The 144,179-nt window shown below is 37.4% G+C and overlaps 1 protein-coding gene across 5 annotated transcripts; it reads left to right on the forward strand.

The window, feature by feature from the left end:
* Positions 1-15,041: 15,041 nt before the first annotated feature.
* On the forward strand, positions 15,042-68,463 carry CB3H14orf39 (chromosome B3 C14orf39 homolog). 5 transcript variants are annotated; one of them, XM_086709615.1, is made up of 19 exons: positions 15,042-15,205; positions 15,991-16,052; positions 16,147-16,203; positions 18,868-18,994; positions 24,063-24,152; positions 32,463-32,650; positions 32,736-32,778; positions 34,521-34,641; positions 35,569-35,657; positions 38,105-38,235; positions 38,936-39,012; positions 44,867-44,952; positions 45,260-45,318; positions 51,478-51,539; positions 52,907-53,085; positions 54,762-54,897; positions 60,893-60,950; positions 65,834-65,893; positions 67,350-68,463. In XM_086709615.1, the coding sequence occupies exons 2-19, from the start codon at positions 16,004-16,006 to the stop codon at positions 67,547-67,549; spliced, it is 1,812 nt and encodes a 603-aa protein (XP_086565741.1). In that variant the 5' UTR covers positions 15,042-15,205; positions 15,991-16,003; the 3' UTR covers positions 67,550-68,463. The 5 variants fall into 5 exon arrangements, with proteins under 5 accessions (XP_086565741.1, XP_086565742.1, XP_086565740.1 ...); XM_086709616.1 differs by having other exon boundaries at positions 34,533-34,641; positions 35,566-35,657; XM_086709614.1 differs by having other exon boundaries at positions 15,043-15,205; positions 35,566-35,657.
* The last annotated feature ends 75,716 nt before the right edge of the window (positions 68,464-144,179 follow it).

Genomic DNA, 144,179 nt, shown 5'->3' on the forward strand with positions numbered 1-144,179 from the left:
AAATTTACATCCAAATTAGTTAGCATATAGTGCAACAATGATTTCAGGAGTAGATTCCTTAATGTCCCTTACCCATTTAGCCCATCCCCTTCCCACAACCCCTCCAGTAACCCTCTGTTTATTCTCCATATTTAAGAGTCTCTTATGTTTTGTCCCCCTCTCTGTTTTTATATTATTTTTGCTTCCCTTCCCTTGTGTTCATCTGTTCTGTGTCTTAAAGTCCTCATATGAGTGAAGTCATATGATAGTTGTCTTTCTCTGACTAATTTCGCTTAGCATAATACCTTCTAGTTCTATCCACGTAGTTGCAATAGCATCACTTCTTTTTTTTTTTTACAATGCTTTCCATGTAATTTAACATAACAAATAATCCTGATTAGTCTAATATCTCTTTTTTATAAGGAGAGAGAACACATCTTTTGAGATATTCTAGGGCCCCTTTGCAAAATCCCAAAGTTAGCTCAAGGTCAATAAAACTTTATTTAAAATTTGATTTGGGGGAAGTTTGTCAAACTATGAAAAAGTTTAAAATTCTTTTTCTTTAAGCTTATTTATTTATTTTGAGAGAAACAGAGACAGCACAAGTGGGGGAGGGGCAGAGAGAGAGGGGAAAAAGAGAATCCCCAGCAGGCTCCATACTGCTAGTGCAGAGCCCCATGGGGGCTTGAACTCACAAATCTGTGAGATCATGACCTGAGCCAAAACCAAGAGTCGGACACTCAACCAACTGAGCCACCAGGTGCCCCATCAAAAAGTTAAAAATTCTTGATTAAATAGGATCATAGGTCACTGTGATATAATACTTAGTTATCCATTTAACCAAAGTGACAATTAAAGACTTCAAAGGCAAATACTTAGGAATAAACTTAACCAAGGAGGTGAAAGACCTACACTCTGAAAACTATAGAGAAACAAATAAAAGACAACGCAAACAAATTGAAATTTATTCCATGCTCGTGAATTAGAAGAATTAATATTGGTAAAATTTCCATGCTACCCAAAACAATCTACAGGTACAATACATTCCCTATCAAAATACCAACAGAATTTTTCACAAAACTAGAAAAAATAGTTCTAAAATTTGTATGGAACTACAAAAGACCATAGATAGTCAAAGCAATCTTGAGAAAGAAGAACAAAGCTGGAGGTATCACAACCCCAGATTTCAAGATATACTACAAAGCCATAGTAATCAAAACAGTGTGGTACTGGCACAAAAATAGACACATAGATCAATGGAACAGGATAAAGAAATAATCTGTGACAAAGGAGACAAAAGTATACAATGGATAAAAAGTCTCTTCAATAAATGGTGTTGGGAAAACTGGACAACTACATGCAAAAGAATGGAATTGGGACACTTTCATACACACACACAAAAATAAACTCAAAATGAATTAAAGATGTAAATGCAAGCCATGAAACCATAAAAGTCATAAAAGAAAACATAGGTAGTAATTTCTTTGACATGTCCATGGCACCATTTTTTTCTAGATATGTCTCATCTGGCAAGGGAAGCAAAAGCAAAAATAAACTGTTGGGACTACATAAAAATAAAAAGCTTATGTACAATGAAGGAAGGCATCAACAAAATGAAAAGGCAACCTACTGAATGGGAAAAGATATTTGTAAATGGCATATCTGGTAAGGGGTTATTATCTAAAATGTATGGAGAGCTTATACAACTGAAGATTAAAAAAAGCCCAAAACCCACCTGATTAAAAAATGGGTAGAACAACTGAATAGACATTTTTCTAAAGAAGACATACTGATGGAGGGGGGCACCTGGGTGGCTCAGACAGTTAAGCATCTGACTCTTGATTTTGGCTCAAGTCATGAGATAAAGCCCCACATTGGATTCTCTCTCTCCCTCTCCCTCTCCCTCTGCCCCTCCTCCAATTGCTCATGCTCTTTATCTGTCTCTCTCTCTTAATACATACATACATACATACATACATACATACATACATACAAAAGCCATACAGATGGTCAACAGATGTGAAAGGATGCTCAGCATCCCTAATCACCAGGGAAATGCAAACCAGAACCATAATGAGCTATCACCTTATACCTGTCAGAATGGTTAGTATCAAAAAGACAAAACATAACAAATGTTGGTAAGGATGTGGAGAAAAATGAACCCTTGTGTACTCACTGTTGGTGGGAATGTAAATTGGTGTAACAACTGTGGAAAACAATGTAGAGATACCTCAAAATTAAAAATAGAAATGCCATATGATTCAGTAATTCCACTACTGGGTATTTACCCAAATTAAATGAAAACACTAATTTAAAAGACGCATGCATCCTATTTATAACAGCATTATTTACAATAGCCAAGATATGGAAGAAACTCAAGTGTCCATCAATAGATGAATGGATAAAGAAGATATATATATATATGTTTCTAATGTATGAAAGAAGTGAAGATTGCTTTGTCTCTCTCTCTCTCTCTCTCTCTCTCTCTCTCTCTCTCTCTCTCTCCACACACACACACACACACACACACACACACACATACATACACACACACAATGGAATATTACTCAGCCATAAAAAAGAAGATCTTGCTATTCGTAACAACATGGATAGACCTGTAGGGTGCTTATGTAAGTGTAATAACTCAGGCAAAGAAAGGCAAATATCATATGATTTCATTTACATGTAGAATCTAAAAAAACAAACAAAAGAAGAAACAGACTGATAAATACAGAGAGCAAACTAGTTGCCAGAGGGGAGTAGGGTGGGAGATGGGCAAAATGGGCAAAAGGGAGTGGGAGATACAGGCTTCTAGTTATGGAATGAATAAATCCCAGGGACAGAGCATAGAGAATATCGTGAATGGTATGTTGATAGCATTGTATGATGACAGGTGGTAGAGAGAATAATATATAGACTTAAATCACTGTGTTGTAGAGCTGAAGCTAATATTGTGTGTCAGCTATACTTCAATAAGTAAAAGAGACTTCAATGACAAATGCAGAAAGTTATATAGGTGGAAAAATAACTTAGCTCTTTTATTTTTTTTTTAAATTTTTTAACGTTTATTTATTTTTGAGACAGAGAGAGACAGAGCATGAACGGGGGACGGTCAGAGAGAGAGGGAGACACAGAATCTGAAACAGGCTCCAGGCTCTGAGCGGTCAGCACAGAGCCCGACGCAGGGCTCGAACTCACGGAGTGTGAGATCGTGACCTGAGCCGAAGTCGGCCGATTAACCGACTGAGCCACCCAGGCGCCCCTAACTTAGCTCTTTTAGTAGAGAAGACTAAGTTTTCTTAGGTAATCAAAGACCTAATAAAGACGACATGAAGTATAGGAAATTATTTTGATAAAACACACAATCTTTGTTTTCTAAGCAGATTATTTAAAGGATAAAAACATTTCACAATTCCATCAAGAATAGATCAGGGGCTCCTGGGTGGCGCAGTCGGTTAAGCGTCCGACTTCAGCCAGGTCAAGATCTCGCGGTCCGTGAGTTCGAGCCCCGCGTCGGGCTCTGGGCTGATGGCTCAGAGCCTGGAGCCTGTTTCCGATTCTGTGTCTCCCTCTCTCTCTGCCCCTCCCCCGTTCATGTCTGTCTCTCTCTGTCCCAAAAATAAATAAACGTTGAAAAAAAAAATTAAAAAAAAAAAAAAAGAATAGATCAATAGTTCAAGAAAACATTGTCCTTTCAGCATATGAAAGAAGATTAAGTTTCAGTTTTATGTAAGTACAAAATTAATGTTAAAGCTTATTTTTCTTTAAACCAATTAAATACAGCTCTTTTACAGGTTAATTTTGGCAATACCCTCTGGAGGCAGAAAATCATCACATATACATAACATATATCCACAGACATACATAAACATATAGACAAATTCAAACAGAGACCCTATAGCTTTCATTCCAAAACTTTATCCATGAGTTGGTACAACAATATAAAACTCACTAGTTTATAGAACAGTTGAACCCAAATGTGTCTCTGACTGACAGAGTAAGTTAAGGTTACCCATTCACATGGCTAAAGCTTTTTATTAATATTTGTGGAGAAAGTTTGTATCTGCCCTTTACCAGTAATCTTTTGGTGGACTAGATTCAGGGCAAGGGTGCTTCTACAGCACTCTGTTTTCAAGAACTTCTTTCCCCCCTTTTTCTTCCTCACTCTCAGTCAATTGTGGGCAGCATTTTAGTTATCTGTTGGGCTGTTTATATTTCAAATATGATAAATTTACAATCTCAAGGGACAAAGAAGGAAAGCAAGTTTTCTCCTAGGAGTTTTGGGGCATATTTTTCTATTTTCAAAATTCTAGGGTAATTACTATTAAATTTTTTTATTAGGGGTCAGACAGCATAGGGCGCTCTGTCTGTATCATTGTCAATAACCACAACATCCTCCCCTTTGCTTTCCTCACTTTCCCAGTAATTCTACCTTTTGGCGCCCTAATCAGGCTCTGTCAAGAGCACTTGGATCTTAATCTGTGGCAGTTTGTGCTCTCCTTGCTTTGCAAAATGGCATGCTAAAGTCTCCAATTTATTATCCTGCTCTCCCACCTGGTCCAGCTCCAAAGCTAGCAGAGTAAAGACAACTGCACGTCCTTCTCTAACTTCAGTTTTTCTTCCAACTTTCTAACTTGAGTTTACAGTCTTTCCGTAGGCATCAGTGGCCAGCTGAACTACCCACAACAGAAACCAGTTCACTGTGACAGCTGTTTATTTCCCTTGTTTCCTGCAGTTTGCTGTGCAGAATTTCTCAAATGCATGAAATCAGCTTGTGTTTTTGAGGTGTCTATGTACTTATGTGGGGATCCACAAGCATCTGACATATGGGCCACCCCTCCCCACTTAGAAGTCAATGGCCTACTTGGAATTTCCCCTGCAGATGCCTCTTTCCCAAGGCCCATTTCTTTGGTTTTTTGGCTGGCTCACCAACTGTTAGTTCAAGAGGGCAAGGAGAGACCAAACAAAGAGGCAGACCACTTCAGACTGGTAGGTGGCAGGCTTAATAAACAAGGGAACTTACAAGACTCATCTAGGTGGCACAAGATGAGTAGATCTCTGCACCCACATGTCAAACCTTAAAAGTTTATAGAGGTCTTAACTGGTTTCAGTCAGGTTAAGTCCAGGTTGTCTCAAAAACACCTTACTCTCTCAAGGCTATGTCCTTGAAAATGACTCCCGTTGTGGGAATGGTAGGCATCCCAAGGATAGGGTGGGGCTGAGGAGCCTTTGAGTGCCTGGGTCTAGCTCACAGGTCAACCAATGGTCATGTCCTCTTAATGACCTCCTCCAGCAAATTGCATTATGTAAATAGATTAATTTGGGATAAAGCACATCCTTACGACGTTGAATATTCCCATTCAGGTACATGGAATGGCTGTCATTTTTTTCAAATATTCTTTTATGTCATTCAGTAAGATTTTATAGATTCCTCATATAGGAAAAGCAGATCATGAGAACTGAAAAAGTATCATGGTTTGAGGTTATTATTGCAAAGGTTTTAAGTCCTATACAATCCCATAGGTTTTGAAGGCATCATTGTATTCCAGCACTGTACAATAATTAACATTTACTATTGTTTAAAATGAATGAGGAAGTTTTTCCATTGAGTCTCACTGAGTTGGTAGATATAGATAACTAGAAGGGGGAAGAGGAGCAGAAAATGAGGTTATGGCTTGAAAAATTATCGAGAGCAAGGCCATGGTAATTGACCTGTCCTGTCGCCTCCTACTCCTGTGAATGAACTCAGACCAAAGCCTAAGAAATAGTCTGTAATGAAATTGATTGATTAGCCTGGGAAGGTATAGGTCTCTCAAAGTAGAGTGTTTGTGCTTACTCTGAGCTTAGAAATTATGCTAGTGCATTTGACAATTAGTAAGGAGCCTGAGAGATTTAATGATAAAATGAGGAAGACATATGATGCTTTTCTATATGGGGACAGGGGTATGGAGGTGTGGGGGGAAAGTGCAATTAGAAACTCCAGGGAAAACAAAATATGTATAAGAAATCATCGATCAAATATGAAACAAACTAAAACATGGCGTGATTATAATTAATTGATGGAGACTAAACAAAGAAAATTTGATTAACTTTGATGCTTGGAAATTTGATGCAATCAATTTTCTTTTTTTTTTTTAATTTTTTTTAACGTTTTATTTATTTTTGAGACAGGGAGAGACAGAGCATGAACAAGGGAGGGTCAGAGAGAGGGAGACACAGAATCTGAAACAGGCTCCAGGCTCTGAGCTGTCAGCACAGAGCCCGATGCGGGGCTCAAACCCATGGACCGCGAAATCATGACCGGAGCCAAAGTCAGCCGCTTAACCGACTGAGCCACCCAGGCACCCCAATGCAATCAATTTTCAAATGACATGTTTGGTGACATGAAATTTTATCATCTCCACTTTTCTGCATTTAAAAGAACAAAAAGGGAATCTCTTGACTTATACAACTGAAAGTCCAGAAGTAGTTGACGTCTCTCTATCTTGCTTCTGCTTTTGTCTGTGTTGCCTTCATTATAGGGCAGGTTTTTTCCATATGGTGAGAAAGATGATTATCAGCAGCTCGAGCCTTAGACGATTTTTGGAGTCCATCAGCTTTGACATACATTTTCCTTCAACCAATCTGCATATATTTAAAGAAAGACTGTCCCCAGAGATGGAGTGCTGTGATTGGCCAGGCCATTCTTGGCCTGGTCACATGTCCATCCCTGAGATGACTAGGAGCTAGTAGGAGCTAGATACATAGTGTTATTGGTTTCTTTTTTTTTTTAATTTTTTTTTTCAACGTTTATTTATTTTTGGGACAGAGAGAGACAGAGCATGAACAGGGGAGGGGCAGAGAGAGAGGGAGACACAGAATCGGAAACAGGCTCCAGACTCTGAGCCATCAGCCCAGAGCCTGACGCGGGGCTCGAACTCACGGACGGCGAGATCGTGACCTGGCTGAAGTCGGACGCTTAACCGACTGCGACACCCAGGCGCCCCTGGTTTCTATTAAGAAAGAGGAGCTCTGTTGTCTAAGAAGGACTCCTGAATATCCTAAGACTGTTTCTCTAAAACTGATGTAATCTGTCTTGTGATCTTGTACCCTACTGGAAACCAGAAGCGGGGCGGGGGCGGGGTTGGTATGCAGGGGACAACTTTAAACTTCTAAGAAATATCTTAGTTGTGGCTAGTTTAAAAGTTTCTTTTAGATAACTCAGTCTTTTTCTTTTAAAAATTTTTTTTACTTATTTTTGAGAGAAAGAGCATGCAGGCAAGCAGGGGAGGGGCAAAGAGAGGGAGATGGTGACTTCTGAAACGGGGTCTCTGCTGACAGCAGACAGCATGATGCAGGCTCCAACTCACGAACAGTGAGATGGTGACTTGAGCCAAAGTCAGATGCTTAACTGATTCAGCCACCCAAGTGTCTGATAACTCAGTCTTTTTCAGATAAATACTAAATCTTTTAGATTTCCTCTGTCTCTCTAAAATGGCATTTTTTAATCTGTGGGGGATGGGGCAAATGTGATTTTATGGTGAGATAAATGGGAGCTTTGGGATACATTTGGTATTCTTTGGATCTTTTGTGGTCTTTGCTGTGGATTGGTCCCCTTATAACCTTTTGGAGTGTTGCACAGGCACGTATTGCTGGAATTTAGGCTTCCAGACATCATTTACCTTCAGGACCAGGAATGAAACACCATACACTTTGTCCTCTGCCCATACCTGTATAAGTAGTGTCTTCATTAAAGTCTTATCACTTAAGTCATCTGAGATGATCTTTTAAAGTTTGTTTACTTATTTTGGGGAGGGGAAGAAGGGCAGAGAGAGAGGGTGGGGGAGGAAGGGCAGAGAGAGAGGGAGAGGGAAAATCCCAAGCAAGCTCCACACTGTCAGCACAGAATCTGATGGGGACTTGATCCCATGAACCATGAGATCATGACCTGAACTGAAATCAAGATTCAGACACTTAACTGACTGAGTCATGCAGGCGCCCCAATCTGGGGTTATTTCTTAAATGTTTGTTTGTTTAATAATTTATTTTTGAGAGAGAGAGGGTGAGTGCATGTTTATGCCTGTGTGTGGATGTGTGCCAGTGCCAGGGAGGGACAGAGAAAGAGGAAGAGAGAATCCCAAGCAGGTTCCATCTTGTCAGCACAGAGCCCCATGTGGGGCTCAATCTTATGAACCACGAGATTATGACCTGAGCCAAAATCAAGAGTCGGTCACTGACTGAGCCATCCAGGTGCCCCTGGGGTGATTTTATTTCCTATGGGGATGGTGACTGATATAGAGTTGCTGACTGACTGAACTAAAAGTTACTGAGGTCACTACTTTAACAAAAGTTACTGAGGTCACTGTCATACCAATCACATATGTATATCTCTATTATGGTATTCATAGCCATTAGTATTGGTCTCCACTGTCAGTTGTGAGGCTTTTAAGAGCAATAACTTTTTCAGCTTTATAATCCCAGTATTTAGCATACTGCATAATTAAGTACTACATAAAATGCCATAGACTTTAGAGAAATAGCCATAGACTTCAGAGAAAAGGATATTTATAATAGTCAGGTCAGGCTTTATGAGGAGGTTGGGACCTGAACTCTGAAGAATGGATAGATCTAGATTGAGTCAAGAAGAAGATATTTTCCAGCTGACAGAACAATGAACACAAATCCATGGAGGCTTAAACAATTATAGTATCTTCATGGATCAGTGAGGGAATTGGGCTGCTAAAAATAGAGAGATTTTGTTGGGAAATAAAGTTGAGGTCAAATTATAGACAGTCCTAAAATAGTGCAGACATTCCAATTTAAAGCAGAGTAAAATTTAATCATTAATTTCTTTCAAATTAGGCAGGTACCATAATGACACAGATGTAAGAAAAGTCAGTATTGTTGTAGGATAGAATAGAAAGAATATAGGATAGATCAAAGGAACAGGTTGTCCCCAGTCTGTTACAGTAATCCAGATGTGAAATATTATAACCATTTTTGACCACTTCCCATTCTTTCATTTATTAAGTATCTGTTCAGTGTCTATCTTTTGTCTGGCACTGGCTAGCTATTGGGCATACAATGGTGAGTAAAAAAAGGCATAAAATTAAAGTGTTATGTGACAAACGATAAAATAGGGAAAGTAAATTAAAATTTAAGACCCCACTTAATAGGACTTTAGAAGTAGGTATACTTGAAGGAAACAGGATTGCACCAAAAACAGAATCAAAGATACGTGAACAATAAAACAATGAATGGGTCAAATTAACATTAAATGATGCCTATAAGATCTACAAGAACAAAAAAGGCTATTTGTGTGTTTGTTTGCATTTGCCTAATATGGTTTGCACACACTTAGAAGGAAACCTACTAGCATTAGGATTATTGTCAAGAAAATAGAGCAGAGTTGTCAAATAACTACTCATATTTTTTTGACTTGGTAATTCAAGGAAGTGATGAAAGTACAAATCTAATGTGGCCAGGGGATCAAATGAGGAAACAAAGGAAAGGGGTTTGTTTTAATTGATATTAATATGTAAATTTAATATTAAAATGTAAATTTCATCATGCATATTTGAAAACCATCTTTTAAGCTTGTTGGTTTTTTTCATTAATCTAATTGCCATTCATGTAAATAAATTTGTGTTAGCAGATTCACATTGCTTCACTTCCTCTTCTATGAGTGTTTTCCCTGTAAAGATTGTTCTTAGACTGTGGTGGCATTTATTACTTTATAATTGTGTGTCAATTGAATTGGAATTATTCATTGTGACTGTCAAGGTGTTTGTGTGTGTTGGGGGTTGTGGGGCAGATAAGGTTGGGCCTGTTCTCATGAAGCCTACAGTATAAAGGATGAGATAGATATTTACACAATAATTGCACAAATAATGTAGAATTATAACCATGTTAAAGACTATGAAGGATAAATACATGAACTCTGAGGGTTTATAAGGAACATTATTGAGGCTATGATACTTGAGTTGAGATCTGAAGGATTAAGAGTTTATTAAATGGAGGATAGAGCATTCCAGGCTGAGCAGCCAGCAAGTGCAATGTCTGGAAAGAAACATGTTAAGAACTGAAAGAAGGCCTGTAAGCCTGGTTTGCAGGGAAGAGAATAGGGGTGGTATAATATGAAGCAGAGATAAATAGGGACAAGACCATAAAGGATCTTATAAACCATGATAAAAATTTTGCCCTTAGAACAGTAGGTACTCATTGCCATGGAAGTGTTTTAAGGTGTGTGTGTGTGTGTGTGTGTGTGTGTGTGTGTGTGTGTGTGTGAGAGAGAGAGAGAGAGAGAGAGAGACAGAGAGAGAGAGAGAGAGACAGAGAGAGAGAGACCGACAGACACAGAGAAAGAGAGAGTAATATATTTGCATTTAAGAATCACTCCATCAAAGGATAGATGAAGAATGGGCTAGAGGGCCAGGGTAGATATGCAGCAAAACTAGTCCAGAAGCTATTATAATAATCCAGGTGAGAGATTGATGGTAACCTGGACTAAAATGGTGGCAATTGAGATGGAGAGAAATGTATGGATTCGAAAGATATTTAAGAGGTAAAATTGGTAGGGCTTGTGATAGATTAGATATGGGGGATGATATGAGAGGAAGACTGTCAAGGATTATGCCTAGATTCATGGCATGTACAAATTGATGCTGGTCACATTTATGAAGAGATAATGAAAAAGGCCCAGCATTTGTGGAGGGAAAAACATGAGTTGTTTGGATTTATAAAGTAGGCAGTTAAGATACTTGCATCTGGAACTCAGAGGATAGGTATCACAGAAAGTTTCTGTTTTTTTTTTTTTTTTTGTTTTGTTTTTACTTCCCAGAATTTAAATCCACTTTTGTTTGGTGAATTTTTACCTTCAGTCTGAGGGAAACAAGAGATGGAACATGTGGCCTAGGCTTCTCCAAGTCAAATGTACCCACCCCAAATTTTGAATTGGGAGTTAAGTGACACAAAGAAGTGTGCCCTAGGAAGAATTCCCCCTGGCAGTCGTGGCAGTTGAAATAAGATCAAGTTTGTAGGGTAGTTGTGGTAGTAGAGGTAATAGAAGCATCTTGTGCTGGTGGTAGTGGTGTGAACTGCTGTCCTTAGTGCTTGTTTGTGGTTGTGTTTTCTTTGCCTGCAGTTACATGGGATGGGTTTGGGCATTGATCCTTGCTAGGTTGCCTCTGAGTCTAAATCCCCTATTCTGGGGATTTTGTGATAGGCACTATAATTTGACCAAATTCTGTTTTTACTTAAATCAGCCAGGATCACCTTCAGTTGTTTGCCACTAAGGATGTGGATTGATACTAGAGGTCTGGGCTAGAGATATACATTTGTGATTCATCTCTATAGTGGTTGTGGTGGAAGCTGTGTACAGGGATGAATTACTAAAATATAGAGTACAGAATGAGCAGGACTAGGATTGAACCCAAGGAATTTATTTTATTTATTTATTTATTTATTTTTTTATTTTTTAATATATGAAATTTATTGTCAAATTGGTTTCCATACAACACCCAGTGCTTATCCCAAAAGGTGCCCTCCTCAATACCCATCACCCACCCTTCCCTCCCTCCCACCCCCCATCAACCCTCAGTTTGTTCTCAGTTTTTTTTTTGTTTTTTTTTTAAATTTTTTTTTCAACGTTTTTTATTTATTTTTGGGACAGAGAGAAACAGAGCATGAACGGGGGAGGGGCAGAGAGAGAGGGAGACACAGCATCGGAAACAGGCTCCAGGCTCCGAGCCATCAGCCCAGAGCCTGACGCGGGGCTCGAACTCACGGACCGCGAGATCGTGACCTGGCTGAAGTCGGACGCTTAACCGACTGCGCCACCCAGGCGCCCCTGTTCTCAGTTTTTAACAGTCTCTTATGCTTTGGCTCTCTACCACTCTAACCTCTTTTTTTTTTTTTTTTCCTTCCCCTCCCCCATGGTGAACCCAAGGAATTTATAACATTTAATGATTAAGTAGAAGAGGATGAGTCTGGAAGAAGAGATCAATTATTAGAAATAGTAGAGAAATCAGGTAAATACTATATCTTAGAAGCCAAGGTGTTGGAGTTCTTAAAAAAATAATCTCTACACTCAACATGGGGCTCAAATTTATGACTCCGAGATTAAGAGATGCATGCTGTACTGACTGAGCCAATGATGCACCCCAAGATGTTGAAGTTATTGATTTTCACTCTCCATGTGAGGAAACTAATGTTGGGTTAGAAACCTGCCAGTAGTATGATTGAACCAGAAGTTGAGTCCATATCTGCCTGCCTACAAAAATCATTTATACAGGAGTGCTGATGTGTAGGGGGCACTTGTACCCCAATGTTTATAGCAGCACTTTCAACAATAGCCAAATTATGGAAAGAGCCTAAATGTCCATCAACTGATGAATAAAGAAATTGTGATTTATATACACAATGGAATACTACTTGGCAATGAGAAAGAATGAAATATGGCCATTTGTAGCAATGTGGATGGAACTGGAGAGTGTTATGCTAAGTGAAATAAGTCATACAGAGAAAGACAGATACCATATGTTTTCACTCTTATGTGGATCATGAGAAACTTAACAGAAGACCATGGGGGAGGAGAAGGAAAAAAAAAGTTAGAGAGGGAGAGAGCCAAACCATAAGAGACTCTTAAAAACTGAGAATAAACTGAGGGTTGATGGGGGGTAGGAGGGAAGGGAGGGTGGGTGATGGGCATTGAGGAGGGCACCTGTTGGGATGAGCACTGGGTGTTATATGGAAACCAATTTGACAATAAATTTCATATTAAAAAATCATTTATAGAGTTGATTGGATATATATGAGGGATACATCAAAGACTGTGAATATAAGAGATGAAGGGAGTAATGAGTTGGTATAACATACCAACTTTCCATGTCTTGATTTTGGGGAGACTTACTGTGCTACTGAGACAGGGATATTAGAGGGAAAGGAAGAGATGACTCTGGATTTGGATCAGATTGAACCAAGACTGATGGAAAAGCATGTAAATATAAATATTTATATAACTCTCAGATAATAGGATAGGACTGGAAATATAGGTTTGGGAGTTTTAAGCATAGAAATGATAACTAAAGACATTAGCATGAATGATCCAAAGAAAAGAATATAGAGAAGGGTAGAGTTAAAGAAAAGGAGAGGTAGAGAACTATAAGAGAGTAGTGTCTTGGAATTTGGGGTTGCAGAGAATTTTAATAGGACTAAATATAAAACAGAGTTCAAAAAATAGGTGGAGGGGAAAGACTGAGAAAAGACCATTAGATTTGGAATAAAAACATTTTATTGATTATCTGAGAAGCAGTTAAATGTGATGGGGATATCTGTTGAGTTTAAAAACTCAATAGGGAAAGGAGTGGAAAGCAATAGTAAATAGGAGACATGCTTTCTATTGGATAGATTTAGCAGTAAAAGGAAGGAAAGGAATACAGTACAATTAGAATGGGGACCAAGTTTAAATACAGAATTTCCTCAGATTCTGATTTGCATGTTTGGAGCCAAGGGGAAGACACTAATAATAGGTGGGGAGAGATTTTTACAGGAGTACTTTCCCAGAAAATGATTTGTTAGGATAAATGTTTACCTGAGTCAACTGTCTGTAATTTTTCAAATGGTGTTCAGTATTTCATTGGGGGGATATAGAAGGAAGAATAAAATTTGTTATTTAAAAGTCTCCAGTAACTGGAACTTCTTCATCTTTATTGCTGTCCAGAAGGGATTTTTTGGAATGGGATCTGTGGTAGTGATTTTAGTAGAACTCAGTTGTATTTTCATGAGAGTAATTAGGATATATATAGATGTGAATTTAAATGCAAATAAATTGATTTTCAGGTGTCAGTAAGGTGGTGTTTCTAGGTTTCCACAAATTTTCATAAGAAAATCTACTGTTGGGGCGCCTGGGTGGCGCAGTCGGTTAAGCGTCCGGCTTCAGCCAGGTCACGATCTCGCGGACCGTGAGTTCGAGCCCCGCGTCAGGCTCTGGGCTGATGGCTCAGAGCTTGGAGCCTGTTTCCGATTCTGTGTCTCCCTCTCTCTCTGCCCCTCCCCTGTTCATGCTCTGTCTCTCTCTGTCCCAAAAATAAATAAAAACGTTGGAAAAAAAAATAAAAAAAAAAAAAAAAAAAAAAGAAAATCTACTGTTAAGTTGAATTCAATCAACTTTTCTGACCTATCAAATTTTCTTGACCATCATAGCAAGCAAGAGTAAATAACTGTAGCCTTCCTATTTATGCTCTTATGCCTTCCTAAAAAGGTAGCACATAAATATATCATAAGCAAGTATAAGAATAAAGCTGCTAAATCTCTTACATCATCAGACTTACATTAGTTTTGATGGGTTACTATCATTAATACTAATGAGTAACATTACATCACAGTATAATAAAATCAGTTACGCGCATATAATCTGAGGCACTTAAGCGAAAAAAAGCTCTGAAAATTTCTCTTTCATTTTAATAATCTGTGAATTTAGGCTTTGGTAAATTGAGACAATTATTTAGAACATTGGGTATTAAAAATATCTTTACCAGAAATATACCAATAATTAAAGCAGTTTGGGGGCTTATTCGCTTAAATTAGTTTTACTCCACTCTCTTTTTCACTTTGGATATGCTGACAAAGTCTAAGAGCATAAATTACCTAAACACAGCATTTGGACAAAAAATGTTAATGTTCATTTTATTTGAAACTAAACAAATGAGTCATTCAAAATGTTTGTTGAATGAAAATGCATTCGAACTCTTATACTTGCTTTTAAAGAAGTTTTGAAAACGCTGAATGCAAAAATATATTTTGATGATTGATTCTAGCGGTTTTTACTTTCACGTTACGATAATATCGATGTTCCTGCTGTTCTGCAAAATACTTTTTTAAACTGCTAGGTTACAAGAGGAATGAATAGTCTTCCTGACGTGTTCCCTGTTGTTTCAGGGCTTCTCTTGTAACTCCAGCACCACTCCTGGGGGTTTAGGGTGTTGGGTTCTCTCCTCGCCCCAGGGGAAGGGGTGATGGCCGCAGCACTGGTCTCGCGGGGAGTTTAATCTCGCTCTTCAGCGCGATCTGCGGCTCCCGTTCTCGGCTTCGCGGGGTCTCGCGGGGCTGGGTGGGGCCGAGGCGGGACTGCTGTCGGCTTTTCAGTGTCCGGGTACGCGTCAAGTACCCCGCGCTCCGGACCCAGAATAAAGTGTGGGACCCGGAGAAGGAAGGGCGTGGATGTTCGGGCCCCGGAGGGAAACTTGAGGTGGGCGGGAAAGGGAACTGTCTGTATGTGGCGGTTATTCCCTGGGCGAGCGGCTCTGAGGGATTTGGGGGGCTGGCGGGCCCTGTCCCCAGAGTTCGGCCAGAGGTCGCGTGGGGGTTTGATGGCGCGTGGGTCGGGGGGTTGGGGGTGGCCCCGGGTGAGGGGAGGCTCGATGGCTGTGAGGGTGTTGGTCCCGAGCCAACCTCCCGCTTCAAAACGCGCGGGAAGAGTGGCTCCTTGAATCTGCGAGTTAGGAGTGAAGCGACGCCCCGCCTCAGGCGTATTTTGTAATGCGAATTGGCAGTCCTGTGAAAACCTCCGCTTTTTGGAGTTCTGGTGGTAAATTCCTAAGGGTAAAATTGCACTCTTCCTGGGTTTTACCTTGCTGTTGGTAAAGGACTTTGTTTAGGACTCTTGCTACGCGTAGTAGTACACACGCCAAGAAAGGACATATTCAGATACTAGTTATTTTCAAAGGCGTATCGTTTTGGGAAGTCTTGGTGTCTGTGGACTCCAGAAGATTCAATGACTTATTGCAGTACCACATGTAAACAATTATGAAGGCTCTCTCCGCCCCCCAGGTATTTCAGTCGTGCAGCGACATTCAGCAAGTATTAAGTGCCCAGTACTGGACTGAAGGTGTTCCTCCCCTTCCCAGTGCTTGCCCCCCACCCCATATTTTTCTGTAATAATGTCTGATTAGAAAGTTTGCTACCGAATGAATATAGGCTGTTTTGCATATGACTTCAGAAATTCCTTCTTATAAATATTTTTGTGTTTTTTAGTGTAGCATCCAAGATGAATGACAGCCTATTTGTCAGTTTGGACAGGCTTTTGCTAGAATTTGGTAGGTATAAAATGAAAATAAAGAAATGGGTAACTATTTGTATTATTATTTAACATTTAACAATGAAGTGAAGTCACAAAATTATTTATTTTAGTTTTCCAGTATGAGCAAGATATAAGTACTAAAGAAGATATGATTCAACGGATTAACAGTAAGTCATTTGGCATGATAAAGGTATTTAGTTTTTAAATTTTTTATGGCATATAAGATAATAATGCAGTTGCCAACTTACAGTTGGCATTATAACTTTTGTGCCGGTTCTATCTAGTGACTAATGCTATTTGCCTGAACTACAGATTCTTAATAATAAATTTCTGTATTCAGCATTTAATTATTCTGTGTTGAAGAATTTTGCTTTAAGCAGAAATAACCCCTTTGGCCCAGGTCATGATCTTGCACTTCATGAGTGTGAGCCCTGCTTGGGCCTCTGTGCTGACAGCTCAGAGCCTGGAGAATTCTGTGTCTCCCTCTCTCTCTGTCCCTCCCCCACTCAACACTCTTTCTCTCTCAAAAATAAAAATTAAGAAATAACCCCTTAATTCAGTGCAGTTAAAAATACGTTTTTTTTTCTCAGACAACACCAGTTACTTCAAACATTTTATTGAAAAATTTTTGGATTTATTTTTAAATTTATGTTCTTTTTTGTAGTTTCAAGTTTGTATTTATTTTTAATCTATTTCATTTGAGAGAGAGAGTGTGAGTGCAAGTGGGGGAGAGCAGCAGAGGGAGAGAGAGAATTTTAAGCATGGGGAGCCTGATGCCAGGCTTCCTCCCCACCTTGGGCTCATGAGCTGAGCAGAAGTCCAGAGTTGGACGCATAACCTACTGAGCCACTCAGGTACCCCTCAGGTTTTTATTTAAATTCCAGTTAGTTAACATACAGTGTAGTATTAGTTTTAGGTGTAGGATTTAGTGATTCATCACTTAGATACAACACCCAGTGCTCATCACAAGTGCAGTCCTTAATACCCATCACTCATTTAACCCATCCCCCTGCCTCCTCCCCTCCAGCCACCCTCAGTTTATTCTCTATAGTTAAGAATCCGTGTTACGGTTTTTCCCCCCACTCTATTTTCCCTGTGTTCATTTTGTGTCTTAAATTCCACGTATGAGTGAAATCCCATGGTATTTGTCTTTCTCTGACTCACTTATTTTGTTCAGCATAATACTGTCTAGCTCCATCCATGTCATTGCAAATGGCAAGATTTCATTCTTTTTTGTGGATGAATATTCCGTTATATATATATGCCACATATTCTTTATCCATTCATCAGTTGTTGGACATTTGGGGTCTTTCCAGAATTTGACTATTGTTGATAGTGCTACTATAAACATCGATGTGCATGAGCCCCTTTGAATCAATATTTTTGAATCCTTTGGGTAAATACCTAGTAGTGCAATTGCTGGATTGTAGGGTAGTTCCATTTTTAACTTTTTGAGGAACCTCCATACTGTTTTCCAGAGTGGCTGTACCAGTTTGCATTCCCACTAAGTGCAGGAGGGTTCCCCTTTTTCCACCTCTTTGCCAACATCTGTTGTTTCCTGTGTTGTTAATTTCAGCCATTCTGACAGGTGTGAGGTGATAGCTCATTGTAGTTTTGATTTGTATTTCCCTGATGATGAGTGATGTTGAGCATCTTTTCATGTGTCTATTAGCCATCTGTATGTCTTCTTTGGAAAAATGTCTCTTCATGTCTTCTGTCCATTTTTTAACTGGATTATTTGTTTTTTGGGTATTGAGTGTTCTAAGTTCTTTATATATTTTGGATCCTTTGAGTGAATTTTTTAAAAAAAATTTTTTTTTCAACGTTTATTTATTTTTGGGACAGAGAGAGACAGAGCATGAACGGGGGAGGGGCAGAGAGAGAGGGAGACACAGAATCGGAAACAGGCTCCAGGCTCTGAGCCATCAGCCCAGAGCCCGACGCAGGGCTCGAACTCCTGGACCGCGAGATCGTGACCTAGCTGAGGTTGGACGCTTAACCGACTGCGCCACCCAGGCGCCCCAAGAGTGAATTTTTAAAAATCTTTTTAGACATGACCAGAAGTCAGGGGTCAGGATTGATGTATGCCACATTTTCAGGAATAATTCTGAAAAATGATATTATGAGTGAAATGGCAAAGCAAATTACATACATACAGTATTTTAAGATCCAACATAAAAGCTATTATAAAATAGAACCATTAATTTCTTGATTTCTGAAAAGGTAGAATTTGGTTACCTTTCTGTGACAAAAAAGAATACGGAGTATGAGTGCTAATAATTTATTTTAATGTTTAAGAAATTCTATTTTTATCTTGTATTTTTTCACTAGTAACAAAGAAGTGAGTTGAAGGTGTATTTAATAATTAATTGACACGGAATCAGTGAAGGGAAATTTTACATTTGTCCAAACCGAAACAAGTTAGTATCACATATGACTAAATGTTTACATGAACGCATACAATCATAAGACGCCACTGATTCTAGATATCACTTGATCTAGCCTTCTTATGTTAAAGATGAGGAACAGGGTCATTTTGTTTTAATTTAAAGTTTTAATTTAAATTCCAGTTAGTTAACATACAGTGTCATATTAGTTTCAAGTGTACTTCTCTTCAGTCCAAACACAAATCCTTTGCTTCTGGATCTATGAGCAAGCCTGGTTCTGGTTCTGTGCTTTTTAGTATAGGGCCCTTCCCATCTCAAACCTCTCTTCTCCATTCTCTAACTCCTCTCCTTTTAGCTAAGTTGCCATACCCCTTTTTCCTCTGTGTTTGTTAATTTTGAATTTATGACTTCTACCTTAAGAAAATAAACATTTCTCCTTTTCAGAATGCTTCGAAGATATTAAAGAAAACAAGGCAGCTATTTGTAAGATACATGAAACTATAAATACGACAGATGAGGAAATTGGTCATTACTGTAAACATAGTGAGGAGATCAAAGACAACTGTAGTAAGTGAGTATTTGAAAGAAATGAACTTTGAGTAATTGTCACTGGATTCTTTATTTAAGGTTTCTGTTATTTATAATTTATAGTTTTTATACTTGGAGACACTGTTGCTTTAAAGTAGTATTTTGTATTAGCAAAATAATGAATCAGGTCTTAAATTGCTTTGCTACATGCTTCTGTAAAAAGGGCTCATAGGAGGATCAAAAGAAAAATAGAAGCACTGTAAGATCTAATTCAGATCCAAATAGTTTGCAGAATTTTGAATAATATAGGCTCAGTATATAAAATTCCTATTGGATAAAGTTGAAACAATTTCCGTATTTGAATTTTTAAGATTTATTTTTATGTAGGAGAATCTAGCCTAAAATAAGTTGATTTTCAAAGTGAAAGTACTTACTATGTTAAGAATTCTTTCAACATGGCTTCAGGTTCTGGATCCTAATGGTTAAATTTACTATAAGACATAAACATTTTGAAGCAAAGGCTTACTAATAGAACTTTATTATATATTACAAAAATAAAATGTGTCAGGGTGTCTGGGTGGCTCAATCGGTTAAGCATCCGACTTCAGCTCAAGTTATGATCTCGCAGTTCATGAATTCAGGCCCCATGTTGGGCTCTCTGCTGACGGCTCAGAGCCTGGAGCCTGCTTCAGATTCAGTGTTTCCTCCTCTCTCTGTCCCTCCCATGCTTATGCTGTGTCTCTCTCGGTCTCTCAATAATAAATAAACGTTAAAAAATTTTTTATAAATAAATAAAATGTGTCAATTTTCTGTACTTAATATAGACCATTGTCTTTGTATTAACTACTATACTTCAGAATCCTATTTGTTTAAAAATATAGTTATTGATAAAATTTTTAAATATTTTATTTTATTATTTCTTTTGAGGGCAGGGGAGGGGCAGAGGGAGAAGGACAGAGAGAATTGTAAGCAGGCTCCACACCCAATGCAGAGCCCAATGTGGGGCTTGATTCCATAATCATGAGATCATGACCTGGCTGAAATAAGGAGTCAGGTGCTTAATCAACTGAGCCACCCGTTATTCAGAATTTTAATAAATCTTTTTTATTTTTCCCCTTTATAAAAGTAGCACATACCTAGTATAGAAATTCAAAAAGTATACAGATGTGTGGAATAAAAAGTTACTCTGTCTGCAGTTCCCACCTCAACCCTGTCCTCTTCCTTAAAGGAAATCATTTTTAATCATTCTGAGAATCTTTTCAGGCATTTTTCAATAAAAATTCAATATCATTATTACATAGACATATATATATATATATATGTATGTCTACTTTTTCTTTTTATAATATGGGATCATACTGTACTTATAGTTTTTAAATTTAACAGTATGTTATGTAAATTGTGCTATACATGTAATGATTATGTATAGATTTAATTCTTTAACAGCTCCATAGGATTTTATAGTATTGATGTATCTTATATCATTTAACCATTCCCCTATTAATAGACATTTAGGTTTCCAGTTTTTCCCTAATATGAGCAACATGTACTGGTATCCTTCCATATTAATGGACCTGTTGCTATAGAATGAGCTTCTAGACATGCATGCAGTTGTTAGATCAAAGAGTATGCACATTTAACTGTTTGATAGATAATGCTGAACTGCTCTCCAAAAAGATTATATGAATTCATACTTCCACCAACAGTGTATGAGAGTTCTTGCTTCCTCATACCCTTGCCAACACCGAAATTATGCTTAAATTTTTGTTTAAATTTTTTGGCAATCTGATCAACAACAAAAAACCATATATTATTGAACTTTTTCTTTTATTTTGATTTAAGTTTTATTGTAGGAAGTTTTACCAGTGGTTTCCTTCAACTAGATGCAGTGGGTGCTGGAAAAGTAGTTTCCCGTTAGAATCTGCTGTTCTAAGAACCAGTTGTAGAACCAGTACAAGATGTACTGTACTTCAGACAAGCTTAATCTCTCGCTGGGTTCCGAGGACAGTTAGTAGAGATCTTAATATCATGATATACCTCTAATTCATGATTTCACCATACTGGTTAAGAGATTGAAATGTGGAATATGAATTCTATGAAAGTACTAGAAGAAATGTAAGTGACTGTATAATCTTTGAGAGTAGAAGACCTTTCTAAGTGTGTCACCAAAAGTAGAAACTACAGAGGAGACAATGGATAAATGTGACTACACACAAATTAAAATGAAAAATGCCCCCAAATGGTATAAAAGGCAAAAGAATAAGGTTGGAAAAGTGTCAAGTAATGGTTATTTTTTTTTTTAATTTTTTTTCAATGTTTATTTATTTTTGGGACAGAGAGAGACAGAGCATGAACGGGGGAGGGGCAGAGAGAGAGGGAGACACAGAATCGGAAACAGGCTCCAGGCTCTGAGCCATCCACCCAGAGCCTGACGCGGGGCTCGAACTCACGGACCGCGAGATCGTGACCTGGCTGAAGTCGGACGCTTAACCGACTGCGCCACCCAGGCGCCCCAAGTAATGGTTATTTTTAAAAATGTAAAGTACTTGTGGAAACTAATAAGCAAAAGCCCTGTTAGAAAAATGGGCAAAGAAAATAAATAGGAATAGGTAAATACCAAAATGAAGAAATGTATGTTTAAGAAATATGTGAATAGGGGCGCCTGGGTGGCGCAGTCGGTTAAGCGACCGACTTCAGCCAGGTCACGATCTCGCGGTCCGTGAGTCCGAGCCCCGCATCAGGCTCTGGGCTGATGGCTCAGAGCCTGGAGCCTGTTTCCGATTCTGTGTCTCCCTCTCTCTCTGCTCCTCCCCCGTTCATGCTCTGTCTCTCTCTGTCCCAAAAATAAATAAACGTTGAAAAAAAATTTAAAAAAAAAAAAAAAAAAAAAAAGAAATATGTGAATAAATGCCCAATCTTACTAGTAATCTAAGACATCCAAATTCAAGCAATAATAAAATGCTACTTTTTTGCCTTTAAGTTTTACAGAAATTTAAAGAAAGATAATATCCTGTGTTGGCCAGGGAATAAGAAAATCACTTACCTTGTACACTATAGTAATGTATGCTGGTATAAACCTTTTGGATGATATGTCAGTATTTTTTTAAAAAGCTTTAAAAATAAACATGACTTTTGTTGTACCTGGGTGGCTCAGCGGGTTAAGTGTCCAACTTCGGCTCAGGTCATGTTCTCTTGATTTGTGAGTTTAAGCCCTGCATCAGGCTCTGCATTGACCGTGCAGAGCCTGATTGGGATTCAGTCTCACCCCCTCTGTCTATGTCCCTCCTCAACTCTCTCAAAATAAATAAATAAGCTTAAAAAATTAAAAAATAAATAAACACGACTTTTGATTAAAAGTGTCCATTTCTGAGAATTTTTCGTAAGGAAATAATTAGGCATTCTCTCAAAGATGTAATGTATAACAAGGTGTTTTATTTCAACCTTTTTTAATGATAGGAAAACATTGGAAGCAACTCTAGTGTGCAACATTAGGTGATGGGTTAAATGGATTTTGGTATGTGCATATGAACAGTAGGCAGCCAATAAAATTATGAATGTATATTTATTGACATGGAAAGAGGTTAACTTTCTATTGACACGAAAAGATGTATATTGCAAACTGAATGAAGCAATAAAACAACATTCATAGTATGAACCCAGCTTAGTAATTGTATATATATATATATAATTAGAAATAAACTGGGAATATGTACATCAATATGTACATGCTTACAGAGAATATCTTTTCAGTGAACATGTATTTCTTACAGAATTTTTAAAACACTCAGAATATGTGTATGTATAACCTTTGACCTTATAATTCCATTTTTGGGAATGTTTTCTAAGGAAATTGTTAGAAATTCAGACAAATATTTTTTTTTTTTTAATTTTTTTTTTTCAATGTTTATTTATTTTTGGGACAGAGAGAGACAGAGCATGAATGGGGGAGGGGCAGAGAGAGAGGGAGACACAGAATCGGAAACAGGCTCCAGGCTCTGAGCCATCAGCCCAGAGCCTGACGCGGGGCTCGAACTCACAGACCGCGAGATCGTGACCTGGCTGAAGTCGGACGCTTAACCGACTGCGCCACCCAGGCGCCCCTGAAATTCAGACAAATATTTAAGTAAAAATTCTATTTACAGTGGAAAAACTTAGATTAAGCAAAAATGGCCAACAATATGAGAATGGTTAGATAAAGTTATGGAATATGATGTATTTATTAAAACCTTTACAATGAATTCTAAGTGACAAGGAAAATGTGTATAATTTAAAAGGTGATAAAGGAGGATACCCATATATATGAATATAATCTCAAAGATGTTAAATTATGTACTTACAAAATCTGGAAATAGTTTATTAAAACAGTAGTAGTAGATATTATTCTGTATTTGAGAATATGGATGATAGCTATTTCCTTATATACTTCTCTGTGCTTCCAGTGTGAACTTTTTGACTCTGAAAAAATATTAAAAGATTAGAAAAAAGAGCTGGAGGAAATAGTTGAACAACACTTAGAATGGAAGCTGTCATGGTATATGCAAATTTTAGATTTGTCACATTGATAACATTTTTCAAGTCTTAAAACAAAAAATGTGTAAGATAGCTATTCATTTTATTCTTACTATCTGATTTTATAATTCATTTTGGCGTAGTTTCTTTCTTTCTAGTTCAGGAGCGTATAACAATCTGAGTTTCTAAGTTTCAAGGGAGAAAAAGCCTCTCTTTAGCCCTTATAATTCTTTGAATCCTTATTCCCAAAGAATTTCTTAGCCAAGATATGAGAAATAGAAGGAAAGCCTGATGTTGGAGTGTTGCAGAGTATATTCTAGAAATGCCATAGCAGTACACAGTCCAACCACGTAACATTTGCTTCTACCTTAGTCATGGTTCCACAATGGGTTTTACATAAAAATTGATCAATGTTGATATTTGAATGTATGTATGATTGTCTGAGTGGTGGTAGTGGTGGTGATGAGAGGTGGGAATATTTTCTTGTTATAAACTTGTTTTCTCCAGGAAGATATTCATTATCTTTAAATGGTTAAATTCATTTTTATTATCTCTTACAATTTGTCATTCTGAGATGCTAATTACAATTTTTTTTTCTATAGCTGGAAGCCAACATGTGATGTTTTTCATAAACATGAAGACTATATGCAGGACCAATTTACTGTTTATCAAGAAACTAGTGAAAAAGACAAGTACATATATTAATTTAAGCTTATCAATTCTATAATTTATTAATAGGATATGTGTAGCAAAGACGTTACTTGAAAAATGCAGAAACTTTGTACGTTGAGAGTTTTTTTTTGTTTTTTTTTTAAGTAAATCCAGTGCTTTGTACTCTTTTGGTACCATTGGAGGTCTACCTATTCGTTATAAAGCTCTACTGAATCCTTAGGTAGAAACAATTTGTCAGTAGCAATTGTTATAGCAGAGTGCTTCAATTAATGGTCTTTATAACTGAATTGTTACAGGTAAACATCTGGGGGAATAGTTAGCTATAGAATTAACTTATGAAAATTTTGGAGTATTGACTTTTGAAGGGGATTTTATTTATTTTTATTTTTTAGAAACTGTTTTCCATCAACCTTATTTCCATTTTGTTTGCCTCTGTAAAAGAGCAGCTTAAGACCACTCAGTGGTTGTCCCTATCCATTCAGTGGCCTGAGCAGTGGGAGCTGCAGATTAGTCTTCAGTGGCAGGCTAAGCACTCCAGTCTTCAGTAGGGAACTACTGAATAGGCACAGGGGGCACCTGCATACCTTGAAGGGGATTTGATATGAGACTTCTCTTTTTCAGAAAGCTAATGTAGTGGGGTATTATATTCTGATGGAGAAACCCCAATATTTGTATGGGTTTATTTTATTATGTATAAAATAACCTGGTCTTGAGTACTAAATGTAATTAGTGAATATAATAAAACAAGTTGAAAGACTTTGAATATATTATATAGCATTATAATTTCACTTAATTTTTTTTCAAAGGTCAATTTTTTTTAAATATAATTTTTTGTCAAGTTAGCTAACATACATAATATACAGATTGCTCTTGGCTTTGGGAGTAGATTCCCATGATTCATCATTTATATACAACACCCAGTACTCATCCCAAGTGCCTTCCTCAATGCTGGTCACCTATTTTCCCCTCCCCCCTGCCCTCCATCAATCTAATTCTTCATCAAAGACCAAGTTTAAAATATTCAAATTGATGGAATATTTTGGCCTTCACAATTCCACTTCTTCATGTAACCTTCCTTGATTTTTAATCCAGTGCTAGTTATTTACTTATTTATTTATTTATTTACTTATTTATTTTTATTTTTTAAATATAATTTATTGTCAAATTGGCTAACCTACAGTGTGTCACTTAATTTTTATAAAATGTTTATTTTTGAGACAGAGCATGAGTGGGGGAGGGGCAAAGAGAGGGAACAGAGTATCCAAAGCAGGCTCTGCCCTGACAGCAGTGACCCTGATGCGGGGCTTGAACTCAGGAATCATGAGATCATGACCTAAGCTGAAGTCAGATACTCTGAGCCATCCAGGCACCCTAATTTCACTTAATTAAAAAAATTGAAATATTGTCAGAAATATTTTTTTCATAAATATTGAAATATTTCATAAATATTTTCATCATTTTTTATATTTTATGTCCTCTTTTATACTTTATTTTGTTGTTTTTTTTACTTTTCTTCTGGATTTATTGATATATAATTGACATATAACATTGTTTAAGTTTGAGGTGTACAAACATGATGGCTTGATACATGTATGTATTTTAAAGTGTCTGCCACAGTAAGGCTAGGTAGGTAGCACATCTGTCACCTCATATAACTACTGGGGTTTTTTGTAGTAAGAACATTTAAGATTTACTCTCTTAGCAATTTTTAAGGATATAATACAGTATTGTTATATTTACCATGCTGTGTGTTAAATCCCCAGAACTTATTTACCTTACAACTGGAAGTTTGTATCCTTTGGGCAACATCTCCTAGCCCCTGGCAGCCATCATTCTATTCTGTTTTGATGATCTGGCTTTTTTTAGATTTTTCATATAATTAAGATCATATCATATTTGTTTTTCTCTTAATCACTCGGCATAATACTCTCAAGGTCCTTCCACGGTGTCATAAATGGCAGCAGTTATTTATTATGACTGAATAAAAAATTCCATTGCATATATATACCACATTTAAAAAAATTTTTTAAAGGGTTGGGATTTTTAATTTTTATTTTTAAACTCTCTGCTCAACATGGGGCTCCAGGGCTGAATTTTTTCCATTGAATGTATATATATATATATATATATATATATATATATATATATATATACACACACACACACGTGCGCACACGCACGCGCGCACATACACACACATACATACATACGTATATATTACTTCTTTATCCATTCATCTGTAGATGGACACTTGGGTTGCTTGCATATTTGGTTATTGTAAATAATTCAGCTATAAACATAGGGGTTCATATATAATTTTGAATTAGTATTTTTGTTTTTGGGGGCTAAATACCCAGTAGTGGAATTACTGGATCATATGGTATTTCTGTTTTCTGTTACCAAGTGTGTGGACTGGTATGACTCCCAATAGGTCCCTGGGAGGCCTCCTGGCTAGTCACTGGATAGATCTGTGGGTAGTCATGACTGGCCCTAAACTTTAGTAGCCAGAAGGGACTGGAACTGAGCCTTAGTGAGGTTTCAGTTTCCACAATCAAGATTGAGGTCTGTAGTCCTGGCTATGAAGGGACAGAAGGGCTTGTCTTCCACCAGGTCCCTGGGTGAGCTGGACCACTCCCTGACTGTAGCAGGAGGGGCTGGAGCCAAGTATAGGGCCCTTTTAGAATTTCTAGGGATACATATAGGAGTACCTGTTTGGGGGGCTCCAGGGCTAGCAGGTCTGCTGGTGGCCTTTGGCTGTGAGAGACCTAGAACTAAGTATATGGCTCTTGAGGATCTCCTTGGGTGCAGACAGGAGTGTCTCCCACTGGGAACTAGACCCTTAGTACTGCTGATAAACTGTAGCTGTGAGGGGGTTGGAACCAAGCATAAGGCCCATCAAGTATCAGGATCTTTAGGGGCACAGACAGGAGTGTCTCCTGCTGGATCCCTGTGCCAGCAGGACTCTTTGATGACTGTGGCTGGGATGGGCTTGAGCCCAGTTAATGGGGCCCTTCCAGAATCTATAGTCTGAATGAGTGTGGCAAGCTTGCCTCCAGGGGCTCCCAGACTGCGACTATAGGGACTAGAGCTGGTTCATGGGCCACTGCAGGGTCCACAGCTGGGACCAGGGGATGTATGCTTATTTCCTGACACAGGGCATGACTCCTGAGTCCTTTGGTGTATAGTGCTGGTAACAGACCCAAGGCCAAATGGGCTGTAGCTGAGGTCTCAGGAGTACAGAACTATTTCTGGGTCTGTAGTCAGGACCAGAGTGAGTTAACCACCAGGATGTGAGCCTGCCTTCTCAAAATAGCTCTTCTTAGTCTTGGACTACACCAGGGTTTCACAGTCTCCTACCTGGATCACAAAGCTCTCACAAATGCACTTTTGTCCATGGATATATGGTAATTATTATTTTTGAGGGGGCAATACACATGAGGGATGTTTTATTCTGTCCTCTTGCTGACATCACTCCAATTTTTATATTTTAATTAAAAACATACTAAATATAGAACTGCAATACCCTTTATATTCAAAGATAGGTCTTAAGATAACAACTAAAGTAATAGATTTGGACTTTGTTGGCATTTGAAATCATGGAAATAGGTAAGATTGTCCATGGAAATGAATAGAGCAAAAAGGAAAGAAAGCTAGAGTATACAGTCATCCAAGGAATAGGTAAAGGGTGAAATTAGTGAAAGAGACTGTTACTTTGTCATTTTTAGACCCCGCTTCAATCTAAAAAGGATTTGAGATAATTTGTATAATGCCATAGTGTTAAAAGAAAACTAAACATAAAAATTAAGGCTATAGGAATATAAGGATAATGTAAGAAGATGAAGCATTTGATTAGAATAGAAATTCATATTACATGGCCTTGTACATTTGTTAAATATAGATACAGATTAGGTTCTGGAATTCCTAGTAGTCAGGCATTGTGGAAATGTGATCATTTTGGGATTCAGAGTATTCATTTATTTTTTAAAAAAAATTTTTTTTTCAACGTTTATTTATTTTTGGGACAGAGAGAGACAGAGCATGAACGGGCAAAGGGCAGAGAGAGAGGGAGACACAGAATCGGAAACAGGCTCCAGGCTCTGAGCCATCAGCCCAGAGCCTGACGCGGGGCTCGAACTCACGGACCGTGAGATCGTGACCTGGCTGAAGTCAGACGCTTAACCGACTGCGCCACCCAGGCGCCCCCAGAGTATTCATTTAAAAAACAGTTCAATTGTTAAGGATAAGCAGAAGTTTTTCCTGGTAATGAGTTTTGAGAGAAATTTCTCGCCTGAGTTCTCATTAAAGGATAATTATATAGTGTGGTAGTATCTTCAGTGACCTCCCCAAAATAAACAAAATATATATTACTTCTTAGAACATCTCTCAATGCAAGTCATGGCTATAAAACATTATTTAAAATGCTTCTTTGAGAGGCTAGAACAAAGCAGTTCAAAAGTGTACCTAGCTGATAGTGTTTGTTGTGGATGACTTCTCTTAGGTAGCCAGAGTAGTCACTTTAATAGTGGAAACAAGTATTTCTTTCTTAAACCAACCACACAGGTTGATTGAATTGATGACTCAATACCAGATGCTTATAAAAGGAAATGACTCCATTTGTTGGTATCATGGATGCTGAAGGAAATAGAGGAACCAGCTTCTTGTTTCTCCTAATCTTCCATTCTAGACATTCATTAAGACTAGTATTGTCAGCAGATGAGATAGTCAGGGCTCTTCTTGAATCATGATTTTGCTATGCTGGTCTCTGCTAAAGTCCCTGTATGGAGTATATAAGAACAGTGGGCATGAATATACAACACGAATAGGGTAAATGTGGAATGCTAATTTCATCTGAAACTGGCCACTCCAATTCAGTTTTCTATAGGTATTTCCCTCTTCCCTGGGCCATTTTCCCAAGAAGTGAGGGATTAGGGGTGCCTAGGTGGCTCAGCCTAGGTGACCTTCAGCTCAGGTCATGATCTTGCAGTTTGTGAGTTCGAGCCCCGCATTGGGCTCTGTGCTGACAGCTCAGAGCCTGGAGCCTGCTTCGGATTCTGTGTCTCCTCTCTCTCTGCCCCTCCTCCACTCGCACTCTATCTCTGTCTCAAAAACAAATTTTTTTAAAAAGAAGTGAGGGATTAATTAGTAAATAGGCATTTAGAGGAATAGGAGTTTTGGGGCTCAACTGCTTTATCTTGCTAAAGGGGACAGAGTTTAGTATATGTGTGTATATATATATATTTTTTAATTTAATTTATTTTGATAGAGAACAAGTGGGGGAGGGGTAGAAAGAGAGGGGGACAGAGGATCTGAAGTGGGCTCCGTGCTGACAGCAGAGAGCCTGACATGGTGCTCAAACTCAGAAACTGTGAGATCATGACCTGAGCCAAAGTCAGATGCTTAACCGACTGAGCTACCCAGGTGCCCCCAGAGTTTATTTAGTATATTAAAAAATTAAAACATGAGGAGATTCAGATCTGCTGATCAGTACAATGCTGTTATCCTTACTTTTTTTTCTCAGTATACAAGCATTTACGAATACTGTTCTTTTCTCATCTGTTAAGATGAGATAATCATAATATCTTTAAATAAATTTCCCCTATATAAAATGTTTTGATTTAGAAAATTTACAAAATTTTGAGGAACATAAGGACTATATATTTTTAGAAAATTTTCAATGCATGTTCTTTCTTGAAACTTAAGAATTGGGTAGAAAGAATCTAAAGAATATATTTCCTATGATAAACCTGGATTGAACATTTTCATTGTTGTAGATTAGGATTAGCAAACTTTTTTTTTTAATTTTTTTTTTAAGTTTATTTTTGAGACAGAGAGAGACAGAGCATGAACAGGGAAGGGTCAGAGAGAGAGGGAGACACAGAATCGGAAGCAGGCTCCAGGTTCCGAGCCATCAGCCCAGAGCCCAATGCAGGGCTCGAACTCACGGACCGCGAGATCGTGACCTGAGCTGAAGTCGGACGCTCAACCGACTGAGCCACCCAGGCGCCCCAGCAAACTTTTTTTTTTTATAAAGAGCCAGATAGTAAATATTTTAGGCTTTGTGGGTTATACTAAGTCTCTGTTGATACTCAACCTTACTGTTGTGATGCAAGAACAACTTTAGACAATACAAAATGAACGGCTGTGTTCTAATAAAACGTTATTTATGGACATTACAGCTTGAATTTCATATAATTTTAATGTGTCATGAAATACTATTATTTTGTTTTTCAGTAATTTTAAAATTCAGAAGTTATTCTTAGCTCACAGGCCATACAAAAACAAGTGACAGGTTAGATTTGGCCCATAGGTCATAGTAACTGACCCCTATTGTAGATCAAGCAAAAGTCAAATGAGAAGGAAGAGTTAATATCCTTTTGCAAGAATTAACTGTCCCACTTAAGACTTGTGTCTACATAGATGACCGATCCACCTCTACGTGATTTAGACTGGAGGAGATCCTCCAAACAGTGCTGAAATTTCCTTCATAAAACAGATATGGAGTATATAAGAATGATTGTGAACCTAGAGTTCTAACACATAAAACATGACTTCCTTTATAATGTTAGATTAGAGAGTTGAGGATTTAGAACACATAGTTTTAGAGGTAGATGGACTGGGGACAATAACAACTGAAAACTCAGGGAGGATAGATATCAGGAAGTCATCAGAAGAACCAGGTTCTCATTGTAGTTTTGATTTGCATTTCCCTGATGATGAGTGTTGTTGAGCACTTTTTCCTGTGTCTGTTGGCCATCTGTTTATCTTCTTTGGAAAAATGTTTATTCATGTCTTCTGCCAATTTTTAATTGGATCATTCATTTTGGGGTGTTCAGTTTTATAAGTTCTTTATATATTTTAGATACTAACCCTTTATCAGATATGTCATTTGTAAATATCTTCTGCCATTCTATAAATTGCCTTTTAGTTTTATTGATTGTTTCCTTCACTGAAGAAGGTTTTAATTTTGATGAAGTCTTGGGGCATCTGGGTGACTCAGTCGGTTGGGCGTCCGACTTCGTCTCAGGTCATGATCTCACAGTTCGTGGGTTTGAGCCCCATGTCGGGCTCTGTGCTGACAGCTCAGAGCCTGGAGCCTGTTTCAGATTCTGTGTTTCCCTCTCTCTCTGCCCCTCCCCTGTTCACGCTCTGTCTCTTGTCTCAAGAATAAATAAACATTAAAAAAAAATTTTAACTTTGATGAAGTCTCAAATATCTTTTGATGAAATCCCAAATACCAACAACACAAGAAACAACAGGTATTGGCAAGGATGTGGAGAAAGGGAAACGCTCCTGCACTGGTTGGTGGAAATGCAAACTGGTGCAGCTACTCTGGAAAACGGTATGGAGGTTCCTCATAAAGTTAAAAATAGAACTGTCTTATGAGCCAGCAGTTGTACTACTAGGTATTTACCAAGAAAATACAAAAACACTAATTTGAAGGGATACATGCACCCCAATGTTTATAGCAAACATTACCTACAATAGCCAAATTATGGAAACAGCCCAAGTGTTCACTGACTGATGAATGGATAAAGAAGATGTGGTATACACACACACACACACACACACACACACACACACACACACACACACACACAGTGGAACATTAGGCATAAAAATGAATGAAATCTTGCCATTTGCATTGACATGGATGAAACTAGAGAGTATCATGCTAAGCAAAGTAAGTCAGAGAAAAGCAAATGCCATATGATTTCACCCCTATGTGGAATTTAAGAAACAAAACAAATGACCATAGGGAGAAAAAAGAGGCAAATAAGAAACGGACTCTTAACTGTAGAGAACAAACTAATGTTTACCAGAGGAGAGGTGGGTGGGGGATGGATTAAATAGGTGATGGAGATTAAGGAGTGCACTTGTGATGAGCACCAGGTGTTGTATGTAAGTGTTGAATCACTAAATTGTACACCTGAAACTAATATTAGACTGTATGTTAACTAACTAGAATTTAAATAAAAACTAAAAAAAAAAAAAAAAGGTTCTGCACTGTCTTAGGATGAGAAAAAAAAGAGATCACTGAGTTGGACAGTTAGATCATTGGTGACCTCGTGAAGGGTAGTTTCTTTGGAATGGTGAGAGTAAAAGTTAAATGGAAGAGGATTAAGGAATGAATAACTCAGTGGGAAAGTAAAGACTTGAAAAGTGTGATGGAGTTAAGGAAAGTTTGAAGGGCAGACAGTATTGAGGGAAACGGATAAGTAGGTATTTGACTTGCCATTTATACTTAGTTTAGTAGACTTTAACAAGTGATACTTAGAAAGTTTCTAGATATACTGTTTTTATATTGACATCATTTTTTAAAATTTTAACAGAAAAATGTATCATGATTATGTATGTCAGTATAAAGATGTTTTGAAGCAATATCAACTAAAATACTCAGAAACACCTCTTTCACATGTATATTATGAGAAGAAAAAAGAACATGAAGAAATTCAGAATAGAGTGTTGGCATGTACTGAACAACTAAAAATGAATGAAGCTATCTTTATGGAACTTCTAGGTATTAACATTTTTTATATATTGTTTAATAATTGTATCTTTGTAATGAATAATGAATTAAACTAAAATATGATTTTGTTTTTCAGTACCTGCTCCTTTTCCATCACTTACTAAATGGACATTACATATGTATCCACAAAAGTACTTCTACCTAGAATTTTTGTAGATAAGTGTTTTTTTCTGTGTTTTGTCATTGTGATTCCTTGGTAAGTATCACATGGATTTGGAGTTTTTTGCTTGTTTAATTAAAAAAATAGAGAAGTTACTTTACAGGTCAGCTGGGGTTAGTTTTCATATTTATATACATGTGATCAGAAGCAAGCAGTTTTAATGAGAATAAAGTGATGACTGCTTTAAGTGGTGTATCTTAGCAACCAAACCAATGAAGAAGTCTTCTTGCTCTGTCTTACCAAAGAAAGAATTCCAATTAAATCAATCGGTTATTACTTGTTAGAATGGAAGGTGGTAATCACAATTATTTACTCATCTATAGAAATTCATTGGGGACTACCTTGTGCCAGGCAATCCTCAAGAAGATACAGAGCTTTCTTGCAGGGAGCTCACAGTTTAGTAAGGGAGACAGACATGTAAACAAATAATTCTAATACAGTGGCATTGTATTAGATGATTAAGTAATTCTTAATTGGTCTAAGTCTCATCTGTTTGTCAAGGTGATCTTCCCTGATGATGAACTTAGAACTTTAATCCTCTTCCAACCTCTGCAATCCTTCATATGCTTTCCTATTAGATTATAACTCCACTGTTTGTACTAAGTCTTCTTTATCCCTGCATTCTACCTTGCTTCATTCTGCTTCATCCTAAATCATCTTTTAACTCCTTTGCTGCTTGCTGTCTTCATGTTTAGGTTTTAGCTTATAAACAACTGTAAACAGCATAGTTGTTCATTTGCTGCTTGTGTTGTAACTTCTCAATTGGAAGAGGCAGAGGTTCATTGATGCATGAGGTATAGCGGGGATTAGGGGGTTGGATGTAGGAAGGGATGAGTTACAAGATTATATGAGAAACAAGAACAGGTGATGAAGGTAGGGAGAATTGAAGATTAGGATTTAAATGTCTATATTTAAAATTTAATTGATACTTTTTATAACAATATAGCATAAATAATATTCATGTGAAATTTTATGTTCCAGCATATAAATTATATATTTTAGGGCAGAGTAGGAGATATTCCATCTTAAATAGATTTTCTCTGGAGTTCTTGTTCACTATCACTATTTTATTTTTAAATTCCCCTAAATGGATTATAGAGTAACTTAGGAAGTTGTAGTGATTAATAACTGTGCAGGATGTCTGTTAACAGCTGAGAAATTCTCTACTTGAAATTGGTGTAACTTCAGTTCAAGCAGAAAGTCCAGATGGAAGATCTTGCTGTTTTCTGAGTCCTGCAGGCTGCACTGATGAACCTTACAGAACAAGAAAAGGGAAATTGATTGGGTAGATTTTTAAACATTGATTTTGGAACAAATAAATAATGGAAACACAAGAAGTTAAATTTGGACCTGAATTGATTACATATTTTTAGTTATACCAAATAACTTGATGAACTTAGGTAAAAAAACAAAAGCAAAAAAACCCCATGTGAAATATTTAAGTGAAAAAAAATTCTAACATATTTTAGGTGAAATGTTTTTAAGTTCATTATATAATATAGGTAAGCAACAAGTTATCTTTGTCAGTTTGCCAAATGTTCATGTTAGCATTACCTGTTTTCAGGCACTGTTATTAATATTGCTTACTGCTTATATGGAACATTTTATAAATAATGTGACATAATGTTAACTATTTCTGATATGGTACATATGTTATAAATGTCAATTTTACTTGCATAACATCGTTCCTTAATATAAAAGGGTTAATGTGAGATGTAAAACACAAAATATTCTTAAACATGCCAGAAGTTTTTCCAAAAGTTCATCTGAATTGAAGAAAGAAGTAGATGAAGTGGAAATAGAAATTAATTATTTAAACCAGGTATATATTTTGTAATATATTTCTAATATATTTAAGGTATATGTATAATGGTATATTTAGTCTTAGAAGAGCTATTTCCAAAAAGCCTAAATATGGAGAATGGCTTATGATAATTTATTTGCCTCAGATTATCTTTGGATCCAAAAATATGTTTTAGGTAGTAAGTATATTTAATTTTAAGTTTTAGGGAATGGTTTAATTTTCTTTGGCAGCTGAAAAAAGATGAGTAAAGAGCAAGTGTAGCTTAATAACAGGAATTTAAAGGCACTCACTACAACAGTGTTGTCAGCAAAGAAAACAAGACAATAAATGGTTTTAAGAACTTAATCTTGAAAATTTATGACTATAATCTTTATAGAGCTAGGCTAGAACTAGTTTAGACTTAAAGATTGATGGTGCATAATTTCTTGAATACATTTTTAATGTCATCTATTGAAATGGCTTTCATCGACTGAGAACCCATCAAAGTTACTTCCAGATTCTGAGAAAAAAATAGAATAGCTAATTTTCTGAATTTTTTGAAAATTGTGTTAAAGAAGATACATTTACCATTCATAGGTATTAGGTTCCAAATAACAGTAAAGTCATTTTAGTAGTAAGAACAAAGTAGATGCTACTTCCTTTAAAATGTATGATAACTAGGTCTGTTTACGGGGAATTGATGTCTGCTTTGCTTCTGATCATAGTCCTTAAAAAAGAAGATGGAAGTTCATTGAATCTAGGTTGGCTAATGAAATTGTAAGGAAAAATTAAAGGAGTATGATTTATTGTTAATTTTGACCTGGTTTTAGCAACTTTTACTAAATATAGCTAATACTACAAAAACATAAATCCTGTAATTATATAGAAAAAATCATATTTATTAAGATAAAGCATGTGTTCCTTGGTACTTACTTTGTTCTGCTTTGTCATTTTTCTTTTTAGCAGATTGCAAGACTTCATGAAACTAAGAATCTTGCAGAAACTCTGGAAGAAAAAAATAAAAATAAGGAAAAGAGAAAGGAATTGAAAGAAAGGTATAGGTAATCCTTAAAATGGGATTTTATGTGAATGGTTATTCTGCATCTAAACATTTGATTCCATATTCTATCCCAAGCCACTAATATTCACACAGTATCTATATACATTTTTGTGCAGGCTATTTTCTGCTTATTTGTTATGAAAAATATTAATTTATACCCTTAAATATTGTAGACTAACATTAAAATATGCTTGTTATTTAGTAAGGCCAAGGATAATGTATAGAGAGAAATAAGGTAGCAGCAGCACATTTGCTGTTTTATAAGCTACCTTTCATCCAGTTTTCCATGATGGGTCACCAGTAGGAGTAAAACAAAGGAATAATAGTGGGAGCAGCATTATATTTAACTTTTGAAAAAATGTTTATTTATTTACAGGGAAGCCTGGTGGCTCATTCAGTTAAGCGTCTGACTTTAGCTCAGGTTATGATCTCCCAGTTCGTGTGAGTTCGAGCCCCATGTAGGGCTCTGTGCTGACAACTCAGAGCCTAGAGCCTGCTTTGGATTCTGGGTCTCCCCCTCTCTCTCTGCCTCTCTCTTTTTGTGTGCTCTCTCTCTCTCTCCCTCCCTCTCCCCCCCCCATAACAACCATTTAAAACTTTTTATTTATTAACCATAAAAAATGGTTATTTATTTATTATTCTGAGAGAGAACTGAGCATGCGTGAGCCAGTGGGGGAGGGGCGGCAAGAGGACAGAGAGAATCCTAAGCAGGCTGTGTGTTATCAGTGCAGAGCCCAACATGGGACTCTGTCCCTAGAACCATGAGATCATGACCTGAGCTGAAAACAAGAGCTGGATGCCCAACCAACTGAGCCACCCAGGCACCCCTGTATTTACCTTTTTTTCACTCTGTCACCAGCTTGACCGTTCTTTTGCCACAGAGAGTGAAGATGAATCAAAATGCTACTGAATCTGTGGCATCATATGTTTCCTTGCTTTTCATCCTTATGGTGATAAAGCAGACATCAGTGATGGAGGCATTAAAAAAAAAAGTTAGATTTTACCTGTTACTGTGTGACAGAAAAATAGATGTATTACTGTTGCTGTGTCTGATAAAATTTCTACCTTTTCTCTTTTTGCCCGAATGCTTTTTTATTCTTTTTCAATTCATCTCCTTAGTAGGCTCCATTACTCTTGTCCTGATGTTTCAACACATTTCCTCTCCAAAGTTAATTTCTCTGATCCCACTTCTTTGGATCTATTAATTTTCTTGATTCCCCCCTCCCACTTCTTACAAACATAATAATGTTGTCTTTAATTCTCCAAAGAAATTGAGTAGGAAATAAGTACATGTATAGAATTTCACTTCATGACTTTTTAGTACTGTAAAAATCCTCTATATTGAGAGGAATTTATGTAACTGTTTAGTCATTTTTACTCAATATCTATTTCATAGTTATTATAAATAACATCATTTAAATTATTTAACTAAAACTAATTAAAATTATTTCTTTAGGAAAAATTCAATGAGTAAAAAACTTAAGTAAAATTTTAAGTAAAAAACTAAAAAGACCCATTTATGATTTGTGTTATTGCTTTAGTGGTTTCTGGATTCATGTAGCTGAATTGTTTCTGAATAATTATTTTTAAAGTTTGAAGTACTCTGAAATCTGTAGCATGTTATTTGTGGATAAAGTTTTGTTTAGAAATTTTTTAACATGTTTAGAAATTCTCCTAAAATTATTATATTTTATTTTTTTAATATGAAATTTATTGTCAAATTGGTTTCCATACAACACCCAGTGCTCATCCCAAAAGGTGCCCTCCTCAATACCCATCACCCACTTTCCCCTCCCTCCCACCCCCCATCAACCCTCAGTTTATTCTCAGTTTTTAAGAGTCTCTTATGGTTTGGCTCTCTCCCTATAACTTTTTTTTTTCCTTCTCCTCCCCCATGGTCTTCTGTTAAGTTTCTCATGATCCACATAAGAGTGAAAACATATGGTATCTGTCTTTGTCTGTATGACTTATTTCACTTAGCATCACACTCTCCAGTTCCATCCACGTTGCTACAAAAGGCCATATTTCATTCTTTCTCATTGCCAAGTAGTATTCCATTGTGTATATAAACTACAATTTCTTTATCCATTCATCAGTTGATGGACATTTAGGCTCTTTCCATAATTTGGCTATTGTTGAAAGTGCTGCTATAAACATTGGGGTACAAGTGCCCCTATGCATCAGCACTCCTGTATCCCTTGAGTAAATTGATTATGTTTTAAAATGAGAGTGTGGTATACTGAGAAGAGCACTGGACTTAATCTGGAAAAGTGTGTTTTAGCTGTGACACCAGTAAATAATTTTATTGGGCAGATATTTTAAATGTTCTGAAACTCAGTTTTACTATCTGCAAAATGAATTTATATAGTATATAAGTCTCTTCTAGATTGAAAATATGTTAATTTTTTACTTACTAAATATTTAATGTAATTTACCCTTCAGAATTTTTGAAAAAGATGAACAACATGTACTTATATTGAATAAAGCCCCTCAAAACAGTCGATTATTTCTTCCATATGAATCTGAGAAAGTCAGACCAATGAAAATGCATTCTTCAGAGGCAAGAGTTGTAGGTACAGTATCTGTTAATTATTTAAAAACTTAGTTTTCTTTGTAAACACATAGAAGAAAAGGCAGAAGCAAATTTTGTTATCATTTGGTGTAAGCAAGAACAAACAATACTAGAGACCAATAGACTCAGAAAGTATCACTTTGATTCTTTCTGAGAGTGAACAATATGCCTTCTATCCCTAACTTTTTTCTCTTTGAGAGAGAAATCATCCACATAATATTAAAACAAGTGTTCTGGTTGGGTCACACAGCTGCCAGAGGAGGATGAATAATAATTTTTCATTTGAGGAGTTGTGTTATTAGTGTATGTAATTAAAGTGGGTAGCTGACTTGTATTAATGATATTTGTGACCTAGTCACTGAGATATTTGAATCGTGTTTCATTCAGTGGATCTGCAGATTAGATTAACTACATTGTATTAGATTAACTGCACTAGCTGTTCTTTTTCCCTCAGTCTTATTTGGTTCCTCATTATAAAGATGTAGTTTTGTAAGCTGGTTTTCATTTTACACTCATGCTTGTTATGATAGTTTATATAGTGAGGAATTAAAAGGTTTGCAGGAATTCCACACACTTCTATAATTTAAATTAAATCTTCATGTAACTTGATTTTTTTAATTACAAGTTTATGTTGAATTTTGGGCATAATATTTGATTCTATCTCTGAAATTCATTTGAAGTTGTACAATTTAATAACCTAGATAAAAAAGAAGAAAGTTCTGTGAAACAGTCAAAGCTTGCCAATATTGACTTTAGGCAGAAAGGAAACAACATGCAGGTAGGTATTTCCTTTTTAATAGTATAAATTAAATATTTGCTTGCATTAAATGAGATAATGAATGTATTGCATTTAGAACATTGGTGTGTGTGTGTGTTATAAATATATTAAATCAGCCATTACTACAACCTCAGTGTCTAAAAATCTTAAAAGAATTTCAATATGGCAGCCTGAACATATACTGTAGCCTTCTCACTTACTCTTAAAACATAGAAAAGACATTTAAAAATGCCAAGCCCTGTACCTAGTCAAACCCAGATATTTCTGAAGGAAGAAAACAGGATTAGATTGAAGGGGGAAATTGTGACCCAGGACTTGCATAGAACACTATTATAGAAGGTATAGGTCTGGGGACAATGAATAGAGTAATTGGTTGGGTTACTTCAGTGGGAGTTAATTAGTTAACACCTGTTCAACTCATATCTACTCTGCCTTTGGCTAGGCATCAGCAATGGATCACTGTCTGTAGGTGGAAGCAGTAAGTATAGGAGCTTCAGTTAGAGAGATAGATGGTAACTCTAGGGAGTTCTTTTCTTAAGTTTATTTGTTTATTTTGAGAGAGAGCACATGCAGAGGAGGGGTGGAGAGAGAGAGAGAGGGAGAGAGAGAATTCCAAGCAGGCTCTGCACCATCAACACGGAGCCCAACACAGATTTGAATTCAGAAACCATGAGATCATGACCTGAGACAAAGTCAAGAGTCAGATGCTTAACAAACTTAGTCACCCAGTCGCCCTTCTAGGGGGTTCTTGATGCTTAAGAAAAATAAGGAGCATACCACCCAGAAAGCTAGCTTCTGGTGTGGCACATCTCTGTCTTCCCCCATTCTTCCTGAAAATATTCCAGGGGGGAATTCTCAATGGAAAATATAATTGCCTTTCATTAATTTGTAATTAATACATACAGATAGAGGTGTAGTGGTAACCAAATTAATTAGTGAAACTTATCGTAAATATGTATTAATTACAAAAATGTTTAAATCTGGTACTAAAATTTCAGATGAGATCAATATGGGATGAAGGTAGGAAGATAAATAAGGGAAACAAAAGTTTACCCAAGTTCTTTTCTTGGGGGCGGGGTGGAAGTAGAGAGAAGATACAAATACTGATTCACTTATATATTGTTGGGAAAATGTGAATTTATGCGTGTATGTTAAACATGTAAGAGTAACCAAAATAAGAGAAATGACATGCACTAGTTTTAAAACAGTAGAAGAAAAATGATGGAACAACTTAATCAGTCCAACAAAAGGCAGGGATGGAAGAGTAGATAAAATAACTAGAATACATTATAAATAGAAAATAAGATGCCATAAATAGTTCTGAACAAATCAGTATTCAGAAATGTGACAGAGATGCTTCTATGGGATATATAAACAAAATACAGACATATACTTCTATTTTTTTCCAAGTTTTATTTAAATTCCAGATGGTTAACATACAGTGTAATATTAGTTTCAGGTGTAGGATTTAGTGATTCTTCACTCCCATACAACACCCAGTGCTTATCAGACAAATACACTCCTTAATCCCCATCATCCATCTAGCCCATACACTGCCCACCTCCCTTCCAGCAATCCTCAGTTAGTTCTCTGTAGTTAAGAGTCTGTTTTATGGTTTGTTTGCCTCTCTCCTGCCCCTATGTTCATCTGTTTTCTTAAATTCCACCTAGGAGTGAAATCGTATGGGATTTGTCTTTCTCTGGCTGATTTATTTTGTTTAGAATAATACTCACTAGCTCCATCCACATCATTGCAAATGGCAAGATTTCAATCTTTTTGATGGCTGAGTAATATTCCATTATATATGTGTATATAATACACACACATATATACATATATATATAATACACACACATGTATATAATATACATATACATATATATCACATTTTCTTTATACATTCATCAGTCGATGGACTTTTGGGCTCTTTCCATAATTTGGCTATTGTTGATAATGCTGCTCTAACATCAGGGTGCATGTATCCCTTTGAATTGGTATTTTTATATCCTTTGGGTAAATACCCAGTAGTGCAGTTGTTGGATTGTAGGCTGGTTCTATTTTTAACTTGTTAAGGAAACTCCATACTGTTTTCTAGAGTGGTACAGCCATATACATACTTTTAAAATAGAAGAGCTGAAAAAACTTGACAAATGAAGGGTAAAGGTAGAACAATGGGACAAAAACATTGTTATTACAGTGCCATATAAAATAGGGAAACAAACCACAAAAGACTCTTAATGATAGAAAACAAACTAAAGGTTGATGGAGGGAGGTGGGTGAGGGATGGGCTAGATGGGTGATGGATGTTAAAGAGGGCACTTGTGATGAGCACTGAGTATTGTATGTAAGTGATGAATCACTGAATTCTACTCCTGAAGCCAGTATTGGAGTGTATGTTAACTAAAATTTAAAAATTAAAAAACAGAGTTCAAGACAAAAAGCATTAATAGGGAAAAATATATTTCATGTTTTTAAAAAGAATAACTCACCAAGTCATAAGAACCACGATAAACCAAATTATACATTTTCAAAATAAATAAAATAAAAATTAATGGAATTCCAAGAAAGTATTTAATCCATAATTTTAAAAAGGATAGCTTTCTCAAAAAAAGTAGTATCTTGAGTTTAAGGTTGAGTTTGGTTACACATTTAACAATACAAAACCAATGAAATGAAATAACAGCATCTTAAACAAGATAAACATTTTTCTCTTACCTGCAGTGAAATTCTAAAGTAGGTGACTCAGGTTCAATAATCAGGGATGATAGGACCATTTATACAGTGTCATTTCTCAGGCTCCCTTTATACTTCTTTTTCCTGATATTTGCAGTATTCACCAAAATTAACTGTTTACTAGAACCAAAAGAATACCTCAATCAATTCTAAAAAGTTGTTCTCTTCACTTACCACTACTTATAAAAAATATAAGTTAAACAAAAATATAGCCCTCCTCTCAAGAAAAAAAGTACTTAGAGGGAAAGGAAATTTACACTTTCAAATTATTTGGGGGTTATAGAAGAAATAAAAAGAAAACTTAAAATTATTTAAAAGAATACTATAAACCAAAACCTGTGGAATATAGCCAAATTGCTTCTCAGAGAGAAATTTATATTTGAAAACAAATATAGAAAATAAAGTTTAAAAGTAGCTGAACTTTAAGTAGGAAAAGTTTAATTCCAAGCATGAAAAGTTCAACTCAAAATAGGAAAATAACAATTAATGCAAAGAAAGTAGGAATTAATAAAGAGAAAAAGAGAAATTAATGAAATTAAAAGGTTGGGTTAATCAGTATAGCCAAAAATTAATAACTTTTAAATATCAATAAAATAAATTTTATTATATTTAATAAAATAGAGAGGGAAGAGTACGTATCATTGAATATATGGAAGAAATCTTTTCAAAGTCTTAAGAGAATACTATGTAAGACTTTATATCAGTAAATTTGAAAATGTAGGTGAGGGGGACAATTTTATAGGACAATATAAGTTATTAAATAGCCTGAAAAAGAAAAGCATGAATAGATCAATTAACTAGAAATGGAAATGTAGGTGAAACTGAAATGTAAGCAGTTCTCTGTTTTTTCTTTTCTTCTTTATGTGCCTCCCTTCTCCCTCTGCCACACACACACACACACACACACACACACACACACACACACACACCTTTCAAAACACGTGGGAATGAGTTTTTCAGGTAAATTTTACCAAACCTTTAGGAATAAATTGAGTTTCTAAACCATGACACTATAGACATTTTGGGCCAGATAATTCTTTGTTGTAGGGTCACCTTGTGATCTAGAGGCCAATAGCACCTCATCCCTAAGAAAAGACAGTGAAGAATATCTTCAGAGGCGCCTCCATGGCTTGGTTGGTTAAGCTTCTGACTCTTGATCTCTGCTCAGGTCATGACCTCATGGTTCATGAAATTGAGCCCCACATGGGACTCTGCGTTGATGGTGCAGAGCCTGCTTGGGATTCTCTCTCCCTCTCTCTTTCTGCCCCTCCCCTGCTCTCGCTCTCTCAAAATAAATAAATAAACTTAAAATACCTCCAGACATTGTTAGATATTCCCTGAGAGGCAAAATTGCCAGTTGAGGGCAATCTTTATTTAAGCAATTCCAGAGCATAGAAGTTGGAAGCTATGCAACAAATTATACATAGTTAATTTATTAGGGAGCAAGGACAGAGATAGTGAATGAAAAAAATTTGTACATTAGTCTCAAGAATGAACATACATGTAGAAATCCAAATAAATGATCAGCAAACCTAATTTGGCAGTGTAACATTAAAAGAATAATATATTATGACTAAAACATGGTTTTCCCAAGGAATGCAATAATAGCATTGGAAAAGTCTATCAATATGATTCACTACATTAACATATTAATAAATGAGTTCAAATAAAGATTTAAAATATAAGATCTTTTTAAACAACATAAGGGAGACTCATACTATTAGATGCTTAAAAGTTTATCATAAAATTCACCATTTTAAAGTGCCCATTTTAGTGGTTTTTAGTGTATTCAAAAGGTAGTGTAACTGTCACCACTGTCTTAATTCCAGAACATTTTCATCATCCCAGAACAGTTTTAAATATTATCAAAATGTGGTAATTACAACAGTGTGGTATAAGAAAAACTAGTCAATGGACTACATTAAAATAAAAAACTTAATGTGTGACAAAAGACACCAACAAAGTTGAAGAGAATGACAGAATGGACAGGAGATTGGTATGCATAACATACAAAGAAATACTAATACAAATTAATTTTTTAAATGGGCAAAAGATAAGCAATTTACAGAAAAAGAAAGACGAAGTGTCACTAGACATAATGAGGTGCTTGAGCTCGGGGGCAAAGGGAAAGGAATATTAAACCAATGATATATATGGTTTCACCTATCAGATTTGCGTACACTACAACATTTGATAATATCTACTGAAGTCAATAGTGGAATGTAATTTGGTATAATTACTTCAGAGGACTGGTTCATAGTATTTATTACACATAAAAATGCACATACTCAACAATTTTAATTCTTAGCATCCACTCTAAACAACTACTTAACTTGTATAAATACTTTTACCAAGAGACCAATAGAAACATGTATATTGTTTAAAACATAAAGCAGTAACAACACTTGTTCTTTAAGGGACAAATGCCCTTTAAAGGACAAGGTCTTATCTAAAGCACAGTAAGATGACAGAATTAAGACCAGTGGCTGTTATAACAAAAACAAATGGGATAAACTTTCCTATTAAAGATATTTTTATTTTGGGTCAAATAAAAATCAGAAACTCTTCAGAATGAGTCACTCACAGAGAATGAATGACTTGAAATAGACAATACAAAAATAAATAAAGCAGTGGCTTAGATATTGATACTAAATTTAGTTAAAGTTAAAAATGAAATATTACCTTTTCCACACATATATAAAAAATAAAATTTCAGCCTTTAATCCTTTAATCTGCTGTTTTGCTTTTTTATGTTGAATTTAAGAGGTTACAGAGAATAGACACAGAAATCAGTTGAGAAAATGGTAAGATTGACTTGATTAATCATAAATATGGGATAAAAATTTTAAGTTTACCTTAAATGTCAAAATGCTACCAAGCATAGTTGTTATACTTGTCCAAAATATCAAATTCCTTGAGAGTTTTAACCTTTGTGTCCCAGTATTTGACTTAATATTTTGTATATAGTGGTTTCATTTAATGTTTGTAGTGGTTGTTCATATTGATAATGATGATGAGGAAGAGGATGACAATGTTCTTGGAGAGCCTTCAGTAGCCATGACAAGAAAAAAAATTTTGTTGTTTATGTAGCCAATTCTAATGCTTCATTTCTTTTGTTCAGGTACTTAATGACTCTACTGTGAGTAAACATTCAAAATGCTCAAATGCCGTGGCTATTAAAAATTCACAAAATACGATGCATTTCAGGTAACTTTTAAAAATAGGAAAATGCTGGGCGCCTGGGTGACTCAGTTGGTTAAGCATCTGTCTCTTGATCTTGGCTCAGGTCATTATCCTGGGGTAATGGGATTGAGCCCCGCCGTGGGCTCTGCACTGTCAGTGCAGAGCCTGCTTGGGATTCTCTCTCTTTCTCTCTTTCTGTCCCTTCCTCTCTGTCTCTCAAAATAGATAAACTTTAAAAAACAAAATATTTAAAAATAGGAAAATGTTTTAATTTCTAAAATAATTTATCAACTGAGCAAATAATATCTAAATTTTATTTATTTTATTTTAGATTGTTAGCCCCACAGGAACAATCAAATTGCAATCAATGGTTTGAAAAAGGGAATACAGGTATTTGCTGTTTATATTTTTCCTAAGAAGTGGGAATAACGTTATATCTGGTTTTTATACTATTTAATATTTGGATTGTTTGCATCTCTGGTTAACTGACCATGCATGCCTAGTTTTAAAAACACTTTTTCACTAAATATAAAACATATCATTTCATTGTAAAAGAGTTGGAAAACAGAGAAAAATACAAAAGAAACAAAGATACCATCACCCAGATATAACTGACACCATCCATACTGGTATATATTTCTGTCTTATTTTTTTTCCTATGTATGTGTGTGTCTTTTTCTTTTATTTTTTTTCCCCAAATTTGAAACATGCTTGTGTATGTTTTCTTGTATCCTTTTCTTTCCACTTGATATACTTTTGAGGGTATTTTTTAATGCCATTAAATAGATTTTATTTTTAATGACTGTATCATATACCATTGTAAGGATATGCTATTATTTATTTAGCTTTTCTCTCAAAATATTGAATTATTTTTATATTTAATTATTTTAATTATTTAGCCATTCTCTCTCAAAATATTAAGTATTTTAGGGGGCATTTGGGTGACTCAGACTCAGTTGGTTAAGTGTCCTACTGTTGGTTTCTGCTCAGATCATGATCTCATGGTTGTGAGATTGAGCCATATATCAGGCTTTGTGCTGGACGTGAAGTCTGCTGAAGATTTTCTCTCCTCCTCTCCCTCTGCCCTTCCCTTGTGCGCACTTGTGTGCATGCACTCTCCCTTCTCTCTCTCTCAAAATTTTTTTTTTGTTTCCAGTTTGGGTTTTCTTGCTATTATGAATAATGCTACTATATTCTTTTACATAAATCTTTTACTATCTTGGATTATTTTCTTTAAATAAAATCATAGAAAGGTCACAAGATATATATATATATATATATATATATATATATGCATATATGTGTGTGTGTGTATATAAATATATGTATGTATATGAGTTTATTATCCTAGAATCAACTAGCTGTTGGAAATTTTCAAGGGTATCACATAAATAAATAAATAAATAAATAAATAAATAAATAAATAAAGTATAATATAATGCGTAACATAATTTATCTCATGTGTACATATATACATATTTTGGTAATCCAGTATGGATAACAATTATTCCACTCATTAGGCTGTATGAAAGTTTTCATTTCTTCTTGTCTGTAGCATGTGGGCTACTGACTTTTTTTTTTTTTTTTCAACGTTTATTTATTTTTGGGACAGAGAGAGACAGAGCATGAACGGGGGAGGGGCAGAGAGAGAGGGAGACACAGAATCAGAAACAGGCTCCAGGCTCTGAGCCATCAGCCCAGAGCCTGATGCGAGCCTGACGCGGGGCTCGAACTCAGGGACCGCGAGATCGTGACCTGGCTGAAGTCGGTCGCTTAACCGACTGCGCCACCCAGGCGCCCCTGGGCTACTGACTTTTATTTTGAAGTTTTAAAAATGGCTCATTCTGTTGAATCAGTAAAAAAAAAAAAAAAATCAACGAACTAAAGTATAGGGCCACATGGCTTCACAGGAGAATTTTACCAAACATTTATTTATTTTTAATGTCTATTTATTTTATTTTTGAGAGAGAGAGAGAGAGTGCAAGTGCACACACAAGAGCGGGGGAGGGGTAAGTGGGGGAGAGAGAGAGCGCACACGCGAGCACATCATCAGCATAGAGCCTGACACGGGGCTTGATCCCACTGTGAGATCATGACCTGAGCTGAAATCAAGAGCTGGATGCTTAACTGAGCCACCCAGTTGCCCTGAATTTTACCAAACATTTAAAGAGTTAATACCTATTCTTCTTTTAACTATTCCCAAATATAGAAATGGAAGGAAAACTTTCAAACTCATTTTATGAGGCCAGCATTACCCTGATTCCAAAACCAAAGACTCCACTAAAAAAGAGATCTGCAGGCCAATATCCCTGATGAAATGGATGCAAAAACTCTCAACAAGATACTAGCAAATCGAATCCAACAGTACATTAAAAGAATCATTCACCACGATCAAGTGGGATTTAATCCTGGGATGTAAGGGTGGTTCAATATTTGCAAATCAATCAATGTGATATGCCACTTTAATAAAAAAGGATAAGAATCATATGATTGTTTCAGTAGATGCAGAAAAGCATTTGACAAAGTACATCATCCATTCTTGATTTAAAAACTCTCAACAAAGTAGGTTTAGAGGGAATATACCTCAACATAGTGAAGTCCATATACAAAAAACCCACAGCTATTATTATTCTTAATGGGGGAAAACTAAGAGCTTTTCCTCTATGATCAGGAACAAGACAGGGATGTCCAGTCTCACCACCGTTATTTAGCATATTATTGGAAATCCTAGACACAGCAGTCAGCCAATAAAAAGAAGTAAAAGACATCCAAATCAGCAAGGAAGAAGTCAGTCTCATTATATGCATATGACATGATACTCTATATAGAAAACCCAAAAGACTCCACCAAAAAAAATTCTAGAATTGATACATAAATTCAGTAAAGTTGTAGGATACAAAATCAGTGTGCAGAAATCTGTTGCATGTCTGTACACCAAAAATGAAGCAACAGAAAGAGAAGTCAAGGAATCAGTTCCATTTACAATTGCACCAAAAACCGTAAGATACCTAGGAATAAACCTAACCAAAGAGGTAAAAAGATCTATACTCTGAAAACTATAAAACACTGATGAAATAAAATAAAGGTGACACAATGACACAAAGAAATGGAAAAACATTCTATGCTCATGAATTGAAAGAACAAATATTGTTAAAATGTCTGTATTACCCAAAGCAATCTACACATAAAAGTGCAACCCCCATCAAAATACCACCAGCATTTTTCACAGAGCTAAAACAAACAATCCTAAAATTTGTATGGAACCACAAAAGACCCTGAATAGCCAAAGCAACCTTGAAAAAGAAAAGCAAAGCCAGAGTATCACAATTCCAGATTTTAAGTTATATTACAAAGCTGTAGTGGTCAAGACAGTATGGTATTGGCACAAAAACAGACGCATAGATCAGTGAGACAGAATAGAAAGCCCAGAAATGGACGCACAATTATATGGTCACCTAATCTTTGGCAAAGCTGGAAAGAATATCCAATTTGGAAAAAAGTCTCTTCAACAAATGGTGTCGAGAAAACTGCACACAACATGCAAAAAAATGAAACTAGATCACTTTCTTACACCATACATAAAAGTAAATTCAAAATGGATGAAAGACCTAAATGTGAGACAGGAAGCCATTAAGATCCGAGAGAAGAACACAGACAGTAACCTCTTTGACATTAGTCATAGCAAGTTCTTTCAAGATAATGTCACTTGAGGCAAGGGAGACAAAAGTAAAAATAAACTGTTAAGACTTCATCAAAATAAAATGCTTCTGCACAGTGAAGGAAACAACAAAACTAAAAGGCAACCTATGGAATGGGAGAAGATATTTACAAATGACATATCTGATAAAGTGTTAGTATCTAAAATCTATAAAGAACTAAGAAACTCAACACCCAGAAGGCAAATAATCCATGGGCAGAAGGCATGAATAGACACTTTTCCAAAGAAGACATCCAGATGTCTAACATGAAAAGATACTCAACATCACTCATCATCAGGGAAATACAAATCAAAACTACAATGAGCTATCACCTCACACCTGTCAGAATGGCTGAAATTAACAACACAGGAAACAACAGATGTTGGCAAAGAGGTGGAAAAAGGGGAACCCTCCTGCACTGTTAGTGGGAATGCAAACTGGTGCAGCCACTGGAAAACAGTATGGAATTTCCTCATAAAATTAAAAATAGAACTACCCTACAATCCAGCAATTGCACTACTAGATATTTACCCAAAGAATATAAAAATACTAACTGAAAGGGATACATGCCCTTTAATGTTTGTAGCAACATTAGCAACAATAAGTAAATTATGGAAAGAGCCCAGCCTGTGTCCATCAACTGATGAATGGATAAAGAAGATGTGGTGTATAGATATACTCAGCCATAAAAAGAATGAAGTCTTGCCATTTTCAATAATGTGGATGGAGCTAGAGTGTATCCTACTAAGCAAAATAAGTCAGAGAAAGACAAATACCATATGATTTCACCCCAATATGGAATTTAAGAAACTGACACATGATCATAGAGGGAAAAAGAGGCAAACTGGCAAACTAAGAAACAGACTCTTAACTGTAGAGAACAAACTGATAGTTACCAAAAGAGAGGGGGGTGGAGGGATGGGTTAAATAGGTGGGGATTAAAGAATGCACTTGTGATGAGCACCGGGTGTTGTATGTAAGTGATGAAGCACTAAATACACTTTAAACTAATATTACACTGCATGTTAACTAACTGGAATTCAAATAAAAACTTAAAAATACTGGCTCGTTTTTGCAGTAGAAAAATTCTGTAAATATATGCACATTCACAATGGTATCATAATGTGAATCTGTTTCTCCCACTCTCAAAATAGGGTTCAGCCAACATCATATGCTGATTCCATGCAGATGGATTTTCTTCCTGCTTTCTTCTGGAAGAAAGAATCCTATCTTATCTTCACATATGATTTGTTCCACCTGTTTATAATCCTGTATATATACCAAGCTGACAGAGCATTAGACAGGGAGGAATAGTTGATCTCTAGGAACAATGCACCCCTAATACAGATATGTGGGGAAATGCACATATCTGTCATATTCCTAGCTACCACTGACCGTATATGGTAAGGCTTCATACCCGAAAAGGCACGTAGTTATCTTAGGGGAAAAAAAGATTCTTTTCAGCAGTCTCCCAGCCTGTCTTTTGAGGAAATTAATCTGTGGTGAAAATCATGGTTGTGACTGTTAAATGCAAAAGGCAAAACTATACAGCTTTCAGTTGGTCAAATAGAAAAACATATTAGAGGTAGGAAAGAATTTCTTAAATAATTAAAAAGTCCAATAATAAAACAAAGACTGATAAATTTGGCTATATTAAACTTAAGAGTTTCCATTCATCAAAAGATGTTATAAAAAGAAGACGAGAATATATTTGCAATACATAAAACTGTCAAAGGACTGGTTTCCAAAAATGTGTAAAGAAGTTCTACAAACCAAGAAGAAAAAGACAGACAACCCAATTAGAAATACATGCGAAATACACAAATAGGCACTTCAAATAGAGAAACTTTTGTCTCAAATAAATATATGAAAAGATGCTTAGCAAATTAGGAAACTGAAAAATAAAACCACAGTGAGATACTACACATCTGACAGATTAGCAAATTCAGAAAGTCTGGTAATACTAAGTGTTGATGAGAATATAGGACGATAAGAACTCATAACTATTTGGGAGAAACTCATTTATAAATGAGTATTGAGACCATATCTAAATTATAACTAGAAACTGAATGGGCTCCTAAGGTAACTTGGGATGGCTAGGTGCCACAAAAATATTGATAAATAGTTTGGAAACTAAACTTTGCAAAAATTTAAAATTTGGTAAAATGGAAGATATAAATACCCTATACCTTGTAATTCCACTCCTACATATATACTTAGAGAAATACAAGTACATACATACAAGTATATATATACAAAAGAATGTATGTGTCATCGGTGTTTGTAATAGTCTTGAAGTAGAAACACCCTGAATGCCCATTTGTTAGTAGAATAGGTAGATATATTGTGTTGTGCTTATACAATGAAATCCTTTACATCAATACAAGTAAGCAAGTTATGTCTATAAGAAGCAATACAGATGAATTTCACAAGCATATGCTGGAACAAAAAAAGCAAGACAACACATACATTACCATTTCATCATATAACTTTTTAAAACAGGAAAAATAGACTATATTACTCAGGTGATAAAACTATATAAAACAAATCCAGGAAATAATTATCACACAAGGCAGGAGAATGATTATCTGTGAGGAGGAGGATATGAGGAATATGGGCCTTATGGAGTATGCATGATCTATTTCTTTACCTGGGTGGTGGTGACATGAGTATTCTCTATAATTTTCTCTGTTAAACTGTTCATGTGGGTTTTATTCTCTTATTTCTATGTGTTAGGTAGAACTATATGAAATTGGTATTTTTGTGGGTCAAAAACAGTTAAATTTCTTATTGTTTGTATGTTTTATTTGCAATTGTAAAAAAACCCAGTTTTTTCTCCCATAACAAATAGATGCTGAGTGTGAAGATAAAGGGACGGTAAGACCATTGAGAGAATTAAAATGTACTTCACAAGTAAGTCTAATGTTTGGTTTCTAATTTCTAAGCAAAATATTCCAATTTAAAGTATTGTTTCCACTTTAATTTCTGATTATGTTTAATGAAGATTATTTATGTGAGGTCTAGATGTTATTTGGTTAGTAATTGAGTTGCTGTGGTGTTAAAGCTTCTATCCCTTAGAAGAGCTTTAGAGTAAAAAAATGAAGCCACAAAAAGTTTATATGACATGAAAATATACAAAAAAGAGTTGTCATTAATACATGACTATATATATATATATATATATATATATATATATATATATATATATACTGACACTGCAACTAAATTACAACTGAGGAAGACAATTTTGTTTGGTAGAATTGAATGATTTGCTAATCAAAACCAGTGGTTATCACAAAAATCTCTTCAAAATATATTTTAATAGTGGACAACTTTAATGATAGATGTAGGCAATGTATATTGACTTTACTAAGTACTAAGGGTTAAAACAAGGCAAATGACATAGTAGAGTACTGCTCAAGAAACACAGATAAAGGGGCACCTAGGTGGCGCAGTCGGTTAAGCGTCCGACTTCAGCCAGGTCACGGTCTCGCGGTCCGTGAGTTCGAGCCCCGCGTCAGGCTCTGGGCTGATGGCTCAGAGCCTGGAGCCTGTTTCCGATTCTGTGTCTCCCTCTCTCTCTGCCCCTCCCCTGTTCATGCTCTGTCTCTCTCTGTCCCAAAAAAAATAAATAAACGTTGAAAAAAAAAATTTAAAAATAAAAAAAAAAAGAAAAACAGATAAAAAGCACATTTTAATTTTTTTGGTAGAGGGACCCAAATTGTTTCTGAAATGATATTTGGTATAGCAAACATATTTGAGAAATCATATTCCTACCTTACAAAAGTCAATTTCTGTTGAATTTCTCAACCTTTGCAGAGAAAATAGTATAATGAATTTATAAGGGCAAAAAAGTATAAAGAACATAACTGATGAGAGTAAGATTGCTTAGAATTAAATTACTTTTTCCTTTTAAAGAGCTATCATATACAATTCTTGAGTCAGAGCATGATGTGGAAATTTAAAAAAGTCATTCCTAACCATTTTTCTTCATCAGTTTCAGTATGTTCTGGTTATCTTTTCCTTTTTCAGGTAGAGTTAGGGGAGGTGGATCAGGGAAGAAAAGAAAAATTAGAAAATTAAAAATAGTTATTTTTCCGTATTTTGCAGTTATATTTTGATACCACTTTCATCAATTAATATTTTAGTTCTTTTGTCTATGAAATGATAACATAATAGGTTAATATGGTGTTTTCTACCTCATACACTTTTATATATATGTGAGTTTGTTAATGTAATAGCATTCATTTTTATAGTTTTCTGTTATTTTGAATTTGTAGGTTATATGCGCAGAACGTTTTGGGAAGCCAATAGAAGATAATAGTGATGAAGTAGAAGAAAGGACCGAGAATTTTCCACGAACTCCTGAAATTCCTTTATTTTTAAGAACTCCTGAAGCTGTGAAAACACCTGAACCTTTGGAGAAATCATTGTTTCCTAAAACCCCCTCTTTTGAAATGTAGGATTTTAATCAATAATTATAATTAAAGAATCTATATACTGGGCCAATGTTATGTAAATAATTGATGGAAATAGTAAAATGTCTAGTACCTATAACTTTAAAAAGGTTTTTATATGGAATATTTCAAATACATAAAGGAGAGACTAGCATAACAAACCTCCATGTACCTATTATCCTGTTCAAATAATTATTAGCATTCTGCCATTCTTGTTCCATAGAACCTCTTCCCCATTTTTCCTACAACACTTAGATGAAGATGGCATAGATTCTGAGTACTTACCCAGTGCAATAGTATATAGATTTTAGATTTTTCCAAAGGATAAAAACTGTATGGAAAAATGTTAAATGTCAAACTAAAAAGCAACTGTCACGTATGGTATAGCTTGTGGACATCACTGAATAATGTTCCAGCTGTAATTTTCCTTTATGTTGTCTAAAGCAAGAATTGCCATCTGTCAAGTAACCTAGGTAGGCAGAAATATCTCTAACATGATTATTTAACTTTGGAAACCACAGATTTGTAGCTTGCAGCCAAGAGAATAGTGCTGCATTTAACCTTTTTGTGTAGTTTAATCCCTTTTAAAACTACAAACCTTAAGATTCTTTTTTTTTTTTTATCTTAAGATTTTTTAAAAACATATGTCAAACAAATTTCACTTCAGGAATCTCTCACCCATTTTCTACTTCTGTAGTTTGAATTGTTAATAAACGTTTTATATGTGAAAGTCATGCTGTTGACTCACAGTATGTTCAAACTAGAACTCATCATCAAATCTGAGAACTGTAAAAAGAATGGCAGCCATATACTAAAACCTCTGTTTATGGATGAGAAAACTAATCTGTAAAGTTAAGTGATTCATTGATGGTCATGGAGACAGTTATGGAAGTATCTTCAGATATCTATTATATTTAACAATAGCATTAACTGTGTCTAAACATTTTATAAACTTTATGAGATGTAAATACACTATTATACTTAGAGGAAGAGGAAACAGAATCACAGGTGATACAACTCATTAGTGATAGAGTTGTGATTCAAACCCAGGCATTTCTGCCTCCAGAATTCATGCATTTGACCACTGTGTTGTATACTGTCTTCTCTAATTATTTTTCCCAAATCATTTTCTAGTTTAACTTCCTTATGCAACAGTATGTAATGACTGACTTCTCATTAAGACTAAAATCTTGTAATTGGCTTTCAATGTGTTGGGGACAGTATAGCCTCAAAGTTAAAAGCTTGGACTTTGAATCTGGATTGCTGAATTTAAGTTGGCATTTACATTTCTTGGAGAAAGTCATTTAACCTTTCTATGCTTCAAAATTTTCTTCTGTAAAATGGAGGTGGTAATATCTATTTCATAGAGATACTGTGAGGAATACGTAAGTTAATGCCAATGGAAATACCTAGAATAGACCCTGAACGCAGTTTAGGGTTTATTCTCAGTTGAACTTCATTGTTATCATCATCCCATACTTGATTGTTCTACTTTATTTAACATTTTTCACTTCAAACTATCTTTTTCTCAAGAGGTTTGTCACCTCAATAACTATTCCTTCCCTTTCCCTACTGTGCTAATTCTTACTTCTATGGTATTTCTTATGGTGTTTACCAGTCTGCATACTTAGTAATATATTTTTTAACATTTTTATTATTTCTTATTTCTCTGTAACAGAAATAGAAATATAACGCCTGAAGGTCAAACACAAAAGGAATCCCCTGGATTTTCTTTTCTTATGAATTATACTTCTAGATCTCCTGGATTGAATCTATTTGATTCTACATTTGATTCAGAAATCTCATCAGATCAGGTAATAGGTGGAAGCTAAAGTTTTATTTCTAAAAAATTGCACTGGAGGTGGCTCAGTCGGTTAAGCATCCAACTTTTGCTCAGGTTATGATCTCATGGCTCATCAGTTTAAGCTCTGCATCAGGCTCTGCTGTCAGCACAGATCCCACTTCGGATCCTCTGTCCCCCTCTCTCTCTGCCCTTCCCTGCTTGCACTTTCTCTCATAAAAATAAGTAAAACATTAAAAGATGAAAATAAGAAAAATAAAAAACTGTACACTATAACCTCAAGTAATTTTAATTCTTTACTGTCAAACTGTCTTGGGGCAGAATACGAAGCACAGGCAATTTTTTAGAAGATTCTGAGTATTGATAGAATAGCACAGTTTTCCCATTATGTTTTTGTTTTCAATTTCAGGTACCTTCAGCTGATATCTATTTATAAAAAAAAAAGAATCTCAGTATAGGGTTGATTTACATTGCAGTTAAAGGCACTTTAAAAATAAATTTGGCTTTATAGTTCATGTGTCTACTAACCAAACTTCACATATTCTCAGTGTGAAAAATTCTCCAGGTTATTAGTTGGTATTTTTATCTACATATGTGTACATAGTAACATCATCAGTTAATTTTTTAGAAGACGTAATTTTCTTCTAATAGTGATAGTGATTCTACTATTCAGTGATAGGATAGTAAAGTGCTTATTTCTGTATTTGGCAATTGAAACTGAAAATTAAGATGTACTTTATTTGATCAGTAGAGACAGCACAGTGTAGTGGTTAAGACTACACTCTGATGCGACACTAGTTGACTATTTTCCACTGTGGAAAACTGTATGAAGTTTCCTCAGAAAGTTAAAAGTAGAACTGCCCTGGGGTGCCTGAGTAGTTAAGTCAGTTAAGTGTCTGACTTCGGCTTAGGTCATGATCTCACGGTTCATGAGTTCGAGCCCCGCATCAGGCTCTCTGCTGTCAGCATGGAGCTTGCTTTGGATCCTCTGTCTCCCTCTGTCTTTCCCTCCCCTGCTTGCTCTCTCTTTTTTAAAAAATAGAACTGCCCTACATCCAGGAATTTTCCTATTTTATTTTGGCTCATCTTCTACTGTTTTAATGCTCAGAGAATCCTTCCTCTTGTTAAGATCTAATGAATATTTAAAATTCCATGACTTTTAATTCTGATTTGAAGGGATACATGCACCCTGATGTTATAGCAGCATTATCAACAATAGCCAAATTGGGGTGCCTGGGTGGCTCAGTTGGTTAAGCATCTGACTCTTGATTTCAGCTTAGGTTGTGATCTATTGGTTTGTGGGACAAAGCCCCACAATGGGCTCTGCGTTGGCAGTGTAGAACCTGCTTGGGATTCTTTCTCCCTCTTTCTGTGCACCTCCCTTGCTTGTGTGTGAGTGTGCCCTCTCTCTCTCTCTCTCTCTCTCTCTTAAAATAAATAAACATTTTTTGAAAACTAAAAAAAATAAAACAAAATAGCCAAATTATGGAAGGAACCCCAAATGTCCATCGATTGATGAATGGGTAAAGAGGATGTGGTGTGTGTACACACACACACACACACACACACACACACACACACACACAGGAGTATTACTCAGTCATCAGAAAGAATAAAATCTTGCCATTTGTAATGACTGAATGGAGCTAGAGCATATCATACTAAGTGAAATAAGTCAGTCAGAGAAACACAAATACCATATGATTTCACTCATATGTGGAATTTTAGAAACAAAACAAATGAACAGAGGAGCCTGGGTGGCTTAGTCTGTTGGGTGTCCAACTTCGGTTCAGGTCATGATCTTGCAGTCTGGTCCGTGGGTTCGAGCCCTGCGTCGGGCTCTGTGCTGACAGCTCAGAGCCTGGAGGCTGCTTCGGATTCTGTCTTCCTCTCTCTCTCTCTGGTCCTCCCATGCTCACGCTCTCTCAAAAACGAATAAACGTTAAAAAAAAAAACCACAGATGAACATAGAGGAAAAAAAGAGAGGGAAACCAGAGAGGAAAAAAAGAGAGGGAAACCAGAAAATAGACTCTTTTTTTTTTTAATTTTTTTTTTTAACGTTTATTTATTTTTGAGACAGAGAGAGACAGAGCATGAGCAGGGGAGGGGCAGAGAGAGAGGGAGACACAGAATCTGAAACAGGCTCCAGGCTCTGAGCTGTCAGCACAGAGCCCGATGCGGGGCTTGAACTCACAGACCGCGAGATCATGACCTGAGCCGAAGTCGGACGCTTAACCGACGGAGCCACCCAGGCGCCCCCAAAATAGACTCTTAATTAGAGATAAATGGGTAATGGAAATATACTTTAAATATAAAGATAAAAACTGGTTGAAAGTAAATGAATGGAAAAAGATATATCATAAAAACTAAGTGAGAGAAGGTCACAACGGCTATACTTACATCATTTTAGATAATCTTCAAGACAGAGAATATTGCTAGAGATCATGAAGGGCATTTCTTAAGGACAAAAGGGCCAGTTCTCTAGGAAGATACAACAATGACAAATGTGTATGTGCCTAATGACAACTTCAAAATACAGAAACAAAAGCAGAGCATAAGGAAGTCAATGTTACTGTAATGGCAATGTCATGGGACAGATGATAGCTGTACATGTGATGAACATAGCATAATGTATAAACTTGTCAATTCACTAAGTTGTACACCCAAAACTAATATAACATTGTATATTAACTATAAAAAATATTAAGAAACAAAATTGACTTAATTAAATGGAGAAATAGAAAAAAACACAAACTTAGTTGGCGATTTTTAATAAAAAACCCCCTCTAAGCAATTGATTGAATTAGACAACATAATCAATAAAGATCTATAAAATCTGAACAACACCATCAACCCTCTTGACCTGACATTTATAGAACAACACATCCAGCAACTGCAGCTTATGCAGGCATACCTTGTTTTATTGTACTTTGCAGATACTGCTTTCCTGTAAAGGTTTGTGGTAACCCTGTGTCAGGCAAGTCTGCTAGCATCATTTTTCCAACAGCATTTGCTCACTTTTTTCTCTGTGTCACATTTTGGTAATTCTGACAATATTTCAAACTTTTTCATTACTATTTGTTATGGTGGTCTATGATCAGTAATTACAACTCACTGAAAGCTCAGATGAAGGTTAGCATTTTTTTAGCAATAAAGTATGGTATTTTAAAATTTATGTGCATTTTTTAGACATAATGTTATTGCACACTTACTAGATTACAGTATAGTGTAAACACAACTTTTATATGCATTGGGAAACCAAAAAATTCTTTCGGCTTGCTTTATTGTGATACATTTTTGTGATGGTCTGGAACTAAACTCATATTTCTGAGGTGTGCCTCTATATTCTTTTCAAGTGCTAATGGTACATTCACCAAGACCATGTTCTGAACCATAAAATGAGTCTTAATAATTTAAAAGGATTGAAATCATACAGAGTACATTGTCTGCTCACAATATAATTAAATTAGAAATCAATAATAAGGTAGAAGGAAAAACCTGAATAATTAGGTCGTAGGCCAAAGAAGAAATCATGAAAGAAATTAGAAAAGATTTTGAAATGATTATGAAAAATTCAGTGTATCAAAATTGTAGGATGTTGCCCAAACCAGAACAAAACCATAGCTTTAACTAATTTAGTTTATATTTAAATAATTCAATTAATGGAAAAGAAGAAAGGTCTAAAATCAGTGATGTAAGTTTTCACCTTGAAAATCTAGAAAAGGAAGAACAAAATAAGCCCAAAGTAAATAGAATGGCAAAATAAGGGGGATAAGAGACATTAATGAAATAGAAAACAAGCAATAGAGAAAATTGACAAAGCCAATTGGTTGGTTCCTTGAAAAAAAATTGAGAGTTTATAAAGTCATCATTAGACTGATAAAAAGATAAGACAATTTATACATTTTATGAATGAAATAGTATTATAGATTTACAGACATTAATAATAAGATAATATTGTGGAAAATAAGTCTGGTGAAGGGAAACCTAGAGCAAGCAAAGTGTGGTAATGGTACAAGGATTGATAAATTGATCAGTGGTATGGGCTAAAAGTCTTGGAACTTTAAATATTCATCAGATCTTAAGAAGAGGAAGGATTCTCTGAGCATTAAAACAGTGGAAGATGAGCCAAAAGAAAATAGAAGGGTTTGGTTCCATATAAAATTGTTATATTTTAATTTCTTTTTATTTTTAAGAGAGAGGAAGCATGGGGGAGAGGGATGGAGAGAGAGAGAGAGAGAGAGAGAGAGAAGCTTAAGGAGGCTCCACACTCAGTGCTGAGCCCAATGTGGGGCTTGATCCCCCAATCCTGGGATCATGAGCTGAGTTGAAATCAGGAGTCGGATACTCAACCAACTGAGCCACCCATGTGCCCCTGTTAAAAAAAATTTTTTAAGGCAAAATGATAATGTGATATGCAATATTTGCAGTAATAGTAGAAGAGATTAATATCTTTAATATATGAAGAGCTTATAGAGATTAATAAGATATATACAAGTTCTTTAGGTGAATAAATCATGGAAAAATAATTCAAGTGACTTATAAAATCTCCAGGAAAAACAGTTTTCCTTATTGTCAAAAAATATAAATCTGTGCATAACAGTATTTATTCAAGTGTAATTTGTATTAGAAAAAAAAAAACAGAGGTAACCTAAATGTCTAAATTGAAAGAATGATTGCAAACCAAGAAACAGTCGCTTAACTATAGAGAACAAACTGTTAGTTACCACAGGAGAGATGGATGGGGGGATGAGTCAAATAGGTGATGGGGATTATGCAGGGTGATGAGCACCAGGTGTTGTATGTAAGTGTTGAATCACTAAATTGTACACCTGAAATTTATATTATACTGTATGTTAACTAACTAGAATTTAAGTAAAAACTTAAAAAAAAACTGTATGGTATGTCCATATAGAAGAATATTAAAATGCCATGAAAAGAATCTGGTTTTGGAAGAAGAATGACATGGGAAAATGCTCATAATGCAACATTAAGAGAAAAAAATGGGTCAGAAAACTATGTTGTCATATCTATGTCATGATCCCATTAAAAAAAAAACTTTTACAGAGAAAACAGACTCTTTTGGCAGCAAAACTTGATATTTCCTATTATCCTCATATTTCCTATTTCCTATTTCCTCATATTTCCTGTTACTTTTATAGGCAAGAAAACAATACCAAGAACCTGATTTGTAAAAGGCCTTCAGAGTAAATCAAAAATTAGAATTTTAGGTTATATAAGGGCGCCTGGGTGGCTCAGTTGGTTAAACATCTGACTTCAGCTGAGGTCATGATCTCACAGTTCGTGGGTTTGACCCCCCACATTGGGCTCTGTGCTGACAGCTCAGAGCCTGGAGCCTGCTTCAGATTCTGTGTCTCCCTCTCTCTGTCCCTCCCCCACTCACACTCTGTCTCTCTCTCTCAAAAAATAAAAATAAACATTAAAAAAATTTTAGGTTATATTAATATTCCAAAGTAGGAACTATTTTTAGCACAGTATATACACCTTTTAAGATTTTATCCATTGCCAGAATGAGATCAATAAGCCTTCTTTTAGGCTAAATGATAGGTTTTAAAGATAGATTTCTTTTTTAAAGTACAGTAGTATCGGGGCACCTGGGTGGCTCAGTCGGTTAAGCGTCCGACTTCAGCTCAGGTCATGATCTCGCGGTCCGTGAGTTCGAGCCCCGCGTCGGGCTCTGGGCTGATGGCTCAGAGCCTGGAGCCTGTTTCCGATTCTGTGTCTCCCTCTCTATCTGCCCCTCCCCCGTTCATGCTCTGTCTCTGTCTCAAAAATAAATAAACGTTAAAAAAAATTAAAAAAAAAAACAAAAAAAAAGTACAGTAGTACGCTATATAGAATGTTGCCATTAAAAAAAAAGAATGTTGCCATTTTTGTCTACTCTAATTATGCTTATTAGAAAAATTAGGGTTTATATTCAAATACAAATGTCATATTTGCTGTTCTACTGACTTCATGAGTAATATTGAATGGAAATTATTTTTCAGTTTAATGAACATTATTCTGCGGGAAATTTAAATCCTCTTTCATCACAACAAGAAATTGGTAAGTGATTTGAAGTTTGCTACATATAAAAACATGTTACTTTCTCCACTTTGTATTTAGTTTGTCTCTGATTTTTCTCAGCTTATTCTTTTAAAATTCTATTACTTCTGCATCACTCACTAATCATTTTTTGTAGTAATTTAGCATCTTCTGTCACTACTCTACCAAATTCTCTAATATTACTGGTGAGTTAACAATTATCAAACATTATGGGTATTTTGTATTTATTATCATACTCAGTATCTTTGCAGCATGTGATATAGTTGACTCTTCTCATCCTTCTGAAGTTTTTGGGTTTCATCCTCTCTCTCTGGTGCTTACTTTTTATTGGATCTTCTTTCTTCTTTTATCCTATGATTAATGGATTCATTCAACATATAAATATAAACATATATGTGTATACATATAGTATATTTCATATGCAGTACTGCTTTGGCTCTGATGATAGGATAGTGGACAAGAATGCAAAGTTCTCATAGGGTTTTTGTTCTAGTGGGAGAAACAAAGTAGACAAACGATTATATGTCAGGTAGTGCACTAAACAACAGTAGATATTGGTAGACTCACGTTACAACTTTTAATCTTAGATTTACTTAGCTTTATAGAAAGATACAGGATAGGAAATAACAGCATGTACAGTGTCTTTATCTCATTGAGAGGCCCACCAGCTACCCAAATAATAAGGTTTCATTTGCCACATCACTCACACAAGACATGTAAAGCTACTATGGACAAAAGGCATGGTGCATAACAGAAAATCTGCAACCTCAGTTTCCCACCAGTCTTTTAATATCATTCTAATCATAAGGTCCAAGGACTGCATCCTAACTCACAGCTCACCTAATTCAGGTGCAGTCTCACACTAAACAAGGAAGACACAGCATTTACTTTAATTCCATATTTTTTAAGAAAATAGACCTATGAGAATTCCAACTTCAAGGTCATTCTTCCAGGTGGGCTTGGATCAATGCAGGCTTGATGTTTGCTTTTTACTTACTGTGGATGATCAGCATTATGAAGAAAAGTAAACGGAATAAGGGAAATAGGGAGTATTTGGATTGGGCGGTTGGTTACTCTGTTACAAGGGAGTCAGGGAAGGCATCACTAAAAGGCAGCCATTGAGCAAAAACCTGAAGGAGGTGCCAGGTACAAGCTATGTGGTTAAGTGTTCTAGGCAGAGGGTGCAAAGGTCTTGAGATGAGAGCATACTCAGCATGTGTGTTGAATAGTGGGTAAATTGGTATGATTGGAATCAAATAAGGCGTGAGAAACTGGTAGGAAATTAGAGAGGTTGGAGGGAGAGCAAACCATATGGGGCCCTAAGACAATTAAGGACTTTGGGTTTTTTTCCTAATGAGATGAGCAGTTTATTGGAAAGTTTTGAGCAAAGGACTGAAATGATTTAATAGGTTTTAAGAGCATTATTTGGCTACTGTATGGAGAATGGACTATATGGAAACAAGGGTGAAACCAGGGAGATTTATTAGGAAGTAATTAAAATACTACAGGTGAAAATTAATGGTGGCAAGGATAGTGGTAGTGGAAGTGGTGAGAAGAGGTTGGATTTGGTCATTAAGCTTTCTGAAGGTAGAGTTGTAAGGATTTGCTAATGGACAGGACGTAAGGATTAAGAGATAGAAATAAGGATGATACAAAGAAGATTTTGATGACATCAAGAATGAAACTGCCACTTACTGAAATATGGAAGGCCATATGTTAGAGACCAACAGGAGCTGGGAGTTTAGTTTTGGAAGTGTTATCAACTGAAAAGCCTCTGTTAGATAGCTAAGTAAAAGTAAAGTAAGAAATTGTATATATGAATTTGGAATTCAGCAAGGTGAAGACATAAATTTTGAAATTGTCATAAATGACATTTAATGCTATGAGACCAGAATGAATATACCAATTGTAGACATTCTTTTAATTAAACCTTATTTAATAAAATTAGAATGTTAATATTCTCTCCTTTGACATTCTTATTCATTTGACACTCATTCACTTCAGCACTTTCAAATATTATAATACAGGTGATGACCAAATTCCTATGTTCCCTCCCTGACTTTTCCTAAACTTTAGGACCTTATGTTTTTAGTCTTTTTTTCCCCCAGTTTGTTAATATAATTGACATACATCACTGTACAAATTTTAAGATGTACTGCATAATGGTTTGACTTACAAACATTTTAAAATTATTACTGTAATAAGTTTAGTGAGTATCCAGCATCCCATATAGATATAATAAAAAGAAAAAGCAAAAAAATTTTTTCTTTGTGATGAGAACTCTTAGGATTTACTCTCTTAATATCTTTCCTATATATCATACAGCAGTGTTAACTATAGTCATCATGTTTTAGTTACTTCCATAGTACTTATTTATCTTAGAACTGGAAGTTTGTATCTTTTGACCACCTTCCTCCAAATTCCCCTCCCCCTCCTCCCACCTCTGGTAATCACAAATCTGAATTTTTTTTCTATGGGTTTCCCTTCCCTTTCCTTCAGTTCCACATGTAAGTGAAATCATACATCATTTGTCTTTCTCTGTCTGACTTCTTACTTCAATTAGTATAATGCCCTTAAGGTCCATCAGTGTTGTTTTAAATGGCAAGATGTCCTTGTTTTTTTATGGCTTAATATTCCATTGTGTGTGTGTGTGTGTGTGTGTGTGTGTGTGTGTGTGTGTGTATCTATCTATCTATCTATCTATCTATACATAGATAGATATACACCTCACAACTGTTTTATCCATTCATTAGCTGATGGACACTTAAGTTGTTTCTATGTCTTAGCTATTATAAATTATGCTGCTATGAACATGGAGGTACACTAATCTTTTTGAGTCAATGTTTTCATTTCCTTTGGATATATTCCCAGAGTAGAATTGCTGGGTCATATGGTTGTTCTATTTTTAACTTTTTAAGAATCCTCCATACTGTTTTCCGTAGTGGCTATATCAGTTTACAATCCTACCAATGGTGTACAAGTGTTCCCTTTTCTGTACGTCCTTGCCAGCATTTGTTATCTCTTGTCTTTTTGATGATGAGCATTCTAACAGGTATGAGATGAATTCTCATTGTGGTTTTGATTTGCATTTCACTAATGACTTGTGATGTTGAGCATCCTTTCATATGCCCGTTGGCCACCATAGTACCTGTTGGCCTTTTGGAAAAATGTCTATCCAGGTCATTTGCCTATTTTTAATTGGATTTTTTGTTTTTTTGCTACTGATTTGTATGGGGTCTTTATGTATTTTGGATATTAATCCCCCTTATCACATACATGATTTGCAAATATTTTTCCTATTCCATAGGTTGTCTTTTAACTTTCACTTTGTTGTTCCTTTTGCTGTGCAGAAGCTTTTTAATTTGATGTAGTTACACTTGTCTGTTTTTTATTTTATTGGTTATGCTGTAGGTATCATACCCAAAAAGTCAAGACAGTGGCAAGGAGCTTTGTTCCTATGTTTTCTTTTAGGACATTTCATGGTTTTAGGTCTTACATTTAAGTCTTTAATCCATTTCACGTTAATTTTTGTGAGTGGTATAGGGATCTAGTTTCATCCTTTTTACATGTTAGTATCCCAATTTTCTCAGCACTATTTATTGAAGAGACTGTCTTTTCTCTGTCCTTAACTCCCTTGTCAAATATTAGTTGACTGTATATGCAAGCCCTGTTCTGTTGATCTGCTTGTTTTTGTGCCAGTGCCATATTGTTTTGATTAATATTAGCTTTGTAGTTTAATTGAAACCAGGAAGTATAATGCCTCCCATTTTGTTCTTCTTTTGCAGGATTGTTTGGCTTTTGGGAGTTTTTTGTGGTTGTGTATAAATTTGGGGAGGGTTTTTTCTAATTCTATAAAAAATGCCATTGGAATCTTGGTAGGGATTGCATTGAATCTATAGATGGCTTTCAGTGGTATTGATATTTTAACAATATTAATTCTTCCAATCTATGAACACAGGGTACTTTTCCGTATATTTGTATCTTCTATAATTTCTTTCATCAGTGTCTTGTAGTTTTCAGAGTAGAGATCTTTCACCATTCTTGGTTAAGTTTATTCCTAAATATTTTATTCTGTACAATATTTGCAATATTACTCTATTGTAAAGAGGATTATTTTTTAAAATTTCTTTTTCAGATTATTGTTAGCGTATAGAAATGTTACTGATTTTTGTGTATTAATTTTGTATCCTGCAACTTTGCTGAATTCATTGATTAGATCTAACAGTTTTTTTGGTAGAGTCTCTAGGATTTTCTACATATAAAATCACATTATTTTCCCTAGTTAATATCTTTAGTGGCTCCCCATGGAGTATCAAATTATGCTCCTGTTTTTCTAACCTTGCTCCAACATACCTTTTAAGCCTTTTCTCTTATAAGAATAATGTATGCTTTTGGCCAAACTAAAGAATTCACTGCATCCCAAATATGCCTGTACTTTCTTACCCATTTTTTTCTTCCTGAAATCCTCAATTTCTAATTCTTTCTAACTATCTGTTAAAAACCAAGTTCCATAAATCCTTTTGTCTTCAGCCTTTCATTCCAAAAAAATGTCTCCTTCACTTTTCTGAATGTTTCTTTTTTATTTACTTTTTGAATATTCTACTCTCTGTTATTATTTATGAATAATTATAAAATCTCTCCTAATCACAGGTCTTTGAGGACAGGGGTTCTGTTTTACTCACCTTTGAATTGTCCACAGCACCTTGCACAGTAATCTACTATTTTATTTATAATGAACATGGGAGTTTTATGAAGACTTCATATGAACTTCTTTTCTTCTGAAATTAAATGTAAACATCAAATTCATTTATTCAAAGGCAGATTTAAGCTTTTAGTTCTTTCTGAATCTATAGCTATATTAGAGCTACTTTCCTTTATTTTAGTATTATGGATGTACACTGAAGTCAGTGGAAAAATGGAGAGAGGAAGAACTCAAGTATATGGTAATCAGTCAGTCCATCTGTCTATCTAACCATCCCTCCATCTATCTCTTCTACTTCTGGTTGGTTCACCTTTATTTAGAATGAAATAATTGAGATGTTTAAAGATATATGAAACTTCAAAGTGCCACAAAATAAATTATTTTGCTTAATGTACTAATTGAATTGTTTCTCTATGGAAGAAATACAGGTGCTTTAAAAGACTTGCTTCAAATAAGGTTTTAGATTACTGTGCATTTTATGTTGTTTAGTAATAATTAAGAATTCTAATTAAGATATTTAAAATATTTTTATTTTTATAGTCTTACATAATATAATGAATGAGAAACAATATTTTTCCTTAGGGGCAATTCTTAGAGTCGTTAAAATTATTTATGTAAAGTTGATTTCAAAAATTCCTTTTGAAGTGCTTGCTTCGGCAGCACATATACAAAAATTCCTTTTGAAACTATAGAAGCTTTTTCACTGTTCTGTCCATTTCACTGTTCTGTCCATTTCCTTCAGTACTACAAACAATACATTGTAGTAACTCATCAATAATAGTTGAGTAAATTTGACTTCTGCAGTTATCTCTCAGACCCAGCATTTCTTTCTCCATTCCCTTTGCTATGACTGTAAGACCAAGCTTTCGTCATCCCTTTCCTGTTATTCTGACTTCTAAATGCTCTACTATTTCAACCTTTCTACACATTCTTTCCTTAGTAATCCTTATAAAGCAGTTCAAATCCTGTCATAGCTCCACTTGAAAACTTTTAATGTCTTCCTCTTACATATCAAATAAAGTCCAGATTCTGTAGTTGGACATTCAGCAGTCTTTCCAAGCTCATCTTCATTAATACCCTTTTAATGACTATTATTTCTTAGTTCTCCTGACGAGCTGAATTGAATTCTGTTATCCTTATACTTCTTATGCATGCCTGTTTCTGTGCCTCTGTGGTATTCTCTACATTTGAGGTGCTTTACCCTTTTTTCTACCATATATACTGGCCCTTTTTATACTTGTGTTCCAATTACTCGAAAATAGGGTTTAAGTTTGAATCTATTTGTTTTTTCATAGTACAAAGGACAATTCTTTGCCCATAGGAGGAATATAGTTAAGTATCTGCTTAATAAGCAATAAGATGGGGGCGCCTGGGTGGCTCAGTCGGTTAAGCGGCCGACTTCGGCTCAGGTCATGATCTCACGGTCCGTGAGTTCGAGCCCCGCATCGGGCTCTGTGCTAACAGCTCAGAGCCTGGAGCCTGTTTCGGATTCTGTGTCTCCCTCTCTCTCTGACCCTCCCCCGTTCATGCTCTGTCTCTGTCTCAAAAATAAATAAACGTTAAAAAAAAAAAAATTAAAAAAAAAAAAAAGCAATAAGATGTTACCCTACGCATTGTTTGCAGCATACTGTAACTTAGTAGGTTATGCAAATTATGTAGCATGAATAGCATGATATTATAATATTTACCTTCCTCAGGAAACTTATTTGGGAAACCAGAAGGAGAAGATGCCTTTACATTTTCTTTTTCATCAGACTCTTCAACTCATACATTTGGAACTGGAAAAGATGATTTTAGTTTTCCATTTTCATTTGAACAGGATCAAAACTCAACACCTTCTTCTGTAAAAGGTTTTTCATCTTCCTCACAAAATACAACGCAATTTACCTTTTTTTGAACTAATTACTAATTTCTTGAATTATTTAACTGCTCTGTAACCATCTAGGGCATAAATTTACATTATTACTTTAAAAATGAAGACTACTTTATTTTGTTGGTTAAAGCAATAATAGGTTAGCATAGTTACATTATTTGATTATATATTTAAATATTGATGGAAATTAAGCCTATGTCATCTAATTTTATTTTTATTTGCAGCATTTGCTATCATTATTTTGGTTTTGATTTTGCAAGCCATATTTAGGCAGAATTAATAGAATTTGATAGTTTTCCATTAATATTTACTATAAATATTAAACCTGCTTCTCCCCAGAACCTAAGTTTCATTCTTGTAGTAATTTAGGTGCTTTGATAAGAATGAAAACTTCAGGCCATCAGAAGATGGCAGTAACTATGCAGAATTAATGATGAGGTATACTTTGTACCTTAGCTACTAAAAAATGCTCTTAAAATTACTGTGCTTCACTATAAAGAGTGGTGGTACTTCAAAAAAAAGTGTGGTACATCAGTGATAATCTCACATAATTTATTTTATTGATAGTGAATTAAATCTGTTATTTTTTTGAATACAACAAATAATAAAATTCTAATTTTATCAGTTATTCTAATATCTTTAATGGAAAGAAATTAATGTGAAGGGCTAGAGTAATTTCTGAGAATTAGATTGTTGTATTAATGATGATACGGTTATATTTTTTGCTTAAACTTTTTTGAAAAACATTTAAAATTTTGTTTTCTGTCTCTAACAAAAAAACTCACCTTTATGTTTTATATGCAGTATTTGCTTGTCAATTATATAGATAAATGAAGATATTTAAAATTTGATGAAATTATATAAGCATAACGTTCAATGTCTTTGTATTTTGTAAATTAGTTATATAGAGTTATTGAGTAATAAAAAGTCTGACTCCATATTTTGGTGTGTGAATGCTCACAAGCTTTAAGCTTCACCGCACTTTCTTCCCCTTCTGCCCCATATCTGATCAATCTGGTAAGAAAGCCCAGGTTCCCACCTTTGGCACTAGTGGGAAGTTCAGACCATGTATAGGAACTCTTGTTTTGGCCCCATCCCACACCACCTTAAAAACCCACAGTCAGTGTCTGATCTCTCTGATGTCTCTGATCTCTGAAGCCATTTTCAGAGAACTAGATAGGCCTGGCCTGCTTTCTCCAGAAAACGTCATTTTGTGAGTAATAAACCTTTTCATACCCTACTGGGGTGTGTGTGATATCATCAGTCTCAATATACAAAGCATATTTGGAGTGAGAGTCTTTCTTGTTTCTTGAGGGTGTCCACAACACATGACAATTGTATGAAATTAAGCTTTCCCAAAGACTTTTAGAAGTCAGAGAAATGATTTAGCTAATGACAGAAAGAATTTAAGAAAACTTTGGACTGTGTGTTTTTAAAATTTATTTATTTATTTATTTATTTATTTATTTATTTATTTATTTATTTAAAGTATGATAATAGGTCAGTGGTACATTTATTTTTTTAAAGGTTTTGATATTTATTTATATTTTTTCTTTTTTTTTTCAATATATGAAATTTATTGTCAAATTGGTTTCCATACAACACCCAGTGCTCATCCCAAAAGGTGCCCTCCTCAATACCCATCACCCACCCTCCCCTCCCTCCCACCCCCCATCAACCCTCAGTTTGTTCTCAGTTTTTAAGAGTCTCTTATGCTTTGGCTCTCTTCCACTCTAACCTCTTTTTTTTTTTTTTTCCCTTCCCCTCCCCCATGGGTTTCTGTTAAGTTTCTCAGGATCCACATAAGAGTGAAACCATATGGTATCTGTCTTTCTCTGTATGGCTTATTTCACTTAGCATCATACTCTCCAGTTCCATCCACGTTGCTACAAAAGGCCATATTTCATTCTTTCTCATTGCCACATAGTATTCCATTGTGTATATAAACCACAATTTCTTTATCCATTCATCAGTTGATGGACATTGAGACTCTTTCCATAATTTGGCTATTATTGAAAGTGCTGTATGGAATACTACGTGGCAATGAGAAAGAATGAAATATGTCCACTTGTAGCAACGTGGATGGAACTGGAGAGTGTTATGCTAAGTGAAATAAGTCATACAGAGAAAGACAGATACCATATGTTTTCACTCTTATGTAGATCCTGAGAAACTTAACAGAAGACCATGGGGGAGGGGAAGGAAAAAAAAAGTTAGAGAGGGAGGGAGCCCAATCATAAGAGACTCTTAAAAACTGAGAATAAACAGGGTTGACGGGGGGTGGGAGGGAGGGGAAAGTGATGGGCATTGAGGAGGGCACAAGCTTTAAGTGATGGGCATTGAGGAGGGCACAAGCTTTAAGTGATGGGCATTGAGGAGGGCACCTGTTGGGATGAGCATTGGGTGTTGTATGGAAACCAATTTGACAATAAATTTAATAATTAAAAAAAAAAAAGTGCGAGCGGGTGCACACACATGAGGGGCAGAGAGAGAGGGAGACTGAAGATCTGAAGTGGGCTCTGTGCTGACAGTAGAGAGCCCAATGCAGGGCTGGAACTCATGAACCAAGAGATCATGACCTGAGCTGAAGTCATAGGTTGAACCAACTGAGACACCCAGGTGTCCCCAAAATTACAATTTTTTAAATAAAGTTTTTCTGATCTTTTGAAGGAATGAATGAACAAGCAATGTATAAACCTGGCTGGCATGTTGATGCTTTCCCTTTGAATTTCAGTTGCTCCATATAACTTGCCTTAGAGGCTGAATGGCTCATTTAGAAACATTCCCATTGCTTGCTTTTATAGTTTGCTCTTGATTTCTCCAAAGCTGACACAAGTCACATACAATCAAATCTACATCCCTGGTGGACAGGCCTGTCCTAATATTCTCTGACTCACACCCAGGTTGTTTGCAGCTCAGCAGTTCTGCTTCTAAATACATCACTTTGTATTCTAATACTAACATCTTGCTGAGAATTTGTCTCTTAAAACATCATTTCTTTAATAGTATACCTTTTTTGATTTGAGGTGAATATGATATTCTTTTTAGAACTTTAAACTACCCTACTTTTTAGAAAGTAATTTTTCCAAAGTATCAGCTCACCTTATAATTTTTTTTTTTTGGTGTGTTTTAGGACGTATTTTTTTTCATGAGTATTTGTAGCTCCAGATTGATGAATCACAAGAGAGTGTAACAGCAGAAGGATGATGGATAGAGTATTGAATAGTAAAGAGTGTGGGCCCTGGTGTTACTGTCTGGGTTTAAACATTGAAAGATTGATGCTGAAGTTTGACTCTTCCAGTTATTTATCCTCTTCGCTTCAGTTTCCTCATTTTAAAATTGGGGTTGATCACCCTACCTATTAAAGAGGATCTTTGGGAGTATTAAAGTGTTTGACCTGGCACTTAGCTCATGGTGAGTGCTTGATGAATGGTGGTCTTACTTGTTTTAGAGACAGATGATAGAGATTTTCATGCAAAGCATAAGGTAATTTAATGTTCAGATTTTTAAAAATTTATTAAGATATGCTACATATATCAAATGATAGGGACAGAAGTTTTTTTAATCTTTATTTATTTTTGAGAGAGAGCGTGAGCAGGAGAGGGGCAGAGAGAGAGACACACGCACACGATCTGAAGCAGGCTCCAGGCTCCGAGCTGCCAGTACAGAGTCCGATGCCGGGCTTGTACTCACAAACTGCGAGATCATGACCTGAACCAAAGTCAGATGCTCAACCAACTGAGCCACCCATGTGCCCTGAGACAAAAGATATTTTAAAGTAACTTTTAAAGTCTTTTCAATGGTAAAGCAAGTATTCAGTAGGAAGGCATTTTATATTAATTCAGTTATACCATGGTTCAAATTGGTCTGAAAAATAACTACTTGCAAAAGTTATGCCTGTTTTTTCTTTTTTTTTTTTATGCCTGTTTTTTCTAGCCAAGAAAGAAATAATTTTGTCTTCCAATGCGTCTTGAAGGGGAAACATTAAAATATGTTAAAATATTACTCATTAGTCTCATTTTTATTCTTTTGCCCAACTTTATGATTAATTGATGCCTTCTGATCATATAAAAATATTTGAATTATACATTGAGGTTTTTTTGTAACTAGTAATATTCCACATCTGTTGAATTAGTCTTTCACTTTCTTACCTTCTGTACTTAATGGGTATAAAAATAAAAAGATCTCAAAAGTAAAGTGTGCCTAACCTAATAATAATTAAGAAATACTTGTTAAGGCCTACCAGGTGGGAATGATAGGCAGTATACAAAACTTGCATAAATATTTAAAATGTTCTCAGGGCACCTGGGTGGCTCTGTCAGTTAAGCCTCTGACTGTTCATTTCGGCTCAGGTCATGATCTCATGGTTTGTGGGATTGAGCCCTCTGTCATGACCCGATCATGACCTCAGCCCAAGTTGGACACTTAGTGGACTGAGCCACCCAGGCGCCCCTATTACTTTTTCTTTAGAGAATGGACATGAAAAAATTATCTCAGAAAAATGATTTGCAATCTGAAATTCAAATGGCAACCAAAATCTAATAATAATTGTCTTTTCTTTAAAATACCTTGAACAAAAGTTATTTTACATCTTATTTGACATTAAATGGCATATTAGACTCCTCAGATGTAAGCAACGGATACCCAACTCATACAGCTTAAACACAAAAGAAACCACAGATTTGGCTTCAGATCTGATTAGAACCATAGGCTTTGTTACACCAGTATACTCACTGATTCATGTCACTTTCTCAAACAAGCCTTCCCTTCCTCCCATAGACTGTGAGGATACCTCTCATAACATTCTGCCTACTTCCTTCATATAACATTACAACTTCAATTATAGAAGTGATTATGTATATACTTTAATGTTGTATCTGCCACTAGATTTTAGGTTCCAGAAGGTAAGAGATCAAGTCTCTGATGTTCACTACTGTCTCCAAAACACCTAGTACAGGATTTTTCACATTATAAAACTATATAAATTTTTGTTGAATAAATATGTAAAATTCTTTTTGAAAAATACTGGAATTTATAGTCATTAAAACCTAAGGAAATAGGCCTCAGAAATTGTCATTAAATTAAAAAAATTTTTTTAATGTTTACTTATTTGAGAGAGAGACAGACAGAGTGTGAGGAGGGGAAGAGCAGAGAGGGAGGGAGACACAGAATCTGAAGCAGGTTCCAGGCTCTGAGGTGTCAGCACAGAGCCTGATGTGGGGCTTGAACTCACAAACTGCAAGATCATGACCTTAGTGAAAGTTGGACGCTTAACCAACTGAGCCACCCAGGCACCCCTAAATTTTTTATTGAATACTGAAGCAGCCTCTTCTACCCCATATAAAAAGAAAAACTGTATGCAGTGAGTCTTTTTCTATACTAGGAGAAAAGTTACTCCTTTCTGGAAAGTACAGGTGGCCTAAAACAGAACAAGAATTATATAAAATACACTGATGGGCTAGCTCTCTAGATGTATATACCACTTGCCATTTTACTTATAAGATTTTTCACCTATCCATATACACAGCTGCATATGGATATCTGGTTTAGATAACAAGGAAGAATACAAAAAATGCTGTATAAAAGGAATAATTCTTTTATTTACACAGTTTAACATGCCTCATGATCTGTTTCTTCCTGATTGTAAAACCAAGACCAATCTAGAATAACTATTTGAATTTCATGGGACCTTATATGTATTTTACATTAGTTCTTAAAGGAAATGGCATTTCAGAATTAAGATCATCAGAGACTAAGCATGGTGGCTAGATCAATGGTAAGTACTGACATAGTGTAAAATTATTTGTATTCCTGGTTTTTGTCATTTATTGCTCCTTGTTAGTTATGATGATTACTTTGACAAGGGAATGCTGAAGGCTTAGCAATTTTTTCCAGGACTTCAAATATAGTTACCTTTTATTTGCACTATCAGTATATGAGAGATGACATTTGATGGTCAATGCTTACCACATCTTTATAACCTAAGAAATTAAATTGAATGCAAATGTATGTATTTTTATTATAATGTTAATAAGCATGGATTTATAAACCACTAATAAGAATCCTATCAAATTATAGTATCTCCAAGTTCTACATTGTAAACACATAAGAAAAATAATACAAAATGTGTCCAGATATACTTTTATAAGTAAGTGGTTCAAATGTGTCATTATTTTTATTTTTTCTATTATAAGTCAACTATGAGGACTGCTATAGGGCAGGTTATTTTAGAAGACGGTGGGTCAGAAATTACCAAGGAATTGGAAGTAAAATTTTTATGTGTATATTCAGATTAACATAGTATCTATTGAAGAAAGTGATATTAAATTTAGTAAATGTTAATCTGGTAGCTTGAGAAATGTCTAATCATTGTTTTCTAAAATGAGCTATCAACTCTTGAGGCACCTGGGTGGCTCAGTTGGCTGAGCGTCCTACTCTTGATTTTGGCCGAGGTCATGATCTCATGGTGGTGAGATCAAGCCCCATGTCACTGTCCATGCTGGGTGTGGAGCCTGCTTGGGATTCTCTCTCTCCCTCTCTGCCCCTCTCCTCTGCTTGTGTGCTCTCTCTCAAAACAACAAACAAACAATTATTTAATTAAAATGAACTATCAACTCTAATTTTTGCATGAAAAAATAGTATTGTATCCTTTGCTATATCTCATCTGTTTTATATATATATTTAATGTTTGTTTATTTTTGAGAGAGAGAGAGAGAGGGAGAGAGAGAGAGAGAGAGAGAGCACGCATGAGTGGGGGAGGGGTAGAGAGAGGGAGACACAGAATCCAAAGCAGGTTCCAGGCTCTGAGCTGTCAGCACAGAGCCTGACACAGGGCTCGAACCCATGAACCATGAGATCATGACCTGAGCCAAAGTTGGATGCTTAAATGACTGAGCCACCCATGTGCCCCTCATCTCACTGTTTTATATTAAGATATATATACTTGTTAAATTTAATATATATATTATAATAATATATATTATATAAATATATAATTACACTGACATGTGTATATAATATAAATGTATTAATATCTATGATACAATAATATACTTGAAATATGGATATTAAATTATTTGTAGTATTATGTAGGACATGCGATTAGCTTACCTATGGAAAAAGGGAGAGCTTAAATTTTATGTACTACACTTTCCTCTTTAATTTCCTCTCGTTTTGAGAAGAATATCTAGAAATAGTCTTCCTACTTCCCCTTTATGTATCTATCTTAATTTTTTTTTTTTTTTTTAAGAGAGAGAGTGCAAATGGAGGAGAGGGGCAAAGAGGGAAAAAGAATCTTAAGCAGGCTCCACACCTACCACGGAGCCCAGTGCAGGGTTTGATTTATTTTAAATTTTTTTGTTTGTAAGCAATAGAAACTGACTCTTACTAAGTTAAGCCAAAACAAAAGGTGTGGTGGGGAATGAGGATTTATTGGAAGGATGGGAATAGCCTATGAAATAGAAGCAAAAGCTGAACAATTGAGCCTTAGGAAGGCTAGGAACTGGAGAAATTCTGGGGATATAGGTCTCTTCAAGCTTCTGCCAATGGAGTGAATGAGCTCTAGTCATGTCTCCATCTTATATCACTCTGCTCAAGATTAAAATTTCCAGTAAAGCCTAATTGGCGTAATCTAGGTTATGTGATCACTTCCTGGTATCTTGATGGATGGTTCCACCAAGACTGTATGGAGTCAGGGGAAGTAGTTTCTAAAAGGAAAATTAGATTCCTATTCTGAAAGGAGGGAAGATAGATGATAGATAAACAAAAACATCACATGTCCATTACAATGCAGTACACATACATTCTTGCTAGTAGAAACTTTTCTCAAACAGACAGCAAGCATTTTGTCCTTGTCAGAATTCACTCATTTATTTAGTAAGTATTCAACATGTACTGTATGCTAGGTCATACAACATGTAGGGAATCCCAGAATAAGCAGTTAAAAATTGGTTTCTATATGATATAAGAAGTACAAAAAAAAATTCCTCTGGAAAACTAAGGAAAGAAGAGGTGTAATGACAGTCCTTCCTCTACATTCTGTCATCTTTCCTTCAGCCCCATATTAACTTGAGTTCCCGGATAGCTGTTGCTGATAAAACATAAGACATAAGCTTCAGTTATGCCTAGCTTGTCCAGAAGTAGCAAACTGCAGGTCTAAGGTCTTGTTAATCTTGCACAATGTTATAAATAATGGCTGACATTAAAAATTAGGACACAGGAGTTATGACTAAATGCAACATGGGATCTGGATTGGGTCCTGTTTCAGAAAAAAAATATTAGGGGGACAATTGGTGAAATTTGAAGAAGGTATGCACATCAGTTAATAATATATCAATGCTAATATTCTGGTTTTAATAATTGTGCTGTGGCTATATAAGATACTAGCATGGATGTAAGTCTAAAATTATTTTTAATAAAAGGGGTATTAATGAAACTTAATTTCTAGCTTCTTTTAAAAACTGGGAAGATCTGTCAAGTTTTTTATTTTATTTTATTTTATTCTTTTAATTTACATCCAAGTTAGTTAGCATATAGTGCAACAATGATTTCAGTGGTAGATTCCTTTTTTTTTTCTCAATATATGAAATTTATTGTCAAATTGGTTTTCATACAACACCCAGTGCTCATCCCAAAAGGTGCCCTCCTCAATACCCATCACCCACCCACCCCCCTCCCACCCCCCATCAACCCTCAGTTTGTTCTCAGTTTTTAAGAGTCTCTTATGTTTTGGCTCTCTCCCACTCTAACCTCTTTTTTTTTTTTTCCCTACCCCTCCCCCATGGGTTTCTGTTAAGTTTCTCAGGATCCACATAAGAGTGAAAACATATGGTATCTGTCTTTCTCTGTATGGCTTATTTCACTTAGCATAACACTCTCCAGTTCCATCCACATTGCTACAAAGGGCCATATTTCATTCTCTCTCATTGCCACGTAGTACTCCATTGTGTATATAAACCTCAGTGGTAGATTCTTTAATTCCCCTTACCCATTTAGCCCATCCCCCCTCCCACAATCCCTCCAGTAACCCTCTGTTTGTTCTCCATGTTTAAGAGTCTCTTATGTTTGTTCCCCTCCCTGTTTTTATATTATTTTTGCTTCCCTTCCCTTATGTTAATCTGTTCTGTGTCTTAAAGGCCTCATATGAGTGAAGTCATATGATATTTGTCTTTTTCTGACTAATTTCGCTTAGCATAATACCTTCTAGTTCCATCCATGTAGTTGCAAATGGCAAGATTTTTTCATTATTTCTGATTGCCAACACTCCATTGTGTATGTAAATATACATATATATACCACATCTTCTTTATCCATTCATCCATCAATGGACATTTGGGCTCTTTCCATACCTTGGCTATTGTTGATAGTGCTGCTATAAACATTGGGGTACATGTGTTCCTTCGAAACAGCATACCTGTATCCCTTGGATAAATACCTAGTAGTGCAATTGCTGGGTCATAGGATAGTTCTATTTTTAATTTTTTGAGGAACCTCCATACTGTTTTCCAGAGTGGCTGCACCAGTTTGCATTCCCACCAGCAGTGCAAAAGAGATCCTCTTTCTCCACATTCTCACCAACATCTGTTGTTGCCTGAGTTGTTAATGTTAGCCATTTTGACAGGTGTGAGGTGGTATCTCATTGTGGTTTTGATTTGTATTTCCCTGATGATGAGTGATGTTGAGCGTTTTTTTAATGTGTCGGTTGGTCATCTGGATGTCTTCTTTGGAGAAGTGTCTATTAATGTCTTTTGCCCATTTATTCACTGGATTATTTGTTTTTTGGGTGTTGAGTTTGATAAGTTCTTTATGGATTTTGGATACTAACCCTTTGTCTGATATGCCCTTTGCAAATATCTTCTCCCATTCTGTTGGTTGCCTTTTAGTCTTGCTGATTGTTTATTTTGATGAGGTCCCAATAGTTCATTTTTGCTTTTGTTTCCCTTGCCTCTGGAGATGTGTTGAGTAAGAAGTTGCTGCAGCCAAGATCAAAGAGGTTTTTGCCTGCTTTCTCTTTGAGGATTCTGGTGGCTTCCTGTCTTACATTTAGGTCTTTCATCATTTTGAGTTTATTTTTGTATATGGTGTAAGATAATGGTCCAGGTTCATTTTTCTGCATGTCGCTGTCCAGTTTTCCCAGCACCACTTGCTGAAGAGATTGTCTTTATTCCATTGGATAGTCTTTCCTGCTTTGTCAAAGATTAGTTGGCCATACGTTTGTGGATCCATTTCTGGGTTCTCTATTCTGTTCCATTGATCTGAGTGTCTTGTTTTTGTGCCACTGTAAAGATAATTTTGATGGAATGAATGGTTTTCTAAAAGAAAAATAATTAAAACTGACTCAAGAAGAAAAACAATCATGTAACAAGTTGAAAAGTTTATTAAAATTAGCCTCTATAAAAAAAATGTACCAGCCCTTAAAGGTTTTAATGGTTGTTACTATCAAACTATCAAAAACAGATAACTCATATGCTTTTAAAAATATTTCTGAGCACAGAAAAAATATGGAACATCTCAGTTCATTTTAATAACTGATGTCAAAATCTGGCAATAATTACACACAAAAGAAAATTATACATGATTTATGAACTAATTTGGAATAACTTCTGAATAAAATACTAACAAATTAAGTCCAGAAATATATTAAACAGTCCCCACAAAAGTTTATTTTGTGAAATGCAATGATGGTTTAATATTAAACCTATTCAGATGATTTATTATATTAATAAGTAAAAGGAATAAGAAATGTATATTGATAGATGTTGAAAAGACACTACTTAAAGTTCAGCATTGTTTCCTGATAAGATGCACACATACACCATCTCCAAAAAACCCCAAAAAACGATCTCAAACTTGTAATGAACATTGTGCTTAATGTAAACCCTAGAGGTATTAAGCAAAATAAGGATGAGTGAGAAAACTGGTATTCTTTAATATTATTTTGGAAGCTAAAGTTTCAAACTAATCAAAGAAGAAAAAATAAAAGAAATAAACATATGAACTAAATGGTAGAATCCAAAATTTTATTTTCAACTTATATGATTGTTTACCCAAGAAAATCAATAGAAAACCTATTAGAATTAATAAGGAATTTTAGCATGGGAGCCATATATAAATAAAAATATAAAAATCTATATCTTTTATATGCCATCATAATCTGTTAGAAAACATAATGAGAAAAAGTACCACCAGTCAGACATACCATTTTACATAAATGTGTAATTTTTATTACATACTTTTTAATGTAGTCTTTTTTTCTTTTTCCTTTTTTCTTTGCTCTTTTTTTCCCCCCCGTTCTACCATACTGATGTTCCCAAAACCTTTTTCTCCCCAGGTAACCCACATCAACAACCTGAGATGTATCTTTCTGTCTTTTTTCTATGCTCACGTTATCATAAAAAAGTATATAAGCTCACATGCATACATACATATATTCACAAACACATAGGATTTTTTGTCATTATTTATTAAAAGGTGATTATATTACACATATTTTTCTTCATTTTGTTTTCTAACTCAACTTTGTTAAAATGCAAATCCACTGGTGTAGCACTAATTCATTTTTTAATAGATGTGTAATATTATATGTCATTATTCTACCACTACCAAATTCATGGGTAGTCCCTTGTTTCTGGGTTTTGCCACTAAGAACAAATTCAATAAGTGGTTATATGTTTTTTATGCCCTGATGGATTTATTTCTATGGGAAAAATTCTCAGGCCTGAAATTCATGGGACTATTAATCCCATTATGAGAGATATTGGTCTGTAGTTTTTTGTTTCTTTTTTTGTGCTTGGTCTGACTTTGGTTATCAGTGTAATAGCAGCCTTATAAAATGAATTGGTAGGTGTTTCCTCCTCTTCTATTTTCTGGAACATATTGTGTACAATGGGTGTTAACTCTTTAAAAGTTTTATAGAATTTTCCAGTGTGTCTTTCTGGGCCTAATGATTTCTTTGGGGGAAGCTTTATTAATTACAAACTAAATTTCCTTAATCATCCTAGGACTTATTGAGGTTTTCTACTTCATCTTTGTTGAATTCTGGTAGTTTGTGATTTTTGAGGAATTGGTTTTTGAACTTATGAGCATAAAATTGTTCATAGTTGTGATGGTTAATTTTATGTGTCAACTTGGCTGGGCCTCAGTGCCTAGATATTTGGCCAAACATTATTCTGGATGTTTCTGTGAGGGTGTTTTTCGATGAGATTAACATTTAAATTGATGGACTTCTAGTAAAGCAGATTGCCCTCCATAATGTGAGTGTGCTTCATCCAATCAGTTAAAGGCCTGAATAGTACAGAGACTGACCTCCTCTGACCAAGCTACATACTGCACCAGATGGCTTCTGGACTTGGACTACATTGACTATTCCTGGGCCCCTAATCTGACTGCCTTCACACTTGAACTGCAATATTGGCTCTTTTCTGGGTTTCCAACTTGATAGCTTTAGAATTGAGCTGCAGCACTGAGCTTTTCTCTGGGTTGCCATAATCTCATGAGCCAATTCCTTAAAATAAGTCTCTTTCTATACATACACATATTACCAGTTCTGTTTCTCTGGAGAACCTGACTAGTATTTCCTCTTAATGGCAGCAGAATCTGTGGTAATGGTCTCTGTTTAATTGCTAGTATTGGTGATTTGGGTCTTCTCTTTATCTTTGTTGGTATTGTTGGAGATTTATCAATTTACTAATTTTTTTAAAAAAACAGCTTTTTATTGATTTTTCTCTATTTCAATTACATTAATTTCTCCTCTTCATCATTTTATTCCTTCATCTTGCTTTAGGTTTATTTTGTCTTTTTTTTTTTTTTTATAGTTTCTTGAGGTAGGAACTTAGATTATTGATTTAAGATCTTTTTTCCCCTAATATTAGCATTTAATACTCAGCACTGCTCTAGCTGCATTCCACATATTTTCATATGTTTTATTTTCACTTTCATACAGTTCTGTGTATTTTTAAATTTTTCTTTGAGACTCCCTCTTTGATCTATTTGTTATTTAGAAGTGCGTTATTTTTATTTCCAAGCGTTTGAAGACTTTCCTAATTGTTTTTCTATTACTGATTTGTATTTTGGCTCCATTATGGTTACAGAATATACTTTCTAAGATTTCAGTTCTTTTGAGTGTGTTGATATTTTTTCTGTGGCCCAGAATATGGTCTCTCTTGGTGAATGTTTCATGGACACTAGAAAAAAATGTGTATTTTGCTGTTGCTAGGTATATATAGGTTCTGTATATTTCAGATCTTGTTGGTTGATTGTGTTGTTCAGATCTTCTATATCCTTGCTGATTTGCCACCTAGTAGTTGTTTAGTAGTAATGGCTTTGAGTGGGTTATTTAAGTCCCTAGTGTATAGTTGTAAATTTGTCTATTTCTCCTTTTACCCTATCAGTTTTTGTTTCATGGCTTTGAGATTCTGTCATCTGGTGTAACACACATTTAAGAGTAAGTCTTCCTAATGGGTTGATCCTCTCATCATATGTAACGTGCCTCTTTGTCTCTTGTAATTTTTATTGTTTTGAAGTCTATCTATCTGATGTTAATATAGCCACTCCTATATTATTATATGCTATTATTAAAAAATAATGTTTTTATGTACATCTCTTTCTATTCTTTTACTTTATTATTATTATTTTTTTACAAATTAGGGGTTTTTTTAATTAAAAACGCTTAAATCATTTATTTTCTTTTTTTTTTTAAGAATTTACTTTTTTTTTTTTACTTTTTTTTTTTAATCTTTATTATTTGAGAGAGAAAGAGACAGAGAACAAGCAGGGGAGGGGCAGAGAGAGAGGGAGACACAGAATCAGAAGCAGGCTCCAGGCTGTGAGCTGCCAGCACAGAGCCTGACGCGGGGCTCGAACTCACGGACCGTGAGATCATGACCTGGGCTGAAGTCAGCTACTTAACTGACTGAGCCACCCAGGTGCCCCCCATTTATTTTCTTAGTAAAGAATTTTGTGCATGTTCAATTTACTTGACTTGTATATTCAAATACAAATATATTAAGTTCAGAATTAAAAAAAAGAACATAAAATGATAGGTGCTTTGCAGAATACATAATTAGCATTCCTGTAAAAGTTATTTTAATCCAAAATATTAATCACAAGGACTATTAATACTTTTCTATATTTTTCAGGCTTACATAGAGTTTTTTGTTGTAAAATTTCAACAAATGGAACCTTAAAGGTATTATAGTATTTCAATGCTAAATAAAAAGAAAATTCTTTAAAAAAAACTGAAAAAATCGAGATAAAATATTCAAAACTGCTATGACCTTGTCATATATAGACTTTGTTGTGTTGATATAAATTCCTTCTATACCTACTATGTTGAGAGTTTCTATCATGCAATGGTGTTGAATTTTGTGAAATGTTTTTTCTGCATCTGTTGAGATGATCATGTGATTTTTATTCTTCATTCTATTAATGTTGTATATCATATTAATTCATTTGCAGCACTGAAAGGCTTGGGATGTTGGATGTTCACCTCACCCTCTCTTCTTCCCCTAACCCAGGGAGGAGTCACAATCTTTCTTAGTGGTGAGCTGTGTCAAGTTCAGGGGACTAATGCAGACTAAGTGAAATTGCTCTTCTTAACTGTTTTAGTGCAGCTGATCTTGGATTTTTTACCTACTTTTACCTACGTGGGATATTGCAACTTCTTAACTGAATTCTGGACTTCTCATAAAGCTTTTTGTAATTTATGTTGTTAAATCTATGTTGTTGGGGAGATGGGAATGAGGGCTGGGACTTCCTGTTCTGTCATTTTGATGTCACTTGATCTCTTGCTTTTAACTTACCTGTGTAATTGTACTTGAAGTGAATTTATTTATTTATTTATTTTTATTTATATATGAAATTTATTGTCAAATTGGTTTCCATACAACACCCAGTGCTCATCCCAAAAGGTGCCCTCCTCAATACCCATCACCCACCCTCTCCTCCCTCCCACCCCCCATCAACCCTTAGTTTGTTCTCAGTTCTCAACAGTCTCTTATGCTTTGGCTCTCTCCCACTCTAACCTCTTGTTTTTTTTTTTTTTTTTCCTTCCCCTCCCACATGGGTTCCTGTTAAGTTTCTCAGGATCCACATAAGAGTGAAACCATATGGTATCTGTCTTTCTCTGTATGGCTTATTTCACTTAGCATCACACTCTCCAGTTCCATCCATGTTGCTACAAAAGGCCATATTTCATTTTTTCTCATTGCCACGTAGTATTCCATTGTGTATATAAACCACAATTTCTTTATCCATTCATCAGTTGATGGACATTTAGGCTCTTTCCATAATTTGGCTATTGTTGAGAGTGCTGCTATGAACATTGGGGTACAAGTGCCCCTATGCATCAGTACTCCTGTGTCCCTTGGATAAATTCCTAGCAGTGCTATTGCTGGGTCATAGGGTAGGTCTATTTTTAATTTTCTGAGGAACCTCCACACTGCTTTCCAGAGTGGCTGCACCAATTTGCATTCCCACCAACAGTGCAAGAGGGTTCCCATCTCTCCACATCCTCTCCAGCATCTGTAGTCTCCTGATTTGTTCATTTTGGCCACTCTGACTGGCATGAGGTGATACCTGAGTGTGGTTTTGATTTGTATTTCCCTGATAAGGAGCGACGCTGAACATCTTTTCATGTGCCTGTTGGCCAACCGGGTGTCTTCTTTAGAGAAGTGTCTATTCATGTTTTCTGCCCATTTCTTCACTGGGTTATTTGCTTTTCGGGTGTGGAGTTTGGTGAGCTCTTTTTTTTTTTTTTTTTTTTTTTTTTTTTTTATATATGAAATTTATTGTCAAATTGGTTTCCATACAACACCCAGTGCTCATCCCAAAAGGTGCCCTCCTCAGTACCCATCACCCACCCTCTCCTCCCTCCCACCCCCCATCAACCCTTAGTTTGTTCTCAGTTCTCAACAGTCTCTTATGCTTTGGCTCTCTCCCACTCTAACCTCTTTTTTTTTTTTTTTGTTCCCCTCCCCCATGGGTTTCTCTTAAGTTTCTCAGGATCCACATAAGAGTGAAACCATATGGTATCTGTCTTTCTCTGTATGGCTTATTTCACTTAGCATCACACTCTCCAGTTCCATCCACGTTGCTACAAAAGGCCATATTTCATTTTTTCTCATTGCCACGTAGTACTCCGTTGTGTATATAAACCACAATTTCTTTATCCATTCATCAGTTGATGGACATTTAGGCTCTTTCCATAATTTGGCTATTGTTGAGAGTGCTGCTATGAACATTGGGGTACAAGTGCCCCTATGCATCAGTACTCCTGTGTCCCTTGGATAAATTCGTAGCAGCGCTATTGCTGGGTCATAGGGTAGGTCTATTTTTAATTTTCTGAGGAACCTCCACACTGCTTTCCAGAGCGGCTGCACCAATTTGCATTCCCACCAACAGTGCAAGAGGGTTCCCGTTTCTCCACATCCTCTCCAGCATCTATAGTCTCCTGATTTGTTCATTTTGGCCACTCTGACTGGCGTGAGGTGATACCTGAGTGTGGTTTTGATTTGTATTTCCCTGATAAGGAGCGACGCTGAACATCTTTTCATGTGCCTGTTGGCCATCCGGATGTCTTCTTTAGAGAAGTGTCTATTCATGTTTTCTGCCCATTTCTTCACTGGGTTATTTGCTTTTCGGGTGTGGAGTTTGGTGAGCTCTTTATAGATTTTGGATACTAGCCCTTTGTCTGATATGTCATTTGCAAATATCTTTTCCCATTCCGTTGGTTGCCTTTTAGTTTTGTTGGTTGTTTCCTTTGCTGTGCAGAAGCTTTTTATCTTCATAAGGTCCCAGTAATTCACTTTTGCTTTTAATTCCCTTGCCTTTGGGGATGTGTCGAGTAAGAGATTGCTACGACTGAGGTCAGAGAGGTCTTTTCCTGCTTTCTCCTCTAAGGTTTTGATGGTTTCCTGTCTCACATTCAGGTCCTTTATCCATTTTGAGTTTATTTTTGTGAATGGTGTGAGAAAGTGGTCTAGTTTCAACCTTCTGCATGTTGCTGTCCAGTTCTCCCAGCACCATTTGTTAAAGAGACTGTCTTTTTTCCATTGGATGTTCTTTCCTGCTTTGTCAAAGATGAGTTGGCCATACGTTTGTGGGTCTAGTTCTGGGGTTTCTATTCTATTCCATTGGTCTATGTGTCTGTTTTTGTGCCATTGGTGAGCTCTTTATAGATTTTGGATACTAGCCCTTTGTCTGATATGTCATTTGCAAATATCTTTTCCCATTCCGTTGGTTGACTTTTAGTTTTGTTGGTTGTTTCCTTTGCTGCGCAGAAGCTTTTTATCTTCATAAGGTCCCAGTAATTCACTTTTGCTTTTAATTCCCTTGCCTTTGGGGATGTGTCGAGTAAGAGATTGCTACGGCTGAGGTCAGAGAGGTCTTTTCCTGCTTTCTCCTCTAAGGTTTTGATGGTTTCCTGTCTCACATTCAGGTCCTTTATCCATTTTGAGTTTATTTTTGTGAATGGTGTGAGAAAGTGGTCTAGTTTCAACCTTCTGCATGTTGCTGTCCAGTTCTCCCAGCACCATTTGTTAAAGAGACTGTCTTTTTTCCATTGGATGTTCTTTCCTGCTTTGTCAAAGATGAGTTGGCCATACGTTTGTGGGTCTAGTTCTGGGGTTTCTATTCTATTCCATTGGCTATGTGTCTGTTTTTGTGCCAATACCATGCTGTCTTGATGATGACAGCTTTGTAGTAGAGGCTAAAGTCTGGGATTGTGATGCCTCCTGCTTTGGTCTTCTTCTTCAAAATTCCTTTGGCTATTCGGGGCCTTTTGTGGTTCCATATGAATTTTAGGATTGCTTGTTCTAGTTTCAAGAAGAATGCTGGTGCAATTTTGATTGGGATTGCATTGAATGTGTAGATAGCTTTGGGTAGTATTGACATTTTGACAATATTTATTCTTCCAATCCATGAGCAGGGAATGTCTTTCCATTTCTTTAAATCTTCTTCAATTACCTTCATAAGCTTTCTATAGTTTTCAGCATACAGATCCTTTACATCTTTGGTTAGATTTATTCCTAGGTATTTTATGCTTCTTGGTGCAATTGTGAATGGGATCAGTTTCTTTATTTGTCTTTCTGTTGCTTCATTGTTAGTGTATAAGAATGCAACTGATTTCTGTACATTGATTTTGTATCCTGCAACTTTGCTGAATTCATGGATCAGTTCTAGCAGACTTTTGGTGGAGTCTATCGGATTTTCCATGTATAATATCATGTCATCTGCAAAAAGCGAAAGCTTGACTTCATCTTTGCCAATTTTGATGCCTTTGATTTCCTTTTGTTGTCTGATTGCTGATGCTAGAACTTCCAGCACTATGTTAAACAACAGCGGTGAGAGTGGGCATCCCTGTCGTGTTCCTGATCTCAGGGAAAAAGCTCTCAGTTTTTCCCCGTTGAGGATGATGTTAGCTGTGGGCTTTTCATAAATGGCTTTTATGATCTTTAAGTATGTTCCTTCTATCCCGACTTTCTCAAGGGTTTTTAAATTTTTTTTTTTCAATGTTTACTTATTTTTGGGACAGAGAGAGACAGAGCATGAACGGGGGAGGGGCAGAGAGAGAGGGAGACACAGAATCGGAAACAGGCTCCAGGCTCCGAGCCACCAGCCCAGAGCCCGACGCGGGGCTCGAACTCGCGGACCGCGAGATCGTGACCTGGCTGAAGTCGGACGCTTAACCGACTGCGCCACCCAGGCGCCCCTCTCAAGGGTTTTTATTAAGAAAGGGTGCTGGATTTTGTCAAAGGCCTTTTCTGCATCGATTGACAGGATCATATGGTTCTTCTCTTTTTTTTTGTTAATGTGATGTATCACGTTGATTGATTTGCGAATGTTGAACCAGCCCTGCATCCCAGGAATGAATCCCACTTGATCATGGTGAATAATTCTTTTTATATGCCATTGAATTCGATTTGCTAGTATCTTATTGAGAATTTTTGCATCCATATTCATCAGGGATATTGGCCTGTAGTTCTCTTTTTTTACTGGGTCTCTGTCTGGTTTAGGAATCAAAGTAATACTGGCTTCATAGAATGAGTCTGGAAGTTTTCCTTCCCTTTCTATTTCTTGGAATAGCTTGAGAAGGATAGGTATTATCTCTGCTTTAAATGTCTGGTAGAACTCCCCTGGGAAGCCATCTGGTCCTGGACTCTTATTTGTTGGGAGATTTTTGATAACCGATTCAATTTCTTCGCTGGTTATGGGTCTGTTCAAGCTTTCTATTTCCTCCTGGTTGAGTTTTTGAAGAGTGTGTGTGTTCAGGAATTTGTCCATTTCTTCCAGGTTGTCCAATTTGTTGGCATATAATTTTTCATAGTATTCCCTGATAATTGTTTGTATCTCTGAGGGATTGGTTGTAATAATTCCATTTTCATTCATGATTTTATCTATTTGGGTCATCTCCCTTTTCTTTTTGAGAAGCCTGGCTAGAGGTTTGTCAATTTTGTTTATTTTTTCAAAAAACCAACTCTTGGTTTCGTTGATCTGCTCTACAGTTTTTTTAGATTCTATATTGTTTATTTCTGCTCTGATCTTTATGATTTCTCTTCTTCTGCTGGGTTTAGGCTGCCTTTGCTGTTCTGCTTCTATTTCCTTTAGGTGTGCTGTTAGATTTTGTATTTGGGATTTTTCTTGTTTCTTGAGATAGGCCTGGATTGCAATGTATTTTCCTCTCAGGACTGCCTTCGCTGCGTCCCAAAGCGTTTGGATTGTTGTATTTTCATTTTTGTTTGTTTCCATATATTTTTTAATTTCTTCTCTAATTGCCTGGTTGACCCACTCATTCGTTAGTAGGGTGTTCTGTAACCTCCATGCTTTTGGAGGTTTTCCAGACTTTTTTCTGTGGTTGATTTCAAGCTTCATAGCATTGTGGTCTGAAAGTATGCATGGTATGATTTCAATTCTTGTAAACTTATGAAGGGCTGTTTTGTGACCCAGTATATGATCTATCTTGGAGAATGTTCCATGTGCACTCGAGAAGAAAGTATATTCTGTTGCTTTGGGATGCAGAGTTCTAAATATATCTGTCAAGTCCATCTGATCCAATGTCTCATTCAGGGCCCTTGTTTCTTTATTGACCGTGTGTCTAGATGATCTATCCATTTCTGTAAGTGGGGTGTTAAAGTCCCCTGCAATTACCACATTCTTCTCAATAAGGTTGCTTATGTTTATGAGTAATTGTTTTATATATTTGGGCGCTCCGGTATTCGGCGCATAGACATTTATAATTGTTAGCTCTTCCTGATGGATAGACCCTGTCACTATTATATAATGTCCTTCTTCATCTCTTGTTACAGCCTTTAATTTAAAGTCTAGTTTGTCTGATATAAGGATGGCTACTCCAGCTTTCTTTTGGCTTCCAGTCGCATGATAAATAGTTCTCCATCCCCTCACTCTCAATCTAAAGGTGTCCTCAGGTCTAAAATGAGTCTCTTGTAGACAGCAAATAGATGGGTCTTGTTTTTGTATCCATTCTGATACCCTATGTCATTTGGTTGGCGCATTTAATCCATTTACATTCAGTGTTATTATAGAAAGATATGGGTTTAGAGTCATTGTGATGTCTGTATGTTTTATGCTTGTAGTGATGTCTCTGGTACTTTGTCTCACAGGGTCCCCCTTAGGATCTCTTGTAGGGCTGGTTTAGTGGTGACAAATTCCTTCAGGTTTTGTTTGTTTGGGAAGACCTTTATCTCTCCTTCTATTCTAAATGACAGACTTGCTGGATAAAGGATTCTCGGCTGCATATTTTTTCTGTCTAGCACACTGAAAATCTCGTGCCAATTCTTTCTGGCCTGCCAAGTTTCAAAAGAGAGATCAGTCACGAGTCTTATAGGTCTCCCTTTATATGTGAGGGCACGTTTACCCCTTGCTGCTTTCAGAATTTTCTCTTTATCCTTGTATTTTGCCAGTTTCACTATGATATGTGGTGCAGAAGATCGATTCAAGTTCCGTCTGAAGGGAGTTCTCTGTGCCTCTTGGATTTCAATGCCTTTTTCCTTCCCCAGTTCAGGGAAGTTCTCAGCTATTATTTCTTCAAGTACCCCTTCAGCACCTTTCCCTCTCTCTTCCTCCTCTGGGATACCAATTATGCGTAGATTATTTCTTTTTAGTGTATCACTTAGTTCTCTAATTTTCCGCTCATACTCCTGGATTGTTTTATCTCTCTTTTTCTCAGCTTCCTCTTTTTCCATAACTTTATCTTCTAGTTCACCTATTCTCTCCTCTGCCTCTTCAATCCGAGCCGTGGTGGTTTCCATTTTGTTATGCATTTCGTTTAAAGCGTTTTTCAGCTCCTCGTGACTGTTCCTTAGTCCCTTGATCTCTGTAGCAAGAGATTCTCTGCTGTCAGCTATACTGTTTTCAAGCCCAGCGATTAATTTTATGACTATTATTCTAAATTCACTTTCTGTTATATTATTTAAATCCTTTTTGATCAGCTCATTAGCTGTTGTTATTTCCTGGAGATTCTTCTGAGGGGAATTCTTCCGCTTGGTCATTTTGGATAGTCCCTGGCGTGGTGAGGACCTGCAGGGCACTTCCCCTGTGCTGTGGTGTATAACTGGAGTTGGTGGGCGGAGCCACAGTCAGACCTGATGTCTGCCCCCAGCCCACCGCTGTGTCCACAGTCAGACTGGTGCGTGCCTTCTGTTCCCCTCTCCTAGGGGTGGGATTCACTGTGGGGTGGGGTGGCCTGTCTGGGCTACTTGCACACTGCCAGGCTTGTGATGCTGGGGATCTGGCATCTTAGCTGGGGTGGGTAGGCAAGGTGCACGTCTTAGCTGGGGTGGGTAGGCAAGGTGCACGGGGGCAAGAGGGGCAGGCTTAGCTTGCTTCTCCTTAGGTGATCCACTTCAGGAGGGGCCCTGTGGCAGCAGGAGGGAGTCAGATCCACTGCCAGAGGTTTGGCTTCGCAGAAGCGCAGAGTTGGGTGTTTGCCCGGAGCGAGCAAGTTCCCTGGCAGGAACTGGTTCTCTTTGGGATTTTGGCTGGGGGATGGGCGGGGGAGATGGCGCTGGCGAGCGCCTTTGTTCCCCACCAAACTGAGCTCTGTCGTCAGGGGGCTCAGCAGCTCTCCTTCCCTTTGTCCTCCAGCCTTCCCGCTTTCTGAGCAGAGCTGTTAACTTATGACCTCCCAGCCGCTAAGTCGCGCTTGCTGTCGGAACACAGTCCGTCAGGCCCCTCCGCTTTTTGCAAGCCAGACTTGGGGGCTCTGCTTGGCTGGCGAGCCGTCCCTCCGCCCCGGCTGCCTCCCACCAGTCCAGAGCGCGCACCGCCTCGCCGCCCTTCCTACCCTCTTCCGTGGGCCTCTCGTCTGCGTTTGGCTCCGGCGACTCCGTTCTGCTAATCCTCTGGCGGTTTTCTGGGTTATTTAGGCAGGTGTAGGTGGAATCTAAGTGATCAGCATGACGCGCGGTGAGCCCAGCGTCCTCCTACGCCGCCATCTTCCCTCTCCATCGAAGTGAATTTATTATATACAGCATACTTTTGGATGATGTTTTCTCAGCCACTCTGCCAATGTCTGTCTTTAATTGGTATATTTAAACTATTTACATTTAAGGTAATAACTGATACATTAAGCGTTAAGTCAGTTATTTTATTGTTTTCTGTTTGTTTTTTCTGTTTGCCTTTTCTTACCTTCCTGTGGGCTATTTATACATTTTTAGGAGGAGTGGGATTTTCCATTGGTGTTTGGCTGGAGTAGGTTAAGTATTGCTGAGAGCTTTTCTGTTGTTAGGCCATTCAGTCCTTTGGCTAAGCAAAACAGATTTTTCTTGGTAGTTTTTTGTTTTTGTGTTTTGCTTTTTCCTGTTAGTGGTTTCAGTTTGGAGATTTCTGTAGTGCCTTGTCCAGAATATATGGGAGGTAACAAGGAAACTCAGGAAATAATCACTACGTTGATCCTTAAGCCCTTTGGTCTGTAGGCAGTCTGAGGTCTTTCAGAGTCTTCCTATCTTTCTTTGTTGTGTATCCCCAGGATTTTTTTATTTGCAGGGAGGAGGTCCTGGGAGGAATAAAAGTACTCCATCTTGGCAGAACTGGGGTATATGTATTTTAATAGCTGTTTCTAGACTGCTTTAATGTGCACTCAGTAGGATACAATTGCCTCTGGCTTTGATGGCAAATTCCAGTGTTAGAGAAACTTAAGGGGATTTACATATCTTTCCTTAGTACTGACAAATGAGATAATTAGGGTAAATAATATGTTAGGGTTCCTAATATGTTTAAACATTCCTTTTTTTTTAAGTACTGTTTTATTAATCTTCACTTTGGAGCACTTTTTTTTTTTTATTTTTGAGAGAAAGAGTTTGAGTAGGAGAGAGGGTCAGAGGGAAAGAGAGAGAGAATCTTAAGCAGGTTCTATGCTTTGCATGGAGCCTGACAAGGGGCTTGATCCCATAACCCTGGGAACATGACCTGAGCTGAAATCAAGAGTCATATGCTCAACTGACTGAGCCACCCAGGCACTCCTGGAGCACATGTAAATAACATACACTAAATCTTTTCTCAGTACTGTCTTTCTTGGTTTACTGTGCGTGTACAACATTCAAGAAAATAAATACCCTTCTCTTTGTAATTCCTCAGAATGGAATTTTCCATAAGATAAGAAGAAAATACAAGTAACAAGAAACAATGAAATTAATATAGTTGGGCTTTTTTTTAACTTTTTAAAAAAATTATTGAGAGACAGCAAGTGCAAGTGGGGAAGGGGTAGAGAGAGCAGGGGACAGAGCAGGGGACAAAGTAGGCTGTGCACTGACAGCAGAGAGCCCAACACAGAGCTTGAACTCACAAACCGTGAGATCATGACCTGAGCCGAAGTTGGACTCTCAACTGACTGAGCCACCCAGGTGCCCCAAAACAAATATAGCTGTTTCACTGGATATTTGTACATATTCTCAATATTAACTGTCCTTTAGGTTATGCAGTCCAAGTACTCAATCAGAAGTATGGTCCCTTTGTCCATTTTTAAGTTGGGTTATTTGATTTTTGTTGTTGGTGAGTTGTAGAAGTGCTTTATATATTTCAGATATTAACCCCTTATCAGATATGTGATTTGAAAATATTTTCTACCATTCCGTTGGTTGCCATTTTACTTTGTTGATTATGTCCTTTGATACAAAATGTATTAAGCTCGATGTAATCCCACTTGTCCAATTTTCCTTTTGTTGTCTGTGCTTTGGGTGTAATATCCAAGAAATACATTGTCATGAAGCTTTTCCTCAAGGTTTTCTTCTAGGAGTTTTATTGTTTTGAGTCTTACATTTAGGTCTTTAATTCTTCTTGAGTTAATTTTTATGTATGGTATAACAGTCCAGCTTCATTATTTTTCAGGGGATATCCAGTTTTCCCAGCACCATTTTTTGAAGAGACTATTCTTTCTTCATTGAGTAGTCTAGACACTTTGTAAAAGATCATTTAACCATATACATGAGTTCATTTCTGGATTCTCTATTCTATTCCACTGGTGTATTTATATATCTTGATGTCAGTACCACATTCTTTTGAATATGGTAGCTTTGTAATATGTTTTAAAATCAGAAAGTGTGAGTCCTCTAATATTATTTTTCAAAATTGCTTTGGCTATTTAGGGTACCTTGAGATTCCATATGAATTTTAGGATGAATTTGTCTATTTCTACAAGAAATGCCATTGGGATTTTGTTGGGGATTGAGTTGAATCTGTAGATTGCTTTGGGTAGTATGGGTATTTTAACAATATTGTTTTCTAATCTATGAACACAAGGTATTTTTTCACTTATTTGTGTTTTTTTATTTTTTTCATTAATAACTTGTAATTTTCAGTATACAAGGCTTTCACCTTCTTAGGTATATTTCTAAATATTTTATTCTTTTTGATGCTGTTGTAAATGGAATTCTTTTTCAAATATTCTTTTTGGATTACCCATTTTCAGTGTAGAAAACAACTGATTTTTGTGTATTGATTTTTTATCCTGCCATTTTGCTGAATTCTTTTATTCTGAAACATTTTTTTTGTGTGTGAAATCTATAAAGTTTTCTGCAAATAAATTCATGTCATCTACAAACAGAGATAATTCTGCTTCTTCCTTTCCAATTTTGATGCTTTTTATTTCTTTTTTCTTGCCTAATTTCTCTGGCTAGGAATTCCAATGTTGTGTTGAATAGAAATGGCAAGAGCAGGCATCCTTACCTTATTGCTGATTTTAGAAGAAAAGCTTTGAGTTTTTCACCATTCAGTTTGATGTTAATTGTAGGGTTTTCACATATAAATTTTAATATGTTGAAGTAATTTCTTTCTACATCTAGTTTGGTGAGTGTTTTATCATGAAAGGGACTGAATTTTATCAAATGCTTTTTCTGGATCAGTTGTAATAATCATGTGGTTTTTGTCCTTCGTTCTATTAGTTTGGTGTATCACATTTATTGATTTGCATATATTGTAGCATCCTTGCATTCCACAAATAAATCCCATTTGGTCATGGTAATATAATCCTTTTAATGGGCTACTGAATTCAAATTGCTAGTTGAAGATTTTTGCACCAATATTTGTCAGGGGTATTGGCGTTTTTGTCAGGGGTATTGTCAGGTTTTCTTTTCTTGTAGTGGAAAGGTATCAGGGTAATGCTGGCCTAATAAACTGAGTTTGAAAGTGTTCCCTCTTCTTCAGTATTTTGGAAGAGTTTTAGAAGTATAGGTATTAATTCCTTTTGAAATGTTTGGTAGAAATTCTCCAGTGAAACCATCTGGTCCTGGACTTTGTTGAGAGGTTTTTGATTATGGATACAATCTCCTTGCCAGTTATTGGTATATTTTGATTTTCTATTTCTTCATGATTCAGTCTTGGTAGATTGTGAGTTTGTAGGAATTTATCCATTTCTTCTGGGTTATCCAATTTGTTGGCATACAGTTATTCATAGTATTCTCTTATGATCTTTTTTTTATTCTGTGGCGTTGGTAATGTCGCCTCTTTTGTTTTTAGTTTTAGTCATTTGAATCTTCTCTCTTTTTTTCTTAGTTACTCTAAGGGCTGGTCAGTTTTGTTTATCTTTTCAAACAATTAATTCTTAGTTTCATTTTTTTCTGTTTTTGTATTCTGTTTCATTGAGCTCTGCTCTAATCTTTACTATTTCCTTCCTTCTGCTAGCTTTGGGTTTAGTTTTTTCTTCTTTTCCTAGTTTCTTGAGTTGTAAAGTTAGGTTGTTGATTTGAAATCTTTCTCCTTTTTTAAAGTAGACATTTTCAGCTAACTTCTCTCTTAGCCCAGCTATTGCTGAATCCCCTAAGTTTTGTGTTGTTTTTTTGTTTACATTTGTGTCAAGGTATTTTCTAGTTTCCCTGTGACTTCTTCTTTGAACCACTGGTTGTTTAGGAGTTTGTTGTTTAATTTCTATATATTTGTGAATTTCTCAGTTTTCCTTCTGTTATCTATTTGTAATTTTATTCCATTGGGATTGAAAAAGATGTGATTTCAGTCTTCTTGAGTTGTTAAAAGCAATTTTTGGCTTAAAATGTGGTCTGTCCTGGAGAATGTCCCATGTGCACTTGAGAAAACTATATATCCTGCTGTTGTTGGGTGGAGTGTTCTTTATATGTCTGTTAGGTTCAGTGGTCTCTATTTCTCTATTTCTCTATGGTCTTTATTTCTCTGTCTGGTTGTTTTATTTTTTATTGAAAGTAGTGTATTGAAGTATCCTATCATTATCATGTTGCTGTTGTATCAAAATTTAGTGGTTAAACTGGTCAGTTGAGAATCATATTAACATAACACAAAACCATATATACTATATTAAAGTATTAAAATAGAAGAAGCATCTTAGAAACATTTCTCCAAACTCTTCTTTAGTTTTTTGAAAGAGATTGGCTTGCTTAAGTTAAAAGTCACAGTGATTTGGAAGATGGTGGCAGAGTAGGACCCTAGGCTTGCCTCCTCCCATGAATACAATTAGATAACCATCAAATCATCCTAAATACCCCAGAAATTGACCTGAAGACTAGCAGACAAACCCCACAACTAAAGGTAGAGAAGAATCCACATCAGAGAAGGTAGGAAGTACAGAGATGTGGTTTGGGAGAGAAACGGATCATAGCCACTAAGGTGGGGAGGGAGGTGCAATCATGGAGAAGGGCAAGAGACAGACCACCACACATGGGAACACACAGGGGAAATGAATCCCCATATCAATTGGCTTCAGAAGCAAGAGGGGCTGAATTTTGTGAGTTCTTGGAACCAGAAGGGATTAAAGCCTGGGGTTTTAAAAGTCAGCGGGCTAGGATGAGATAGAGCCCAGAGGGCACTGGCGATGATCTTGGAGAGAAGTCAGGCAAACAACCCATAGACTTACAGAATGGAAACAGCAATCTGAAGAGTACCTGGGGCACACAATGGGGAAATTATTCACTTATCTCAGAGTATGGCATCCCAGAGAGACAGTATTCATGAAAAGACCCCTCTGGGAACAAAGGAACTGGCAGGTTCCATTTCCCTCCCCAGCCTCTCAGCATAAGCACAGGGCTACCTGCAGGAACCAGCATAGTGTGGATACTCCCTGCTTACCTGCTTACACCAAGCCATGCCCCCGCGCTCCAGAAGAACCACTTCTCCCAGTCACATTTGCCCCAGTTCCAGCGCAGTGCCCGCTTCCCCAGAAGACTGGCCCAAACCGCTGCTCACACTGCATCTCCTGATGCAGGAGTTTCACAGAGCCTTGGTTCCAGCAGTGGTGGTGAAACCCTCATTTCACAAACAGATCAGAGCACATCTAGTTAAAATGCGACACATTCAGGTCAGGGACCAAACACTGCCCACAATAGGCAGAGAGCCTCTGAAGGATAAAGTGGCCAAGACAAAACAGCAGAGCACACACAGCACACACTCTCAGACACTCCCAGAAGTGCCAGGCCCTGGAGAACAGGGAACACAACATGGCAGACTCTACAGGACCTCTTCTTCATAAGGCCATTTCCCTCAAGAACAGGAGACTTAACTTTCTTAACACAGAGAAACAGGCACAGAGACAAAATGAGAAGACAGAGAAATTGATCCCAAATGAAAGAACAGGGCAAGGCCATGACCAGAGATCTAAGTGAAACAGATATAAGTAAAATGCCTTATAGAGAATTTAAAGTAATGATCATAAGTATAATCACCAGACTTGAGAAAAGAGTGGAAGACATGAGTGAGACCCTTAACACAGAGATAAGGAATTAACATAGTAGAGATAAAGGGCTCATTAAATGAAATGAGAAATATGCTTGTTGGAATGAACAGCAGGATGGAAGAAGCAGAGGAACAAATTAGTGACCTAGAAGACAGAGTAATTCAGTAATCAAGCTGAATAAAAGAGAGAAAAAAGAATTATGCAAAATAGTAATAGACTTAGGGAACTCAGTGGCTCCATGAAATGTAATAACATTCATATTATAGGAGTCCCAGAAGGAGAAGGAGGGAGGAAGGGAGAAGGAGGAAGGAGAGGCAGAAAATTTATTTGAAGGAATAATAGCTGAAAACTTCCCTAATTGGGGGAAGGAAACAGATATTCAGGTCCAAGAGGCACAGAGAACTCCCATAAAAACAAAAGCATATCCACTTCAAGACATATTGTAATTAAATTGGCAAAGTATAGTGCTAAAGGAAAATATTTTAAAGCAGCAAGACAAAAAAAGACAGTAACTTAAAAAGGAAAACCTGTAAGGAGGTTTTTCTTTTCTTTTTTTAAATATATTTTTTTAACGTTTATTTATTTTTGAGACAGAGAGAGACAGAGCATGAACGGGGGAGGGTCAGAGAGAGGGAGACACAGAATCTGAAACAGGCTCCAGGCTCTGAGCTGTCAGCACAGAGCCCGACGTGGGGCTCGAACTCACGGACCGCGAGATCATGACCTGAGCCGAAGTTGGCCACTTAACCGACTGAGCCACCCAGGCGCCCCGTGTAAGGAGATTTTTCAACAGAAATTTTGGAAGTCGGAAGGGGGTGGCATGATCCATACAAAGTTCTGAATGGCAAAAATTTGCAGCCAAGAATACTCTATCCAGAAAGGCTATCATTCAGAATAGAAGGAGAGAGAAAAAATTTCCCAAACATCAGCTAAAGGAGCTGATGACCACTAAATCAGCCCTGCAAGAAATATTAAAGAGGACTCTTTGAGTGGAAAGGGGAGACCAAAAGTGACAGCAAAAAAAGGTAGGAAACACAAAAGCAGTAAAAATGAATATTTCTCTAAAAAATCAGTCAAGGAACTCACAAAATAAAAGGATGTAAAGTATGACAACACAAACCAAAAATGTGGGGAGGAGAGGAGTAAAGAATGGGTTCAAACTTAAACAACCATCAACTTAATATAAACTGCTGTATGCAAAAGAGGTTATAAATAAGAATGAAATCTTGCCACTTGCAACAACATGGATGGAGCCAGAGAGTATAATGTAAAGCGAAAGAAGTCAGAGAAAACAAAAACCATATGATTTCATTCATATGTGGAATTTAAGAAACAAAACAAATGAGCAAAGGGGGAAAATGAGAGAGACAAATTAAGAAACAGACTGTTAATTATAGAGAACAAACTGATGGTTACCAGAGGGGAGGTCAATGGGGGGAGGGGTTAAATAGGTGATGGAGATTAAGGAGTGCACTTGTGATGAGCACCAGGTGGTGTATGGAATTGTTGAATTGCTATATTGTATACCTGAAACTAATATAATTAACTGGAATTAAAAAGTTTAAAGAAGTCACTATGATTTTTCAGGGGCTTAAAACAAGCAATGGAAACTAGTCTTCAAGGTAATTTCTAAATTATCTCCTTTATGTCATTTTTCTGTATCGACCTAGTCAATAATGATGGCTTCCATTCAGAGGCAGATTTTTGGAAAACCTACCAAAACTTAAGCAATTCTTTGACCCCTTCTGATGTTATGCTTTTGGAAAATTTGTAAGACTAAGGTATTTAACTGTAATCAGTTAAGGCCACCTGTGTGAAGTGGTGATGGAGTAGCCAGTGGCATGTTGGGGATTCAGATGAAGGACAAATGAAAGGAGGTACATCTTTTTTGAGTTTAATGGGGTCTATATAGGTAGCTTGAAGTTACTTGCATGTCTATTTAAGGCATTGTTAGATGTCAGAATAGTGTTGGAATGGCTTTCAATATGCTCTCATGGCCCACTGAGCCTGCTTAGCCAGCAGCATGACAGGAAGGTATAAGGCCAGAGTCCACAGTACCATATGAAGTTGTCCTATGGTGCTGTGACAGGCAGCTTATAGAATGAAGCAACCTGGTATTCACACCCTGTGTAATTACTTTCTCTCGAGTGTGGGTGGGTCCTAGGGATTCCTTCCAACTGAATGGTGAAGGGATGATATTTCTGTGATTAGGTTACAAGAGACTGGCTTCTTGCTAGCTTGTTCTCTCTTGCTGCTGTGCTCTCCCTTGCCCTCTTGCCTGCATGCACTTCCTCTTGCATTGCTAATTGCCATGTTGTGAGATACTCAATGTAGACACATGCATGGAAAGGAACATTTTTTTTATAGTAACCACGTGAAATAGAATTTGTCAGACTCCTGTGTTTGTAACAAGCCTATAAGAAATGTACAAGCAAAAATACATTAAAAAAATTTTTTTTAATGCTTATTTGTGAGAGAGAGTGAGAGAGACAGAGCATGAGCAGGGGAGGGGTGGAGAGAGAAAGAGACACAGAATTCAAAGCAGGCTCCAGTCTCTAAGGTGTCATCACAGAGCCTGAACAAATACATCTTTTATAGCTGGTATCGGAAAGAAATTTGAAAGGAATTTTCAAAAATTTTCCTATAAAAATACTGGGTAAAATGTATTATACAGGCTTCTTAGGCAATTAATTAAAAAAATTAACTTTTCTAGATTTTGTGATATTTGCAGTAGATATCTGTACTTTATTGTTAATTCCTCATTCTAAACATTCATTTTCTCACTTAAAAAAAAGTTTAAAAACTTGATACTCTGCCAAGGAATTTTGTTATTACATGTATTGTATCCAAAAATGGAATTACCACTTTTTTGAATGTTTTGAAGAAGAGACATGAAAACAATAAATTTATTTCTTAAAGATCCTCAGGAAAAAAATATGAAGAGGCTCCTTTCTATTTAGAGAGAAACCTCAGAATTCAACACACCTGGCACAAACATTTGTGAGGGAGGAAGGTAAAAAATGAATGAATTATACTATCTGCACAGAACCACAATCTGTTTTATATCACACTAGATGCTTCATTATCACTACACTTTGTCTAACACAGTTAACACAGCACTTTGAGGAGTAAACCGAAAAGAAAATTTTAAAAGTTACTTTATTTGAATCTATTGATCAACATGCAAGGTTTTCTAAGAATTTTTGAGAAATTAGTAAAGTCTTTTAGGTATGAAATACCATCACACAAACAGAAAGAAAACAGAATTATACCTTTTAAAAATAACTTTCCAAAAGAAGCATTTTTACCAAGAGCAATTGAACTTTTGATTTGATTAGATGCTAGCATTTATGTACTGAAGGCTATAGAACAAGTTGGCATATCATTCTATTTGTAAAAAAGCTACATGAAGTCCCTTAATGCTGCACATATTCTTTTGAGTTGATATACCATTTGGTGAATCTAATTTGTTCAGTGATTTTCAAGTACTTTTAAAATTACATTGATTTACACCAAATCCTAGTGACTAGTGTTCATACTATAAGATGACATTAATCTAATTATAAGATATATTCCTTTTTAAAATGAAGACCATTATAAAACATCTTTCCTATTGATTGAAGTTTTTGTATTTAAACAATCTTTACCTATTAGGCATGGAATCACATTAATATTATAAGGTTAATACAAAACAGACACATAATGTGGGGAAAATAGCAAAATAGAAAGCTTATTCCACACAAATATTCATAAATTTCTGAAAAAACTGCAAAGAATTATTGCAGAAAAATAATAATTAGTGTTAGGTTTTTAACAGATGCAAAAGGAACATTAATATAAACATGTTAGTGCATAGCTTTCATTATGCATACTTATGTCATTTAGCAGAACTTATTAACTAAGTTGAGTTTTTAGCACTCTGTGAAAAACAGACTCACTACTGCAAAATCAGAGATAATCACCAAATGTCAAAGTTTATTAATGAACTTTATTTGATGATAATTTTCTTTAACTATATTAGAATGACAAGCTAATTTAATAATGGCTCCTGATACATAAATATAGCTATTTATTACATTTCTTAAAAAATTCATTAGACGGGGGGCCCCTGGATGGCTTAGTCAGTGTCTGGCTCTTGGTTTCTGCTCAGGTCATGATCTTGCGGCTTTGTGGCTTCAAGTCCTGCGTTGGTCTCTGTGCTGGCAGTGTGGGGCCTGCTTGGGATTCTCACTCTCTCCTCTCTCTCTGCCCCTCCCCCATGCACACTATCTTTCTCTCAAAATGGATAAATAAACTTAAAAAAAATTCACTGGATGGAAAAGGAAAAGATATATAATTCCCATACTTTCAAATTTAAAATTTGAGCTTTTTATCCATTTTAAATTGTCACAACTCCCTAAATATTAGAGAGTAAGACTAAAATTATTTTATTATTTTTTACAATGTTTATTTATTTATTTTGAAAGAGAGAGCACAAGTGGGGTGAGGAGGGGCAGAGAGGACAGAGAGAGAGAGAGAGAGAGAGACAGAGAGACAGAGAGTCCCAAGCAGGCTCCATGCTGCCCAGCACAGAGCTGGACATAGGGCCTGATCCCATGAACCATGAGATATGACCTGAGCTGAAGACAAGAATTGGACACTTAATCAACTGAGCCACCCAGGCGCCCCTAAAATTTTTTATTTTAAACATTTCAAAATTATAGTCACTTCTCAGGAAAAGGCAAAAGACAAAAAGGCTCTAAAATTACCTTTTTAATTTTTTCCATCTTTTTGGGGATATAGAAAAATTAAAATGATACACCATTGCTGAACTCATTTTACTCCATAGTTTTAAACCAGTGACTAAGTCTACACACTCCACTGAAAAGCCAAGAATTTATTAAAAGGAGCAGAACAGGAATCAAAATGAGAACATTAAGTCAAGTTTAAAGTTCAAATTCATTTTAAAGGTTAGATTTTAATCATTTAAAAAAACTGGGGAAAAAATGAATTCCAGGCACTGAATGGTGGACACTAGCTTCTCCTTTTAAGTATATTTAAGTAATTCATTTGTTCACCAACTTATTGTTCAACAGATATGATACAAATATCTGCTATGTACTGAGCACTGTGTTAAATGCTGGGGATATAGTGGTGAACCCAGACGACATGATCCCTGCCCTCATGGAGCTTCAGTTTCCAGGGATGATTTATCTAGCAAACTAAGAAACTTGCTATGGAGCCTCAAATTGATTGCTGTTTTAAAGATAATTTTGTTGTTTTGGAGGGAAAATCTTATAAAAGTGTCAAAACTTGAAAAAATTCTATACGTTCAATTATGATCATCATTTAGCCTTTTTGTAAAACAAGAAGAGGAACAATTTATTATTCTACCTACACCATATTTGAATCAGCAAAGACTAGCAGAGAAGCCACATGGAGCATAGCCTAAAGGAAAATGTATCTATGCTTCATTGCATTCCTGCTATAGACTCACTGAATGATCTTGGGCAGCTAAGTCTACACCTGGGCTTATGTTTTCTCACGTATAAAATGGGATCATCTAGGGGGCATCTGGGTGACTAGTCGATTGGGTGTCCAACTTCGGCTCAGGTCAGTCAGTGGGTTCAAGTCCTGCATCAGGCTTTGTGCTGACAGTGCAGAGCCTGCTTTGGATTCTCTGTCTCCCTTTCTCTCTGCCCCCACCCATTCTCTCTGTCTCAAACATAAACATTTAAAAAAAATGTTTTAAAAATGGGTTTATCTGTGAATATTTTTAAGATAAGTGAGATCATATATGAGTGCTCAGATGAGCCACTACTTGAAACTGTTATTGTACATTACAATACATTATCATTGATGGTCAAAAGGAAAGATGAGGAAGCAATATCCTGAAATAAAGTCAAATTCATTGTGTTGTGTAGGTTCAGGAACCCTTCATAAGAGACTGAAGCTTTTAGCTCACTCTCAAATACCAGAAATAAAAGTTTTCTAGCTGCCCCATTGTGTTTGGTGATGATCGAGAGTGCTGGTCTGGGCCTACTTTCCCCAACAATCTGATCTCATCTCCATCATCACACATGCAGGCAGCCACATTTCATAGACATGTATTAAAGAGAGTCAAAGGCAGAGAATTAACACCTGCATAAAGGATGCAAACTAGGCCATCACATTAAAGAGCATAAATTGATTAAATGAAAATGTAGTAAATGACATCCTAATGGTCCTTATTCTGGCTTCCTAATTCTCTGTGCACAAGATGCTTTTATGCACCACTGAAGTAGAGCCATCACAACTTCCAACTAGCCCCAGTTAGTCTAATTACAGCCTAATGCTCTCCAAATATGTCTGGCATAAAAGCCTCATAACCTGCCTTTTCTTAATTTAGAAGGGTCAGATTGAGCACTTTTTAAATCTGAACTATAGTATAACCCGATAGTACACACAAAATATGCATTGTCTTTTTTTTCCAAAATATACATTCTTAAGGAAAATGTGCATTTAAACTATCTTTGGTAACCTGTCTCTGTACACAGATTGAGAATTTGTGAAACTGGAGGAGTTTGGGAGATCATGTGATTAAATTGCTATGAAAACCCTAGAAGGCACCATGTCTTAATATTGTTATTCACTGTGGACATGCAGTTTTGTCTTAATTAGACATGTAAAATTAAATCATTGTTTTATCATATAATCAATATAATAATAATAGCTAATAAGTACTAATTGCTTTACAAGGGTTAATTCATTTAATCCTATAATAACCCTAATCAAAAGGTACTGTTATTATCACTATTTTAAAGATGAGAAAACCAAAGCATAGAGAGGTTAAGTTATCTCAGGCCACATGATCTGTACATGGTGGACCTGGGATTTGAACCCAGGCAGTCAGTCTGTCTTTAGGTCAGCTCTTTTAACTATTATAACAGAATGCCTATATGGGTGTAGAAATACAAGTCAAAGTCTATTGTATCAGGCAGGGTATCTTAGCTCACAGAATGTCCAGGAGGGTCATAGAGCCAGGTGTGGGGCCATCTGGTTTGGAACAGTACTGAAAATCATGCCATTGACTTGGTTTCTTAAAACCACCTTAGTTCTCCTTCGGCACACAACATCACACTTGAACCATGAACATCAGTCAAGCTGAATTCTGGGTGCTGCTGCCAGAATCTACTATAGCATCCATCAGACAGTGGACATAGCCACCACTTCACCAGAATGAATTCTGCCAAGTCCCCACTTCTTTGCATTCCTAGGTCCTGCTTCCAAGTCCAGGCTCTATGGCCGATGATAACCACAGAGAATACATTCTGCAAAGACATTGGAGACAACACACTGTTTCAGTTGAAACAGTTATGTAAACCTTTGAGAAAGAAAGCAATTTTTAATTGTTGATACGTGTCACCATTGAGAGGAATTTAAAGTCACCAAGAACATTTCCATTAATTAGGCACAGTCATCAGTAGAGATAATGGAAAACAGGAGTGTTTCCTCAAGAATGTATTTTCCATTTAGATTAGTAAAAAGTATCTGTGAAAATCCTTAGAGGAAGTGAGTAATCACACACAGTATCTACTGAGTCTACATCTTTTTTGCCTGTAGAATGTTTCACCTCATATGACGCTAATGGAGAAAAAATAGTTTGTTGTTCGAGTGTAAAGACTAAATAATGATAAATTAGTTGCCTGAAGTGCAGTAAAAAAGAAACAAATGGATGTGTGGCATTAACAGAGTTAATTATAGATGCAGATTAAAAGGTAAGATTAAGTAGTGGAAGAAAAGCAGAGAGTCACCTTCGGCCCAGACCCGCCAAGCAGTAGCGGTCAGTCACCTAGCAACAAGTTTCCTATCCCTGCTGTGCTCTTTAATTCAGCAAATCTGCTCAGGATGGCAGGCTGTTCTCCTGACAAAACGCATTATGTAGGAGACGGAGGGATACAAAAATCCACTGTACACAGCACTCTGCTCCCTATTGACCACTGATCCTTTCTCTCAATCCACAAAAGAGGTTCACATAATGCCCTGAAAGGAGAAGAGTCTCCACAGAGAAAACATTTGCTTGTAATTGAGATTGACTACATAATGAAAATGATGTTCTTTTTAAAATTCTGCTTGTTGAGGCCACACTTTTGTCTCCTGGCACTCAAAACACATCCCTGCTGGGAAAAGGGGCAAACATTGTAAAAACTCAAAACTGTGATTTTTTTTTCTTTTCTTTGCATTGAAAATACCCATTCTATAACAAAATGGCCAGGTCTCTCTCTTAGAACTTAAACAAGTGATAAGAAGGTAAACAGGAAAACTTCTATTCAGAGTTGCTGTCACAAATGCTTGCTTTGCTGAAGGCACACAGGCAATGCATGCTCATTCATTTGCAAAACAACTGGACAAAAATAAAATTTTGATTTCTTGATCGTGCCCTCTGTGCAGACCCATTAAAATTTTAACCTGGCCCAGAGATAGGAGCAGAGACAAGCAGAGAGCAGAATAGCTCATCTTCTTAATCTAGAGGACACCATTAAAGTGACCTGTGTAGGGCTTAGGTTGATTTCCTATTAAAAGATTACATTGGGATCTTTAAGAGGACTGATCCAGCATAGTCACAGTTGTTTTAAAACCAGATCATTAAATTAATTAATTTTGAAATAATACTGAAATTATTTTAAAATAGATTAGTAAACATTAATATATCTGGGTTCCTATACTTCAAAGATTTTATCATGCAAATTATATAACTTTTACAAAACATAAATGATTTCCCACACATTAAAATGCTTTCACCAAAACATGACTTTTATAAAACACCTACCTAATGCCAGGCACTGTTCTAGATGCTGGGGTTTTAGACATGAAAAATACAGAGTACTAGCCTTTAAGAGAAACTGAGGAGTATTGTACAATTACAGCATGGTGTGAAGGATGTTGGGGTAGAGTTTGGCATGTAAGAGAATACCTTGAGTGATATATGGCCCAGAATGTAGGGTAAATGTTGTCCATACTGGTTAGATATTCTGGAAGAATGATACCTATCCTAGATATTTATGTAAGTGAAATCATACACTATTTGTGCATTTGTATGTGGCTTATTTCACTTAGCATAATGCTTCCAAGTTCCATCCATGTTCTAAGATGTATCAGAATTTCATTCCTTTTTACAGCTATTATCCCAACAATGCACATGCCACAGTTTGTTTACCCATTTGCCCATTGATGCACAGGGGTTTTCCACCTTTTGGCTACTGTGCATAATGCTGCTATGAACATAGGTATATACAAATTTGAGTCCCTGTTTTCAATTCTTTTTTTTAAATTTTTATTTATTTTTTTAATTTACATTTAAGTTAGCATATAGTGCAACAATGATTTCAGTGGTAGATTCCTTAATTCCCCTTACCCATTTAGCCCATTCCCCCTCCCACAATCCCTCCAGCAACCCTCTGTTCTCTGTATTTAAAAGTCTCTTATGTTTTGTCCCCTCCCTGTTTTTATATTGTTTTTACTTCCCTTCCCTTATATTTATCTGTTTAGTATCTTAAAGTCCTCATATAAGTGAAGTCATATGATATTTGTCTTTCTCTGATTGTCTAATTTCACTTAGCATAATACCCCCCAGTTCCATCCACATAGTTGCAAATGGCAAGATTTCATTCTTTTTGATTGCCAAGTAATACTTCATTATATATGTATATACTCCATCTTCTTTATATATTCATCAGTGGACATTGGGGCTCTTTCCATACTTTGGCTGTTGTTGATAGTGCTGCTAGAAACATCGGGGTGCATGTGCCCCTCTGAAACAGCATACCTGTATCCCTTGGGTAAATACCTAGTAGTGCAATTGCTGGGTCGAGGGTAGTTCTATTTTTAATTTTTTGAGGAACCTCCATACTGTTTTCCAGAGTGGCTGCACCAGTTTGCATTCCCAGGTGTTAATTTTTCTTTAAATGTTTGCCAAAATTCACCAGTGAAGCCATCTGGTCCTGGGCTTTTCTTTTTGGGGAAACTTTTGATTACTAATTCAATTTCCTTACTAGTAATTGCTCTATTCAGATTTTCTGTATCTTCCTGTTCAGTCTTTGTAAGTTGTAGAATTTTGTCATTTCTTCTAGATTGTCCAGAAGTTGGTTGTTGGTGAATAGGTTGTTCATTATAACCTCTATGATACTTTGAATTTCTGTGGTATGGATGTAATGTCTCCTTTTTCATTTATAATTTTGTTGATTTGGGTCCTTTCTCTTTTTTTCCTTGGTTAGTCTAGTTAAGAGTTTGTCAACTTTTATCTTTTAAAAGAACCAACTCTGAGTTTGATTAATCTTTTGTTTTTCTGTTCTCTATTTCATTTATTTCTGCTCTAATCTTTACTATTTCTTTTCTTCTGCAAACTTTGGGCTCAGTTTGTTCTTCTTTTTTCTACTTCCTTAACACATAGAGTTAGGTCATTTATTTGAGTTCTTTCTTGCTTCTGAATGTAGGCATTTATTGCTATGAACTTCCCTCTTGGAATTGCTTTTGCTATATCCCATAAGTTCTGGTACATTACATTTCAGTTTTAATTTGTTTCAAGAAACTTCATTTCCCCTTTAATTTCTTTTTGATCCATTGGTTGTACAGGAGAATATTGTTTAATTTCCATGTGTTCATGAATTTTCCAGTTTTCCTTTTGCTGTTGGTTTCTAGTCGTATGCCATTGTGGTCAGAGAAGATATTTGGTATGATTTCAATCATCTTGAATTTTCTAAGGCTCATTTTGTGGACTAACATATGGTCTATCCTCGAAAATGTTTTGTGTGCACTTGAGAAGAATGTATATTCTCCTGTTCTGTATATGTCTGTTAGATCCATTTAATCTATAACATTATTCAAATCCACTGTTTCCTTATTGATTCTCTGTCTGGGTAACCTGTCCATTGCTGAGAGTAAGGTTATTAAAGTTTCCAATTATTATTGTATTACTGTTTATTTCTTTCTCCTTTTGGTGCTGTTAGTTTTAAATTTATATATTTTAGATGGTCCAATATTAAGCACATAAATATTTACAATTATATCTTAATTATTGACCCTTTTGTTATTATATAATGACCTTTGTCTTTTTATCACTTTTAGTTTAAAGTCTATTTTGTCTTAAGTATAGCTACTCTGGCTTTTTGTTTGTTTGTTTTGGTTACCATTTACTTGAAATCTGTTTTTTCCCCCTTTACTCTCAGTGTATGTGTGTTTTCAAGGCTACCATGGGTCTCTTGTAGGCAGTGTATTGTTGGATCTTGGTTTTTTATCTATTCAACCATTCTGTGTCTTTTGATTGGAGAATTTAATCCATTTATGTTTAAAGTAATTATTAATAGGTAAGGACTTACTATTACCATTTTGTTAATTATTTTCTTATTTTGTAAGTGTTTTGTTCCTTGTTTCTCATCCAGCTGTCTTTTCCTGTGCTTTGATGCGTTTTGGTATCAGTATGCTTTGACTTCTTTATCTTGCTCTTTTGTGTGTAATTACTATAAGATTTTCCCTTGTGGTTACCATGAGATTTACATAAAATATTTTAAATTTATAACACCCTATTTTAAGCTGATAACAACTTAACTTCAATAGAATTTTTATATTTAATACTTTTACTTCTCACATTTTAGGTCACAGCTGTTACAATTTACATGATTTTAATTGTGCAATAACCTAATAACAGGTTACCTCATTTATACTTATTTTTGATATATCCTTTTCTTTTAACTTTTAAACTACAATTGTGAATTCAACACCACTATTACCATATTGCAGAATCTAACTATGAGTATGTATTTACCATTACCAGTGAGATTTACTCCACCTGTTTGTGTTTTTATGATGTTAATTAACATTCTTTTACTTCCACTTAGAGAACTCTCTTTAGCATTTATTGTAAGGCAGGTTTGATGGTAATGAACTGCCTCAGCTTTTGTTTTTTCAGGAAAGTATTTATTCCTCCTTTGTTTCTGAATGACAGCTTTGTCAGGTATAGAATTCTTGGTTGACAGTTATATTCTTTCAATATTCTGAATATGTCATCCCATTCTCTACTGGCATGAAAAGTGTCTGTTGAGAAACCTATTGATAGTATCATGGGGTTTCCCTTAAATGTAACTTCTTTTTTCTCTGGCTGCTCTTAAAATTCTTTCTTTGTCTTTGACTTTTGACAGATTTATTTAAAGTGCCTTGGTATGGCTTTGTTCAGGTTCAGCCCATTTTGAATACTTTGGGCCTCATGGATCTGGATATTCATTTCTTTTCCCAGATTTCAGAAGTTTTCAACCTTTATTGCTTTAAATATACTCTGTGTCTCGTTCTCTTTCTTTCCCCCTTCTGGAATTCCTATTGGTTCCTCTCACTGTGTCCTGTAATTCCTGTTGATTTTCTTCACTCTTTCTTATTTTGTCTTTTTGGTTCTCTAACTGGGTAATTTCAATGTCCTATCCTCCAGATTACTGATTCTTTCTTCTGCATGGTCAAGTCTACTTTTCAAAATCTCTATTGAATTCTTCAGTTTAGTTATCACATTCTTCAACTCTAGGATTTCTTGGGTTTTTGTTTTTGATGATTGCTATTTCCTTGTCAAACTTCTTGTTTTATTTGTCTGTTTTTTTCTTAATTTCATTTAATTGTCTGTGTTTTCTTGTAGTACACTAAACTTTCTTAAGAGGATTATTCTGAATTCTTTGCCTGACAGTTCACAGATCTCCATTTCTTTAGGGCCAGTTATGATTAGCTTTATTAGTTTCCTTTGATGGTGTCATATTTTACCTGATTCTTTGTGATCTTTGATTCTTTACACTGTTATCTGTACATTTGGATAATGGGGCTCTTCTTAAAGGTTTGCTTTAGCAGAGATAGTTCTTCACTGGCCAGCTCAGTTTGGGTTTCTTGTTATGTCTGCTGATAATCTTTGGGCAGTTAAGACCCAGTATTATAGTCTACTTTTAGGTATGGCAATTGTTTGAACTTTGAGGACAGGAAACAGGGATGTGCCACTGGCACAGAACAGTAGGAATGAACTGCAAGCTTGTTCCCTACTAAAATGAAGCTGTAGGATGGGCTCCACAGTTGTCTGAATTCTCTGGTCAGGCTTACTAGATGATCAGGACTGGCTACTATATTCAATAGTATGTAGGGCTATAAATTAGTTTCCCTGCCTGGCAGGGCAGCAGATGAGAGCCCAGGGCCTATAGAACTCATTGTTTAGGGGCCTGAAGCAGGCCTGAGTATGCCCTGAATTCCCTGGTCTGGTGAAGTTTTGCTCTGCAGACAGGGGAATCCACAGACTGTGCTAGCTGTTCAAGTGCTATTATGTGGAGAGCTGTTGAATGAGCTACACAGCTTCCTATGTGCTCTGGCTAGGTTTCCTGGTCAGACAGGCTCCAGCTATATTCAGCAATGAGCAGGGCTACAAATTAGACTCCCTGCTCAGATGCAGCAGCAGAAGCAGCTCTAAAGCTTTTTGTTACTTTAACTCAAGCTGACCCACATCCCAAATTTTCTGGCCATACAGGACCATTGGCTCTGCCCTGCAAACTATCACTTCTGCCTGTACTTTTCTTAGCTGGAACACCACTAGGCCACATAGGTCCCAAGAGTTGTCACCAACCCTTCTAGTCAGATAAGACTAGAATACACTCCACAGAGAGTGGGGCTATGTTTCAGCCCCCTTTCCTGGGCAGAATGGATGGGGAATGTTGTAGGCCACTCTCGATTTCCCAAATAGGCTCTCCAGTTGGAAGGGACTAGAAGCTATCCTTAGCTTTGGCTAAGAATTGATCCCTCTGCCTGTTTTATAGCATTGGAAGCCTGCATTTTCAATATTGGCTTGGCTCTGGGGGTAATTAGCTATGCCCATCCACCTCTCAGCTCAAGCACCACTGGGCCACACAGCCTCCAGGAGTTGTTACCAACTTTCTGGTTAGATGGGGCTAGAAGAGACTCTTAACAGTAGATGGATCTGTGACTCAACACCTTGCTTGGGTGTGGACAAACTCTAGGGCCAGCAAAACTTCACATCTGAGGATCTCAAGCAGGCATATCTGTATCCCACTGAGTTCCTTGGTCAGAGTGTGCTCATTCCTGACTTGGTTCTGCAGATGAGCAAAGCTTCTGGTTGGGATTAATTCTTGGGCACTGCAGGTATGAACGCAGTCAGCCAAGATCCATGTGCTACTTATTGTAAGCCCCTTCTTGTCTCTGTCTCACAGTCAGATGCCCAGTAGCTTGGCCCCACAGATTTTCCTGCCATCCCCATATGTGAGATCAGAGTAGGGGCTCCCACAAAGTGACCCACAAGGCTGGGAGAGGTTAGCTGTACCCCTGATTCTCTTTTCCCCCTGGAGGAACTAGTGCCTCAGGGGAGGCCTCTCCATGTGGTGCTGTGCTATTCTGAGGTAGAGGCAATGTGGTGTACATGTAGTCATTTTTCTTACCCTTTTAATGCAGTCTCTCTTGGTCTCTAAGGTGTAGGGGATTCCTTAGCCTCACCTTCATGTTCTAGAATTACGTCAGCAGTGTCTTCTTCCTGAATAGGTGTTAGTTCTTGTGAGGGGGAGTGAGGTCAGGAATGACCTATGTTGCTATCTTGGAGATGTCACTCTCAGGACTTTTCTTGAAGGGAGTGAGGAAATACTGATAGACCTTAGTATGACTAGATTTGCAGTGACATAACCGGTGATTTTTATTTCCTCTTCCTGAGGAAAGCTCCCAGGTAATAAAAGAATGTATATCCCTCATTATAAGTTACCATTTAACTTAGATGGTAGAGTTCAGATTTTGCTGAAAATGCTAATGGAAAAAGAAGATTGTTGGTTTTATTGAGTGGTGAAAAATAATATTTCAATTTTCAGGGCATAATGAAGTTGTGAGTTCTTGATATTACTGAGGCTGCACCAAATTGGCACAGAGTGAAACAAAGCAAATTATGGTTGAGGCATTTGTGCATTGTTATTTTGCTGATTAATAAAATTGTGGTAGTGCCTAAATTTGAATAATGCAACAAATAGGCTATTTTCTGACTTTCTAGCCTTAAGTGTATATACTATGCATCCGGGCAGGAAAATGGAAGACTATATGAAACACAAAACAGATCCCATCAGACCAGTTTATTATCTATACAGAGACATGATTAAAAACATGTCAATACAAAGTATAGCAATTGTCTAGTAGTTGTCATAGGAAGGTAGTACTATACTGTCTATAATCGTGAACACCTGCCTGCCCTTTCTACCACATTTTCTCTTTCCACACCCTCAGGGTACAGATTTTTCTAGACAGGGCACAAGAGGGAGGGTCCAGTATTTATATCATAACCAAATATGAACCAGTTCCAAATGATGACTTCATGTCTCTGCTAGATGGCACATTCCCATATTTTCCAGATTGCTGATGGCACCCAGTTTGAGGCCTTATCACAAAGCAGTCCAAGCACAGCACTTCTTGGTTGGATGATTACCTAATTTTAAAAAGTCATCTCGGAACTCAAGAGGTAAAGAGATTATGAAAGGTGACAAAACTGAAATCGTGCTATAAGGACAGGAACTACATTAACAATAGACCCGGGGCCCTTCTATTTTGCAGCACTTGTTAAACTGATGGCTGATAGGCTTAGCACACTTTAGTATTCCCTTCGTCCTTCTCCTAAAGCATATCTTTGCCAAAGTTTCATAGTGGGTATTTCAAGGGTTACTTTACAGTAGCTTTCTTCTTTACTAAGCGGAATCTGTTGGGAAAATAGTATCACAACAATGCTGATCAGTTCCCTATAAAAGGTGACTTTAAACTCTCAAGTGAAAATGGGCCATATCAAGTCTGCATGATGAGCCACAGAGGATTTATGAGAATGTTGTCAAAGGTTGTGGAAATATAAGAGTTAGGGAGTCTCACTCCAATAGTTTCTTTCAGAGAACATGCTTATAACTTTGCAAATATTACCTTCTCACATTTATGTCTAATCAGTTAAACCACATTATCTACCTTCTTAGCTTTCTCATAGAAGATTATCTGACATTTAGCATTCACTAGTTTTTCTGAAAAGGTTAATAGTTCACCAGCCAAAGTTAGAACTAAACAGAATTGATCATTCCTAAAACTCTTGGTTGAAATGTGAGGGCTTTGTGTTGACAGCCAAGGGATTGTAATGAGTCTTTCGTACATTCTTAAAGCTTGTTTCATTTGCCTTGTGAATGGAGAGAGTAAAATTATAGTCTCTAGGTGTTTTCCATGGTTCTTTCACATGCAGGCTTCCCGACACCAATTAAAGAGATTATGTCATCAAGTGAAAGGAAAGCTATAACTTGTATGTTAATGCTGTGATTACTTGAGACAGGGTCACAGGACCCAACAGCATAGCAGCTGACCTTCAAAAAATTAACTTTGAGCTCAATTCCTAATTAACCTTTTTCAATGTAAGAAAGTATAATTTCAGGCCATTGGCCCTCTAAAATACTCTTATACATGAATGTGTTACGAAATCAGTTAGTAATTATCAAGATATTTTTTTCCTTAATGATGTTATCTTTGAGGATGAATTTTTATTTCCACTCAAAGTATTCTATTTTCTCCATTAATAAAACTGCAGGAAACACACTTAAACCTACAAAAAATTTAGTGTTAAAATAAGTTCATGCTGATGCACAAAATGTCAAATAAGTATTGTACTCTGCCACTGCAGCAACAATGTGAGGTTATCATCATTTGGACGTATGGAAAGATAGGTAAATTTAAAAAGTTATGTTGGATTCCAAAAATTTCCTCATTTTGAATTAATGTTCCCTGTAATTCTTAAAACCTTGCTCTACTGTATAGTGTGTATTTTATTCCAGAAATTGCTCTCTGATAAAGTACTCCAATTATATTAACTCTTATTTAGTCAGACTGAAGTTAATAGCTGGTGGACTTCACATTTCTTATAATCTCTGGTATCCTCTGGCTGAACAAAAGAGAAAGTTACTTTTAAAGTAGTGCTACATAATGGTTGAAAGGTTTGGTTCTGATATTCATGATTTGCCTCTGGAGATTATAAGGGTTCTCTGAATAAATAATTTTTACATCATTTGGTAATTATTCTCTTGTGATCTCCATATTAAAGTAGGATTTATCAAATTTAAGATCAAAATTAGCATTTTTGTGTTATAGATTTAGAAAATGCTTTAAATGTAACTTGAAATGTGGGTTCTACTAGCTCACTCCTTTGACTGCTTTGAATCCAGATTGTATATAATGCAGGCCAAAATATTGTTTTAGTAATAAATTATCAGAAACTATCCTAACAACATCTGTATTTTTCTATTTTGCGTTTCCCCTAGTTTTGCCATAGCAGCATATTTTACTTGTAGAGTAGTGGACAATGCTCTACAAATTTCTGCAATATTATAATCAAAACAATTAATAATTATTACCTTTCTGGTCAAAAGACCCCAGAATTTAGATCTGAAGTGGCATTGTGGTAGAAATAGAGCAATAGACTTTTTAAAGGGCCCCACAAAATGCCCTGAAATACACTGGCAAATATGAATTTCCCACTTACTCTTTGCCTCATGAACAATGTACAGAAGAACATACTGCTGTTTTGTTTATCAGTTGTATTTCTCTTGGAGCATTTATATATACCAGAATTGAAAAGAAGAACTAGGACCAGTAATGAGATGCAATTAATGTCTTGCATAGGTTTCACTCAAATCAGAAAAATGACACCAAGAACACAGTAGTGAGCGCAATAGAAAACAGTTGGAGCACAGCTGGAGAAGTTGCCTTGATATCTAAGTATGCAATTGGCATTGATCCTTAGGCTTTTAAGATGAAACAGGAAAAAAAATCTAGCTCGCAACCCAATCTGCAAAATAAAGAAACACATAATGTTGGAAACGCAAACAAAACATGTACATTCTTAAAGCAGATTTTATGTAGGTTTAGCGTTGTTCCAAAATTAAAAAATAACCCTGGAGAGGAGAGTTCAGGGTTCTTGTAAAATGTGTGTGTGTGTGTGTGTGTGTGTGTGTGTGTGTGTGTGTGTGTGTGTGTTTATCTATGTGCTTGGCATAGAAGGAGTTTAACATGGTTATGAAATAGAATTTTCCATCTCAGGGAAAGGCAAAGTGACTTATGAAGTCACCATCAACACATTTGTTCTACTCCTAATGGATTCTTTTGTTCTGTTTGATTCTCTTGAATTAATTTTAAAATGACAGGATTTGGGGTGTCTTGGTGGCTCACTCGGTTAAGCGTCCCACTTTGGCTGAGGTCATGATCTAGCAGCTCGTGAGTTCAAGCCCCGTCGGGCTCTGTGCTGACAGCTCGGAGCCTGGAGTCTGCTTTGGATTCTGTGTCTCCCTCTGTCTCTGCCCCTCTCCCACTTGCATTCTGTCTCTTTCTCTCTCTCAAAAGTAAATAAACATTAAAATAATTTTTTTAATGATAGGATATGAGGTATACTAAATAAGCCCCATTCTTCAATTGGTGACTAAAGTGACTTAGAGCACAACGAGTACATGGCTAATGCTGACTATTAATATTTACCTTTATTTGGTCAGCTTAAATACATATTAACTCACAGAAGGTATTGCGTAATTATAGAAAGGTCAGTTATTAATAAATTTTAATAGATCTTGGCAGATAAATATATTAAAATATTTGTAACACAAATGAAATAGTTACTGAATTTTTTTCCTCAGCTAGAATTATCTCCTTGATACATAAAGATAAAATGCAAGGATTCCTGTATTCTTTTTCCAGCTCTCATGGAACTCTACTTCATTCTCCAAAATGCTCTGGAATTGGGAGGAAGACCATTGCTCTCAAGTTTCCAAAGAGACTGCTTTCTTTTAAATATCCAGTAACAAGTATCACCATCAACAACTGTGCCTGCCCTCCACCAGCTATAGAGTGCCACAAACATATACATTTCTACCTCTTCTCAAAAGTCTTTCTATTTTCTTGATTCCTGTAACAGCTGCTCACCTATTCACCAACACGTCTTTTAAAGTCTCACTGAATTATTCTGCATCTTATTTAATTCACAAATGTTTAATGAACACCTCCTATCCCAGTCCCTTTTCAATCTCTGGTTAGCTCTATGCCTTTGAGCAAAGCCCTTAACCATCCTTGGCTTTTCATCCTTAAGACAAAATCTCTAGTCCCTAGTGATTCTCTATGAACTCTCATATAACTCTGTAAGTCCTTTTGAAATCTTTATTTCTGAAAAAAAAAGAAAAAGAAAAAGCATATATAAATAGGTATTAACATGTGTATTTTCAATCTGCACTTGCTTGAATCAATTTGTACATATGGCAAATCTCATGTAAAAAAATAAACTGCAGACAAAATATCTTCAAGTTCCCAAGTTATACATGGTAGGAAGTAGGTGGTATCAGTCCCTATCACTTATAACCTAGTTCCTTTCATTTAGTTAAAACATAGTTGAGGCATCAAAATTCCAATATGGGGAGTTGGGTAATCCAATGAAATTCACTGTGATGAGATCTGATATTTATACAAATATAAGCATATGTCTACATATGTGTGCAATGGTAAGTGCATGTATGTGTGGAAATGAGAATGTGTATGGGTACAGTATTTACATATGATTGTGTTTTATTGCTGAAAATGTTTGGATGTAAACCCCTTTTAATCATTATTGGTGCTTGCCAATAGTGTATGAAAGCAGCTGAGGAAACTTCTTGACAAAGGAGTTTGGGGACTATGTGTGTTTTCAGCGTTTACAAGCCTTAGAATCATAGCACTGTGGGGAAGACATTATGAAGGAGAGGAAGGCTCTGGTGGGGAGAGAGGCTTCTTCAATTCACCTGCCTGTGAGCAGCTCAGGATGCAGACAGGAGTGTAATGTAATTCTAGAAGTTTGTGTAGGCTAGCCTCCCATAGTGCCAGGGTAGGGGGAGCTGGGAAATGAGTGGTTAACAGTGAACACTTAATAAAGACATTCTTAAACCTAGACAGAGCTGTACTGTTTGGGAGAGTCATGTCACAGATAACCATATATAGATCTCTTAACACAGAAAATAAACTCATATGAGTATTAAGCCATCATTTCTCTCCAACTCAGTAAGTAGTACAGTGAGAGGGAAGGAAAGAATTGTAATTTTTTAAAATGACTTTGCAATATGTTACAATGCTAAGGGGAAAAAATACCAGTGTCAGCATTTAGCTTGACAGTGGACTTAAGTATTTAGATTAAGTATTTTTATTGCTGTAATTTTAATGGAACCTTGAATGCTACATTTATTTGAGCTGGTATTGAATTTTTAATCCGTTAATTTTCAAATAACTTAAACATTGCTGGAATAGATTTGGGAACAGGGTTTACTCCGCCACCTGCTGGCCATTTAAAAATACTGCTGCTCTCAGGAGTTTGCCACATGAACAAGGAGACTAAACCCTAGTTTGTGAAAATGCTGTGCTATAGGGGAGAAGACTTCCTCTAGCCTGGGTGGTGATAGAAATAGCACTGAGGGGCAGGGGGGCACTGAGGTAGCGGGGGTGGTGCGTCTCATTTTTATCACTTATTCTATGGCCAGCTGCCTAAGGCTCCCTGAATAATAAGAGCCGCTCTCTTTGCCTCTCCATGGAAGGCCCTACCCATCCCTTTAATTTCCTCCTGCCTGGGATAGGTGTCATGAGACCCACCTTACATACCTCAAGTGGAAAAATGCTTTTAAAACTATAAGGCATTATATAAATAAATGTATTGGTCAGAAGTAGGGGTTGAATTAACAGTATGCAGTAGTCCCTTGGCTTCCTATAATCTGTATTTCATGTGGACATTGTCAGAAAACTTTTAATATCCAACATCTAACTGAAGTCACCTTAAATCATACTTAGAAAAATGGAAAGTATAAATGTGTATGCATATTTCTATGTATACCAAACCAGTTTCCAACTTCAACAGATCCCTTACCTGTATCATCCCTCCATCTTCCAAAAATATCTATTCCAATTAAAATGCTAAAAGTTTCCAAAATTTGTGCTTCAAACAGAGATAGTACAATAATCATAAAAACAAAATTGCCTTCACGATCTTTTCTAGTTATGCCAAATAGTATTCAAGGATAGCCTTAATGGAACTCAGGGAAACAAAACCAAGATACACAAAGGATAAAGGCCAAAATTGAATTGATTCAAATTGCCAAAATGAATTTTCTTTTTTTCCCCTAACAATCTCTTGATTTCCTAGCTATGGACGATTCCATTTTTTAAAGCCCCAATAAAATTCCCACAATTTATCTTTGTGAGGAACTCTGTGGTTGAGATTTAATATAAATTTGCAGGTATTCACAAAAGGCAGGTCAGGCAACATCACATCCTCCCCAATTGCTTTATTTCTTCACATAAATATCCCTTAAAATAGGCTTTTTCATGCTCCTGAACAGCATTGCAATCACCCTCACAAAACAAACATGGAATTCTGAACCTAAGCAAGCCACTTAGTCTGCTTGAGGGAGACAATGTCTTTCTTGTCACTTGATTTTGTCCGTTTTTTTTTTTTTTTAAGAAGAGGAAAGTTTTTTCCCCTCCTGTTTTCAGACCACCCATGAATCTTTTTATTTTTCTCTTTTAATCTGAGGAAGGGGAGAAAAGGAGACTTGTTGCCCTTAGCAGTTCTTGGGCTTTTCTGCCAGTGGGGTAAGTTAATTATTTTAACCTACTGATGAGGGGTGGCCAGGGCAGTCAGCATGGGAGGGAGGGGGAAACAGGTGTTTCAAACACCTGCGTTTCTAGGCTTAATTGCTCTGAAATCTTGTAGGCTCTCAACTGCATTCTCCTTTCTTTACAGAGGCTCAGGGGGAAGGGTTCGTTTGTGGAGTTCTTAACTAATTGTAGCATAAATATGCAACCACTTTTGGCTGAACAAATTATTTTCTTTAAAATGAACTCCAGGTAAATTTAATTAGGAAAAAGGTGATTGACAGGTATTACTCTGAATGCAAGGATTAGAAGTCCTGTGGTTAAAAGCAAAAGTCAGAGTCAATTGCCAGACATATTCTAGTTGTTTTCTTCTCATCGCACTAAGTTCAGGTAAAGAAAATGCAAATCAATGATTCTGGAAATCTCCATGTCGTGTGGCATAACCACCACAATTAAGTACCAAGAAGTATTTTTTTTCACTGAGTGCATGGAAAAATCAGCTTTTAAAATATGTTGGGATAACCTATGCACCCAAATGAGTGTTTAATGTGGTATTTTACATTCAGCTTCAATGTTTTCATAAACACAGCTTATCATAATTGAGTGCTTACCACATGGCAAACATTCTTTTTTCTATGTGTTGTCTTATTTAACCCACACACCAGCCCTGGGAGAGATTACCTATTATTTGCCTCATTTTACAGGTGCAGAAGCTGAGGCATTAGGAAATTAATTAACTTATCTAAAACCAGGTATTAAGTGGTTGAGTAGGGATTCCAACTCAAGCAGCAAGGTCCAGAGTCTGCAGCTCCCACACATTCATTAATTCACAAGAAGTCAATAGTTAGTAAGTCTCCCTACACTGAACTGTTCTCTAGGAAATTTTCTTTGTGATTCCTGAGGGTGGTAGAGGTAATATAGGGATTGGAACTTTCAGTGCTGAGCAAAAAATTCAAGGAGTTCTGTTGCTGAGCCCTAAGTCATCAGAAGAGTCCTGGTCACACATAGTATTATTTAATAAATGGTATGGGAAGAGTCTATAAAAGTACAGGACTCCAGGATAGCCTGGGTAGTCTGAAAGCAGGAAGTTTTGGAAAACCAATTATTTTGGAACTAATCCCCCTGCTCAATAAGTAACCTGTGGTCCAGAGAAATTAAGGGAGATTTCGTCAAGCTTTCACAGCAGGGCCAGAGTCTGGTGCAAGATTATAATCCAGAAATACTGCCTTACAGCCAGTACCCTTTTATTCCCAGTTACGGATTTTTCTTCCTTAGGTGAGGATAATTAGACCAATCAATTAGACCAACAATTTAATGACCTAGCCATGTGACTTCTAGTGTATTGGTGTAAAGGCCACTGAAATGGAAATACAGTCTGTTACTGACTTAATGGTTCTCATCAGGCAGCAGCTAACACAGGCTCACTTGGCACAGGAAATCAGGTGTCAACACTGGCTGATTCTGGCCAGTAAATATGCTAGCCCCAGACAAGGGAGCCTTAGTTCTTTCTTCCACCTTCCCTTCTGCCTGCCCATTTTCACCTATGGGTTTTCAGGATGTGGAGGTGTGGAAATAGGAAAGCAAGAGATTCCCCATTGGGAACTGCCTAAAACTTCTCTCTGCTTCCTGATAAATCCCAGACACAGCCTTCCATTAGCCCTGGGTCTGCCTCTCCTTTCCCAGCCTCGTTTAAATCACCTTTAAATGGAGGTCAGTGAGACATATTAGCAGGAGACCTTGTTAAAGGTTCTGACGTAGGAGGGTTCAGGTGGGGCTGAGAGTCGGCATTTCTGGCCAATTCTTAGGGAACGTTGATGCTGCTGGTCTGTTGATCCTATTTTTGAGTAGCAAGGTGATAGAGTAAATTCAGCTTATTTAAGAAGGGCATTCTATTCCATTTTTTATCTATAAATTTACACTTTTAGGGAAGGTAGTTTAAAAAATAATTACACTTTTGTGGATCAATGAGTTCTGCTATCATAGTGTGGTCTGACCTGTGTTTTTCAGATATGTGAACAAGTTAAGAGAATTTCAAGTACACAATTGATAAGGGTAACTTACATGCTTAGGAATTTCTTGTTGATTTTGATGCTTAATTTTACATTTTAGATGTTTGAAGTGTTTGAGAGAATCAGATATGCTGAATTTATAATCGTACTTTGAAATAGCTAAGGGAATTTGAATAACTATGTAAATGTTATTACAACTATATAAAAGTTGAGGGAAATTTGATCTTTTAAATTGAAATTAATTGTTCATCAAAGAATAAGACAAAGGAAGAAACATACCTAATTCATGGATCAATAAAGAAATTATAATGAAAATGAGAAAATATTGAGGATGGAATAATAACAAAATACTAACAAAACTTTGGGGAAAAAACTAAATTGATAGTTAAAGAAAAAATCAGGTTTTTTAAAATTTACTTAGAGAGAGAGAGAGAGAGAGAGCACAAGTGGAGGAGGAAAGAGAGACAGAGAGAGAGAGAATCCCAAGCAGGTTTTGCACTGCCAGCACAGAGCGCCATGCGGGGCTTGAACTCATGAACCATGAGATCATGATCTAAGCCAAAATCCAGAGTTGGATACTTAACCAACTAAGCCACCCAGGCTCCCCCTGCAAAAATTCAGTTTTTAATACTTACATTAGAAAAGAAGAAAGGCTAAACATTAGAAGTTACAAAAAAAAATTGTAGAAAAGATAAATTGAGAAAGAAGAGGAAGAAAATGATTAAGAGCATAAATTCGTGAAGTAGAAAATAGAGAATCAACAAACTCCTAAATTAGCTATTTGAAAAGACATAACTTACAAATTTACATAAAGATTGATCAAGTAAAAAGTAGAGGACATATATAAACCAAATCAGGAATGAAAAGGAAGCACAACTATAGACGCAGCAGAGATTTTTTTAAATTATAAGGATATTATGAACAACAGGTTGCAAATACATTTGAAAATTTAGAAGACATGGACAGATTCTTTTTTTTTAATGTTTATTTATTTTTGAGAGGGAGACAGACAGAGCATGAGCAGGGGAGGGGCAGAGAGAGAAGGAGACAGGATCTGGATCCCAAGCAGGATCCAGGCTCTGAGCTGTCAGCACAGAGCCCGAAGTGGAGCTCGAACCTACGCACTGTGAGATCATGACCTGAGCCGAAGTTGGACGTTTAACAACTGAGCCACCAAGGCACCCCTGGGCAAATTCTAAAAATATATCTATAAATCTTAAAACTGACTCAAGAAATAATAGGAAACCTGCATGGTTTTATAACCACTAAAAGAATTGAATTTAGTAGTTAAAAAATGTCACAGAGATTAAACACCAAACTCTTTCACTTTTAACAGTTTAACAAACATGGAAAGGAGCATGGGGGGTGGGGGTGGGAAGAACACTCCCAAACACAGATCTAAATGGAAATTCCAGGTGGATTACAGACTTGAACGTGAAAGACAAAACTATCACGCTTTAAGAAGATGAATATATTTGTGGCCTGATAATGGAGAGCTATTTCTTAAGCCGCTAAAAGCACAAACTGTGGAGGAAAAGACCAACAATAAAAAATGTCAGAATAACAGAACATTTGAGATAACATTTCATACTCCTCAAATCAGCAAAAATTTTAAAGTATGACCAAATCAAGTATTGGAAAAAATGTGGAGGAAGAGAAACTCTTCACTGCTGGTGGGAGTGTAAATTATTACAATCACTTGGGAAAACAATTTGGCCTTATCTAAAAAACTTGAAGACATCCCTGCCATATGATGCAACCATTAACTATACGTACCAGGAAACATGTACAAGAATATTCATAGCTGCAAAATTCATAATAGTCAAAAACCTGGAAATAACCCAAATATTATCCACGTGAGAATAGATAAATAAATTGTGATACTAGTCATACAATAGAATATTATACAATATTGAAAATGAATGAACTAAAATGGCACACAACAACATAGATGAATGTCAGGAACACAGTGTCACAGAAGAATATAAAAGCAACAAGAAGCTTTATATGCATTCCTCTGCCTGGCACTCATAGCATTCTATAATCCATAAAGCCCATTTAATCTATCCAATCTCATAACCTTCGCCAAAGCACATTAAGTCATTGAATCCACTAGGCACTACTTCTTTCATAGTGCCTCATGTAGACCATGATCCTTCCTCCTCCCTTGTTTTCACTTACATTATCACCACTTCTAGCTCCACCCCTACAGGAAGCCATTTGAGACGGTTCAACCTCTCTCTTCCGAACTTCCACTGAATTTACTATCAGCACTGTGACATTTCGTGATAAGTTGTTCTCCAGGTAAAGTTGATTTAACAGGTGCATAGTGAGCCCCCATTATGTGATTCAGCCTGTGGGATGTGCTGCAAGAGGCACAGAGATGAACAGAAAATAGTCCCCAGTCCCCAGTTCTAAGGAGTAATCTATCAAAACTGGATGGGAAGTTAGGCAAAACTTTACAGCCTCTCAAGAGGCTGCTCTTGAGAAAGTTGTGAAGCAGCAGGTGGTGAAGTGGTTTGAGCATGGAATTCACAGACCTGCCTTTGACTCCTGGCTCCATCCCATGCACTAGTGGTATGACTTGAAGCAAGTCATTTTACTTTTCATGTTTTAGATTCAGGTATTGTGTTATTACTCACTTCCTGGGTTGTGTTGGGGATTACCCCAGATGATGCACTATGGTGTGCTGAGGGCATTATCTGGAACATCATAAGCACAGGGAAAACAGTGCCTAGTAGCAATGAAGATGGCTAGGATTTCAACAGGTAGAGATGATGTAGACAGGAAAAGTTGCTTCTTGTGAGTAGTCCAGTTTGCTGGAGTACAAAGTTCAGGCAAGAGGAGTCCAGGTAAAGGGAATGGTTCGGATATGTTGTACAGAAAGTAGCTGCAGTTGAGAGTTGTGTGCTTAATCCTGTGGGAAAAGGTATTGGGGAAGTTGACCAAGAAGGCCATGCTTGTTTCTAAGAAGGCCCTGTGGAGAGGGTAGAAGCAGGGAAACTGATCAAAACCTTGCAAACTTTTACTGTTTGGGCTGTAGTACAAAAATAATAATGTCATTAATAGTTGAAAATTGTAATAATATTGAGTTTATATTTTGCTTCTGTGGAAACAGAAGAGAGTAAATAAAAAATGATACAGACTTTTACTCTATAGCTTAAATTTAATTCCATTACAACTTTCAAATGTTCCAATAAGGTTGATAATGATTTTTGTTGCTACAACTCTACTATACAAACATATGAAAGATTTTTATCGCCAAGGACACCATGAGAGTGACTCAGTGCTATCACTGGCAAATCTGGTTAGCGTTTCACGAACTCTCATCTATTCTGGGAGGTAGGCAGGGGGTTGGAAGCGGTTTTAAACAAGGGCTTGAGATGCTGCCTTGAATTGATAATTAGTTTTATTTTTAAATTATCATGGCAAATAGTTATCATGTAACAAATTATGGTTGTCGTCTAACACACATAGGAAATTGACTTAAAAAGTGACCTAAATCTTTCATAGTCTTTGCAACATCTTTGAAATCTCTGCAACTCACCCAATCCACTTTTGTGCCCACACTAAACTAGAAAACCCCTAAAAGATCCTCTTAGCCTTATCAGTCAAAAAAGTAGAAGGATTTTTTTTCCATCCGATATACTTTACTCTGGGCCTTTGAGTCGTTTTGTGACCCTGCCAAAAATAAAAATAATTAGAAATAAATATCATGAAATTTGTTTCCTTTGTGATTTTCTAGCAAGTGACATGGAGACCCCAAAGTTTCAATTCAATGGGTGGCAGATTCTTCATGATGCGAATATAGGCAGTGGAGATGCAGGATTGTCTTTTTCATAACTAAGAAGTAAAAAGTCTTTTCTCCCTTTCTCTGAATACCTGACTTTCCCTGCCAGCAATTCTCAAGATTATGGCTAAGTCTCCCTCACTGAATTTACCAGTCAAAAAATTTAGAAAGTGGATTGAATTATTCATTATGACATAACCCACTTACAAATTAATTATAAAAGAGTAAATCTCTGTATAAGAAAGCCAACATTTTTCTTGCATTCTATTTTGTGGACTACTTTTTAAAAAATATGTTTATTTTACTCCACTATAAGTTTGTTTTGAAAATCTGAAAGACTGAATTTTGGTAAATACGGATCTTGCTTATTTCCATTTCCTAGCTATTACCCAGAGAATGTCCAAAGGAATATTTGTAGTTCATCAGTAAATGCTAGAAAACATGCCATGCCAGGAAGTCTGCAATAACATAAGGTATATAGCTTCACTGACAAAGAAAAAATATCCCTTCTTAAAAATGAGTTTCAAAAAAGAGTTCTTACTTTTACAATGCACCATAATGCTATAAAAAATAATCACCATGGTTTCCTTTCTTTAAAAGAAATAATTTATAGGCATTTCAATTTTCACCATCAACTGCCACAGCTTATGATGTAGATCAAAATGCTATATGCAATTACCTGACTTCCACAAATGCTCCCTTGGAGTGGAAATAATGGGAGTTGATCATATTTCGTAGTGAGGCAGGACTCCCAATGCCATAGATAGCAGCTGTCATGTGTATTTGAGAAGTGGGAGCCTAACAGGACCGTAGACAATGTGCAGACAGAACCATGTGAGAAAGGCTCTATTACTAATGGCAGATACACTATTTGTTGCTTTAGCTTTAAAAAGCAGACACATATTATGAGCATATAAATGTATTATGAACCATGTAGTCAGTTAACAAGAATAGCGAGCATTTATTGGGAGTGTGCCTGGCACTGTTCTGAGTACTTTATGTGTTACAACTTTCCTCACTTCATCACAACAACCTGATAAAGGTGGTACTATCATCTCCACTTTACAGATGAAGAAACGGAGTCCTATGCAAGAGCATTGTCCAAGGTCATACAGTGCATAAGAGGCTCACTCAGGGGGGATCGAACCCAGGTTTGCTTCTCTGAGACCCGGACTCCTAACTACTGTGCAGCCCCACATCCTTGAAAGTTCAGGTGCAGTGACCTCTGCTATTGCCTATCATGGGCCTGAGATGGGCCTTTGCCTACAGTGATGACCCAATGTCCGTGCGGGAGAACAAGACAAGTTCATTCCAGCCTGCTCCTCATTCTAGAGACTCGAGGCACAAAACCGTGAAGTGGAGGTAGGGCTCCATCTCCTGCTTTCCTCTCTGCCACACTCTGCTGTGTACCACACTCTTCTCACTTTTCACAAACTTGCTGGTTTTATGTGCAGCTATTCTAGCAGTTTTCCTATTGGCAAAGCTATTGTAAGGGGAGCTTTACTATTTAGTTGCAATAATAGGGCTTCCTAAGTCCAAGTCCCTCTATGTCAAGTATTATGTCTGTTTTCACAGTCAGGATTATCACACCATGATTAAGTAGCTGACAGACCTCCTGTTTTGCAGAACAAGATTGCATCACCAACCAGTTTCTCTGTCACTGATACTACTGTTGGGGACAAAGTGAATTGAATCATTTGGTAAAATGGTTCAGATTGGCCATATCACAGTTTGGTCATATTTGTCATTTGAATATGACTTAGCCCAAAAGAAAATATCCTGCCCACATACCTATTTCTCTCCTGTTTACCTTAGACACAGAAGGCTTCTGGAGAGTGGAGCTAAGCCATACTCAACAAATGCCAGTGGAGTCTCTGTTGAAGTTGCTGGCCTCTTCATAGTTATAATCCCCTTCCTCACAGAATTAAGTCTTCCAGGGGAGAGACAATCAAACATGCAACTACAGTAAAGTGTAATAAGGGAAAGTTGGGAGGTTTCTGTGATAACAGTGGAAGGGCACCCAGTTCAGAATTTGGGGGCCTGGGGTCAATGAAGCTTTCATAGAGGAAAGATGTCAGACCTGAAGGAAGATTAGGAATTACTCAGAATGAGTGGCCTGAGAAAGGAGAGAGGAATAGGGAAAAGAGATAAAGGGAATAGCAAAGGCCGGGAATTTGGAGGGAATATGGCACATCCCTGGAACTGGCAGGGGTTCCCAGCACTATTTTTTATTTACTGATTTACATAAGGGCCAAGGAACCCCCTATAAAAAGATTTTATCCTTGTTTGCCTGGGATTTGGAAATATGCAGCCATAATCAAAACCAAATAGTGGGAAATGCTTGCAGAAAATGAGGTGAGAGTCAGCTCTATTTACATCCCATGTCATAAGATGTGGGGTTCTGTGTGTGCACAGGAGGGGCTGTGACACTGTAGGGCTCAAGTTGACTTGCGGTGGAACATATTCCCCTCTACCCACAAACTGACTACAATCCAGAAGGTGCATTCTTCTTACTGTTCCTGAGTGACAACGTGGATCTGTGGCCTTATGGTATAACCCCACCTTGAAGGTCTATCAGTCTCAAGGAGACCACAGTCCCGTTCTCCTTGCATTGAGCCAATGAGGGTTTTCTGCTCTGTCCACATCCAGGCAGTGGTGACAGCAAAGAATGAGAATAAGTAACACTCGGGCAGCACCTCTGTGGAACCCTAGAGGCTGGAGTCAGCTGAGTCCTGAAACAGGCAGCAAAAGAAAGAAGGTAACACTCTGTACCTAATACTTGGGAGCTCAAGCAATCTTGCTTTGGGACTCCAAGTGGGCAAAAGTAAAAACAGATTCTTCTGGCTTCATGAGAACAGTGATGCCCCCTGGTATTGGGGCATACCACATTTTCAGCCCTACTGTCACCTGGTGGAGGCAATGGCAACAAGTGCAGGTACCAGCCTATAGATTTGTTGATCCTGAGACGCAGTTGTGATTTGGCCTCCACCAGCAACAAGTGATGACTGGGACTATTTATGGATTCCTGTAAGGACCTTGGGAGTTTCTAGAAATACTTTAGTAAGAGGGGACTACATAAAAGGTGAGAGCGCCTGGCTGGCTCAGTCAGTAGAGGATGTGACTCTTGATCTTGGGGTTGAGCCTCATGTTGGGTGTAGAGATTAATTTACAAAAAAGCAAAGAAAAAATTAAAAACAAAAAGAAGGTGTTTTCTGTGGCCAAGTAGGGAGCATGGGATTTAAGGCCCCTAAAATTTGGGCATGAATGGGTTTACATCCCTCCTCACCAACTGGGGAGGTTGAGAGATGTGGGTCACATCCAGAAGACATCACTAGCATAGCTAAACGTGAAGTTTCATAGAAGTAACGTGTGGTTGAATCCCCTGTAGCACTTACTACATATCTTGCACATAATAAAATTTCATAAATACTTGACAATCTAATGACTGACTGCATGTTTTTCTACTGGATCTTTCTGGAAGGAAAACCTGTAACCATGAAGGCATAAGGATTATGGTGACACAGAATGAGGTATGTGTGCCCCTAGGCATGTGCTTGGAGAGAAACGTGGTGAATACTCACTGGCACACTGATTTTTCTAAAGAGTTTTTGGACAAACACTAAATGTTTGAACTGGTAAGTAATTTAAAACATTTTGTATTAAAACAGGCATGGCCATATTCAGGAATAGCATATTAAAAAGCACATTGAATCTATTCTTGCTGTATAAGTGATGTTTGAAATAGAATATCAAACAAAGATAAAATAAATGATTTCAAACAAACACCAGCCTTGCCTTAGACACTTAGAACCTCCTCCCTCCACCTTCCTCCCTGGAGTCTTCTGCATCTTCACTGCCTTTGGCCAATAGAGATACTTGAATAGAAAAGTCTGCAAATCACTGCTGGGTGGAAGTGTGGGATGGTGGTCAGGAGATACAAGCTTTAACTTTCTGCTTAATAAAAATAATAATCCATTTTTTACTTATTAATAGTAATAACAATAGTAGCAACAGGCTAGTGTTCGGCAAATGCTTACTAAGTGCCAAGTACTTTTAATGCCTTATTTCATTTAAAACACACACACACACACACACACACACACACACACACACATTTTGAGGTCTGTACTATTAATGTGTCAATTTATGAGGCACAGACAGCTGAAGTGACACAGGCTATGGGATGGAGCTGGCTTTCAAACCCAGGAGTGGGTCTTCCAAACCTAATTAAGCAATGGAACCTCAAGATGCCCACTAGCTGTGCTGCCCCCAGCTGGGGACACAGGCTGCTGGTCCTAAGCCAAAGCAGTCAGCTTTGCGTTTCACCCGTGGCCTGTGGGGTAGCCAGACAAGAAAATTTGGCCCCAAAGGCATGCCTGAGATTGTGATGTCCAATGATCCCACTTGTATTTTCTTGAGAAAAGTGTGAAGGTAAGACAATCAGAAAGAGCGCACCAGGGCCAGAAGCAATAAAGGGGAAACAAAGCAGGAAGAGAGGCAGAGGGTGATGCAGTTAGAAGAAGGCTGTGTCCCAGTGGCCTGAGTCCCTTAGAGAGATGACATGGTGGCCAAATCCCTCGAGCTTCCCTTGAAAAGCTACGTCTGCTCAATCTGTAACAGTGAGAAAACTTTGCTCTGCCTTTCTGTGGGGCCTGGTGAGCAACTTCCTGACATGTTTCCTAGGTTTCCTCACCTCCTGTGTAAAACTTTCAGTCATCCTTCAGCATCCGAGGCCGTGTTTCTTCTTTTCAGTCTGGCAGCCCAACACAGTACCAATTCAGTGTGGTTCCAGGCAGGTCCCTTCTTCCTCCTGGGTCTCTGGTTTCGCTTCAGTCAGTTAGGCAGTTGTGTGCTCAAGTGAGGACGGTACTGCCCCACTGAGGACACTTGGGATGTGTGTATATAGAGGGGGCAGTTTTGAAGGTCAAAAAAAGATGGAGGGGCATTTAGCACCCAGGAACCATCAATGCTAAACACTCTGCCAGGCCATTAGTACCCACGCTGAGAAACACTGGGTGATCTGGAATCTTTACAGTGGCTTCTTCCTATAGAAATATAAGTAAAGCCATTTTAAGTTTTGAAGTTCTGTTAAATGGGCTTCTTAGAGTTGAAAGTTAAAATGTTAAAGGGAAATCAAAAATAGCTCATTATTTATATGGAGATTTCCAAACAGACTTTTAAATACTGGGTGATTTTCTAAAGGAAACAGCTTTGCTGTGACTGGAGGATTTCTGGCATGTTTCTAATGCCCTTGAGCTCTAAAGATATAAAGCCACGATCACATGAAACACAGATGTCCTATGAGCCAGAAGGTGTTCTATTGATAAACTTTCATAGCAGAATTTCCTTAAATTGCAGGAAAAAAAAACCCCACCATTTTTTTTTTAAATCCATTTGTACCTGATTTTATTTGTCTGCTAGTGAGGAATAATGGAATGTTTGGCAAAGTCAAACTGGAGCATACTTTGTTAAGGGCCCTTTCTTTCTTTCTTTTTTCTTAATGTTTATTTATTTTGAGAGAGAGAGAGAGAGCCGGGGAGGGGCAGAGAGAGAGGGAGACAGAGAATCCCAAGCAGACTCCCTGCTGTCAGCGCACAGCCTGATGTGGAGCTCGAACTCATGAACTGTGAGATCATGACGTGAGATGAAATTAAGAGTTGGATGCTTAACCGACTGAGCCACCCAGGTGCCCCAAGGGCCCTTTCTTTAGGGCCATGTGCAGTTGCCTTTTTTGGTCCTCCTGGATCATATATAAACCTATGACTTAAATATTTTAGGTGTTCCTTACTGCTTATGTTATTTTTGTTGTATCTGATTACCAAGTGTTATAATTAACTGAATATTTTTTATCAGCTCACTTTTTAAAAACTTGTATTCATCTTAAGTAATATCTGTGAGACAATGCTTTGATAAGTCATTTATATTTTTTTAATATACCCTAAAATGTACACATAACTTAAAAATTGTTTAAGTTCACGGGCACCTTGGTGGCTCAGTCGGCTAAGCGTCTGACTTGGGCTCAGGTCATGATCTTGCAGTCTATGAGTTTGAGCCCTGCCTTGGGCTCTGTGCTGACAGCTCAGAGCTTGGAGCCTGCTTCAGATTCTGTGTTTCCCTCTCTCTCTCTGCCCCTCCCCCACTCATGCTCTGTCTCTCTGTCTCTTTGTCTCTCTCTCTCAAAAATAAACATTAGAAATTTTTTTAAATAGGGGCGCCTGGGTGGCGCAGCCGGTTAAGCGTCCGACTTCAACCAGGTCACGATCTCACGGTCTGTGAGTTCGAGCCCCGCGTCGGGCTCTGGGCTGATGGCTCAGAGCCTGGAGCCTGTTTCCGATTCTGTGTCTCCCTCTCTCTCTGCCCCTCGCCCGTTCATGCTCTGTCTCTCTCTGTCCCAAAAATAAATAAACGTTGAAAAAAAAATTTTTTTTAAAAAAGAAATTTTTTTAAATAAAAAAATTGTTTAAGTTCATTCCATATATTACCTTAAATCACCTCCAGTAAATATAACTATAGCCATAGCCATAACCTATACAATAGTACAGAGGAGCTTTAAAAATCCAGATCCTATATAGAAAACACAGGGATTAACAGAGAATAAATAAACCCATGTTTGTAACGTGAGTACATATAAGTTTATGATAGAGCTGACTTAAGCATGAGTTGGAATGTGTGAGTGTGTGTGTGAGTGCAATCAGTTATATCTAATATTTTTTGTGGCCTTAAGTTGCACCCTGGTATTACCTTCCAAATACTCCTTAATAGGTAACTGGTAAAATAGTCAGTGTTACCACAATGAATTAAAAATGCTGTAGCCAAAAGCGAAGAAATTTGACATGTCTGTTAGTCTGTCCTGGCTTTATGTAGGGTGGACATACAATATCTTTTGGGCTTTGGAAACCATTGAAACAGAACCTGTGGCAGACACAAGGGAAAAGACATAATGCGTGGTCATGGAATTGAAGGTGGGGTAGGAGGGAAATGAAGACAGGAAGAAGGGAGGGAGAGAAAGTTAAAACAGATGAATAGATCGTGTCCCCTGAAGTTAGGTATCAACTTCACCAAATTCATAAGAAGGAATTAGACCTCTTTTCTATTCTTTCAAACATATGGATTCCTCCATCAGCGATGCCTTTTTCTTTGAAATCATTCAATAATCACAGTGATAGCTTCACATGAATGGAGGATGTTCAGTGTGTCAAAATTCTCACTAAGTCAAAAGGAAGGATTCTATTTAAGGGAAACTAGTGCCACACCATTGTCAGTTTGATACTGTCCATAGATTTTATCAATTTCTCTAGCGTCTTGCCAGCTCCACGCTGACCGAGTTTCTTACCTGTTTTGTTCAGAGTCTGAGCATCTGGGCTCAACAGATAGAAGGCACTTGACAAACATTTGTTGAATGAATGAATGAAACTTGGTCTTTCCCAGCTTCCGTGAAAAGCACTGCGGGCGACGGAGAAGAAAATAAGAAAGCCTCGTCCCTGACATTTGTTGATGGAGGAGACAAAAAGTCCATGAGGATTGAGGTGAGGAGGCTTTTCCATGCCACATGGGCCTGAGTGAAAGGCAGGAAATGCACCATGACCTTATTGGTCCTTCCTGAAGCCCATTTCAGACACTTAGAACCTTAGCTAGAAAGCTCAGTAGTTCCTCTGCTCCCTCACTGGGGACGGTTCCCACTTATTTAGAGATAAACTGTCTGATGGATACAATTCGTCTGACTTCAATTTTCAACGGTCTTTGCAGCTTGAAAATTATAGTGGTGCATGGCTATTCAGCCCTCAGAACTCTTAAATCCCTTTCCTTTTGCTCAGCACTCCCCCACCCCAGCGGTAACTCAGAAGCCTAACTCTCCTTCCCTGTGTTTCAGAAATCATCCCCAACTGCTAGTGCTGTCCAATTTTATCGTTTTCAATAAAAATATTTTTAATGTATCTCTAAAAGCAATTTAACTTGCCTAGCTTTGTAAGATTTTCCCCATCTGAATATCCAAGTCATAGAAAAAAGTCATTTGGGGCATCTGGGTGGCTCAGTCTGTTAAGGATTGGACTTTGGCTCGGGTAATGATCTCACGATTCTTGGGTTGGAGCCCCAGGTCAGGCTCTGTGCTGACAGCTCAGAGCCTGGAGCCTGCTTAGGATTCTGTGTCTCCCTCTCTCTCTGCCCCTCGCTTTCTCTCTCAAAAATAAATAAACATTAAAAAAAAATTTTAAGTCATTGACAGATATAAAGGGTAGCATATGGATGATTTGGGGTTTATGGATGATCGACTTGGGGTTTGGAAAATAGGCTTACCACCTGGAAACCATGGCTATGACACTTTCACACAAAACTAACTCTCAGGCGTGGTTCAGTATCATCTTTAGTGTGTGCGTGCCAGCTACTTTACCAGCCACAGCCTGGCTTTTAAGCTTACACGAGGGCGACCATGTCTTTGCTCATCTGCACACACCTCCCAGGCGAGGAGCACCCGCAGGCCTGGATAAATGCTTGTACGCTTCATTAACATCCCCCTGAGAGCTGGAGCTGGGGGTATCCTTATCGGGGTGGGCGAGCCACCTGAGCGCCGCCTGAGGCCGGGCGCCCGCAGGTGCAGAGGGCAGATGAAGCCACGGAGAGGCCTCGCCTGCCCGGCGCAGCCCCCAGCCCAGGAGTTAGACCAAACTTGTAGTGTCTCGGAGTCGGGAGCCACGCTCAGCCCACTCCTGGGGCCTGGCGGACGGCGACCTCCTCCCGGGTGCTCCGCGGGCAGCGCCCTCTGAGCCTGGCGGCAGCTGCACCACGCCCGCCGCCCCCCTCGCGCAGCCGTGAGCGCAGTGGGGCCGTCCCGGGGATTTGTCAGTGCGCCCTAGATAGCCGCAGACAGCTGCCATCTGTTATGTTTAGTAACAACCCCACGCCGCTCCCCCTTCCCGGTGAATAAGCCTGCCTCGGTCATTAAGCCGGGAAGTTATTTTTTAACGGCTCCCACTCCCTCTCGCAAGCAGGTTTTGCCCATTAGGCAGCGACTGCGGCTGTCTTCAGCGCCGCCGAATCCTGCTTTCTCCCCGCCTCCCGGCTTGGGCTGGAGGCCGTTTTCACTGTCAGCCTAGGCCTAGGGGCAGGTGCTTCACTGCAAAGGCGGAGAGAGCACCTCTCTCCACGAGTTCACTGAAGAGAAAAATCTGTGATGTGTGCACCATTTTAATGCATCGCATTTCAGGTCTGCAAATGCGAAGTGTAAATTGGACTAGAGTATGATTGTGAATCAGACCAGACGTCATGATTAATTTATCACCGTGCTCCAGATACATCAGCTAAAATAATATGAATTTCAAGTAACGGTTCCTCTTGCCTTTGTGTTGGCTGGTGAACTCTAAAGAATAGATCACTAAAGCAAGAAAGGAATTCACTTTCTTCTGGTATTGGCAAGGCATGGATGTAATTAAACATTCCCAACCAGGTTCCTAACACCACTTGAAACTGAATTTGCCCGTTGACATTTTATATCAGCCTATATCCAACTCTCAGTGATACACCCTAAGCGGCTGGAAAACACTGAAGTGGAGATGAGCTCTTTCATATTTCAGGCAATGTTTGAAATGCCTAAGGTTCTGGTTCTCCAACTGGCTGATTATTAGAATGTTTTAGGGCATTGCCACTCAGAGTGTGGTCCATGAAGCAGCAGCACCCCATCCCTTTCAAGATGATTAGAATGCAAAATCTCAGGCCCTACCTCAGACCTGTGGAGGCAGGTCCTGAGAATCTAACTTTTTAACAAGACCTCATATTAAAGTTTGAGAAGAAATGATTTAGTTTTTTTAAAACCACAAATATTTGCCCAAACGTCTAGATGCATTTAGTAAGCAGCCCAGATGATTCTTATAGAGTGGTTAGGTTTGGAGGTCACTGTCACGAAAGTCTAAGGTTCAGGTGACTTTTATGCTCATGACATCAGCCGAATATTTGAATCAGTAGAACTGTCTTAAAGTTTGGCGCAAGTGGGTTTATCTCTTTGGGCATCCATGAATTACAAATGCAGTAAAGCTTATGAATTTTTTTTTTTGGTTAAATCACAACACATTTATTGCTCCATTAGGAAAGCTTAAAACTGAGAAGGTGGGTTTTCTCCTTGCATAACTGGCTTATTCACTTCCAGACTGAATGTAGGCATCAGAAAATCTTTTGCTTGGCCATTAAAACTGCCCCCTCCCCATCCAAATGGTCTGACTTTAGTTATAACGGTACCTTTCATTCAGAGGGACACAAAAAGTCCTTTATGCTGATGCTCAGTGCTGTTTAGGGTTATACTGGAAGACTGTGTCTCATTCTGGACTTTACAATAAAAGAAGGACGTGGAGACCTTGGCAAAGGGTTCAGAAGAAATTCCTAAAGATTATTTTTAAAATTCAAAGTGAATCTTCAAGTTGCACAGCATTTCTAGAAAGTAGACATCCATCCATTCATCGATATAAACAACATGAAATGAATTGTCACTGCAGCTTGAAAGCTTTTCACTTTTAGAGAAATTAATATTGTAGGAATAAGTAGAGGAAGAGGTAGGAATGTCTCTGGCACACCAGTTCTCCCCCTGGGTCGCACATCGCAATCACCTGGGGAGGTTTTAAAACTCCCAGTGCCAATTAAGTGGATGGTAAGGAGGCTTCAGTAGTTTCTAAAGTTCTCTAGGTGTTTCTGATTTGCAGCTAAAAACGAGAAGAGAGCAGTGCTTCTCCAACAGTAGCACACATCAGCACCACCTGTTAAATGCAGATTCTGATGGAGCAGGTCTGGGGTGGGACTTCTGCGGCTCTAACAAGTGCTCAGGTGATGTCAAAGCTCTGGCCTGTACCCCAGGCTTGAGTGGCAAGGGGCTAGAGGCCTTTGATAGTAGACAAATCTCTCTCCCAGAAAGAGTTCAGGATCTTATTTTAGGACTATACCAAACTCCCTGTGGCTTTATTACATTTGTCAACAAGAAAAAGACATCCCTTCAGGCATCACCTAAACCAATGGAAAGAAAAAAGCAACATCAGGAACACTGCTTTGGATGAAAATATTTAACAATGATCAGTATCTCCTTGAATGGAGAAGTATTTGCAGAATTTAAAGGACAGAGATATTCCTGGATTTTGGGGACAATATTGCCATCCCTAATCTCATGCTACTCTTTCCTCAGAATGGTTTTATTTAGTAGCAGAGTCATCACAATGGTATCTGGTCAAGTTTAGGGGCAGCTGGGGGCGGGTGCTGCCGCATCTATGTTGGGAACATCTGGTCCGTCTCAGAACCGAGAGGATCCTCTGAGTTCTTGGCATAGGAGAGCCGGCCACTTTGTCATGAGACTCCATTCAGCTGTCAACATGATGGGGCAATTAACTAAACACAGTTTTAAAAACTTCAAATTTAAACGTGTCCACAGTGAAAGGAATAGCTAGCCTAGATGACAGGGCTTTAAGTGTGCTATCTCATTTAGATTCTCAACAACCTTATGGGGTGATTAGTATTATTATCCATATTTTACAAATAACAGAGCTTAGAAACGATCAGAGACTTGTCCAAGACCACACAACTAGAAAGTAGCAGAACCAAGGTTGGGCCCCACTTCCATTTGACTCCAAAATTGCCACACTAAGTTCATCCGTGTGACGATAAATCTAGCTTGCTGTTTAGAGTTTTCTATGGGTATTTCTGCTGCTATAAGCAGTGTTCATGTTTTCCCTAGGCTGTGGTCTAAATATTTTTTAAAAAGCAGCCTTTTAATTTTTTAATTAGCCGGGTTCCCCAAAGATAAGGCTCTTTAAAGGTCAGATGTTAACTTAATCCTCTTTGGGTTATCATTGAAAAAGATCAGCTGTATTGACCTTGACAAAACCGCCTCAGAGGCTTGGGGACAGACAGGCCCTTCAGTATCAGTGAACACAGACAACTGCTGTTATGGGAAGGGGCATCTTCTGTGCTTTTGATAGCAGGCAGATTTGTTTTTCTTGACAAGACCCTGAGTAAAAAGACTTAATATCCATCTTCAGTGTGAATTGAATCGTGTCCTGCTGACATTAGATCCTCAGCCCCAAGGAACACCAGGCTGGCCACTGAGGGGCTGCGCTAGGCAGACTCAATGACCGCGAGAAGAAACAGAGCGTGACAGGGGCTGAATTGCATTGCCAAAAAGGGCAGGCTTGTCACATGCTTATCAGGCTGCCTCCACCGCAAAGCCTGACCAATGACACAAGACAACAGTGGCCCACAGCTTGTGGAACACTTTCCTAAGGAGAGTCAGGACTTCTAAGATATAGCCTAAAATGCAGAGTTTGCCTGAAAAGAGAAAAACTCTATCAGCTTTGAGTCAACATGGTAACATCTCTTCTACATGACAGCCGTAACAAAGCATTGCTATCCTGGGTGTGTGCTGGGATAAAGATGGGGGCACGCTGACCCACCCCAAGCCTGCACAAGGCTAGAGGGGGAACCGCTAGGACCAGCATTGGCAGTTGAGACAATTGGAGTCCTTCCCTGGGATTGTTTAAACTGTAAGTAAAAGAAGGAATCTTCACCCTTCCAGGGGCAGCGGTGGAGGGATCAAAGTTTATAGGAGTTGTCAGCAGCCTTTCTGGAGGCGCTGGTCTAACCTAGAGGAGGCGCTGGTGTAACCCAGAGGAGGCAACTGGTCTAAACTAGAAGGTAAGAAAGGCTACGGAGAAAGCAGGGAGGGCCCTCAGGCTCCTGGGCCCAGTTGTTCCTGAGGCTCAGCTCCTCCTGACCAGCCACAATGTAGTTGTTCAACAGTAGATACTACAAAGTAATAAATTCCCTTTTTGCCTAACCTAGTTAAATTTCTATCAGTTGTCGGCAAGAAAGCCCTGACTCCTACAGAGGAAGTATGAAATGTGATCTTAGAAAATCTGCACTTCATTTTCAGTGTCCTCTCCTCTGAAGTGGACAAGCAGTGCATTCCTGCAGGGGACACTGTTTTCTCCCATTTCATAACCAGCAGGCTGATGGCTCCTTCCCAGAGGATCTGGCCATCGGCTTTCTGCCATGTGGTTTTAAGAAAAAGCTGAGAATTTCAAAATGTCTCCTCTGGGGAAAATCTGCAGTTTCTCTAAGAATGGAAGAAGGAATGCACTTTAGTAAGCTGAGGAGTGCAGGTACTTTAGGAGAGCAGGTCTCCCAGCTGGTGTTCACATGACATCATAATGTCAGGAATGGAAAGGGATGTGCATTTATGGAACGTGCCTCGCAACATGTAAGGCACATTTTATAAAATAATCATTACATCACAGATAAGAACTGCTAGTCCATTTTGTAATGTAGCCGAGAAATATTATGATTTTAACTACTTTCTAACCCCTTACCCATATCCTCTCTCTTATCATTCAAACATCCTTGGGGACTTCCTATATGGATAGGACTAAAATCCTAGCAGAAGAAAATTCTTGCTGTTTTAGTTCAAAGGTAGATTTTTAAAAAAAATTTATAGCAGATACCAGATTTTCAAATGTAAGAGCCAAGCTCTTGAATAATTTTTGTCTTTTTAATTCTAAAATCTTGTTTCCAAATACTAAGGGCCAAAGACAAAAGGACCTAGAGTCCAGACTTTATTCTATAAACCAGGGGTCAGCAAGCTATGGCCTTCAGGGGTAAAGCTTTTGTAAACAAAGTTTTATGGAAATAGTCACACCCATTTCTTTATGAATTGTCTATAGCTACTTTTGCCCTAGAACAGCAGAGCTGGGTGGTTGCAACAGAGACTGTATGGAATGTAAAGCCTAAAATAGTTACTATCTGGCCCTTTTCAGAAAGCTTGCTGACCTCTGCATAAATCATAGGAAGGAGGAAGTATATAATAAGAGGTGGTGTTTTCTTCCCCCAAAAGGGATAAGGATTTGACCTGCAAGAGAGAGAAATTTAAGGATGGGTGACTAAAGCTTAGAGATTTCTGAGCTCTGAAGAATAGGCACAGAGCCCACCATCCTGAACTAAGTCTAAAAGAGAGTGGGAAATAAAAACCACAGATTGACTTGGAAGTAGAGAGTAGAGAAACTTTTGCCTACAGGTGACCCCGTGAAGGGTCTAGGGGCAGCCTCAATATAGAGTGGTCTGTAGGAGTTTCCAGAAGATTCCTATGTCCCCTAAAAAGGACTGGAGGTGACTCAAAGGGCTGAAAGCCTGGATGAAGTCTCTCAGTTATGACATGGGACTACCACCAACAAATGAGCTGGACCATACATGTTGGAGACCCCAGCAGGACAAAAGCAGCATTAGAGACTGAGCCAGTATCCAAAATGCTATCAAGGGCAGGGGATGTTACATGTCCTGGATGCCTCATTCCTAATGCCAGGATAAACTCTTGGAGCCCCTGATTCACCCTCAGAACTCCAATTACTCCTTGGACAGAAAGAGATAAAATATGGGATCCTTGTCTAAGTGGTTCCCAAAAAGTGCTGAGCAGGCTTCCTGGAAGATAGTGTGGTCTCACTGTTTAGCAGTATCTTTTAGCTTATCCTTCAGAAGTTCTGCCCCAATGAAGTGTCATCAGCATTAGGACAATAATATTGGTGTCTGAAACAGCACTGTCCACAGAACTTCCTGCTGGGGTGGAAATGTTCTATATCTTCACTGTTCATCCACTAACTGCATGTGGCTATTGTGCTTGAAGTATGGCTGTGCCACTGAAGGACTGATTTTTTCACTTGCATTTAATTTATTAACTTCTGTTATAATTTAAATAGCTACAGTACAGGTCTAAGAGATTAGATTATTTTCTAGGTAAAAATGAAAAGAAATAACTGAAGAAATCCAGTTTGAGAGCTAGTGGACCTTGTGACATCCGTTTTCTAGTCTCTTCAGTTTTGTCTCTGGATTAAATTCCTAGAGTGTTCCTGGAATGTTCTCACACATATTACAGATTAGAGAACCCAAATGAAGAAGCAAAACACAGATCGTTTGACATGAGGATGCCTCAAGAACTTTTCTTTTGATCCCCGCAGGCCATCTGGAGCTGATGGACAAAGAGGTCCGAGATGAGGGAAAAACACAGATCGCAAAAGAAACCTAAGGTGAGGGGGCATCTGGGTGGCTCAGTCAGTTAAGCATCCAACTTCAGCTCAGGTCATGATCTCACGGTTGGTGGGTTCCAGCCCTGCGTCGGGCTCTGTGCTGACAGCTCAGAGCCTGGAGCCTGCTTTGGATTCTGTGTCTCCCAATCTCTCTGCCCCTCCCCAACTTGTGTTCTATCTCTGTTTCTCAAAAATAAATAAACGTTAAGATTTTATTTATTTATTTTATTTATTTTTTGAGAGAGAGAGAGAGAGAGCGCGCCAGCATGAGCAGGGGAGGGGCAGAGAGAGAGGGGGACAGAGGATCCGAAGCAGGCTCCGTGCTGATAGGCTGACAGCAACTGCAAGCCGGATGTGGGGCTTGAACTTACAAACCGCGAGATCACGACCTGAGCCCAAGTCGGTCGCTCAACCAACTGAGCCACCCAGGTGCCCCGGCGTTAAAAAACGTTGAAAGAAAGAAAGAAAGAAACCCAAGGTAAGAAAAGAAGGTGGTGGGGCACGGTTGGGGCGGGAGATGATGTAACTTCCTCAGCTGCCTGGTTTCTCATCCCCCAGTACTGTCAAAACCCCTCCTGAACCAGTCTCCACACCCAGCTGTATTTGGTCTGCTCTTATCCCTTCTTTCCTCCGTGTCCAAGCCTGTAATTATTGACACCAGGTGCACTGCTAACACTCATCTCCTGTGACTTTATCATTCACAGAACTGTGAGTGGTAATTTGCCAACTTCCATGGAAGTTTCTTTTTAAAGGCAGAAACGCTGGGTGTAATGTTACATCACTAAAGAACCCTTAGACAATAGAAAAGGAAATGGAATTTATCCAGGGAACAAAGGAGTCTGCAGCTCACTTCTCTTCAGCTCTAGACAACACTGTGGAATTGACTGCAGGGCTCTGGGAGAACAGAGACGGTGCTCAGGACAGGAAGCGGCTTGTGGCAGGAGAAGCTCCTGGGGTTGGTGCTTAGTAACTCCAAGTGGGGCATTTGCCCTAATGCCAAGTTGAGATTGAAGCGAGGAAGCAAAAGACTGGTTTATGCACTCAATAGGTTGCCAGGGAAGACCACAAAGTAGTTAGGAGGTTTTGAAGGCAGGCTTCCTGGTTTCAGACCCGGGCTTAACCAGTTAGTAGTGGTGCACCCCTGTACAAGTCAGGCACCCTTTCTAAGCCTCAGTTGTTCATCTGAGTAATAGGACAATTATCATGCCTATGTCAGGGTGGTGTTTGAAGGATTTAAAGAAGATGCTGTGTGGAAAGCACTCAACCAACTACCTGACACAGAATACACACAGTGTCAACCGTGTGGCAGTGCTGGTTTGCTTTGCTTTGCTTTGCCCAGCCATGTGCAAAGTGGTCATAAGACAGAGTAGCCGTGTACTTTGGGGCATACACCTGCAAATCTGTCATGTTCGGTATCTTTGGAAGAAGAATGTTCCATCTGCAGCTGGTTTTGTGTATCTCTTGCTTCTGTTGGCCTCTGTGCAAGTCTCTTTCCTTAGGAAGGCAGACTGACAAAGACTCCTTCCTCCCTTCAGGCCTTTACTTGGCTCAGGAGACCTACGGCTCCAGACTGAGAGGTTCGGAAGTCCCCTCCAGTGAGCTAAGAGATAAGAAGAGAGTAATTAGTAAATAACTTTCACCTTGGATGACAGACGGATGAACAAATTACACATTGTGACTCAAATACAGGGGACTCTAAACTGTGTGTTCAGCGTGTCTCCCAGCTTTGGGGTTTCTCAGGGGTGGGAAAATGAGGTCCAAAGTCCCTGGTAGGTTCTTCAGTCTCTTCAAGACCAGTGCAGTTTCTAAGGAGCCAGTTCTGGAGGATTTAAAATCTTATCTTAGTAACCAGATTTCCTTGCCACTCCTCCCCATCAGCTCTTCTGTGGACTACATTGCTGCTGAGGAATTTGTGTGAACGCCAGTTCCCCAGTCATGCTCCGTTCTCCAGTCATGCTCCGTTCTCCGAGAGAGACTGAGGAAGAATTTAGCAAAGCAAGGAGTTAGGAATAAGGTGGAGTGATGATATGGGACACCTGGGAAGGAGAGGCCATGAGGAAGGATCAGACACCTGCCCACAGATGAGAAGCATGATGATAATTCCCCACAACCCCCTTCCTGAACTTGTCTGTGAGACTTCATCTTAACCCCTGGCAACAAGTGAAAACACTGCCTACCCTCCATTTAGAGAACAAATAATCGTGGTTCACAAGTTAGAAATTAGGCCAAATTTAGTCATAGGGATACAACCAATATTCACAGCCCTTGAAAAACTGCCCTGGCCATGGGGGCAGGCACTTTGGATGGCCTCCAGCCCCCCTCCCCTTGCCCGTCAGGGCAGGAGACCACAGTGCTTGCTTCTGTGCTTCCCAAAGGCTGAGAGCCTGCCTGAAGATATCTCAAAGGTGAGTTTTTGAAAGTCATACTCATGGTGATCTTGACTTTTTGTGGTGAAAAGATGAATTGGCCAATTTGAATTTAAGACCCAAATGGACTTGACAGGCAGTGTCTGCAGTGCTGCATAAAATATTTCTTGTTATTTATTCAGCTCAACTCACCCTGACCTTGAATATGGGGGAAGCATACATCTGAAACCAAGAGCTCACCCTGCTTGCAGAGTGGTGGGTGGGAGCCCCCATGGGAGCCTTCTTCCTGCCAATGGGGAACCACAAGCCTGACTCTGTAGGGGCAGTGGACACCCAGGGAAACAGTCACTTCCTGTTCAGGAGGAACCTCCAGTCGACTACTGTAGCTCATGGCCTTGAGGAAGTTGAAGGGGCCCCCAAAAACCTAGCAAAAATCTATCTGAATACACAAACTCCAAGACAGACTTCAGAGCTGTGCCCACAAAAGATGGTGCCAGCTCACCTGCTGACAAGCCAGGGGTAGGGTGTGGGGACTCAGGAACAGGGTGCACTCAAAATGACATATCAGAGAAAGGGTTAGTATCCAAAATCTATAAAGAGCTTATCAAAATCAACACCCAAAAAACAACCCAGTGAAGAAATGGGCAGAAGACAAGAACAGACATCCAGATGGCTAACAGACAGATGAAAAAAATGCTCAACATCACTCATCATCAGGGAAATACAAATCAAACCACAATGAGATACCACCTCATACCTGTCAGAATGGCTAAAATGAACAACTCAGGCAAAAACAGATGTTGGCAAGGATGTGGAGGAGAAACACTTTTGCACTGTTGGGAATGCAAACTGGTTCAGTTGCTCTGGAAAATGGTATGGAGGTTCCTCAAAAAATTACAAATAGAGCTATCCTATGACCCAGTGATTGCACTACTAGGTATTTATCCAAAGGATACAGAAGTGCAGTTTTGAAGGGGCACATTTCATCCCAATGTTTTTGGTAGCACTATCAACAATAGCCAAAGTATGGAAAGAGCCCAAATGTCCATCAACTCACGAATGGATAAAGAAGATGTGGCATATACATACACGATGGAATATTATTTGGCAATCAAAAAGAATGAAATCTCGCCATTTGCAACAGTGTGGAAGGAACTAGAGTGTATTATGCTCAGCGAGATAAATCAGTCAGAGAAAAACAAATATATGACCACTCATGTGAAATTTAAGATACAAAAGAGATGCACATAAGGGAAGGAAAGCAAAAATAATATAAAAAGAAACAGGGAGATAAACCATAAGAGACTCTTAAATACAGAGAACAAACAGGATTGCTGGAGGGGTGTTGGGTGGGGGGGGAATGAGCTAAATGGGCAAGAGGCATTAAGGATGGCACTTGTTGAGCTAAGCACTGGGTGTTATATGTAAGTGATGAATCACTAAATTCTATTCCTGAAATCATCATTACACTATATGTTAACTAACTTGGATTTAAATTAAAAAAGAACAGGGTACACTCAGAACTTAAGTCCCAGGTGAGCACCTCCCATTAGCCCCATCCAGGTGCCCCTTCCCCACCTCAGGGCAGCCCTGAAACAACAGGTAGGAGCTTTTTGGAATGACAGTGGCAGCCCATGTGGTCTCTGCCCCCGTCCTGCTCTCTCCTATTTGCAAAAGCAGCTGTACCACTACAGACTGGCTGTGCCTGCACCCCAGACTTTCTTGGTCTAGCAGAACTGGCACAAGCACATGCCTGGGAGGTTCCAGGATGGGGCTTTATCTGCTGTCTCCATAGTAACAACTATCACTTACTGAGTTGTTATTAGGGAGCGTCCCTGAGTTAAGCAATTGACCTACATGCTTGACTCAGGGGGCTAACATTCTGCATCAGCTGAATGCTGCCATTCTTCCACTCCCCTGTTCATTCACTGGCTTGTCTCATAAATGTGAACAGCATCTGTCACTGTTTCTCAAAGACCGGAATCCAGTCTTTCCCACATCTTCATCTCCTACAGAGAATTAGCTCAGGGGCTTGCATGTACTGTTGGAAATGTGAAGGAAAATCCTCCATGTATGTACTGGATGTCATCGACTGAATGCCTGCCGTGCTCACAATTGATCTTGCCTTATCCCACGTGACTTTCCTGCGTTGGCACCTGAGCTTCAGGCTCCTGTCTCAGGCTGGGTGTGGTCTGTGAGATGGCTGGTCCAGAGAGGGAGCACCGTGGAATGAGACTCTTGAGAATGGATGTTGACTAGCCAGGCAATCAGATTCTCTCCCTTGGGGAAATTTGATTAAAGGCCTATGGAAGGAGTTCATCAGTTGGTGGCAGCAAAAGTAGAAGAAATAAGTTGAGTCACACATATGGTGGAATCCTGAAAGTGAACAAGCAATGTCTGCCCACATGTAAGAGGCTAGAGCCCTTGTATCCTTGAATGATGTAACCCTGAGGCTCTATTTGTCTAACTAAAATTAAGTGCTATATTTAGGAACATGTGTACTCTTCTACAGCCATCATCCAAATGTATAAATGCTGTAAAAGAATTTGGGAACATAAACCAAGATGAAAAACAGCCAAAGGGTTTCTCTTTGCTGAGCCCATTGTTTTCAAATTCAGGACAAGGCCAAGCACTGTCCATTGCCCGCACCTGCTTTCTTCCTCCCCTTCCTCACCCGATTCCATAGTCTCACATGGCTAACTGGAATGGGGTCTCTGGCCACGCAGGCTGCTATACCTAGACAATGGGTCACTGCCTTGTTTTCCAGATGGTCTGTGGGTTGGGAAATCAAACTCTGCCTGACTGTTGTATTTCTGGTTGGCCAGGGAGGGGCATTCTCTGGACATGGTAGATCTAGCATGTGGTCTCCTGTTCCCTGTAGTGCCAAATGGTAGGTGCTTTTTGTCAATTTCTAGGTAATTTAATTTTTTTCAGTGTACATTGTCTTTTTCTATCCTCATTATAGTTTGTCTCCAGATAATGGGGAATTGAGTATTCTCAGTAAATCTGCATATCTCCATACATAGCCATATAAGATGCAAACATGTTTACATGATGGGTATTGCCAGCAAATGTGACATGATAACCAAAAATAACTACACTGTAGAAAGTAAGTGTTGGGTTCAGCTAATAACATGACCAGCTAATAACATAACAGGATTTTTTTTTGCCATGAAATAAAATATATTGATCAAAGTACATGCACATTGCAAATAGGTATTGCCAACTGTCCACAAAAATAATGGCTGTATTAATCTACATTCAAGAGCATATACGTTCATATGTTCTATTGCATTGACCAACACAGGGTCGTATCATTTTTTAGTTTTTGCCCATATGAGAGGTGAAGAATCATACCTACAAAGCAACCACTAGTTCTCCTTTTTCTAATGGGTGGTGGTTTTTATCAGTCACAGTCTAGTCAGGAAAACAGAAAATTTATTCCAGCTTTCTGGTCCATCTCCTATAATTAGCATGAAGTAACTTAAAAAGGAAAAAAAAAATCAGCTGGCAAAGGAGAAATGTAGTTGAAGGGATGAGAGCCCCAGCATCACAAGGTGGAGTTGAGAAGAACAGATCTGGAGCTGAGATGTTAGCTTCAAGACCAGCATATTTCCATGGTCACTGGAAGTTAATATTTCTTCTGCAATGCTTTTGCATTGTCTTTTTTTTAATTGAAG

Source organism: Puma concolor, chromosome B3 (assembly GCF_028749965.1).
Source record: "Puma concolor isolate L17-30 chromosome B3, mPumCon1.1.hap2, whole genome shotgun sequence".
Classification (NCBI taxonomy): domain Eukaryota; kingdom Metazoa; phylum Chordata; class Mammalia; order Carnivora; family Felidae; genus Puma; species Puma concolor.

Coding starts and splice junctions, on each gene's coding strand:
- CB3H14orf39 (XM_086709614.1), top strand. CDS start 16,004: ATGAATGACAGCCTATTTGTCAGTTTGGACAGGCTTTTGCTAGAATTT. Junction 32,779..34,520: donor ACTAAATGGACATTACATAT/GTATCCACAAAA, acceptor TTAATATAAAAG/GGTTAATGTGAGATGTAAAA. Junction 60,951..65,833: donor TTCATCACAACAAGAAATTG/GTAAGTGATTTG, acceptor CCTTTATTTTAG/TATTATGGATGTACACTGAA.